Source organism: Artibeus jamaicensis, unplaced genomic scaffold, assembly GCF_021234435.1.
Source record: "Artibeus jamaicensis isolate MK-2021 breed Jamaican fruit bat unplaced genomic scaffold, CSHL_Jam_final contig_2259, whole genome shotgun sequence".
NCBI lineage: Eukaryota > Metazoa > Chordata > Mammalia > Chiroptera > Phyllostomidae > Artibeus > Artibeus jamaicensis.
In genome coordinates, this window is record NW_026521468.1 from 3472557 (window position 1) to 3588585 (window position 116029).

The 116029-nt window shown below is 48.4% G+C and overlaps 6 protein-coding genes, 1 long non-coding RNA gene and 1 pseudogene across 7 annotated transcripts; 7 read left to right on the plus strand and 1 right to left on the minus strand.

Moving 5' to 3' along the window:
* Positions 1 to 2735: 2735 nt before the first annotated feature.
* LOC128626776 (C-C motif chemokine 15-like) lies at positions 2736 to 6784 on the plus strand. The gene is made up of 4 exons (XM_053661304.1): positions 2736 to 2923; positions 5569 to 5619; positions 6015 to 6126; positions 6527 to 6784. The coding sequence occupies exons 1-4, from the start codon at positions 2842 to 2844 to the stop codon at positions 6648 to 6650; spliced, it is 369 nt and encodes a 122-aa protein (XP_053517279.1). The 5' UTR covers positions 2736 to 2841; the 3' UTR covers positions 6651 to 6784.
* A 2419-nt stretch (positions 6785 to 9203) lies between these two features.
* LOC128626778 (C-C motif chemokine 3-like) lies at positions 9204 to 13193 on the plus strand. The gene is made up of 3 exons (XM_053661306.1): positions 9204 to 9333; positions 12475 to 12586; positions 12977 to 13193. The coding sequence occupies exons 1-3, from the start codon at positions 9237 to 9239 to the stop codon at positions 13086 to 13088; spliced, it is 321 nt and encodes a 106-aa protein (XP_053517281.1). The 5' UTR covers positions 9204 to 9236; the 3' UTR covers positions 13089 to 13193.
* A 13204-nt stretch (positions 13194 to 26397) lies between these two features.
* LOC119052155 (uncharacterized) lies at positions 26398 to 27429 on the plus strand. Its single transcript, XR_008390480.1, has 2 exons — positions 26398 to 26782; positions 27180 to 27429. It is a non-coding gene; the product is annotated as an uncharacterized LOC119052155 (long non-coding RNA).
* A 3952-nt stretch (positions 27430 to 31381) lies between these two features.
* Positions 31382 to 33518, plus strand: CCL16 (C-C motif chemokine ligand 16). Its single transcript, XM_037167337.2, is given in 4 exon segments — positions 31382 to 31607; positions 32774 to 32894; positions 33294 to 33382; positions 33385 to 33518. Coding segments are annotated over 4 exon segments (522 nt in total). The 5' UTR covers positions 31382 to 31429.
* A 23191-nt stretch (positions 33519 to 56709) lies between these two features.
* On the plus strand, positions 56710 to 61717 carry CCL5 (C-C motif chemokine ligand 5). Its single transcript, XM_037167279.2, has 3 exons — positions 56710 to 56856; positions 58063 to 58174; positions 61532 to 61717. Exons 1-3 carry the CDS (start codon positions 56781 to 56783, stop codon positions 61617 to 61619), a joined length of 276 nt encoding a protein of 91 aa, XP_037023174.2. The 5' UTR covers positions 56710 to 56780; the 3' UTR covers positions 61620 to 61717.
* Positions 61718 to 63348: 1631 nt separating this feature from the next.
* HEATR9 (HEAT repeat containing 9) lies at positions 63349 to 73085 on the plus strand. Its single transcript, XM_053661298.1, has 15 exons — positions 63349 to 63436; positions 64723 to 64772; positions 65240 to 65418; positions 65636 to 65774; positions 65988 to 66044; positions 66244 to 66300; positions 66937 to 66994; positions 67320 to 67450; positions 69463 to 69645; positions 69990 to 70082; positions 70192 to 70311; positions 71260 to 71333; positions 71794 to 71845; positions 72279 to 72365; positions 72604 to 73085. Exons 1-15 carry the CDS (start codon positions 63349 to 63351, stop codon positions 73018 to 73020), a joined length of 1785 nt encoding a protein of 594 aa, XP_053517273.1. The 3' UTR covers positions 73021 to 73085.
* Positions 73086 to 80818: 7733 nt separating this feature from the next.
* On the minus strand, positions 80819 to 110491 carry TAF15 (TATA-box binding protein associated factor 15). The gene is made up of 16 exons (XM_037167232.2): positions 110390 to 110491; positions 104128 to 104167; positions 102592 to 102643; positions 102424 to 102508; positions 102235 to 102340; positions 98995 to 99185; positions 97437 to 97557; positions 90317 to 90351; positions 89664 to 89696; positions 88177 to 88286; positions 86322 to 86451; positions 84098 to 84190; positions 83446 to 83527; positions 83238 to 83326; positions 82571 to 83114; positions 80819 to 81159 (listed from the first exon to the last, which is right to left on the minus strand). The coding sequence occupies exons 1-16, from the start codon at positions 110394 to 110396 to the stop codon at positions 81120 to 81122; spliced, it is 1758 nt and encodes a 585-aa protein (XP_037023127.2). The 5' UTR covers positions 110397 to 110491; the 3' UTR covers positions 80819 to 81119.
* On the plus strand, positions 84549 to 85207 carry LOC119065273 (calmodulin-like; annotated as a pseudogene).
* Positions 110492 to 116029: the final 5538 nt, after the last annotated feature.

The window sequence follows — 116029 nt, forward strand, 5'->3', positions numbered from 1 at the left end:
CTGTATATACACCTACACATCCCACTCCCAATAAAAGCCATTTGGGAGAAGGGCATGGGGCATTCTCCACTAGAAGGAGTTGCCATCCTCTTTCCCACTGGAACAGCAAGATTGCGTCCGGGACGACTTATTTCTCATCCGCAGTGGACAGGAGGAGCACGCTGCTGGACAGAGTTCCTCCCACAAATAAGATCAGACTATGAGCAGTGAAATAACAACAAACTCACAATAATCAAACTCTGAACCTAAAAAGCAAAAACAAACTAAGCTAACAACTAGGATAGGAAGAGAATCACAGAAATGGAGATCACATGGAGGGGTATCGGTGGCGAGGCAGAGAGGGAAAAGTGGGGGGAAAGGTACATGGAATAAGAAGCCTAAACAGTAAGCACCAAATAGACAGGGGGAGGTTAGGAAAAGTATAGAAAATGAAGAAGCCCAAGAACTTCTGTGTATGACCCATGAACCTGAACTAAGTGGGGAGCGGTGATGCTGATGGGAAATGGGGGCAGCACGGAGGGGGATAAAGGGGAGAGAAAATGGGACAACTGTAGTAGCATCATCATTAAAATATACTGAAGAAAATAATAAAGTAACCCAATGACATCAAGAGCAAGAGCCGGAAACTTTTGACACATGGAGGTCAAAGTTAAGATCAGCATTGGGGGAATCATGATGGAAGGACACAGGAAGGAAGGGGTCACGGTTTATTACCTTGAAGCCTTTGCTACATTTCAACTGTGAGTTCATGGCCTTGTCTGCTGCTGAGTAAATATTGGTGAGTTTGTATATATAGCCTGTTTTATAGAAATCACATTGATGTTTCAAGAACTACATTTTGGAAGTAAAGTAAGTCCTTAAACTGGCAATTTCAACTTGCTAGGAGAGGTGAATTTGATGTTATTTGAACAATAATGTTCACAGACCCTGCCCAGTGTTTGAGTCATTGCTACAGGCTACAGCTCTTTACAAATGACCTAACAGAAGAAACACTAAGAGAAAAAATATAAATGCCATGAAACACTAGAAGATGAAACCAGGAACATTTGCCCATTTGAATATAAAATCTAAATTAGCGAAAGCAATAGTAATTGGAACAGAAACCAAAGTCAGAACAAGCACACATACATGTCCATCGTTAAACAACAAAATGAGCTCAGCCCTGGCCGAGGGCTCAGTTGGTTGGAGAACCGTCCCACACATTGAAAGGCTGCATGTTCTCCTATCAAGAAATGAGCAAAAGACTTGAACAGACACTTCTCCAAGCAGGACATACAGAGGGCCCAGAGACATAAGAAATTGCTCAGCACACTAGCCATCATATGGATGCAAAATAAAACCCAAATGAGATACCACTTCACATGGGAGAGAATGGCCATCATAAACAAATTAACAACAACAAGTGTTGGAGAGGATGTGGAGAAGAGGGAACCCTAGTGCACTGTTGGTGGGAATGCAGACTGGTGCAGCCGCTATGAAAAGCAGTATGGAGTTAGCACAAAAAATCAAGAATGAAACTGCCTTTTGACCCGGAAATTCCACTGCTGGGATTATAGCCTAAGAGTCCTGAAACACCAATCCAAAAGAACCTATGCACCCCAATGATCATAGCAGCACAATTTACAATAGCCAAGAATTGGAAGCAACCTAGGTGCCCATCAGTAAATGAATGGATCAAAACACTGTGGTACATTTACACAATGGAATTCTACGCACCACAAAGAAAGAAGGAGCGCCTACCCTTTGCCACATCATGGATGGAACCAGAGAACATTCTGCTGAGTGAAATAAGCCAGGTGGTAAGGGACATATGATCTCACCATTAACTAGAATCTAAACAACAAAAAAAAAACAAGTAAAATATAACCAGAGACATTGAAATTAAGAACAATCTGACAGTAACCAGAGGGGAGGTGGAAGGGGATAAATGGCGGGAAAGGGGGAAAGAGCTTTCAGAAACGAGTATAAAGGACACATGGAAAAAAATCAAGGGGGAGTGGAAGAAAGGGAGGGAGGTAGGGATGGCAGGGGCGGGGGGACAGTGGTGGGTCTAAAGGCAGACAACTGTAATGGAACAACAATAAAATGAAGATTTTTTAAAAAGGTTGCGTGTTTGATCCCAGCTCGGGATACCTAAGGTAAGCAATTGATTGAAGATTCTCTCTCACATAATTGTTCTCTCTCTCTTTCTCTCTCTCTTTCTCTCTCTCTGTCTCTCAAGTCAATAAACATGTGATCAATTCAGATTTCAAAAAAATAAATAAAATACGGTCACTCTTGTCTACCATAAACAAAAATCCACCTGGGTATTCCCTCCACAAAAAGGATTCGTTTGGGCAAAAATAAGCATCGCAATCTGGTGCTTGCAGACATGACATTTACAAACAGAGCAAGAAGAAGAAGGCAGATGCTTCACAAGGGGAAGAAGGTACCCAGAGAGCTCCCTGGTACCCCTGCCTGTAGGCAGGTACCCCTACAGGTACTCCTTCCTGTGACACTTCCATGACCCTCATAGTGCAGGACAGCTCCTGCAACAGGGTCCCCAGACCCTGTCTTGGCTGAGGCCTATCTGAAATTTTGACTTTTGCCGATAACATTGGGCAGCTGAGAAAACCCCAAGTTATCGTTGCCCTCAACTTCCTGTTGCACTCCCAGACTTCTTAGCTTCTTAAAAATATCAAGTTGCCAAATATACAGCAGAAGAGTAGCCCAGTGACCTCTGCCTCGTGACTTCCTGATTTTCCTCCCCTTTATAAACTCCAGGGCAGGCCTGGGGTCCCAGCGAGTCAAGAGCAGAGAGCCCAGGAGTACTCAGGCCAGCTCTGCCCTCACACCTGCAAGATGAAGGTCTCTGCAGCTATCCTCCCCTTCCTCATCCTTGCTGCTGCCCTTGGACGCCTGGCCCGTGGATCGCCGGCCCGTGGTGAGTGAGAAACCCTTTGCACTGGTGACCAATTTGGGGGTAACCTGAATTCCAGGGAGGAGACACAGAGGTTCTGTGGAGGTGAATTTGGCACTTGCTTAAAGGCAGCAGCAGCAGCAGCAGGGTATGGACCTTGCCCTGTGGCCTTTGTTCCCTGGGGAAAGTGCACAGACCACTCGGGAAACAATTCTCCTTCCTTTTCATGGCCACAATTATCTGATACCTTCCCTTAGCTCATATGGGACCATTATGAGCTTGAACCAAAGAATTGTAGCAGATTGTGAACTGGGCAAAAAAGCACAGTCGCCTCCAATGTTGAACTAGTGTATCCCGTGCAGCGCAGACTATCAGTTTGAAGAGGAGATGGGACAAGCTGGGCTGGTGACTCACCCGAGTCCACCCAACCGTCCTACTGACTTAGTAACCAGTGACAACCTCCACTGCCTTGTACAAGCAGAAACCACTGCCATCGTCTCACAGACACTGATGCACCGAACCCTCCTGACAACCCTGTGGAGCAGACGGCCAGCATGGGGCATGGTCTTGAGCATTATTTTTTTTAAAGAATTGATTTACTTTTAGAGAGAGAGGATGAGAAGGAGAAATAGAGAGAGAGAAACATCATGTCCAGTGGACTGTCATGCACCCCCTACTGGGGACCTGGCCCACAACTCAGGCATGTGCCCTGACTGGGAATCCAACCAGCAACCCTCTGGTTCACAGGCCCACACTCAATGCACTGAGCTACACCAGCCAGGGTGGTTTGGGGGTATAATTATTAGTCTCATTTTGCACATGAGACACTGAGGCACAGAGGCCTTGGATAAACATGCTCAGATCCCACAGCCAGTAAGTGGTGGAGTCAGGATATGATCTAGCTAGGAAGCTGTTATGAAACGTAAACCAACCCATTTAAGACTTTATTTTGCCAGCCCCACACACATCATATCGAGCACACTGGACGGTACCCACGTGCCTCATTAAACATAACTCACGGGGAACTGCATAGGAAGTGAGCCAACAGCTCAGCGTGTTCGCCTAACCAGCATAACGCAGGCCTACAGTCCCTTCCCCAGAACACAGGGGCCGGGTGCACTTTGGAAGGCAGAGGCTTTGAAAGGCAGAGGTTTGAAAAGGTGATACAATATCACCGGCAACTCCACCTCCGGATACACACCCGAAAGAACAGGAAGCAGGTACCTGGGAGACACAGGTGCACCCGTGCTAACAGCCACACCATTCCTAACACACCCCCGGGGGGAAGCACCCCAAGGGTCCATAAACAAATGAATGGATTCAAAGTGGGGGATATATTGTGCACACAATAGAATATTATTCAGCCAAAAAGGACAGAAATTGGGACACGTGCCACCACATGGAGGAACACTGAGCACGACGTTATGATAAGTGAGATGAGCCAATAACGCAGGGTGAACACCCTGTGATTCCACTGACATGAGGCCCTCAAAGCAGCCAAGTCATAGAGACACAGTGTGGAGTGGTGGTGGCCCGGGGCTGGGGACAGGGAAGTGGGGAGTCACTGTCCAGCTGGTACAGAGGTGCAAGTTTACGAGATGAATAAAGCCCCGTGGGTAGTCTGTGGTTACAGTTGCACAGGATACGAATGTCCTTCATGCTTTAAAGTGCACATTGGAAAATGGTTAGCATTTGCTCAGTCTGGTCTAAAGTACACAGCTCTGTGCTCCCTCTGAGCCTCAAAGAATTGTGACTGTTCTTACGGCTCTGATGGCATTTCCGCCTTGTCTTATCTGATCCCTGAGCCCTTCACAGTCCCCACCAGGTCTCTTTGCCATTCATTCCCCTGATAACTACGGGGTGTGATAAAAGTGTATTCACAGTTGTGAACACGGGAAACACAGAGCTCACTCTTGTGTTGTTATTTCTTAATTACTGTACTATTCCCACACAAACACCTGTGAACCCACTTCTGCCCCACCCAGCATGCACTTCTCGGGTCTCGATCCCTGCAGGGCCCTGAGTCAGAGTCTGAGACAGAAGAGCAAGGTCAAAGTTGTACACTTTATATTAACACACATTAAAAAAATAAACATAATTTTAAAAGATAACACATAACTGGACATTCTTAACAGTCCTAGCTGACTCTGGGAAGCACACTAGAATCAAATAGTAACATTTCTGCCACAGACAGACACGAATATTTATGCTAATGGGACAAAGACTATAAATTGCCTCACTTCACTTTGGGGGACTCTGTGCCACCAAATCACGTAACGAAGAACACCTTTTGGTCTCCAGGGCCCTGTGGGTTCCAGAAATGCGTGGGGAGCATGTTGTGGGCTATGGCACCTGCTGTGGCTGTGTGACTGATTTATCCATGTGGCATTTGCTGTTTGCTCTCTGTATTTAGAGTCAACAGGAAAGAAAGGAAGTGGATAGAACGTTTTCATGGCTCAAACATTTTCAGAAGTCCCCTCAGAAATCTCAGGGCACCAGTGAGACAACGGGCCAGGGGGCAGGCCCAGAACACAGACGGGCGCCCAGTGTCCAGCAGCAGCGTCGCCCCCTCCCCCGGGGCTGGGCTGGGGGGCGACACAGGTGGAGACACGGACACGGTGCCGCCTCCCAGTGATTCCTCTTCCCTCCTTGTCTCTGTCTCCCAATAGAACTCGGATCAGCCATGCATGAGCAGGATGATTCCAGGATACAGCATGCAGGTAAATGTTTCATTGTGCATGTATTTAAAGGCGGCTGTTGGGTACAGATCTGCTCAGTGGCTTCAGTCCTCCTCGTTTACAGGACATGGGGAAAGGGGGAGGGGACATCTCCAAGGGGGACCAGGGTGCACTGTGGGTCCCTCCCCACACACGACCTCTCTCCCACCTGGCTGTCCTGGAGTCTGCTCACCTTGGGGAGAAGGGGTCCTGGCCCTGCCTGGGTGCACAGCTCAACCCTGGGGGGCAGCAAGGACATGCCAGCAGGTGCTGCAGAGGAGGAAGCACCCCTGGAGCTCTTCCCCTTCACACCCTCCCATGCTCTGCAGACAAGGGGGGGGGATGTAGTTTCCTCAGAAAGAGGCTCTGTCCTTACATGGACCTTTCCCCTGCTACAGGTGTGCACCGTCCCACTGACTGCTGCTCCTCCTACACCACACGAAGGATCCGATGTAAAATCATGAAGGATTATTTTCTAACAACCATTGGGTGCTCCCAGGCTGCTGTCATGTAAGTCCCAAGCCTACAGGCCATGTCTTTGGGTTGGGGATCTGATGATGGACGGAGGTCCAGAAAAGTCTCAACCTCTGGATGCTTTGAAGTCTGCAGAGGTTCGTGTCCTCATTAGGATCCTGCACAGCATCAGATACCAGATGCTCCCAGTGAAGGGGGAGGCCATGGAGCGGTGGGGAGAGCAGGAGCAAGGCTGCTCAGGGACACGCCCCTGAGTCACTGAGAGGGTGCCAGAGGCAGGGTCTCCCAGAGGAGACCCCCTGAGACCCTGCAGCAGAGAAAGGGGGGAACAAGATGGACTGAGCTAGGGAAGCCCAGGGGCTGGGAGGATGGGGCTCCTCATCCTTATTTGCAGAACCCTCCTCACTGTATAATCTTTCTCCCCCTTCTTTCCCAGTTTCAAAACCAGGGGTGGGCAGGAGGTCTGTTTCCACCCCGGTGCTGAGGGAGTCCAGGAATGCATTACGAAGTTGGCCTCAGCCAACACCGAGAAAACGGCCGGTGAGAAGAAGCTGTACTAGATGCCACGAGCCCACCTCCACTCTCCCACCTTCGGGGAGTTTCTTGGCCTGAATTCTCTTGTCTAAAGCAACAACTATGTTCTGTTCTGGTTGTAAAAACTGTGCACCAATAAAAAGTACCCAATTTGACTGCACTTGAACTGGAAGAGGAAAAGCAAATGTAGGAATTGGTGGGGTTTGGATTTGTGGTTTATTTGAAAATGAGACACCATGGAATCATTTTTAAGAAGGTAGAAACTTGACTCTTTCAAGTACCGATGGATACAATATGTGTCAAAGATGTAGTTGACCCTCTAGTGAGGGAACCATAAAACTGATTCTAAGACCATCTGAGGAACAGAGCTTTACACAGTTGGTTGGGAATGGCATTCTGTAACTTCGAGAAAAACAGACTAATATTCAATATTGCAATATAACTGTAACTTTTGGGTTGTTTTTTCTATTGAATGAACACCACTTTCATCTGCTCCAGGCAAAAATTGGTAAGTTAACAGGTAATCCCACAAAGTCCAGGGCCTGATCAAGAGTAAATACATTAATCAAAAGTGCATTTCCCAAGGGCAGGTAAAGTGCTTCCCACATAAGGTCAAGTTAAAGGAGTGCACCTCACCAAGATCTTATTATATGAAATGTTAAAGGGACTTGTCTAAGAAAAAGAAGACGATCAAAACTATGAACAGTAAAATGACACCAAACTCACAACTATAAAACACTGAACTGTAAAAACACAAACAAACTAAGCAGACAACTAGAACAGGAAGAGAATCACAGAAATGGAGATTACATGGAGGGCTGTCAGTGTGGACAGAGAGAGGGGAGAATGTAGAGAAGAGGGGCAGAAAATAAGAAGCCTGAATTGTAGGTACAAAACAGACAGGGGCAGGTTATGAACAGGACAGGAAACGGAGAAGCCCAAGAACTTCTGTGTACGACCCATGGACATGAACTAAGGTGGGGGGCAGGGGTGATGCTAGTGGGGGGGGGCAGGACAGATGAAGATAAAGGGGAGAAAAAATGGGACAACTGGAGTGGCATCATCAATAAAATATACTTAAGAAAATAATGAAGTAACCCAGTGACTTCAAGAGCAAGAGCCGGAAACTTTTGACACATGGAGGTCAAAGTTAAGATCAGTATTTCGGGGAATCAAAGTAGGAGGATGTAGGGAAGAAGTGGTCACCATTCACCAGCTTGAATCGCTTGCCACATTTCAAGTGTGAGTTCATGACTCTGTCTACTGGTAATTAAATGTAGTGACTTTGTATATATAGCATGTTTTATACAAATCACACTTATATTTCAAGAAGTATGTGTGCGAAGGAAACTGGCAATTTTGACTTGCTACGAGATGGGAATCTGATGTTATTGGAACAATAACGTTCATGGACTCCGCCCAGGGCTTCAGTCATTGCTACAGGCTATAGCTCTTTTTTAAAAATTTTATTTATTTATCTTTAGAAGGGAAGGGAAGGGAAGGAGAGAGGGAGAGAAACATCAATGTATGGTTGCTTCTCGTATGTCCCCTGCTGGGAACTGGCCTGCCACCCAGGCATGTGCCCTGATGGGGAACTGAACCACGATCTTTTCGTTCCCAGGCCCATGTTCAACCCACTGAGCTACACCAGCCAGGGCTACAGGCTATAACTCTTTATGAATGACCTAACAGAAGAAACACTAAGAGAAAAAATATAAATGCCATGGAACACTGGGAGATGAAACCAGAAACGTTTGCTACTTTGTATATAAAATCTAAACTAGTAAAAGCAATAATATTGTAATGGAAACCAGAGTCAGAACAGGCACACGTACATGTCCGTCGTTAAAACAAAATGAGCTCAGCCCTGTCTGAGGGCTGAGTTGGTGGAAGAGCCAACCCGCACATGGAAAGGCTGCGTGGTCATTCCCTGACTGCAACACGTAACGGAGGCAATGGACTGAAGTTTCCGTCTCACATCAATCTCTCTCTCTCTCTCTCTCTCTGTCTCTCAAGTCAATAAACGTGTGATCAATTCAGATTAAACAACTTAAATAAATAAAATACGGTCACTCTTGTCTACCATAAACAAAAATCCGACTGGGTAGTCCCTCCACAAAAAGGATTTGTTTGGGCAGAAGTAAGCATCGCAATCTGGTGCTTGCAGACAGGACATTTACAAACAGAGCAAGAAGAAGGCAGCTGCTTCACAAGGGGAAGAAGTTACCCAGAGAGCTCCCTGGTACCCCTGCACTGCTTCCTGCGGCACTTCCACGACCCTCATAATGCAGGAGAGCTCGTGCCAGAGGGTCCCCAGACCCTCTCTTGGCTGAGACCTCTGTCTGAAATTTTGACACTTCTGCCGATAACATTGGGCAGCTGAGAAAACCCCAAGTTATCGTTGCCCTCAACTTCCTGTTGCATTCTAGGAGTTGTTCCCGTCTTAGAAACATCACGGCGCCACTGTACAGCCAAAGGGCATTCTGTTGACGTCTGCCCTGGGACTTCCTGATTCCCCTCTTCTGATAAATACGAGGGCAGAGCTGGGTCCCAGGGAGGCGGGAGCAGAGAGCCCGGAGCACTCAGACCAGCTCTGCCCTCACACCTGCAAGATGAAGGTCTCCGCAGCTGCCCTCCCCTTCCTCATCCTTGCTGCTGCCCTTGGACTCCCCACCCATGCAACTTTCCGGCATAGATCCCCGACCCCTGGTGAGTCAGTGAGCCTTTGCACTGGTGACCAATTTGGTGGTAACCTGAATTCCAGAAAGGAGAGGAGACAGAGGGCCATGGAGGTGAATTTGGCACTTGCTTAAAGGCAGCAGCACGGTATGGACCTTGCCCTGTGGCCTTTAGTCCCTGGGGAAAGTGCACACACCACTCGGGAAACAATTCTCCTTCCTTTTCATGGCCACAAATATCTGATACCTTCCCTTAGCTCATATGGGACCATTATGAGCTTGAGCCAAAGAATTGTAGCAGATTGTAAACTTGGGAAAAAAGCACAGTCGCCTCCAATGTTGAACTAGTGTATCCCATGCAGTGCAGACTATCAGTTTGAAGAGGAGATGGGACAAGCCGGGCTGGTGACTCACCCGAGTCCACCCAACCATCCTACTGACTTAGTAACGAGTGAAAACCTCCACTGCCTTGTACAAGCAGAAACCACTGCCATCGTCTCACAGACACTGATGCACCGAACCCTCCTGACAACCCTGTGGAGCAGACGGCCAGCATGGGGCATGGTCTTGAGCATTTTTTTTAAAAGAATTGATTTACTTTTAGAGAGAGAGGATGAGAAGGAGAAAGAGAGAGAGAGAAACATCATGTGCGGTAGCCCACTGTGCACCCCCTACTGGGGACCTGGCCCACAACCCAGGCATGTGCCCTGACTGGGAATTGAACCAGAGACCCTTTGGTTCCCAGGCCAGTGCTCAATCCATTGAGCTACACCAGCCAGGGCAGTTTTGGGTATTATTATTAGTTTCATTTTGCACATGAGAAGCTGAGGCACAGAGGCCTTGGATAACATGCTCAGATCCCACAGCCAGTAAGTGGTGGAGTCAGGATATGATCTAGCTAGGAAGCTGTTATGAAACGTAAACCAACCCATTTAAGACTTTATTTTGCCAGCCCCACACACATCATATCGAGCACACTGGACGGTACCCACGTGCCTCATTAAACATAACTCACGGGGAACTGCATAGGAAGTGAGCCAACAGCTCAGCGTGTTCGCCTAACCAGCATAACGCAGGCCTACAGTCCCTTCCCCAGAACACAGGGGCCGGGTGCACTTTGGAAGGCAGAGGCTTTGAAATGCAGAGGTTTGAAAAGGTGATACAATATCACCGGCAACTCCACCTCCGGATACACACCCGAAAGAACAGGAAGCAGGTACCTGGGAGACACAGGTGCACCCGTGCTAACAGCCGCACCATTCCTAACACACCACAGGGGGAAGCACCCCAAGTGTCCATCAACAAATGAATGGATTCAAAGTGGGGGATACATTGTGTACACAATAGAATATTATTCAGCCAAAAAGGACAGAAATTGGGACACGTGCCACCACATGGAGGAACACTGAGCACAACGTTATGATAAGTGAGATGAGCCAATAACACAGGGTGAACACCCTGTGATTCCACTGACATGAGGCCCTCAAAGCAGCCAAGTCATAGAGACACAGTGTGGAGTGGTGGTGGCCCAGGGCTGGGGACAGGGAAGTGGGGAGTCACTGTCCAGCTGGGACAGAGGTGCAAGTTTATGAGACGAATAAAGCCCCGTGGGTAGTCTGTGGTTACAGTTGCACAGGATATGAATGTCCTTCATGCTTTAAAGTGCACATTGGAAAATGGTTAGCATTTGCTCAGTCTGGTCTAAAGTACACAGCTCTGTGCTCCCTCTGAGCCTCAAAGAATTGTGACTGTTCTTACGGCTCTGATGGCATTTCCGCCTTGTCCTATCTGATCCCTGAGCCCTTCCAGTCCCCACCAGGTCTCTTTGCCATTCATTCCCCTGATAACTACGGGGTGTGATAAAAGTGTATTCACAGTTGTGAACACGGGAAACACAGAGCTCACTCTTGTGTTGTTATTTCTTAATTACTGTTAAACTATTCCCACACAAACACCTGTGAACCCACTTCTGCCCCACCCAGCATGCACTTCTCGGGTCTCGATCCCTGCAGAGCCCTGAGTCAGAGTCTGAGACAGAAGAGCAAAATTGTACATTTTATATTATGTGTATTTTACTGCACATTCAAAAAAATAAACATTTTCAAAAGATAATATATAACTGGACATTCTTAACAGTCCTAGCAGACTCTGGGAAGCACACTAGAATCAAATAGTAACATTTCTGCCACAGACAGACACGAATATTTATGCTAATGGGACAAAGACTATAAATTGCCTCACTTCATTTTGGGGGACTTTGTGCCACCAAATCACTTAACGAAGAACATCTTTTGGTCTCCAGGGCCCTGTGGGTTCCAGAAATGCGTGGAGAGCATGTTGTGGGCTATGGCACCTGCTGTGGCTGTGTGACTGATTTATCCATGTGGCATTTGCTGTTTGCTCTCTGTATTTAAAGTCAACAGGAAAGAAAGGAAGTGGATAGAACGTTTTCATGGCTCAAACATTTTCAGAAGTCCCCTCAGAAATCTCAGGGCACCAGTGAGACAACGGGCCAGGGGGCAGGCCCAGAACACAGATGGGCGCCCAGTGTCCAGCAGCAGCGTCGCCCCCCTCCCCCGGGGCTGGGCTGGGGGGCGACACAGGTGGAGACACGGACACGGTGCAGCCTCCCAGTGATTCCTCTTCCCTCCTTGTCTCTGTCTCCCAATAGAACTCAAGTTGGCCATACGTGATTGGGATCAATTCTTAATAGACCAAGGAGTTGTTTCATTGTGCATGTATTTAAAGGCGGCTGTTGGGTACAGATCTGCTCAGTGGCTTCAGTTCTCCTCATTTACAGGACATGGGGAAAGGGGGAGGGGACATCTCCAAGGGGGACCAGGGTGCACTGTGGGTCCCTCCCCATACACGACCTCTGTCCCACCTGGCTGTCCTGGAGTCTGCTCACCTTGGGGAGAAGGGCCTCCCTGACGCCTCCTGCAGCATTGCACCTTCCTCTTCTGGGAGAAGGGGTCCTGGCTCTGCCTGGGTGCACAGCTCAACCCTGGGGTAGGGGGGGAGCAAGGACATGCCAGCAGGTGCTGCAGAGGAGGAAGCACCCCTGGAGCTCTTCCCCTTCACACCCTCCCCTGTGCTCTGCAGACAAGGGGGGGAGGATGTAGTTTCCTCAGAAAGAGGCTCTGTCCTTACATGGACCTTTCTCCTGCTACAGACGCACGCCACACCAGTGACTGCTGCTTCTCCTATGGTACACAAAATGTCCAATGTGAATTCATGGAGGATTATTATGAAACGAGCAGTAAGTGCTCCCAGCCTGCTGTCATGTAAGTGCCAAGCTTACCAGCCATGTCTTGGGGTTGGGGATCTGATGATGGAGGGAGGTCCGGAAAAGTCTCACCCTCTGGATGCTTTGAAGTCGGCAGAGGTTCGTGTCCTCATTAGGATCCTGCACAGCATCAGATATAAGATGCTCCCAGTGAAGGGGGAGGCCATGGAGGGGTGGGGAGAGCAGGAGCAAGGCTGCTCAGGGACACGCCCCTGAGTCACTGAGAGGGTGCCAGAGGCAGGGTCTCCCAGAGGAGGCCCCCTGAGACCCTGCAGCAGAGAAAGGGGGGAACAAAATGGGCTGAGTGGGGGAATTCTAGGGGCCAGGAGGATGGTGCTCCCCAGTCATATTTGTTGAACCCTCTTCACTGTATAATCTTTCTCCCCAGATTCATCACCAAGAGGGGGCAGCAAGTCTGTGCAGACCACCACAGTAGGAGAGTTCGGCATTGTATGGAAGACCTGGACTCAGCTAAGAAACAGAGAAAAAGGATTGGTTGAGGAGAAGCCACGGTAGATGCCATGCACCCACCTCCACTCTCTCACCTTCCGGGAGTTTCTTGGCCTGAATTCTTTTCTCAAAAGCAACAATTATTGTTCCACTTATTGCACCAATAAAAAGTATCGAATTTGACTGTGGTTGAACTGGAAGAGGAGAACAAAATGTAGGAAAGTCTGGGCTTTGGATTTGAGGTTTATTTGAAAATGAGACATCACAGAATCATTTTTAAGAAGGTAAAAACATGACTCATTCATGTACCAATCAATGGACACAATATGTGTCAAAGATGTACTCAACCCACTAGTGAGGGAACCATAAAACTGATTCTAAGACCATCTGAGGAACAGAGCTTTACACAGTTAGTTGGGAATGGCATTCTGAAACTTCGAGAAAAACAGACTAATATTCAATATTGCAATATAACTGTAACTTTTGGGTTGTCTTTTCTACTGGACAAAACCACATGCCTCTGTGCTTGACCTAAATTGGTAAGTTCACATGTAATCTCACAAAGTCTGGGGCTTGATCAAGAGCAAACAGAACTTCAATCAAAAGTGCATTTCCCAAGGGCAGGTAAAGTGCTTCCCAGATAAGGTGAAGTGCCGAGGTCCGGCCGCAGCGGGTCAAGGGGTCCCACAGGTGAGGGTAGGCGTCAGCGCTGGGTGACAGAGGACAACACGCCTCAAAGGACAGTGAAGCTCTGTTCCGTTTATTGTAAGTACAGGCAGGTTTTTATATTTTCATTTTAGGTAGTGATTAACATTTGCAGGTGTATAGCATGATCATTTAAGCAGAAAAATTAATACAAAGGTAATCAGTAAAAGTACGAAAGTTCCCATAGATTTAGTTATAATATACAAAGATTATTTTAACCAGGAGAGCTATTAATCAGACAATTAGAAGTATTTTATTGTATATTAAAGTTTCTCAGAATTTGTCATAGGGCAAAAGGATACGCTAGATTGACTAGAGAAAATAGGAAATTTATTATAAGGCCCTTGTGATGTCTAACTTAGCTATCTACCTTTTTTTGTCTAAAATGTTTTTCTGTGTACTATAAATTCTGATTCTTTAGTAACTGTTTAGTTTGTAATAACTAGCTAGCTTTTGTTATTTCTTTGCCTGTCCAGTTGATATATATTCTTATTCAAGGTAAAGGAGGGGCTATTCCTATGTTGCAGGGGGCTTTCAAGGGTACTTCTTTTAAGTTTCTCTAGGAGTTCCTTTATAGACATGTTTTGTACTTTGATTCCCTCTAAGAAAGCAGTGAGATCATCTCCTGATTTCCTAGAGTTCTCTATCTTATCTTGGGTGTTTTTCCAATGATCTGTTATTGATTAAGCTTGAATTCTCAGATTGTTCTAGTTGTTTCTTTGTACCTATATTCCCTGACGTTTCTAGTATGATATCATTATTCTGTTCATTGAGCCGGGAAAGGTCTAGGTGCACTATCTGAATCACTGCAAGGGTATTTATAATGATTAAAGCAGAAAAGGTCATGATCCCCAAAGCAAGCACAATCACAGTAGGTATTGCAGGGCCTTCCATGCCACGTCCACCAAGTTGGAAACTGCTTCCTTGAAGTCTTACACCCCCTCTCAGGACCTTGTCACGGAGAGAGGGATCCAACAGTGGACTCGACAGTGGACGTGGCAGTGAAGTTAAAGGAGTTCATCATCACCAAGATCTTATTACATGAGCTGTTAAAGGGAATTGTCTGAGAAAAAGAGGATGGTCAAAACTATGAAAAATGACCACAATCTCACAACTATCAACAACCGAACCTAAAAAAAACAAAAACAAACTGAGCAAATAACTAGAACAGGAAGAGAATCACAGAAACAGACACCAGATGGAGGGTTAGCAGTAGGAGGTGGAGGAGGAGGGGGGGGGGAAGGCACAGGGAATAAGAAGCCTAAATGGTAGGTACAAAATAGACAGGGGGAGGTTAAGCAAAGTATGGGAAATGGAGACCCAAATAACTTCTATGTAGGACCCATGGACCTGAACTAAGCGGGAGAGGGGATGCTCATGGGAGCTGAATGCAGGACAGAGGGGGATAAAGGGGAGAAAAAATGGGGCAACTGTAATAGGATAATCATTAAAATATACCTAAAAGAAAGTGCATTTCCCCACAGATGTAAGCACTCCTGCGGTGGGCATCTTAGACAACGTTCCAATATAATTGAAAGGCCCACAGTCACCCTGATGCCTTCTTTCTGGCTGGAATGTTTTTTCTTAAGAGATATATGTTCCTCAAAACGTGTCTTCTTGAACGTTAAAGAACATTAAGAAAAACATTGACAGTTGCAGTTAATATCAACTTCACGTCCGTGTCTATTAAAGCCTACATATTTACAATTAGTAAATCTTGGTCACTGTCTCTTTCATAAACAGATGAAAGCACTGGATTCCAAACAACAAAGCTTCTTTAGTTAAAAAAATTAAACTTTTAAAACCTATGCTTACTTTTTTGGGTGACTGCCCATAAGAAATCAATAACAAAAAAAAAACCTTACGGATAACCAGTGAGTAAAGCTGTCAATTACTCTAATATCTAGAGATTAAACACAAATTCACAGTGTATCCCATCCTTCCTATTAAAACAGCTGATCTTTGAAGGTTTGACTACAGCGTAGAAAACTTTCTTTTACTCCATCACTCGGGAGTGGAGGGATGGGCAGGAAGTGGTTGGGGATAAAGGCTTACTACACACCGGTGTGTACAACTGAAACAAGCATTCCGGGTGACTCAGGCCCTAGGCCTCACAGTGGCCCTAGGGCCTCACTTGGACCCACCCCTTTAGGACTTACCTGGAAACTGACTGGCAGGCTAGCTGGTGGAGTTGTGAAGGGGAAGAGCACCTTAGTGCACGTGACCTTCAGGGCTGCTTTTCCTTTTCCCAGCCTAAGCGGAAGTCCCTTACTCCTCCGTTGTGACTGCGGATTCCGACCACAGGGGCCCTGGCTCTGGTAGGTGAAGCAGGAGGGGCGGAACTGATTCAGCCTTTCACTGATCATCAGAGAGTTTCACCGGGTAGGGGGCGGGGTTTCTTGCCCCTGACCGGAAGTTATCCAGGGCCCCGCCCAGTTCTTTCTCCGGGGCACCGCCCCCTTTGGGGGATCCCCACGGCAGATCTCTTCCTGTAGGTAGACAGCTGTGCTTGTAGGGTCATCCCGGGGCCACCCCTGCTCCTGACGTCCTGAACTGGGGGCTGGCAAGGTCGTAGCTTCTTCCCCCCCCCCACTGACTCGAGGGTTGTGCTACCCAGGATCCTGGTGGAAACCCGCTTTCTCAATCATCTTCCCCTTCACCTGTATGAGGATACAAGGTTTTGCAGCCTCCTTGTGTTTTGCCACCAAGCCGGTGCATGTCCTTTACACCGAACAGAAATTTCTCCCCTTATGGGCAGCTGACACCATCTTTTCAGATCCCCTACTGCTACAAGGAATGTGTTTTTGTTTTCGTATTTGTTCTGTCATTGCGACGGGATTTGGGGAGAGGGAAAAACAAACACAGATGCTCAGGGTTCTGGCCTCCATTGGGACTCAGCTACAATCTTCCCTGTCGCTCTCAGCGCTGTCCCGAGTTCCGGGGAATTCTGGAGTGTGGGGTCAGCGCCGGCCCGTTGAGCCCTGGCTTCCACGACTGAGTGACCGCAACAGTAGTTTGTGGCTTCTCGGTAGTGATTTGCTTTCAGAGCCTTGGGGAAAATGTTCCAGAGTTGTTGGATTGCAACTGCGCTAGACCTCAGGGGAATGAATGCCTGTACCCAGCTTCGTTGGGTTCTCGGCTGGTCAAGTGGTCATCTTAGAATGAAATGAGGAGCGGCAGGGCTCTGCATAGTAGAGAGCCACGTGTTTCCTGGTCAAGGATTTGGGTCGTGACAATGGCCGCTGAGCAGAAATAAAGGATGGGAACCATTCTCACCTTTCTGACCAAGCATATGCCAGTCGAGATCTTGGAGGAGATAAGGGCAGGTCCCGGCTGGGTCCATTGCCTGAGACTCAAGGACTGTTTTCCCACTTCCTCACGAACAGCGTGTTCTTTCTCACTTCCTTGTTTCCGCCATCCCTCTGGCAGAAACGCCCCTCCCCTCAATTCTGAGCAAACCCAACCCATCCTGCGAAGTTCAATTCCAGTGCCGCCCTGAACCCTTCCCTCACTGCCCCAGCCAGAGCACCCACCTCCCTTCCTCCGGAACTCCGAAACAGATATTCACTGTCGCTCGGGTTATTTCGGAGCGACTGCTTTATGTTGCACTTTGTGGGCATTAGAAAAACCATCAGTACTGGAACAATTAAAATTTAAAAAATATTAAATAACACATAAAAAAGAAAAACTATCAGAGCCAAACACATTAGGCTCCTGCCCTTCAAGAATATTTCAGTGTAGAGACAAGAATGAAAATAAGATAGGACATCTGCCTGTAAGAGTCATCTCTAATTCATTACTAAATCTCCAATTAGGCAACACTGGGTCAGAATGATGAAGTCTGGCCCTGACTTGGATAACTCGGTGGGCTGCACTGCAGTAAAATGTTGAAGTTCGTGTTGACGGCAACCAGCCTGGGGCTGAGGCCTCCCTAGGCCCCAGACAGGCTGCCCAAGAGCTGAAGAGACCAACATATCGCCACACACCAGGCAGGAAGCTGTACTACAGGCAAACCGCAGAGATATTGCAGGTTTAGTCCCAGACACCACGATGCTGGTGGAGGGTCCTGCCTTCAATTTTTAAAAAGCACAACAGCTGCGAAGTGCCATAAACCAAGGCATGGCTGTATGTAGATCAGGGCTTTTGCACTTTTAGCATAAGAATCACCTGGAGAGCCCTGGCTGGTGTGGCTCAGTGGACTGAGCGCAGGCTGCGAACCAAAGGGTCAGGGGTTCAATTTGCAGTCAGGGCACATGCCTGGGACGCAGGCCAGGTCCCCAGTAGGGGCACAGGAGAGGCAACCACACACTGATGTTTCTCTCCCTCTCTTCCTCCATCCCTTCCCCTCTATCTAAAAATAAAATAAATAAAATCTTTAAATTAAAAAAAAGGAATCATCTGGAGAGCTCGTCAAACTAGATTGCTGGGTCCCAGCCCCAGAAATTCTGATTCAGGAGGACTGAGTGGGGCCAAAGGACCAGCCTCCCTAACGAGGTCCCAGGTGGTGCGACACCAGCTGGTGCCAGGGCACTTTGACCGAGACTCTCACTTGGCTTTGCAACTTCACTGTTGCCTGCGACTCTCACAAAAGGCACCTATTTTCTTTATCAACCAATACATAAATACAAATAATTTTTTAAAGATTTTATTTATTTATTTTTAGAGAGAAGGGAAGGGAAGGAGAAAGTGAGGGAGAGAAACATCAGTGTGTGGTTGCCTCTCACGCACCCACCACTGGGGACCTGGCCCGCAACCCAGGCATGTGCCCTGACTGGGAATTTAACCGGGGACCCTTTGGATCACAGGCCTGCACTGAATCCACTGAGCCACACCAGCCAGAGCCCGCAATGCCATTCCCAAAGCAATGAACCCACAGGCCCTGGTTACTTAAAACCATTCTCCGCAAACAGGAACCAGGCCCATTAGAGAAATGACTGAGGCCAGAGCAGGGGCAAAGTATGTCTTTTTGTACCAAAAAGTAAGAAAATAAAGGTAAATAATAAAAAATTAAATGGTCTACATAGAGGAAAAAACATCACCACAAATAAAAGTTCCTCCTTAGAATATTCTCAATACTCTCAATACAGAATTCTCTACACAGCAAAGAGTATCAGTCAAGTGTGCAGAAAGAGTAATGAGCCTGTGAGGTGTACACAGGAAGACTAGCTCAGTTCACGCATGCACCCCTCTTCTAAAACGTGCATTTATTAATCACCTGCTATACACGAGGGTCTCCGCCAATGGGCGAGGATAAATCACAGACACCCCGCCCCCTGCCTGGAGGGGTCGAGGCAGGAAGACAACAGCAGGCAGAGTGGGCCAAGTGCCCCCAGAAAGAGCTTGGTTGAGGCCACAGGGCTGCGAGTCTGCAGAGATGGCTTTACCCTGTCCCCAAGCCATTCTGAGAATGCGAGCGAGTCACCGGCCCCCCCTGAGCCCCGCCTCATCCTCAGTAAATGGCAAACACATAGCAAGCAGGCTGCACCCGCACAGAAACACCTGTCACTCACGGGGCTCCTTTCTGAGCCACGAGGACAGGGGCTCAGAGCAGCTTCCGACACGGAGCTGCAGCCCACCGCCATCCCTGATGGGATGTTGTCAAGCGGGGTGGCCGTCCCTGAACTGGGCATATGCATACTTCAGGTTCCCACCGAGCTGCCTAGGGTCAAAGTCGGACACCGGGAGAAGGTCCCAGAGGGACCCCCACCTGAGCTCGGGGAAACCCAGCCTGCCAGGGTGTTTTCAGACAGCATAATTGGGGCTCCCCTATTCCTCCAAGTGTGTGGTGCTTAAGAACACAGACTTGGGGCCAGGCTGCTCAGGTTTGAATCCCAATTCTACTTACCAATGGCCATGCCTTGGGCAAGTCGTTTAGGCTCTCTGTGCCTCAGTTTCCCCAACTGCTGATACAAGGATCGATTGGGCCTGAAGCCTTTGGGACAGCAGCTAGCGTGTCTAGCAGCTGTTAGAGAACCTTTGTCAGATAAACGACCTACTGCGCGCCACGGCACGTCCTCACTCAGGCTGTGGTGAGGGTGTGGGAGCGAGACTGGGAGCCAGAAGTTCTGCCTAAGGTTCCCGTGAGGATTCGAGAGCTGATGTGGGGGACTCCAGACTTCATCCTGTCACCCCAAACCCCCTCTGATCTTCGGGGGAACAGAGTCTAAATCTCCTCCAGCCCCGACACAGCCTTATTCTGAGACCTGGAACTGGAGTCGGGCCTAGGACGGCTGATTCCAGCCTCCAGATCTCACACTCAGTTGGGCCAGTGCCCCCCACCCCTGCGCCCCAGCCCCGGGCCCATGGTCTCCACCTAATGGAGGATTTAGGTCAATAGGGAGACGTTCCCACTGGGGGTGGACGGCAGCTTCCCTCCCAGAACCTCGGCTCTTGGTACTTCCTTCACGCCACCCTCACCATCTGTGCCGGATACAAAAGCGCTGAGGTCATCATCACTTTCTACTTTCCTTTGAAATCTCAGTTCTCTTATTCGAAAACTGTTTTGCCTAGATAATCACTTCTCAGCATTCCGTCAGCCCGGGAGCCCCAGGAGCCCCTACTGGGCCAGCTCCCCCCCCACAGTGGCTCTGTCTGGGGGGAGATGGAGGTCCCCAGGGCTGCCATTCCCTGCCTGCTCCTCCTCCTCCTCATCATCATCGTCACCATCATCACTATCGCCCTAGGGACCGAGACTACATCCTCCTCACATGAACGCCATTCCCTGTCTTCCTTCCACCCTGGTCCCTGCAGGGAAAACAGGCCGGAGTGAGGCTGCGGGGCGCAGGACGGGGAGGGCCTCGACTAAGAGACCTGGCGTTTTCTTGAACCGGTTCCACCCTCGCCTCCCCCAGCACCGGACCCCTTCCCGCCAAGGCCCTGCAATGAGGCCAACCTGCTTCTCCACTCCCTCAAAACAGGGCCTCCCATGTGGGGGGCGTTGCCCCCAGAGATGCTGAGGAGCGGTGCTTGGAGCCCCTCAAGGCCACATGTCCACCTGAGGCCTGAGCTGGGGGCCCAGCCTGTGTCCAGGGCCAGTGCAGCAATGCTCAGGCCTGGCCTTTGGGGAATGTGACTGGGGTTAGGGGGTCCCCCAGTCATGTTTTTTCCAGCTTATTTCTAAAGGATGAGCTGCTTTTACAGACAACCGAACTGTTCCTCACCTTCGACGATACCTCGTTTTCTTTCAGAGACGGGGTTGAAACACAGAAGGCTGTTGAAATAAAATTACTCTGAAGTCAGTGGGAACTGGACAGCTTGACTTGCCTCTGTGAAAAGGCGTTCACCACTTGGGAGCCAGTGGGAGTGGGTCCTGGACAGGGGACCCCGATTCCATCCTTAGAGAGCAAGGGTGCGGCCCGGAGAGGGGCTGGGTGACAGGCCCAGGCCCTTCCCGCTCCGCCCAAGCACCCGCTGCCCTCGGGGGCCCCTGAGGCCATCACGACGCACACTCACGTTCCTATCCAACTTGGTCATGGGACATGGACACCCCAAGTCATTCCGCCACATAAGCACAGCACGCTGAGACACCTTTGGTCTCAAATGTCCTTCCTGCTGTGTCCGTAGTCCCGCTCAGTGAGGCTTTGCTGTCCCCCACTTGTAACTCCCACAATCAGAAAATAATGGAAATGTCGCCTCAGTGATTTTTTTAAAAACCACACTTTTCAGCCATGAAACCTTTTCCTCAAGCAAAAATCTCACACCGAGACCCACAGAGCCAGGCAGAGACAAGGGCCGGGCAGGGTCCCGTAGTGAAGACTCCACTGGCAAAGGTGTCAGTGCCTCCAGGCCTGTCGGTCCCTGATGCGCCCTGAGCCCGGGAAGCTCCTGGAAAACCCCAGTCCCGCAGGCTCGCTGACCAGTGAGGACACTGGGAGGGCACAACGGGGCGGTGGGCTCAGAGCCAGCAACTGTGACCTGCAGTTGAGTCTGGGCGTCCTCCCCTCTTCGCAGGATGGGGGCTGTGAGGGGCTGGGCCTGCACTCCCACAGGGCACGAGTCCCAGCCCCTGGCGGGATTTCTTCCAAACACCCCTAGCACTTCCATGGGGGAATTCCTTCCCAACCCCTAATATCCCATTTCTTAGGAAATTAGTTGTTTTCCCAAATCCCAAAGTCTCCAGAAATTTCAGTTGAGAAACTGGGAAAATGGGGAACAGAATCACAATTCTCCTGGAGGAACTGAAGTTTAACAATCATCATAGAGATGATACTTCTTTAAAGTAACCAAATAACACTGAGAGCAAGAGCTGGAAAGACTTGAACATGGCGGTCAAAGTTAAGATGGGCATTTTGGGGGCTCAGGGCGGGAGGACCCAGGAAGGAAGAGGTCATGGTCCATCCGCGTGAAGCCTCTGCCATGTTCGTGGCCTCGTCTGCTGCTCAGTAAATGTTAGTGAGTGTGTATATATAGCCTGTTGTATACAAATCACACTGATCTTTCAAGAAATACGTTTTGGAAGTAAAGTAACTCCTTAAACTGGCAATTTCAACCGCATAGGAGAAGTGAATCTGATGTTATTGGAACAATAATGTTCACGGACCCTGCCCAGTGTTTGAGTCATTGCTACAGGCTATAGCTCTTTACGAATGACCTAACAAGAAACACTAAGAGAAAAAATATAAATGCCATGGAACACTGGGAGATGAAACCAGAAACGTTTGCTAATTTGAATATAAAATCTAAACTAGTGAAAGCAATAATAATTGGGATGAAAACCAGAATCAGAACACGCACACATACATGTCCATTGTTAAAAAAAAAAAATCAGCCCTGGCTGGTGTGGCTCAGTGGATTGAGCATGGGCCTGTGAAGCAAAGGGTCGCTGGTTTGATTCCCAGTCAGAGCACATGCCTGGGTTGCAGGCCAGGTCCCCATAGGGGACACATGAGAGGCAACCATACACTGATGTTTCTCTCTCACTTTCTCCTTCCCTTCACCTCTCTCTAAAAATAAATAAAACATTTTTTAAAAAATGAGCTCAGCCCTGGCCGAAGGCTCCGTTGGTTGGAGAGCTGACCCACACATCAAAAGGTTGAGTGTTTGAGCCCTGCTCAGGACACATATGTAGACAATCAATTGAACAACTGAAGTCTGTCTCTCACATCAGTATCTCCCTTTCTCTCAAATCAGTAAACATATAATCAATTGAAATTTAGAAAAATACAGTGAAATAAAATATGGTCACTCTTGTCTACCATTAACAAAAAGCCGACTGGGTAGTCCCTCCACAAAAAGGATTTGTTTGGGCAAAAGTAAGCATCGCAATCTGGTGCTTGCAGACATGACATTTACAAACAGAGCAAGAAGAAAGCAGATGCTTCACAAGGGGAAGAAGAAGTTACCCAGAGAGCTCCCTGGTACCCCTGCCTGTAGGCAGGTACCCCTACAGGTACTTCTTCCTGTGGCACTTCCATGACCCTCACAGGATGGGACAACTCCTTGCACAGGGTCCTCTGACTCCTGTCCTGGCTGAGGCCACTCTCTGAAATTTTGACACTTCTGCCTACATCCACTGCACAGCTGAGAAAACCCCACGTCATCATGGCCCTCAACTTCCTGTTGCACTCCCAGACTGGTTCCCTTAATAAAATTATCAAGTTGCCAGCACTATAAGCAAAGAGAATTCTGTGGCACTCTACCTCGTGACTTCCTGATTTTTCCTCCCCTTATAAACACCAGGGCAGGCCTGGGGTCCCAGGGAGTCGGGAGCAGAGAGCCCAGGAGTACTCAGGCCAGCTCTGCCCTCACACCTGCAAGATGAAGGTCTTCAAAGCTATCCTCCCCTTCCTCATCCTTGCTGCTGCCCTAGGACCCCCGACCCGTGGATCGCAACCCGATGGTGAGTGAGAGACCCTTTGCACTGGTGACCAATTTGGTGGTAACCTGAATTCCAGGGAGGAGACAGAGGTTCTCTGGAGGTGGATTTGGCACTTGCTTAAAGGCAGCAGCAGCAGCAGCAGCAGGGTATGGACCTTGCCCTGTGGCCTTTGTTCCTGGGGAAAGTGCACAGACCACTCGGGAAACAGTTCTCCTCCCTTTTCATGGCCACAATTATCTGATACCTTCCCTTAGCTCATATGGGACCATTATGAGCTTGAGCCAAAGAATTGTAGCAGATTGTGAACTGGGCAAAAAAGCACAGTCGCCTCCAATGTTGAACTAGTGTATCCCGTGCAGTGCAGACTATCAGTTTGAAGAGGAGATGGGACAAGCCGGGCTGGTGACTCACCCGAGTCCACCCAACCGTCCTACTGACTTAGTAACGAGGGAAAACCTCCACTGCCTTGTACAAGCAGAAACCACTGCCATCGTCTCACAGACACTGATGCACCGAACCCTCCTGACAACCCTGTGGAGCAGACGGCCAGCATGGGGCATGGTCTTGAGCATTTTTTTTAAAGAATTGATTTACTTTTAGAGAGAGAGGATGAAAAGGAGAAATAGAGGGAGAGAAACATCATGTGCGGTAGCCCACTGTGCACCCTCTACTGGGGACCTGGCCCCTAATCCAGACAGGTGGACTGAGTAGGAATTGAACCAGCAACCCTTTGGTTTGCAAGCCCATGCTCAATCCACTGAGCTGCACAGGCCAGGATGGTTTTGGGTATTATTATTAGTCTCATTTTACACATGAGAAGCTGAGGCACAGAGGCCTTGGATAACATGCTCAGATCCCACAGCCAGTAAGTGGTGGAGTCAGGATATGATCTAGCTAGGAAGCTGTTATGAAACGTAAACCAACCCATTTAAGACTTTATTTTGCCAGCCCCACACACATCATATCGAGCACACTGGACGGTACCCACGTGCCTCATTAAACATAACTCACGGGGAACTGCATAGGAAGTGAGCCAACAGCTCAGCGTGTTCGCCTAACCAGCATAACGCAGGCCTACAGTCCCTTCCCCAGAACACAGGGGCCGGGTGCACTTTGGAAGGCAGAGGCTTTGAAATGCAGAGGTTTGAAAAGGTGATACAATATCACCGGCAACTCCACCTCCGGATACACACCCGAAAGAACAGGAAGCAGGCACCTGGGAGACACAGGTGCACCCGTGCTAACAGCCGCACCATTCCTAACACACCCCAGGGGGAAGCACCCCAAGTGTCCATCAACAAATGAATGGATTCAAAGTGGGGGATATATTGTGCACACAATAGAATATTATTCAGCCAAAAAGGACAGAAATTGGGACACGTGCCAGCACATGGAGGAACGCTGAGCACGACGTTATGATAAGTGAAATGAGCCAATAACACAGGGTGAACACCCTGTGATTCCACTGACATGAGGCCCTCAAAGCAGCCAAGTCATAGAGACACAGTGTGGAGTGGTGGTGGCCCGGGGCTGGGGACAGGGAAGTGGGGAGTCACTGTCCAGCTGGGACAGAGGTGCAAGTTTACGAGACCAATAAAGCCCCGTGGGTAGTCTGTGGTTACAGTTGCACAGGATACGAATGTCCTTCATGCTTTAAAGTGCACATTGGAAAATGGTTAGCATTTGCTCAGTCTGGTCTAAAGTACACAGCTCTGTGCTCCCTCTGAGCCTCAAAGAATTGTGACTGTTCTTACGGCTCTGATGGCATTTCCGCCTTGTCCTATCTGATCCCTGAGCCCTTCCAGTCCCCACCAGGTCTCTTTGCCATTCATTCCCCTGATAACTACGGGGTGTGATAAAAGTGTATTCACAGTTGTGAACACGGGAAACACAGAGCTCACTCTTGTGTAGTAATTTCTTCATTATTGTACTATTCCCACACAAACACCTGAGAACCCACTTCTGCCCCACCCAGCATGCACTTCTCGGGTCTCGATCCCTGCAGGGCCCTGAGTCAGAGTCTGAGACAGAAAAGCAAGGTCAAAGTTGTACACTTTATATTAACACACATTAAAAAAAATAAACATAATTTTAAAAGATAACACATAACTGGACATTCTTAGCAGTCCTAGCAGACTCTGGGAAGCACACTAGAATCAAATAGTAACATCTCTGCCACAGACAGACACGAATATTTATGCTAATGGGACAAAGACTATAAATAGCCTCTCTTCACTTTGGGGGACTCTGTGCCACCAAATCACTTAACGAAGAACACCTTTTGGTCTCCAGGGCCCTGTGGGTTCCAGAAATGCGTGGGGAGCATGTTGTGGGCTATGGCACCTGCTGTGGCTGTGTGACTGATTTATCCATGTGGCATTTGCTGTTTGCTCTCTGTATTTAAAGTCAACAGGAAAGAAAGGAAGTGGATAGAACGTTTTCATGGCTCAAACATTTTCAGAAGTCCCCTCAGAAATCTCAGGGCACCAGTGAGACAACGGGCCAGGGGGCAGGCCCAGAACACAGACGGGCGCCCAGTGTCCAGCAGCAGCGTCGCCCCCTCCCCCGGGGCTGGGCTGGGGGGCGACACAGGTGGAGACACGGACACGGTGCCGCCTCCCAGTGATTCCTCTTCCCTCCTTGTCTCTGTCTCCCAATAGAACTCGGATCAGCCATGCATGTGCAGGATGATCCCAGGATACAGTATGAAGGTAAATGTTTCATTGTGCATGTATTTAAAGGCTGCTGTTGGGTACAGATCTGCTCAGTGGCTTCAGTCCTCCTCATTTACAGGACATGGGGAAAGGGGGAGGGGACATCTCCAAGGGGGACCAGGGTGCACTGTGGGTCCCTCCCCACACACGACCTCTGTCCCACCTGGCTGTCCTGGAGTCTGCTCACCTTGGGGAGAAGGGGTCCTGGCCCTGCCTGGGTGCACAGCTCAACCCTGGGGAGGGGAGCAAAGAGATGCCAGCAGGTGCTGCAGAGGAGGAAGCACCCCTGGAGCTCTTCCCCTTCACACCCTCCCCTGTGCTCTGCAGACAAGGGGGGAGGATGTAGTTCCCACAGAAAGAGGCTCTGTCCTTACATGGACCTTTCTCCTGCTACGGGCGCACACCGCGCCAGTGACTGCTGCTTCTCCTACGCCACACGAAATATCCGATGCGTATTCATGCAGAAATATTATAAAACGAGCAATGAGTGCTCCCAGCCTGCTGTCATGTAAGTGCCAAGCTTACCAGCCATGTCTTGGGGTTGGGGATCTGATGGAGGGAGGTCCGGAAAAGTCTCATCCTCTGGATGCTTTGAAGTCTGCAGAGGTTCGTGTCCTCATTAGGATCCTGCACAGCATCAGATACCAGATGCTCCCAGTGAAGGGGGCGGCCATGGAGCGGTGGGGAGAGCAGGAGCAAGGCTGCTCAGGGAAACGCCCCTGAGTCACTGAGAGGGTGCCAGAGGCAGGGTCTCCCAGAGGAGACCCCCTGAGACCCTAAAGCAGAGAAAGGGAGGAATAAGATGGGCTGAGTTGGGGAAGTCCAGGGGCCAGGATGATGGGGCTCCCCAATTTTATGTGCAGAAACCTCCTCACAGTATCATTTTCCTCTGCCTTGCTCCCCAGCTTCAAAACCAGGCGTGGGCGGGAGGTCTGTTTCCACCCCGGTGCTCACGGAGTCCAGGAATGCATGGTGAAGCTGGATTCAACCAAAAGCTGGAAAACGGTTGGTTGAGGAGAAGCTACGGTAGATGCCACATACCCGCCTCCACTCTCTCACCTTCTGGGAATTCCTTGGCCTGAATTCTTTTGTCAAAAGCAACAATTACTGTTCTGTTTGTAAAATCTGTGCACCAATAAAAAGTATCTAATTCAACTGTACTGGAACTTTAAGAGGAAAATGAAACGTAACAATTGTTGCTGGACAGGGGACCCCGATTCCATCCTTAGAGAGCAAGGGTGCGGCCCGGAGAGGGGCTGGGTGACAGGCCCAGGCCTTTCCCGCTCCGCCCAAGCATCCGCTGCCCTCGGGGGCCCCTGAGGCCATCACGACGCACACTCACGTTCCTGTCCGACTTGGTCATGGGACATGGACACCCCGAGTCACTCCACCCCATAAGCACAGCACGCTGAGACGCCCTTGGTCTCAAATGCCCTTCCTGCTGCGTCCGTAGTCCCGCTCAGCGTGGCTTTGCTGTCCCCCACTGTGACTCCCACAATCAGAAAATAATGGAAATGTCGCCTAACTCAGTGATTTTTTTAAAAACCACACTTTTCAGCCATGAAACCTTTTCCTCAAGCAAAAATCTCACACCGAGACCCACAACATCAGGCAGAGACGAGGGCTGGGCGGGGTCCCGTAGTGAAGACTCCACTGGCGAAGGTGTCAGTGCCTCCAAGCCTGTCGGTCCCTGATGCGCCCTGAGCCCCAGGAAGCTCCCGGAAAACCCCAGTCCCGCAGCCTGGCTGACCAGTGAGGACACTGGGAGGGCACAACGGGGCGGTGGGCTCAGAGCCAGCAACTGTGACCTGCAGTTGAGTCTGGCGTCCTCCCCTCTTCGCAGGATGGGGGCGCTGTGAGGGGCTGGGCCTGCACTCCCACAGGGCACGAGTCCCAGCCCCTGGCGGGATTTCTTCTAAATACCCTTCCTGGGTGGAGTGTCTCGGTCAGCAAGCCACCCCGGATGGCCTGTGCTCACTGAGGTGACCTGGCCTTTGCACCTCCTCACTCTGGAGTGGAAGCCACCAGCCTGTCCTCCTGGGAGGGTGAAGGGAGGAAGCAGGATGTTTGCTGACAAAGGAGGAGAAGAGGGGCAGAGGTGCAGCATGGAGAGGGGACAGCTGTGGGTCCCTCCACAGCCACGTCTCCCTGTTCTGCAGGGCCACCTCCTCCTTCCCTCCGGCTTCCTGCCTTCAGGTGTCGCCTTGCACAAGGGCCCCGTTTCGGCTCCCTCATGCCCTCCCCTCGGGAGGACCTGCCCAGGCCACGGGGTGCAGCTGCCCCCACGCCTCCCATGCTGTCCTGCGCCCGTGGATCCCACGTGACTATGAGCCAGTGGCCAGTGCTCCCAGCGTGGAGGTGTGCAGGCGGCCCGCTCACACCATGCTGGGGCTTGGGGCGGGCAGAATGCAGAATGAGGACTCCCCAGGGTGCCTCTCAGGTGTGTTGACATGGGGAGTAGAAGCCAAGAGGCAACCTGAGGGCCTTCTGGCCAATCCAGTGCCCGCTGGGAGCCCGGAGGAAGCTGGCCCTATGGCTGGGGAGGCATTAAGAGGGGGGAAGAGAAGGCAGAAGGGTACTTCCTGGGTGCAGACAGGGAGACCAGGTGGGTTCAGGGGCCCCAAGGGGCTTAAGTGTCTGTCTCAGAATGCGACTGGCCCTGGGCTGCCTCCAGGCCAGGCCAGGCCAGGGGTTTGCGAGGGAGGGAGGACCAGCTCTCCTTCCTAGCTGCCCAACCCATGGTATGTAATCCTTCTCCCTCTCTTTCCATAGCTTCCTCACCAAAAAAGGCTGTTCCCTCAGTGCTGACCCCAGCGATGGCCTACATCCAGGAGCTGGGGTAGGCCTGAGTGACCCAGAAGTAGTGGGGAAGGGCACAGCACGGAACCTTAAAGAGAAGAAGTGAGGCCTCACCCCTCCCCTCAAAGCTTCCTCCCAGCTCTCAGCCGAGCCAGGCCTCCTGGGAGCTGCCCGACCTTGAATGAACGGTCAGTGGTGTTCTCCCGCCCTCATTCTTTCTACTGAAGTTACCCTCTGGCCCTGAGACACTGACGAGCCCAGCCTGGGGGGCACCCTTGGCATCCAACCTCGCTCTGCAGAAGGTTGGCCAGAGTCTGCTGCGAAGAAATGGGTCAGGCCTGTGAAGCCGGTAATGGGAAGCTGAGCAGAAAGCAATAAAGACTCCTGGCCAGTGTAGCTCAGTGGATTGAGCACAGCCCTGTGAACCAGAGGGTCCCTGGTTCAATTCCCCATGTCTGGGTTGTGGGCCAGGTTCCCCATAGAGGACACTCGAGAGGCAACCACACATGGATGTTTCTCTCTTCCTGCCTCCCTTCCCCTCTGTCTAAAAATAAATAAACCAAATCTTCAAAAAAAGAAAAGAAAACAATAAAGACACTGGGTGTGGAGGCCACTTTGCACAATAAGTAACCACAATAATAACAGATACCACTTTTCAGTGCCTTCTATGTGCATTATTTTATTTAACCTTTACAAGTGTAAAGCTAAGAATGATCACCTCGCTCTGCAGGTAAATCTTCCTAAAGGCCTCTCCGTAGCAAACGCCACAGCCCTTTTCTCTGTGCGGCTCCCAAGGCCTCTCTGTTCACTACTTGCTGGGACAGGAATGACTCATGGACCTGTCTTCCCCAGCCCTCTCCATCCTCTTACCGTATCAGGTTGCACTATTTTGTTTTACCCACTTTCGTGCCCCCCACGGAGCCCAGCAGAAAGCCTAGGCCGTACTAGGTGCTTGGGAAAGGGACGGATGGGTGGATGATGGATGGATGAGTGGGAGGAAGGAAGACCACGAATACCACCCAGCTGTCCCCAGAGGCTCTGAGGCCCATGTTCGGGGTTCAAGGAGGCGCTCTACGGACTCAGGGTGAGAGCATGCACAGTACAGGAACTATGGCCACTCTTCCCTGGCCTCCAGCCGTCCACAGACACGGACCGAGAGGGGGCCTGCAAGCTATGGGTACAACCAGGCTTCCTCAGTCCTCCTTGTGTCCTTAAACAGAGGTCAAGGGCATACATAAGTGGGGAACCCCACATACATACCCTCCTTTGAGGCTTTTACCCCCCTAAAAGCCACAGCTTCACGACCACTAACTACCTTGGACCCACCAAGACCAGTTGCCTTATATGTTTTTCCCTGTTTATGAGCAGTCAGGCCTGCAAGCCCCACGAGGGCCTTCCATTCCCTGCTCTGCCCCTGCCCCCTCCACTCTCATCTCCTGAAACACTCCCTGGGGCCTCTACAGCTCAAGGTCCATCCACAGCAAAATCCCCTGTATATTCCATCCCTATCCTGAAAGCTGCCTTCAACCTGGAGCAGGGTCCTGAGCCAGTCAGAAGAGAGGAGATGCTGCAGGGGCAGGTCCGGCCTTAGCCAATGACAACAGGCAGAAGCTGGAACTTGGGACTCGAAGCAGACTGCCAGGCTCACGGTGTTAGGGCGCCCTCTGCTGGCCATGTTGGCCATGGTGGCAGGTTGGATAACCCACACGAAGGGCACTCGAGGGCAGCTGGTTTAGAGTCCAAGGTCCAAAGAGATAAATGGGAACCGGCAAATGAGCCAAACACCCCAGCAGAAAACAAAAATACAAGGACCAGGCACACGGTCTCTTTGGAGAATGAGTAGCATGATCTGTGACACGAAAGAGCAAACTCACACACGTGTCCTTGGACTGTGGGTGCAGAGACCCCATTCTGAGACCACGAAACCCTACCCTTGCCTCAGTCTGCGCTTTCCCTGATCCTCCCAGTGACCGATCACCCGGGGGGAGGGGGCACACAGAGGGTGGCAGGTAACTCGGTGGAATTGCGTGGACCTGGCTGTCAGTGCTGCCCATCAGCCTCCTACCCGTGTGACCTCGGGCAACTTATTGAAGTGCCCTTCCCGAAGCCTCAGTGGCCTCATTTGTAAGACAGGTGTGATAAGCTACTTCACAACATGAGGAGTAAGTAAAGCGGGACATGCAAGGTGGCCGACACACAACGCAGTTGGCCACCTAGTCCCTTCCTCTGTGCTTCCCTTTGCATGAATTCACATCCTGCCGAGTTCAGCTTTGCACCAGGCCCCGCCCCCCTCGGCCCTTCCTTCCAGCAAAGGCCAAGAGGCCAGTTTGTTCTCTCTTCCTCCAGCGACTATGAAATGGTCAGAGTCCGGAGAGCTGAGAGGTCAGAGAGGGAACGGCCAGCAGAAAGGACATCTTCGCTCAGCCCTCCCCGGAGGCTGAACTGCCCCACTGCGGGGATGAAGGCCTCCACGGCTGCCCTCTTCCTCCTCATCCTCATCCTCACCATCACTTCTGTTTCTCCCGGCCGGGCAAGTGAGTCTGCCTGTCCCTACAGGGCAACAATGAGAAAGGGGAACTGGACAGCTGGCAGCAGGGTGACACCAGGAGAGCTTTAGGATCTCCGTCCTCCTCCCGGGGGCCTCTCCCCTCCTGCGGGCTTAGCTGCTGTCTTTAAATTCTCCCCTTTGTAAGTAGAACTGGGCTGTGGTCCCGATCCTTCTGGGGTTGGGCAGTTCTGGGAAGCTGGGTCAAGGTTACACCTGAAGTCCCAAGGACGGAGCCTTTAGGAAGAGGAACCAAGGAGGTCATGGAAGAGATGGCGATAAAGGCATGCAATGAACAGATGGGCAGGCAAGGCAGGTGGGTGGGGACAGGCTGGTCTCCGGCAGAGCAGGACCCAGGGTGTTGGGGGGCAGGCCGAAGCACCGCTGGGGCTGAGCTCAGCGGTGCGGAGCTTGAACCCAGACGCCCGTTCCTGGTACTGTGAGGCCGGATGGCTGGGGCCATCACGCAGTCAAAAGGAGTCCCAATGGGATGCCCAAGTGTGGGGCTTTCCTGACCCCCATCTCTACCCCCCAGCCTAGACCCAAGTCAGGCCTGTTGGAAAGAGCAGGGCTCAGCAGGTTTTAGAGCTGCAGGATACTTGGGGGCTGTGGAGAGCGAGGGTCGTTTTGCCTGCTCCCTGCCCCCGCTGCTACCATCACTTTGGAGGACCTGGTGACAGGGAAGGGACCAAGTCGCTCAGTCCTGCCACATGCCTGCCCACCACTGCCCCAGTCCTTCCTTCCTGCCTAAGGCCACCCTGACATGCAGCCAAGTCCGCCTCTGCCTGTGTAAATATTTGGGGGAGCAAGGGTCGCTCACATACTCTCAGGATGCCCCGGTCTTTGCAGCTTTGCTTCAAGAACCAAGGACGGGAATGTCGCTGTGTGCAGAGGTGCATATGGTGGGTGGGAGGGGACAACAGTGCCTTTGGGCGGGTCAAGCAGGCCCGTGCCATGGGTTCAGGCCACAGAAAGAGAAAATGGCCCACCCAAAACATGGATCGGCCAGCTGGTGCCCTTGAGAGGTTCCGAGCTTTGCAGCCAGCTGCAATCAGTCCCTGCTAACCGATGGCTCAGCCATCAAAGGGGTGGGAGAGGGAGGTCATGGGCTCCCTCTCGGCCTCCCTCACTCAGCTTTCGGTGTGATTCCCGCAGAAATGGTTGAGTCGATAAACCTTCCACACACCTGCTGCGTGAAATATCAGGAGAAAGTATTACCAAGGAAACGGGTGGCAGGGTACAGAAAGGCCCTCAACTGTCACCTGCCGGCAATCATGTAAGCTTCCCTACAGATATCTCTGTGGAAGGGGAAGGGGGGCCGGGGGCCGGAAGTGCACAGAACCAAGAAGTCTCCCTGCTGGAAGGAGGACAGTAGTGGTGAAGGGCTTTGAACCGCACAGGACAGGCCTGGGTGCAATTCTTGACGTTGCAGCTCACAGCTGCATGGACCAATAAACGGTGCGCCTAATGCAGCCCAGCCTAGTGGTCTAGGCTGGGTGGGAAAGGGGCCGACAAAAGCATTGATGAGGTCTAGAAGCCAGTGGGGGGCGGGGGGCCTCTGACAGAAGCAAGATCGGGGAGGCCAAGGTGAGCCCCATGTGAGCCAGAGTGGGGGGAGTGTGGACAGTCCCCCCTCTACTCCATGGCCCATGACGGTCTCACTTTGCCTCCGCAGCTTCGTCACCACAAAGAACCGAGAGGTCTGCACCAACCCCAACAACGGATGGGTCCGGGACTACCTCCAGGACCCCAACCTGCATTTGCTGCCCCGCAGGAACGTGTCCAGTTGAACCCATTCGATCACAGAAAGGCCTGGCCCAGCTGCTCCACTCCTCGTGACAACCAGGCCCCCGTGGGAGCCCAGGCTCAGGAGAGAAAGGTGGGACCCCATGAGAAATGAGGGCAGCCCTGTGGTCTGAACGACAGAGACATATTTAGAGAAATGAGCCAACGATCCAGAAAATAAAAGTATTTAAAATAGTTTCTCAGTGTCTGGAGGGAATGCCAAAGGGAAGGGAGGTGAGCAGACTTATATTCTCATCACACAGACAGACGCCTTTCACATCCGCCCCCTGGCTCTCAGCTCCTCACCTCGCACCGGGACAACGGCCGTTCTAAATAGTTACATCCAGCGTCAGGCCAGTCAGGCTGCCTCTGGCCTCTGACCTGTGAAGAGCCCCACAGAACTGGACATCTCCTGTCCACCCTTATTTCTAGGTCTCTTTTTCCTTCTGTTATTTTTTAGTTTAACACATCACTTGTGGGAACATGTGAGATCTTCCTCCCCTGCATATATCACCAGTGTGGTTCAAATGAATACTTATAATAAAAACCCTCAAAATAAAACCCAACAAACAGGTGTTGGGGTGGGTGAGGCAGAAGAGGGTATACAGGGGAAATAGATGGTAATGGGAAAAAAAGAAAAAGAAACAAAAACCCATAACTTTTTCTTAGCTGGCCAGGAAACGATCTTTGTCGCTTCAGCTGAGGCTTCGCCAAGTTCCCCTGGAGATCTGGTCTGCCCCCAGGGTCACATGGGCACAGAGAGAGCAGACACCAAAGAAGCCGTGAGAATCTCTCGCTCCTACGCTAAGCTTTCCAGGGCAGGGAAAGGGCATTAGGCTAGGTTGGGGGTAAAAATCTGGGTCCAAAACCCAATCATTCAATCAAGAAAATTCCCTTTATTGTCCACTTGATTCCTAACTCCCTGCCTCCTTTCTGCTTAGGGTGGAAGGAAAAAAAGTCAGCTTTTTCAGAAGCTTCTCAGCGTTCACCTGAGAATTTTGTCAAGGGTGGGGCTTGGACAGTCCCCAAGTCACCAAGGCCAGACACACGTACTCAACACCCCTTCTTGCTAATGTTCTGCCTCCCGTTCAACAGCAGGACGCTGACTCAGCAAAAGTCAACATGCCCCCGAAATGCTGTTGTGCAGACAAAACAAAAATCGGGCAATTAAAGATATATAATTAAAAGAAACAAACACATTCGGAAAGTAATCGTTCTAAAAACTGGCCATTCAAGGACTTGGATTCTGGTGAACGGACCCGTAACTCCCCCTGGTGGTCACCAGCGGTAACACATGAGCCTGCCACCCCACCCCCACCGAGGTTAATCTGCCTGGTGGCCATCTGCCCCAGGCCAACTCTCCTCTCCAGCAGGTGGAATCTGGACGGGAGAAGCATGTCAGGTTGCTGTCGGGGCCGGATCCCAGGGGAAGAGGTCTACGAGTTCTCGCCCCGAATAACTTTTTGTTGGTTTAGGTCAGCCTTGGTTTGTGCCTGGTAAACTATACTTACCCCTTCCCAGTGTAAAGTGTTAAGGGTGCAACTCAGCAGCATGACATGTGTCCGCAAGGCTGTGCTGCCAGCGCCACCACTGTCTCCACAGCTTTTCCAGCATCCGGAACTGGGACTCTGCCCCCACTGAACAAGAGCATCCCACCCCGGGAACCACCGTCCCACTACCCTGCTCTGTGACTTCTCTAGTTACCTCGTGTGAGTGGAACCACACAGAGTGTGTCCTTCCGCGACTGGCATGCATCTCATTCAGGCTATGTCTTCAAGGTCACTCTGTGGCACGTCATGACGGAAGTTCCTTCCTTCCCGAAGCTGAATAACACTCCCTGGCACGTTGTAGTCACCCGTGCATCCATCCGTGGGAATCTTGGGAACCCCCTTCTGGTTTACATTAGCCCAAGTTAGCAGGTTGTGGTTTCTGCTCCTCGTGCCTAAAGCATTTTAACTTGCAAAGTGACATCAGTCGCTGTGTTGTCCAGGCAGGGGCTCAGGCAGGGAAGGGCCCGAGGCTCTGACCAGCACTTTTCCTGCCCTTATCCCTCCACAGGGGGCCAGAACACACCCTCCTGCTCTCGAAACTGAGGGGTTACAGCTCACATGTCAGGAATGACGAATCGATAACCGATGCAATGTAGTCAGGTCTGGACCTTCGTTCACTTGTGTAGGCCAAAATGAACATGGAGGGCAGACAGGGCTTGGGCCAGAACAAGTTCAACGGGCACACCCAAGGCAGCAGGAAGTACCAAAGTCCTTAGCCAGCACCAAGGTCAAAGACAGGGAACTGTAGAATTCAAAGACCTAAAGGACATAGAACAAAATGCCATCATTTCCTTTTTTTTGATTGTTTGTTTCATTTGTTTCTTTGGTCCATCCGAGGAGTTCAGGGTTAATGTCAGTCTGAAAAACTGAGTCCCACCCCCATTGCAGGACATTATAAGGTTTGCCAGAAAATCCTGATGGTTCAGAACCGGAAGTACTTTTCTTAGGTGCATTCAGCTATTTTTAAAGAGGGCTATTCCTGTCCTTTCAAGGTAGACAGATCCCTGGCTTCAGGGAGAGAGGGAGAGAGGACCTCCTCCTTCTGACACATAGGTGTCTCCCACATTGATCACTCTAAAGTGAAGAAGACCTCAACCACATAACCCCGAACCCAAACAGCACCCATGACCTTCAGCCTGTGGAAAATAGGAAATCACCTGGGGGGAACAGAAAATAAGGGCTAGAATAGTGGGCCTTCCATGCCTTTGTCCGGGAAGGAGGTCGCTCTGACCAGGTGAAGGCCACCCACAGCAACAGGGGGACACTACTGGGAGGGACGGGAAGGAAAGAAAGTGAAGCAGCAGCTCTGGGGAGTGCAAAGGGCATTCTACCTGGCGCCCGGAGGTCTGTCCCCTTTCTGCGCAGCCATCTAAAACACAGTGAGGATTTGGACCAGGCGAGCAGATGTCCTGAGGCTAGCTTTGATAGGATTGTAAGAAATGTTATTTGACCTTCAGAGCAACCTTCTGAGATGGGCCAGATGACCATGCATTTCCCCTGCGAGAAAACACAGGCGTGCGTCTGTGTGTGCACGGGTGTGAGCCGCCATGGCCTGCACTGCAGTACTGGGGGGGGCACAGCTGATGCTATGCTCTAAAAGCGTGGGCTCCAAATTCAGATGTAGGACAGACCTAGGCTGAAATCCCAACTCTCGCTGTGACAGCAAATGTTCTTCTCTTCGCAGCCAGAAAAAGAATCCCTCTTCTGGAGGAAATGGCTTTTGTTAAGAAAAGGTATCAGTCACCCAATTAAGACAGGAAACCACCCCCAGGACAAGGTTACAGACCGGGGCCAGGACTTCAGGGTCAGTGGTGACGGTGCTCTTGAACAGGAGAGACTGTTCGGCCTTTAGGTGCCAGAGGAGGGGCGAGAAAGGAGCTGGGGAACAGCAGGACCTCCCTCCCGCCTGGAGCCCTCCAAGGTACACCCACCGTTCAGCTCCTGGAATACTTAATGTGAGTGGCGTGGGGACAGTGACAAGGGAGGTGATCAGAGCTGTGAGACAGGGCCAGCACCCCCAGAACAAGGAACCTGAGAGTGAGGGGTGTGAGGTTCAGTCCTTGGGGACTCACAGAAGTCAGGCGGGAGCTTTGGGTCCCCCTAGACTGTTGCCTGGGGACCCGAGAAGGCTCCGGAGCTGCTCTCAGGATCCAGGGACATGCCTGTGTGGCCGCTCCCGACAGGGTGGTCTCTTTCTCCCTCCCTCCCCCTCTCTAAAATAAAATTTTTAAATATGAAAAAAGGAAGATCCTTTCCTTCGCACTCACAACTTGGCTGCTTGGTAAAAAGGCCCGCTTTCTTGGCCCTCAGCACACCTTCCTCACCGAGCCAAATCACTTCTGGCTTCTGCTTTGAAGTGAGAGACAAGCAACTCTCCCCTGCACGTAAACACTTAGAGGCTTGTACGGCTATCTATCGGCAAGATTTTAAGATTGTTGGGTCTCAAGGGACAGGGAGGTGCAGGGAGGGGGAGAAGATGGGGGACGACTGGTTCCTGGAGCAGTCAGAACACACACAGCATTTACCAATGAAGGCCACTGTCTTCTGGGTGCAGTTCGCGGTGCGCCCAGAACTATTACAACAGGAACACCAGGGACCGCCGATCACAGATCTCCGTGACAAATACCACGATGATGAGAAGCTTTGAAATACGGCGATTTCAAAGTGCGACACAGAGGCACGGAGCGAGCACGCGTGGCTGGGACAATGGTGCGGGCGGGCTTGCTCACTGCAGAACTGTCACACTTCGGTCTGTAGAAACGAGCCCCCACCTGCAAAGTGCAATAAAGCAAAGTGCGACACGAAGACCTAGGCCTGTTCCGAGAAAACGCTAAGCTTGAGTACAGGTCGCTGCCATTTGTAGAAATAGGGAAGGGAGGGGGGCAGAGCAAGTTAGGGGGCGGAGTCAGGCGTTGCGTCTGACCCGCGTCAATTCTGACTGGCTGGCGAGGCGTCCACGTGGCCATGTTGAGTAGGGAGTTGGCTGGGTGAGGCTGGAACGCAGGGAAAAGTCCACTGTAGGCCAAAAGCCATGGGACCAGACAGGGGAGAAGGCGTAAGGAGCCACGAGCAAGGGGCCCAGGGACATTGAAACATTTAGAGACAGAAGGACACATGAACAGTGGAGGAGTGACTGGTGAGACCACCAGCAAGAAAACCAGGAGAGTGTGGTAGCCTGTGAGCAAGAGAAGAAAATAATTCAAGAAAGAGGAAGTAGTCAAAAGTGATGAGTGTGCCAAGACATAAAGGAAGAATAGAGAAGTGGCCGTTGACTTTGACCCATTAGGTCATCAGGGACTTCGAGGAGACGTCTCGGTGGGCAGCAGTGGTAGACAGACACCCAACCAGGGGGGTAGGAGACAGAACAGGAGCCGCGGACATGGGGACTAAGACTCTACACTGATGACTCTTCTAAAAACTTCTCTTGTGAAGAAAAGCAAAATTTTAGGGCAAGAGCCAGAAGCAGTACAGGTTTCCAGGCAGGATTTTTAAAGATACGAGAATTTAGAACACGCTTGTGTGCTGCTGTGCCAAGTTTTCCACGTCTCGGCTTCCATTTTCTTTGCTGTAAAACGGAGACCAAGGAGGCTGCTGTTGCCGGTTACCAGGAAATGTCACATAGTCCCTCACCCCCACCTTACGCCCGAGGAAAAGGACGCGGGAGCTTCCCACTGGAGTGTTGCACAAGGAAAGGAGCTGGTGGAAAAGGAACTGCATTATAAACAGCAAGATCAAGGATAAAAGCTATAAACCCTGGACAAAATTTAAAAATAATTGAGAGCACGAGAGACTGTACAAAAACAGGTGGGTTTGGGGAGGGGGTGTTGAAAATTGGAACAAGCAAGAGGGAGGGAGGGAGTCGCTCGTTTTTGTGACCTTGGCCTGAGGTCAGCTGCGCTGCTCCTGGGGGTCGGCTACAACTCTGGGCTTTTGGCCAGATGAGCCAGGGGGAGGAGCCTGAGGAAACAGAGGCTACTGGGAAGTGAGATGGGACCCCAGAAAGAAAAAAAGAAATCAGTCAAAGAGAATCCCAGAGTCTTTACATAAACTCAAGCCCACATTTCTAGCCCTGGACCCTGCACCACAGGTACTGGGGGGGGGGGGGGGAAGCCGAGAGCAGCTCGCAGCTGAAACCTAGAGAACCGGACTAAGATCGGAGGCACCACCTGCTGCAGACGTGCCGGTCTCCGGTTTGAATCTCACTCAGCGTGTGACCTGCTGAAAGAAAGACAGCGCCACTCCTCACGGCATCGTGGTCACACCCACAGTCTCCACGATGTTCTCCAGAACGTTCACGGTGTCCAGGAGACAACCCCAAATCACTCTGGGTACGAAAGGCCAGGGAAGCGCGACCCAGTCTCAAGAGAAGAAAGAGTGAATGGTGAATGGACGGCAACTCTAAGGCGAACCTGGTAATGGCATTGTCAGACAAGGATTTTAAAGCCCCCTTACAGCTGGATTTAGTGAGGTAGAGGAAAGCGTGTTCAGAATGAATGCAAAGATGGGAAACCTTGGCAGAGAAGTAGAAAGTATCTTTTTAAAGCAAGTGGAGATGTTAGAGCTAAAATTTCTCTTTCAAAATAGCGTGAAAATAGAAAGGAAACTTTTAAACTCACTCGATGAACCTAATAGGAGATGACAGAGGAAAGAGCAGTGAAGTTGAAGATATTTTGATAAAAACTATACAGTCTGAATAAGAGAAAGGATAAAGATCAGAAAAGAATGAATAGAGCCTCAGGGGTCCGAGGAACCATTTCAAAAGCCCTAACATATAGATGCTTGGAATCCAGAAGAAAAGGAGAAAGAATGGGGTGAAAAAAATATTTAAAGAAATAATGACGGAAAAGTACCCAAGTTTGTTGAAAGGCATGCATTTATAGGGTCAAGGTCAGCAAACCCCACACAGGATGGATTCAAAGAAATTCAAGCTTAGACCTGTCAAAGTCAAACTTCAGAAAATCCTGAAAGTAGGAGAAAAAAAATGACCCCTCCACACAGGAAAAACACCCAATGACTGACAACTTCATATCAGACGCCACGGAGATGACAGTGAAAGAACATATTTAATAAAGTTGTCACCATGGGTGAAGTAAGGTGCGTCGGACCAATCGGAGGCTCCCGCACCGGCATCGAAGCCACAGGAATGGCACTCCCCGAGAAAGATGGTGTTCGTCTCAGGGAAACAGCGAGAGTCAGGAAAGGTTCCGCAGGAGGGTTCTGGTCGGGCCCTCTCCTGTTGTTGCGACCAGATTCCTGCTCTCTCTCTGTCTCCCCCAACATGGCCTCTCCAGCATAGCAGCCCCAGGGTGGCTACATTTCAAAGGCTCCCAGACAAGGTATCTTTAAAAAAGAACAGCAAGAAGCTGCGTAACTGTGTCTGACCCGGCCCCCACTCACCTGGCTCCCACTGTTGAGATGATCCTACAGGTCTGCCCCCGTCCCAAGACAGAGGACAATGTTCTCCACCTCTTCACGGGAGAAACATCGAAGGACTTACAGACACGTTTTTAAGGGGCCACATCTGTAGAGCAGAAAGAATCGTGACAATGTCTGTCTTGGGAGGGTTGATGTGGGGTTTAAACAGGATTGAGTCTACCTGGCACACAGTATATTATCTCAGCTCCCGTCCTGGGTGACCTGGGGCAGTTTGACTGACCTCATTGTGCCCGGCGTCCCTGCCCAGAAAATGGAGCTAGTGATTGTACGCCCACCATGCAGCTGTTGGGCTGCACTGAGCGTAGTCCCTGCCACATGGCCAGTTGAAGCTCAGTGCATTTTGAGTACTGTCTTTGCTAACCGTTGTCTGAGTGTCACTGTTACCACCATCATCAGGAGTCTCCAACAACTTCACCATAAAGAAGAGGGAGGGGAGGGGAGGGGGATGGTGAGAATTACAGACGAGCAGAGAGCTGATGGTTTTTAGCCAATTCTCGGGCAGGAAGGCAAGAGGAAGGTCACAAAACCAGTCCTCCCCGCTGGGTCCTGCCGGACACCCCTGCCCTGCAAGGTGAGACGGAACTCGGGGCCGGCCTTGGGGCTGACAGCAGAGTGCTGCATGGGTGCCAAAGGGCAAGGTCTAGAGATTGACAAGTGTGAGTCTCTGCTCGGGCAGACAGCAAACCAGGGGCCATGCTGAGCTCGGCCCCACAGAACTTCAGGGCAGGAGATACCCAAAGCCAGACAGACCAGCCATACGGGGCACATCTGGGGGACCACTCAGAGTTTGGAAGCTCCAAGCTCCTGAAAAGCAGTGTCAAGAGCAAGGCCAGTTCTTGGATTGTTAGGAAGTTTTGGAAACCACTCAGACGAGGACCTTGTGACTGAAATGAGACTGGAAGCCCAGTCCTGAAAAGTGCAGCCCATACACCTATGGTGGGTGAGCTCTGAATTCAGGGTGGGACAGGATCCAGAACCCCCAGAACACTGGAGAGCAAGGAACAGGAATTCAAAACCAAGGTCACGGTAAGAGCTGGGTCCTTTTAACTGGAACCCACGGCAAGAAGGAGAGCACAGAGAGTGGTCATCCTTGCTAGTGGTGGTTCAGCTGTGCGACTGGGGGCCCAGGGACCACCGACGGGGCACTAAATCCAGGGGCCGGCTTTGAGAAGGACTCTCAGCCCCTGGGTGTCCTCCCAGGCAGCCTCGATTTGCTCACCGAGGAGCACCTGAGCCTGCAGGTGCAAAACAGCAAGTCTAGCTGAGTGGGGGGTGACTGTCACTGCCCCTCATACCAAGCCTCGTATTTAGTTGTGACTTTGAATCTCTGGGGCGGAGGGGGTGTCTATAATGAAAACACACAACAAAAACTTTCACGGCGTCATCTCCAAATTACATCTGCAGATCATTCAGGTGTTGAGAAAGGTTATGACCTTCCTCGTCAAGATGGGACCATTTAAACTCCAGTTGCGTCTGCAGCACATTGTCTGGTGTCTGAGGGACAGATCTTCAGTGCAGATACAACCAGAGCTGACAGTCGGCCAGCTCCCCGGGAGCTGCTGGGGCTTTGGACACACAGATAAGTGAAAACGCAGCCAGCTCCTTCTCCCTGGTGCATTCCATTAAGGCACCGGAAGTCTGCCCCCAGAACTCCCATCAATCCGGTTTCTGGCCAGGCTCGACCTTTCCTGAAGGTGACACAGGGATATGTAAACACCACTTGTCCTAACCGCCAGCACCAGAGTTGTTGCTGGAACAGGAACTTCTTTCATTTAGGAGGATCCCTTGGAAAATCGAGTAAAGAGGGAATGGAAGGCGGGAATTTTAGGACACGGGTTAGAAGGGAGAAAAGAAACAAAAGGGAAAACTAAACTATCCTGCGTACACAGCGGGCAGGAAGCCGAGAAAGAGGAAAGCTGAGAGACAGTGGCAAAATTAGAAAAAAGATCAGGCAACATGGGAGGAAACTGATCAGCAAAAAGAAATCCCGAGTGACGTGGAGACAGGAGGACATCTAGGACCGAAGACCTCTAACACCTCACTCTCAGCGGTTGGCACTGCGGAGGTGCGAGCCAGCCAGCGTCCCCGCTGGCACGCCCCTGTTCCTCGGGCGGCAGCGTTAACATGTGGGAGTCAGGGTAGCAGAGGGAAAGTGCCCTACCCCACGTTCACCCTCACAGTGAACGTGGACAGTCCTGTGTCTGTCCCCACGGCCTTCCCCACACCGATCTGTAGAGGTCAGTCCAGGAGATGGACACACAACCTTCCACGTCTCCACCCAGGGCCAGGCCAAGTTCCTCCCTAAGCGTGCTCTTTACTGGGGTTAGCTAAGCTACAATGACAAAAGACTTGAACAGCCCACAGCTTTGTCCCTTTCTCGCACCTCTGAATAAAGGGAGCCCCGGCATTTTTAGGGGAAGAAAATGGGCAACAATCCACAAGGAGCAGAGGTGAGAAGTGCAGTGGAAGAAACTCCGATGCCATTGTTCGAGCCTCTGGATCAAACCAGACCTGAAACCTGGAACTTCCTACACTTTCCGGTTACAGGAGTCATTAAGTTTCCTTTCTGATTAAGCTTATTTAAATTGGATTTCTGCCACTTGCAACCAAAAGTCAATAAGCCCTCCCGAGATGCCCAGGTGGAAGTAGCAGGATCCCCATGAGAGAGGAGGCTGAGTGTCACAGTCCTGACCAGCAGCCCAGTGAATGGTGGCCCTTTGCTTCGCCAAAAGGACAGAGATGCAGCTGCACTTGGAGATGACACGAGAGCAGATATGGAACAAGCCGCTTTCCCTGCGGCTTCCCTGTGGCTCTGGTCTGACTGAGCTCCCTTGATTCAATGCTGAGATTGAATAACAATGAGACCTCTAGCTGCCCCACTCCTGAGCTGAAGCAGCCAGCTGCGGCTGCAGGCCACAGGGCTGGCAGGGCGGCCACAGGGCTGGCAGGGTGGCCACAGGGCTGGCAGGGTGCCCACTGGCTTCCCTTCTTGCCTTATTGCCAGCGGGGTGGGGAAGAGGGCAAGAGGGAGTGGAGACCTTTTCCTCTCCAGCCAAGTTCCACAATCCTACTAGCAATCATTGGTGAGCAAATCACTCAGCCTCTCCCGACATCCAAAGTGGGTGGGGGTGGGCAGCAGTGGCATACTCTGAGACTGTCTGCACGGTCCCCCAGAGGTCCCCAGCAGGAGGGCCCCACGGCCATGGCGAGCTGCCCACTGAGAGCCCTGCAGTGGCTCCCTTCCCTTTTAGGTTTCACTTCTCCGTTTCCCCAGAACTCCCGGGGATGGCCCCCCAACACACTACTCACACCGAAATCTTTACCTCACAGTGTGCGTCTGGGGGACCCAGTCTAAGAAAGGTGTGAGAGAAAGGAAAGTCAAGAATGACGCCCAGGTGGCGGGCCTTCGTCACTGCAGCTGAGGTGGCTGCACGTGCCATGTGCCAAGCATTCTGCTGGGCCTGTGACAGAACGGGCCAGTTCATTATCACGGCCACGGTATGTAGTGTATAGTGTCATCCCCCCTGTCCCCAGCAAGAAAGAAGGCCCAAAAAAGTGAGGCCATTTTTTGCTCAGGTTCAGATAGCTAGTGAGTGGGGGGCTGACTCACCACAGGAAGCGTGGGAGGCAGAGGCCACACTGCTTTGGCCTGGCTGCCCCCATGGGGCGGGGCCAGCCCCCACGGGGCGGGGCCAGCCCACGGGCCCGCCCCTCGTTCCCACTTCCTCAGAGTAGAGATGCCAAATGGTGATCAGTCACCATTTCACTGATGGAGAAAGTGGGGGGGAGGGGAGGGGGGGGACAGAAAAAGGAGCCAAAGAGGAGGGAATAATCAGAATAATCACAGCCATTCCGCACTGAGTGTGTGTGATGCACCAGACACTGTCCAGTTCTTCACGTCATCTCACCTCATTTCCCCAACCAGCCTTGAGGGAGGGACTGTCCGACCTGACCCCCACTGAACAGAGGTGGGAGGACAAATGACCACAGATCAGTGGGGAAGAAGTCCCTCCAACCTGATGCCCCACCAGGCTGGCCCCAGCCCCCCCTTGACTGTTGGTCAGACTCAGCTTCCAGGTTTTCCATTTCCCTTCCTTTTTCTTTCTCTTTCCTTCTCTCTCTCCCCACCCCCTTCTCCCTCTCTCCCTCCCTATCCCTCTAACAAAACACTTCACATCCTGCCTTCTGAGCATCTCCAGCCTGGTCTCTGGTGGGGAATGAAGCCTCCTTAAGAGGGTGGAAGCCAGCAGGGGACAGCTGTCAGAGCTAAAGGGGTCCTGGCTGTCACGGTCCCCTCGGGTCCTCGGCAGCACTAACAAAGGCTTTGAAGAGGGAGCTGCCTCGGCCCGAGTGCAGGGAGCGCCGTGGGTAGAACACAGCCCATCCGCAGTGTGTGAGGGCGGTTTTGAGACCGCGGGATGGGTGTGGATGCGTGTACATGCAACACAGGGCGGGGGTGGTTCTTCACCAGGAATCGTGTGTGTCAAAAACGCACAAGTTACCACTAAAGTAAACAAAACAAAGTTGTTCCCTTTGTGTTCAGTGACTGATCTCACACTGGAAAGCCTCCCACTCGTGGTGGTGGGGTGCTTAGTGGGGGGAAACACTGGGACACCTCCCCTCTGGAATAAAGCAGTGGCACTTCAGGTGACCTTCACTGCCATTGTGAAGTTCAGACACCCCACTGGGGCGGTTTCTTACCTCCCAAGAAGGCTTCAGGATGCAGGGGTCCCTTAAGCAGCCTTGTGGCTCTGGCCGGGGATGAGGGACATGATCCTCAGCCCACTGGCTTCAGCTGGTTTGCATCAAGGAGTGGCTCATCTCGCCCTGCCTGTGACACGCCAGCTGCCACCATGCCACTGCTGGCAGCATTCACGGCGTGTTTTCCGGCGGTGGTCAGGGCCCGCGGTCTCTCCCGTGCTGCCTCTGCCCCACCCAGTTCTCGGGGACCTGGTTCTCAGCACCCCCTCCATCGTTTTTAAGCCACTCGCTGGGCATCCTCTGACATGGGGTGGTCCAGAGCCTCACCAGAATATCCAAAACATCCACCCGTGCCCCCCTCTCAGATACTGCAGCGGCCGAGACTTCCACCCCAGGCACACCCCCACCAAGAACTGAAGGTTCGTGTGTGGCCTGGCACCTGTCCCTCCGGTGTCCAGCTCCCATGAACTCTCCACTTCTGCACACGCTGCGTCACCCCACGTGGGTCAGGTCCCGCCTTGCTTCTTCCCCCAAACCAGCACTGATGCCAGCTCTTCAGAGTCAGCAGGTGTTTACTGGAAATTTGGGCACACGGCAGGTTCTGAATGGAGCACAGAATAATTCAGAGGAGAACTGCAAAGTGGATATTAGCCTCAAAGAGCCACTGGCCAGTCCATGACAGAAGAAATCCATCTCCCCCCAGCCCGACTTCCTTCCCAAGAACTGGGAGCGCTGCGCGTCCCTCCCTCCTCTCCCTCGCAGCCCCTCCCCACCTCGCACCCAGGTGTAAACCGGCCCAATCCCTTTCCTCTCTCTGCCCGGTTTAGCCCTGTCTGGGCGATACAGGTAGGTGTGGGGTGAGGCAGGGTGTCCTCGCTTTTATAGCCAAGCGTTTTCATGGAGCACTTTTCCCCCAAGCCAAAGAGAAACCGTTCCCTCCCTAAGATTTTCACCCTCATTTTAGACCAGCCAGCTCCACGTTGGCCAAGCTCTGCTAAGACACTTTCGTTGTGACTCACACATTTCCTCGAATCCTCCTGGTGAACAGCGATGGTATGATTCACCCCGAGAGACCAATAAGGAAGCCGAGGCTCGGCAAAGTCACACACACAGTGCAATCAGTGGGCAAAACAAGGCCAGGCGAGAACTCACATCCAGGTCTGCCTAACACCTGTGCCCCACCCCGCCACTGCCCACCCTGGGAGAAGCAGCTGGGGCTGTGCGGCTGGCCGGGGCACATCTGGTTTTGGAAGAATCCCCCGTGGCAGGGAAGGCAGTGTGCTGCAGGGCCATCCGTGGGGTGGGGACATAAGAACCCCTGGTTCCCCGTGGGGGGGGGGGGGTGCTGCTCCCAAGGCCCCAGCTGAGCCAAGGCCCCAGCCTCGCGGAGCTGCCCCCAGAACACCTGCTCCTTCCCAAGTCAGCCTCCTCCTGAGGGTGCCACCAAGGACACCAGTGCTGAGTCCTGGCCTGCAAATTGTCACCTTGGGGCAGGCAGCAGTGTCTTCAGATCTCACAGCTGCAGAGGGGGAGCTGCAAACCCGGGGCTTTGCCAGGCCATCTAAACCACACACACCCCTGGAGGGGTGCCCTTTTCACCTGTACTGGCTGAGGCCCGGGGACAGGCTGGAGGTAGTCTGCTGCCCTGGGCCGGGTCCCAGCCACTGCTGTTCTTCCTGCCCTCAAGGTCAAGGGCCCCACAGAGTAGACTGGCTCCTGGGGCCATGTGCGCATGTGCCCGGCATCGCAGGCAATGACCTCCCCTCCCCTCCCTGGTGACCTCAGTGTGGCGGCAGTCAGCCCACTTCAGAGACGAGGAAACCGTCCAGGGAGACCATGGCCGTTGTGTGAGCTTTTGCAGCTTCAACAGGAGAAACAGACACTTGACCAAACTTCGTGCACATCCAAAGCTGGGCCTGTTCCACTACCCAACACCAAAGGAGGCAGGATGTCCTCCTCCTTCCCCAGGGATTGAACGTCACTCTTCTTCTGTGCCCCTGGGGGGAGAGGGGAGGAGGGCGGGGGAATGTAAGGCTGTGAGCTTGGTGTCAGGGTGTGACACCTTTTTTGAAAGATTTTATTTATTTACTTATTTTTAGAGAGAGAAGAAGGGATGGAGAAAGAGAGGGAGAGAAACATCAATGTGTGGTTGCCTCTTGCACACCCTCATCTGAGGATCTGGCCTGCGAACCAGGCATGTGCCTTGACTGGAATGGAACCAGCCACCTTTTGGTTTGCAGGCTGGCGCTCAATCCACCGGATCACACAAGCCAGGGCCAAAGTGTGATTCTAAAGGCCCACTTCCCTGATGGGATGAGGGGTGGGGTGAAGGGGCTGGAGCAAGAATGAGCCACTGGGGTAGCGACCCCACCCCAGAGAACCCTGCTGGGGATGAGTCTCTGAGGCTGGGACAGAAACTGCAGGCAGATTTTCCCCCAGACACGTGGGCACATCCTGCCAGGTGACTTCCTATCAGCACATGATCCAACATGCACACAATAGGAGATTCTGCAGATTCAAAACGATGGGCAATGAAAAGGAGCGTCCCCTCCTACCCGGGACCCAGGTCCCCCCCCCCCCCCCCCCCCGTTATCCTCTCTGATGAGAAGAGAAAGTGACCGTTGCCAGTCTCTCACCAGCCTCCAAATGAAGCTACGGCCAAGCCTAGATGAGTCTGCGTTTTCTTGCCACCCATGCAGCATGGTACACCCCTTGGCCCTCTTCACTTCCTGTATCTCAGAGATCATTCCATCTCTGCACGTAGGGAGCTCCTCAGTCTCTTTAGTAGAGACTGACATTCCATTACATGGCAGTGCCAGGATTATTCAATGGGGCCCTTGCTGATGGACAGTTAGGCTGTCTCCAGTCTCCATTATTACGCATTATAATATCTTGTATGTATCACGTTGTACATGTGTGAGTGTGGGTATAACAGAAATCCCTAGAAGCAGGATTTCTAGTGCATTTGCATTTCACGGGTTTCCCCAAACTGCCCCCTACAAAGCGGTGCGGACAATGAAAGGCAGCCAGGGATTGCTTTTCATACAAAGGTGAGACCATTAGCTGGAAAAGACCAGCTGGCAGGCAGGCGGGCCCATGCCCGGCCCAGACGTCCGCCCTAGGACAAGTGACAAAGATGAGCCAACCGCAGCGGCAGGCCGCTTCCTGCAGGCAAGACACCCAATTCACAGATGAGAAAACAGGCTCAGAGAGCTGCAGTGCCTCCCCCAGGGGCACAGCTGGGAACCCTGTTGAGCCAACCCTCCAGGGCTCATCCCTTGAGACAGCGTAAGCTTTGCCCCCTGACCTCAGCTGTGGTCAGCTGTGTGGACCTGGCCACAACTTGGAGACCCCACCCCCTTCCTACTGCAACCTGAACATAGCTGGGACTCCCACGTGGTTGAAGGCTTCCCCTTGTCACTTCAGTCCCCCACACGGGAAACCAGGACCTGTGTCCACACAGACACACTCACCCAGCTACTCTTTCCAGCCCAGTGAGGACCCACGGGGACTTGACCGTCCCCTTCCCAGAGGTGGGTGGCAGTGAGTACCCTGGACATTCATCCTCCAGCCCAAGGAACCGAGAAGTTCAGCAGGTTGTCTCCATGGTAACCAGTGGGCAGGGAGGGTGTGAAGAAGTGGGAGTAGCACACGAGCCACAGATCTTGTCGCCGGCCACACTGGAAACAGAAGCAGGGACAGTGGAAACAGGCCTCTCTCTCCGTGCGTGGAACGTGCCCTCGCCTCCACCGACTCGTTCCGCCCCCGCGGCAGTTCTCCGAGTTAAATAAGGCAGGGGTCCCCCACGCATTCTCCTCACTGGATAGACGAGAAAAAGAGGGGTAACCGTGCCCCTGCTCGAGAACAGAGACTAGAGGCAGCCCTGGGGTGTCTGGGGCCTAACCCCGACCACCTCCTGTTCTGTGCCCACGATTCGCGGGTTCCTGGCCGGGAGAGGTGCCCACAAACCCATCTCCTACCTGCCTACATTGACACGAGTCCCCGTGTCCCTGGCAGTGCTGTTTGGGACCTTCCAGTATGTGCATATCACGAATTCCTTTCCCTGGCTCCTGGTCCTTGTCCTAGCTCCAGAGACGCGTCACTGGAGGAGATTGAAGGGCCCAGAGTGGCCTCTGGGACGTGGCGGGTGCTTGATGAAGGCACGTCGCTCGGCTGGCTGAGAGGACGGCGGGAAGGGTGGGTGGGCGGGTGGCGTAGTGGTTTAATTTGTTTCTTTGCTTGTGTTTTTTTTTTTTGCTGCACAGCATCCATTCCCCCTTCAAACATCACCTGGACGAGTACCCTCTGCGGGGTCACTTCCTCCCAGGGCACACCCTCAGCGAGCTCCCGCTGGTCCCAAGTTCTCATCTGCCCCTCCTCCCCGTCAGCCTCTCCGGTGCTCAGCCCATTCCGTGAGCTGCTCACATGCCCCCAGAACATGCCTTCCTGCTTCTGCTAGCCAGAATTGTCCCCTGTGCGTACGAGCAGAGAATTTTAAGTGGCACAGATGTCGAGATGAATGGGTAGATCAGTGGAAAGATGGGTGGAGGAAAATGGGAGGAGTGAAGGGGGGAGGGGGGAGTGAGAGGGCCAAGGGGGGGCGGGGGGGGGCAAATGGACGAATGCAGTACTGCTCCTGAAGGGCTTCGGGGGCTCGGGGCTCAGGGGAGCCCCAGGCCTTGGTACCCCCCAGCCTTGCCTGAGGGAGGAGTGATATGAGCCAATTCTAGGGGCGGAGGACACCTATGGCCCAAACCTCCCTCAGTACACCAGACATCCTTCCGTTTTGCAGCTTTTAACTGAGAAAGCCTTCAAAAATAATGTCAAAACTCCATTTCCTGGAAGAGGAAACTGAGGCCCACAAAGGGCAGGAGGTTTGGAGCCGCGGTGGCACCCAGGGCCCCCAATGCCCAGTCCACTGCTCTCACTGCCCACAGCTGCCTCTGTGAGAAATGACTAAGGCACAGAATTTCCAAATCCCATCCTGAGGAAATTCCCCCAAGTGACTTCCTCGCCTAGGGAGGAAGTCCTCAAAGATACCAGTGCCTCGGGGGCATGTGGGGGCGGTGGCTAATGTCCCTGCTGCAGTGGCCTGAATGCCCTGTAGGCCTAAGTGCTGCAGGGGACAGGTGGGGGGCGGGCGCGTGGGGGGAACAGCACAGGAGAAGCAAGAGGCTGGGACCGCCCACCCCTGAGAACAGATGCTGCGGGCAGGGGGCCAAGGGGCTTTCTGGGACCAGTTCAGAAAAAGTCCAGAATCCAGAGCACAACCACGAGAATCCTGTAAGATTCCAAAACTTGTTACTTCCTCTGTAAGCCTGTCTGCAACCCCCCTTTTTTTAAGTTTTATTTCTAGATTTTAGAGAGAGAGGAAGGGAAAGAGAGAGAAAGAGAAACACCAGCTTGTTGTTCCACTTACTTACACATTCACTGGTCGCTTTGTGTACGTGGCCTGACCGAGGAGGGAGCCCACAACCTTGCGGTGAGGGGTCAGGACGACACTCTAACCAACTGGGCTCCCCGACCAGGGCGGTCGGGGAGACTCTTTGAAAAAGGGTCAGTGTGCGGGGCCTGCGGGACAGCCAGCAGGGAGAAAGAGGGGGCCGCGTCTCGCTCCACAACCAGACCCAGAGACAGAGAAACGCAGGAGGACGGGGCGTGGGGGCCACATCTCGGGAGCCTGCAGCACAGAGGGCAGGGGAGCTCAGGATGGGCCTGAGTCACCGCCGCTTCCTAAGCGCTTTCTTCCTAGTGAGGAAAGTAATGCCCAGGGTCCAACGCGGTGCCTAAGGGAGAACGGAAAATCACTGTCAGCTTCCCCCTCGCCCGTCCCTGTCCTCACACTGAGCCCGGATGACACCCCCACTGGACGGGGGCAGATGCGGAGGCAGAAACGCCGCAGCCTGGACATCTGGGGAAGGGAAGGGAGGGAACTGTTTCCCCAGCATCTCCTTGTGCCAGGAGGGGCGGTTTATGGATGGCCTCATTGAATCCCACGAGGTGTCCGAGGAGCCAAGTATTCTCGGCCCCATTTCCGGAAAGGACACCAAGGTGCAGAGTAGCTAATAATAACTGGTCCAGAGGCACAGAGTCGGTGATGATCTGGTTTCACCCCCAGGTCTGTCCCTCTTCACCAGGCTTTCTCCCAGGGGCTGGGGACAGCGGAAGGGAGGGGTTGGTGTGCTCTGGGGGTACACGCAGAGGAACACAAAATCAAAAGTCGGACTCCAAGGTGTCGGGAGGAAGGCGTAGGACCTGAAATCGTCTGTCACCCAGCAATTTTAAAAGAAGGGATGCTCCCCCCTGGGTCTCGCTCCCAGGCCTGCCCCACCTCCCAAGGCACCGTGTGGTGGGCCCCTGCAGCAACCGAGTGAGCACATCAACCAACAAGCCACCTGTGGCCTCCAGCGACAGAAAACAGGCGGATGTGCCTGGCCACTGTCCCATGTGGTGAAGGCGAGAAGCCTGGGGCGGGGGTGCTAAGCAGCAATGCTCTGGCCTGGCTGTGGCTGGAAGGAGGGAGACTATCGGTGTGGTTAGTGTCTGACCTGGTGAGATGCACGTGAACCGATGGGGAGCGGAAAGAGCAGCCTGAGCGGGACCCAGAGGCAAGGCAGGATGTGGCGGAGCCCTGGACAGGGATTCGCATGCTGCCTGCACCCGGCCCGGCCCCTGGAGCCTGCTGGGGGGCCCAGCGGGCACCTCTGCATGGCCGCCTCCTTCATTCAGATCCTCCGGCCACTACCAGAGCCGCTACCCAGGCAGGGTCCCTGAGGAACGAGGAAGGGTGAGACAGCAGACCGCTGACTCAAACGGGAAACTCTTACACTTATTAACAAGGGGGAAAGTGAGGCTCACAGGAAGAAAAATGCACTCACCTCAGGTTTCTCTCTTGCGACCCTGACTGGGATTCCTGTAGGATGGAGGGACTTTCCCTGCTTCAGGCAGTTTTTTTTTTTTACAAGCAGCCAAAAATCTAAATAAGTTTCCCATGCAGTTGCAAAGGAAACTCCAAGTCTGAGAAAAGCTTTGGAATCCAATTGGAATGAGGTTTCACTTTCTTTTTTTTTTTTTTTTTTTTTTTTCCCGCTTTGGTTTCCTAACACCACAGTATTCGGCTGAACAGGCAGCCGCTTAGCTCAGAAACATGAGCAAAGGAGGTAAGAGGGAGCCTGGGCCAGGAGGGCACGGGAGGGGCCGCCCTCAGCTGGAGGGGGGTGTGTCTAGCTTTAGTGCTGAATACCTAGGAAAGGGGGTGCGGGGGTAAGGAGGTGGGTGAGAACCGCCTCCGAACCCCAGAAGCCCATCGGCCGAGCCTACAGGGCCTACGAGCCCCTCACATGCAAAATTACATGGTGTGTCGGTGGTGGGGTCTCTTCATGTCTGTGGAAAGTGCTCCCAGCCTCCATCAGATTCTTAAAGGGCCCCCAAAGCAAGCTGGAAGCGATCTCTCACTTTCCAGATGAAGAAACTTAGTGGTGTGAATAAGAAACCAGTGAGGAAAACCTTCAGAACCAGAAGTGGCGAGTGGGTCTCTTCCCTGCCGCAACCGGCACAGAAGCACCAGCGGCCGAAACGAATCCGGTCCCCTTGTGCCTTCTGACCTGAGCAAGAGCCGTAAAAGGCATGTCGGGGCACCCGCCCACATTCACAGGAAGATCACCTCTTCTCTTTCCAAAGAGCTGCGACAGGAGCACAGGGTCCCATCCGTGCCCGTCAGAAAGGACGATGGTGTCCAGAAGTTCAGGTTGTGCGAGGACGTCACCAAGGGCAGCAAACTGGCAGGTTCCCAGGGCCAGGTTCCTCCTGGGCCAGGTTCCCAGGAGGAAATGTGCCATCCGCCCTGAACGAGTGTGAGGGGGGAAGCTAATGGGACAACCGGCCCTGTGGGCTCCCACCCCAGCAGGGCAGGCACCACTAAAGCTGGACAAAGGCCACAGAAAGATCCTTGAGCATAAAGCCACATCTCACCCAGCAGGGAAGGAAAAGGGCAAATGCCAGGCAGGAACCATCAAGAAGGTGTGAGAATGAAGTAGTCTTACACACAACTTTCGTTAAAAACTGAAGATTAAAGAAGGGAAGAGAAGAAGTGAATGAGCAGTGCAGACCAGGCCCCCGGGCCGGACGGGAAGGGCGGAGGCAGCTGCGTCACCTTTTGGCCTCCCAAGTTGGCCCAGTCCTTGCCTCCAGGGACCCTCTTGGCCGCCACTAGTGCAGGGAGCCAGGCAGGCCCTAGTTCCCAGGAACATAACAGGCAGAGCAAATCGTAACGACAGTTCCACCCGCCGAACGTACCACACTGGCTAATTTACACAGGCTCTCTGCTTTCCTCATGGAGTCTGGGCATTAGAGCCAGAGAACCCTGCACAGGAGAGAGTGAGTGGCAGAAAGGGAAAGACAGTTATGTTCTTCTCCCTCCTCTGCCTGCTGCCTCCTCCACGACCCACTGGAGCCACCTAAAGGGAAGATGCCTGATGTATGTACTCATTGTCTATTCCTGCTTAGCAACCTCACCACCCTGCCCCCCTCCCACTCCTACTACCACTCACACACACAGGACAGAAAGGTTCACAGGGACTTAAAGATAAGGATCACACCCTGACTGGTGTGGCTCAGTTGGTTGGGCATTGCCCTGCAAAGGGAAAGATCACCAGTTCGATTCCAGGTCAAGGCAAATGCCTGGGTTTCGGATCCGGTCCACGGTTAGGGGCGGACAGAAGGCACCCGATTGGTGTGTCTCTCTCACACTGATGTTCTCTCCCTCTTTCTCCCTCCCTCCCCTACACATAAATGAATAAAATCTTTTTTTTTTTAAAGTCAATAATAAGAATCATGTTGGTCCAGCTGTGGGAGGGTTCCTTCACTTCTCTCCTCAGCTGGTGTCCCCACTCACATATTTGGTAACCAGGAAAAAAGCAACTTCGCTTTCTTCCTAACAGAGAGAAACTAAGATCCAAGACAGGAGACAGGAATGGGCACACGTGGAAAATCTGAACAAACCTTAGCAAAAATTTTCAGGATTTCTCTAGAAACAGTGCAGTGTGGTAGAAAGGCCGCGAACCCAGAGTCGGGTTCAAGGTTGAGTTCTTTGGGCCATGAGGCCTTCAGCAAGTCACTTAACCTCTCTAAGCTTCAACGGACCCATTTGCTTAAAAATCAGTCAAGGTCACTTAAAAATAAATGAGAGGTCACTAAGCCCAATTAAGTGGGGCCTTGTCTACACAGCTGAAGAGCCTAAAGGACAGCATATCCTTAAAGGGACTTCTCCTCACTGCCATTGTCTTACTCTCAACAGTAACGTGATCATAACAGCTAATGTTATTAAGTAGTTAACGTGCATCGGGCGTTGCACGCAGAGCTTACGAGCACAGTTATTGGGACTTAGTTGTCTCAACAGCTGTGGGAGGTTGTCATTATTATCCCTGGTTTACAGATGAGGAAACTGAGGCCCGGGAGATTCAGTGCCCTGCCTGAGGCCACAAGGCCCATACATGGGAGAAACATCCAAGCTCCTGCCCTGACCCAGCAGGCCCCGCGGCCTCCCCCCGCATTTGGGAGCGCAGGGGACCGTGTGAAGGGTGCTATTAAAATAGGCAGAACATGCTTCTGTGGATGGATGAATGTCTCTGACCTGTTTGCAATTTATTTCTTTCAGTGAGATGGCCATGCCTTCCGAAATTGTTTTTATGCAGCTGATGATGAGGGGGAAGGGATGAGAGGGTTCTCGAGACAAGCTGAGAACAGCAGCACCTGGCAGCCAGAAGGACGTCGCCAGTGTAGACGCCAGCCAGAGCTCGTGCCTAGTCATCAGAAGCACCCGAGGAGCTGTGTGACCTTGAGGGCCTTGTCGACCACTTCTGAGGCTTGGTTTCCGCTTCTGCAAAAAGAGATTAGTCCCCGCCCTGCCTCAAAGTCACTGTGAGAAACAAAGAACCCAAGGTCTTCTTCCCTTCCTGGGTGACTCAGTCGCCCTCAGCCACCACTACCTGTGTGACAGTGGCTAGCAAGAAAACATTCTTGGTGTAAGATTACATTCTCTGCCACGTTAAAAAAAAAAAAATCTGGTTGCTTTTTGTCCCTGGCAACAGACACTTCTCGCTTAGATAATTCAGAAGTCAACTTCAGGCCAGGCCAGGCCAAACTTCTGAATTATCCAAACAGGAATTGGTGAGGGTTTATTGTTTCCAGCTCTTTGGAATGGGTGAGGACCCTGCTCTAATTAAGACCGCCACCTGGGTTCCGCTCACCGGTGCCCCCAGCCGCGAGCCTCTTAATGGTGAGCCGCACTTGGCGTGGAGTGCCGCAGCGACAGCTAGGACTCCCGGCTCGGACCCCCTCAGGCGTTCGCTGCGCGTTCGGGTCACTTCCACCCTCGGGGCCTCGCTTTCCTTGTCTGCAACCACAGAACATGGGAAAATGGCCCCTGAGTCCCTTTGCAGCTTCCACAGTCTTCAGCTTCTTGTGTCTTAGAAATGGGGTGGGATCCCAGCATTCACTGGTCCTCAACTGTAAAATGAGAAAATGGAAACAAATAACATGAAATAAATAAAATAAAATAGCCCTGGCTGATGTAGCTCAGTAAATTGAGTGCAGGCCTGTGAACCAAAGAGTCAACAGTTCGATTCCCAGTCAAGGCACATGCCTGGGTTGCAGGTTATGTCCCCAGTGGGGGGGGTGTGAGAGGTAACCACACACTGATGTTTCTTTACCTCTTTCTCCCTCCCTTCCCCTCTCTCTAAAAATAAGTAAATAAAATACTTTTAAAAATAAAATAGAATGGGGAAATGGGCATAATAACAGTAAATGAGTTGACACACGCAAAGCCCTTGAACAGTGGCTGGCACAGAGTTCGCCTTCAGTAAGTGGCTGATAATCGTGGTCTCGATCTCTCTTCCCCCCCTTAACAAGACTATAAGCTCAAAGACGTTAGGCAAGGTGCCCAAGGACCACTCAACAAGTAAATAAATGGGGGTGACCCTGTGGCCACCACCCACTCCAACCGTATTTGGTGGAAAGGTCGCCAGTGCCCAGTTCAGACCAACTGCCCCGATCACCCCCCTTGGGGACTGTATGTAAGAGGACCCCCCCTTCTCAGTAGAACACCTCACAAATAACATCCTTCTGTGGATGACAGAGAGAAGATACAGACCTGTACTACATCAGAAAGAACTTTGAAAGCACCCAAGTGAACACCCAGGTGTTACTGAGTCTGCCCTAACTGTCCCTCCTCCCGACCTTAGGGAAGTGGCTTCTTGGACTCTGGGGGGGACTCTGCCCTGGAGGACGGTGCCAGGGACAGAGCAGAGGAAGAGGTTTCCCACCAGTGCTTGTGCCAGCTCTCCTTGTGGGCAAAGGTGGAACTGATGAGCTCACTCTGGATCTGAGTGGTGAGGAGGAGAGAGGGAGGGAAAGGGAGAGCAACAGAGTCGGGGGAGAGAGAGGGGGCAGGGGAGGGAGAGGGAGGGAGCGTCACAGTTCTGGAGGCTATTTCAGTTTTCTTTTCCCTTTAATGCAATTTCACTTATGATGTCAGCCACTGCATGGCTACTGTTTTGGAAACTCCCTCTGGGGGACGCCCCCTCTAGTGGCCTGACTCGCTCCCTATAAAGGGCCAGCCTGAGCTGCAGAGCATCCCTGCAGAGGTTCCGAAGACAGCCCAGGAGCTCCTACAGCCTCTGCCCTCAGGTACCATGAAGGTCTCCGCCGCGGCCCTAGCCGTCCTCTTCGCCGCTGCTGCTTTGTGCGCTCCTGCATCTGCCTCGCCATGTAAGTCCCGGTCCCGACCACCTGAGTCAGACTTTGCCCTCTTTTCAACTACAGCATCTGTACTGTCTGGACCCTGTGGTTTACATTCTTCCTCACTGCTTCTCCCGGGTGCCCAGTGGTGCCCGATAGATCTCTAAGCCACTTCATGGCAGGGACCCTCTGGTTAGCTTTTCTGTGTCTTCAGGGTCTGCATCCCAAGCTTGCAGGTGCTCACTGGTACAGACTGGTGCAGGGGGTATTAGAAGGCAGGGGCGGCTCAAGCTGACCTGCAAACAGCTGGCTCCTGCCTAACGCCAGCAGGGTTTCTAAGAAACTTACAGGCACTTAACCGAAACCCTCCTGGGACAGTGATATTTCCCCTCATTTCATAGAGAGAAAAAAAATGGGGCTTGGGGAAGGATGATGAAAGCTAATGAAATACTGTACCTACTATGGGTCAAGTATTTTGCTGATTGCTTTATACAGGCCATCTTATTTAATAGTTACAACTACTCTTTGAGCAGCTGTCCTTGACTTACAGATGGGAAAACAGAAGCCCAGAGAGGTTAAGTAACTTGCCAAGATCACACAGCTAGGAAGGAGAGAGCCTGGGGTTCAAACCCAGTTCTGTTTGGCAGAACAGACCTCCTGCTCCAACAGACCCAAACCCTCCTCCTCCACTGGGAAGTGGCAACTGCCACAGCCCAGGGTCATCCTGAATTAACCAACCAAGGAAAATCCTCCTCCTCCTCTGTTCGAGCGCATTTTGCTATGCCTCAGTCAAGGCCCCTAGCACCCAGGATGCATCTTAGCTCTGAGTTTTGGAAGCCTCCTCCCAGCCCACCACAGGTCCCAAAGAAACCAAGTTCTGAATCCATCCAGGGATCCCAGGAGGGCAAGAATTAGGGCAGAGGCCCCAAGACAAGTCAGGAGGAGGCCCAGCTGTGTCCTGAGAGCCAAAGGCATGGGGTGACGTTGTAGAGAGAAGGGTATAAGCCAGGATCAAGGATCAGCTGAGGGACTGGAGAAATGCCCTCGGCCTTCTGTTGGAGTCCCCACTCTGTCGCTGTGTGTCGGTAGCAAAGTGACTTGACCTCTCGGAGCCTCACTCTCAGCCCAAGGAGGATAATGGTCTATCTAAGATACATCGTATAAAGTAGCCAGCACAATACCCAGTGCGCACCAGCAATGAATACAAGGCTCTCCTTCCTTCCTTCCTTCCCCCAGATGCCTCCGACACCACTCCCTGCTGCTTCGCCTACATCTCCCGCCCGGTGCCCCGGGCCCACCTGCAGGAGTATTTCTACACCAGCAGCAAGTGCTCCATGCCAGCAGTTGTGTGAGTCTCAGTCCCACGGAACCCTCCGGGGGGCGGGGGGGGGGGTAAGGAAGGGACCTCTTTTGTTACAGAGCTGTCCCCCTCGGGAGCCCTCTGGATGGGCTGGTGCCGAATCCACTCCCTCCCATCCTCTAGCTGCTCAAATAGCCTCAGCTCCACCCTCTCCAGCTTTAGATGCCCCAGCTCTCATGAGAAGGGTTAGACAGGATGATCTCGGAGGGTCCTCCCCACTCTGAGGGACAAGATCAGGTCTCCGTCTTTACAACAGATGTGACTCAAGCCTTGCACAGCACCTGCAAAGCCCCTGCACACAGGTCAGCTCGGTCATCATTTCCCAGCTGAACCCCCCAGTCCCCCACACCCCTCGGCCAATCAGACACATCCACCCCCAGCCCAGGGGAATGAGGGAGGAGCGGTCAGAAGGCAGGGTCCTGGTTACAGTCACTTGTACAAAAAATATATTGGTGGGTGAAGAAATAATGAAATGAGATTCTCCTTTAAATATGCAAGCTAAATCACTTGAAAAAACATAATAATTCCTACTACCTAGGAAGGACCTACTATGTGTCAAATGTCTCTACACATCATCGCAGCAGCCCTGGAGGAACACGTGGCTCCCCCCGCACTGTTTCAGATGATGAAACTGAGACCCAGAGAGGGCTGTGTTGCCCTTCACGCCCAGGATGCGAGGGGCACTGCCTGTCTCTGTAGCCAGGCCGTTAGTGATAGCGCTTAAGAAATTGAAGGCGATGGAGATTAAAAGAATGAAAGTGAGATAATCATGGCGTTTCCTATATCCTGGAGATGTTTTTAAACCCCCAAAACTCCTGTGACACTGGCAGAGTCAAGGGCATTCAGAGGCAGCCTTTGGTTCTAAAGAGCCCTTCAAAGTATAGTGCTCATATTTTGTGCTAGTACAGTGCTAACTCGCAGGATAGCACTACAAGTTTCATTTCTAAAACAAATGTTTTTCAAAAGAAGAAGGTCTGTCTCTGAGCACCCGTTATGGGCAGGCAGACGGGTGGACAGGCCAAGAGGTGTGCACGGCCCACCCTGCCCTTGGGGCTCCCAGCCGGAGGATGGGACAGACGAGGTCACGCAGAAGAACTTGACCAAAGACTTCAGGGCTCAGGAGATGGGATTTCAGGGGAGTTTGCTGCAAAAGGCTGTTTGAGTTGGGAATAGAGAAGCCTGAGGGACTGAGGGTTCCAGGCAGGGTCTGTCCCTGGGGCTCTCCTTTGGTTTATGTTGAGCCTGGGGGCTTTGAGTGGCAGCACCAGGGAGCTGAAGTGTTAGCCTTGCCAACACGTGTGGAATGAGTGGGGACAGGAAAGCCCAGAAAATAGGGGTCCCGTGAAGAGGCCGTTGTCATCATCCGTGGGAGTGGTGTTGAAGGCTGCACAGGACCTGAAAGGAAAGGAGAGGTGGGGGGGAAACCTTCAGAGGTGCAGTCGGTGAGTCCTGTCTGGTGCGGTGAAGTCAGGAGCAGAGGAGAGGAGGGGCGAGGGTGACGCTGGGGCTTCAGTCCCCGATCGTGGCAGATGTGAGGAGCCCCCTGAAGTAGTGCTGTCTATCCGGGGAAGAGCACCCTGGCCGGGTGGCTCAGTTGGCTGGAGCGCTGCCCAGTAACCGAAGGGTCGTGGGTTTGATTCTGGTCAGGGCACGTGCCTAGGCTGCGGGTTCCATCCTGAGTCCAGCAGGCAGGATTCCCGTCCAGGTACATAAGGGAGGCAACCAATCGATGTCTCCACCTTATATCAATGTTTCCTTCCCTCCCCTCTCTAGGAGCAATGAGAGAGAGAGCAGGTGGGGACTGAGGTCGGCAGCTAGGGAAAGGGTGCTGGGACCAGAGATGCGGCATCCTTTTCCACAGGAGGAAGGGCTCCCCTAGCGTGAGAGTGGCAATGAGCATCATCGTGGTGGGTGCCAGGCCTGGGCTGCTAGAGTCCCGGCTTCCCCAGCTGGGAGGTGCCTGAGCTTGAGCCCACCTTTTTTTTTTTATCTTTAGAGGGGAAGGGAAGGAGAGAAATACCAATGTATGGTTGCTTCTCATGAGTCCCCCGCTGGGACCTGGCCTGCAACCCAGGCATGTGCCCTGACTGGGAATCGAACCTCAATCGTGTGGTTCGCAGGCCCGCACTCAATCCACTGAGCTACACCAGCCAGAGCTTGAGCCCACCTCTTAACTTCTCCATTGCTTCATCTGTCAAGTGGAGTAAAATAGGAGTCTTTCCCCCACTGGGTCAAAGCGAGAAGACGAAAATAAAAGATAAAATTAAAAGATTTCCTTCTCCTCCCCTAAAGGTATTATTAAACATAGAGAAGTGACAAGTGGAACGTGATGAGTAAATGCAATCCCTTCACTTACTCATTCAGTAGACGTCCATTAAGCACCCACTGTGTGCTGGACTCAGGGCCAGAGACTTGGGAAAGTGCGCAGACAAGAAAAGGGCAGCAAATTCTAAGTAATTCCCAGGGGCCAGGTGGAGGTGGAGGTGGAGGTTCCCACGAGATGGAGCAAGAGGAGAGGCAGACGGGAAGCCAGGAGGGGAGAGGGTGTCCGGTCCGGGCTCGGGGGAGAAGGCCTGGTGCGGAGGCTCTGTCCTCCAGAATCAGACCGGATGGCCCTGACCCCAGATGTCGGTTTCCTGGCCTTCTGACTTCCTGGCCACAGGCCAAAGGAGAGAAGACAGTGAGTCAGCAGGATTTCCTGTATGACTTCACCAGGGCAGGTGCAGGGTCTGAAGTCCCCTCACCGCCCCAAACAAGCAAACACTAGGAGGCTCGAGAGAGACACCCCTTCTGCTCCCTTTCTCTTCTCTGCATGCCAGGGTGGGAGAGAGAGAAATGGCCACAGGGCTCTGAGTAAGGCTCAGAAAAGGGGAAGCAGCTTCCCTGACCGCGAACACTATCCTTGATAGAGCATAAAAAGGGACCGAAAATCCTCATTCTCGCCAGCCTTCACTTTGTCTGAAAACATCCCAAAGGAGAAGCCCAAACGAGAAAGGCCCAGTGGGAAGGGCCAGCCCCCGAGTAGCATGTTCATTGGAAGCAGCGCTCTCTGGGGCCGCTGTGGTTGACCAGCTCCCCGCAGGGCCCCTCAGATCCCAAAGCCCCTTAGCTCTCTCGGCTGCATGTGCTTGCATGTCAGTTACAACGCACACAAATCTGCTGTCTTGGAGCCCTTTGAATCAGCTGAAGAGCAAATGTCCTTTCCTTAAAAGCTACAGATACAGTCTTACAGAGCTCCCAAACCAACCCACCCAGTACCACCATGGTCTCCGCTTACGCTTCTATCCATCTTGTCCGAAACTGGGCACTGACCAGGTCTCACTCTCGTCTTCTCCACTCCCACAGCCTAATCACCCGAAAGAAGCGCCAGGTGTGTGCCGACCCGGAGAAGAAATGGGTGCGGGACTACATCAACACTCTGGAGATGAGCTAGGATGGAGGGCGCCTGGAAGCCGAACTAGCCCAACTTTCTTATTACTTCTTGCTCTTGTCCTCACCAGCTTAGAAGGCTTCTCCCCAGTCCCTACTCCCACCCCTTCGTCCCTGCAGGGCCCAGATTCCACCACTCGCAGCAGCTATAAAAGCCTCCTGCCTCCGAGAGCTCCCTGGGCTTTCTGTCACACACAGGAACTCTCTGGGCTGTGAGCTTCAGGCCTCCTGGCTCTGCAGTGAGCAAGGAAGTCAGCGCGCCTCTGGAGGTGAAGAAGGGTGAAAAACTGGGCCTCTGTGGAAACGTCCTGTGGCCAGAGCTCTGACCTCAGCCCCTCACTGGGATAGGCTGACTGGCAGAAGTGAGCAATTAGCTTTCCATTAAAGTTCTCCAGGCGATTACAAAGCTGGCTCCTGGTTTGATTTCCTCCTCGGGACCCTGCCTTCCTCATGAATGCTGCTCAGGGGTCCAGGGCGGGCACAGGTCTGGTGTCCACCCTAGATTTGGGGGCCATGGAATATAGAAACCTTTAAATAAACAAACAAATAAATACAAATAAAGGGAGCTCTGGCTGGTGTGGCTCAGTGGACTGGGCACCAGCTTGTGAACCAAAGGATCATTGGTTCAATTCTCAGTCTAGGGCACATGCCTGAGTTGTGAACCAGTTTCCCAGTAGGGGGCGCTGAAGAGGCCTCCACACACTGATGTTCTTAGCCTCTCTTTCTCCCTCCCTTCCCCTCTCTAAAAATAAATGAAAAGAATCTTTAAAAACGAAATAAAGAGAAGCACCAATACATAATGTGGTCACGTTGGGGGTAGGGGGATTACACCCCCGAATGGGGTGGGGCACAGTGCTTAGGGGAGAAGACAGACTTAAAAGATAACATTTCCTTAAGATTTTATTTATTTATTTATTTCTAGAGAGAGGGAAAGGGAGGGATAAAGAGAGGGAGAGAAACATCCATGTGCCTCTCCAGCACCCCCTACTGGGGTCCTGGCCTGCAACCCAGGCATGTGCCCTGCCTGGGAACCAAACTGGCAACCCTTTGATTCGTAGGCTGGCACTCAATTCACTGAGCTACACCAGCCAGGGCAGATCATATTTAAATAGGGTTTGAAAATTTTGAAAAACTGTTTGGAAGGTGGAAAAGACAATGAAAGTCCCGACAGAGGGAACGGCATATGCAAAAGTAGGAAATATAAACAACTCACCACAGAGTTAGCGCAGTCTCGTGCCGCCAAGGAGGGAGGTGTGTGTATAAGACAGGCTTTCGCACCCCTGCCATTTTACTGACGACTGACCCTGAGAACCCCTGCCCCTACCACGGGCTGGCATGAGCCTGACACTTGACCGAATGTGTTGGCTTTCTTTTTAAATTTATGCCTCACCACGGCCCCTCTAGTTAGCTAGACAGTCTTGACTTCCTTGCTCTTCAGAGGAGGACACTGAAGCTCCCAGAGGTACAATGACCAGCTCGATCCACAAGCCAGTAGTTGCCGGGGCCTGGGCTCAAGAATGGAACTGGAGTGTTCTATTCCCCTAGGAGACCTGGCCGCTCAGCACGTGGAAGCTTCTGTCTCCAGAAGCCCAGACACCTCACTAGTCCCCCTCGTGCGGCAAAGACAGGTCTCCCTGACCTGAGTCCCCCGCCCACCACAAAAACCCTATATTCTAACAGCACCACCACCACCCTGCCTGAGTTCCCTCCCGCTCCACCAGGACAACAAAAGGATGGCCTACAAGAAGTCAGTCGATATCTCTGACATCTCCAGGTCAATGCTCAAGTACCCCTGGCTGGAATACCCAGACAGGATCAAAGGTGAGGCTGGAACGCAGAGGACAGAATCCAGGCCGAGGGTCTGAGAAGGGAAGCTCCCCGGCTCCCCTCCCAAGCAGGGATCTGGGCGAGTTCAGCAAATCCACAGGAGGGGTCAGGGTAGGCCCCTGGACACTTTGGGGGCTCCGCACAGCCCTCAAGGTAAGTCTCCAGGGCCCTTGAAGGTGGGACACCTCAGGGTTCTCCAGCTACTGCTCCCACGCCTACACCTGGCTCTCTACCTGATTCTCGAACCCCCAAATCTCTGTGTAAGTTGTTCCCCATGCTCAGGGCCCCTCCCCCTCAAACTTGGCCCCTCATCTGTAGCACCTGTCTTCACCTTTGTGTCCCTCTGGCAATCACTGACAGACAGACAGTTCTGTCTCACCAGCTGGCCCAGCGGTTCTCAAAGTGTGGTCCCTGCACCAGCAGAATCAGCATCTCCTCGGACCCGACACCAGATCTCCTGAGTCAACACTCTAGGGACGGGTCCCAGACACCCGTTCTAACAAGCTCCCCAGAGGATCCTAGTGCACACTCACGAGTGAGAACCACCGACCGAGACGGGGGGCGTTTCCCCAGGAGCCGCACGTTAGAATCCTCTGGGGAGCTCCCTGAACCACCGGGCCCCTTCCCCAGAGACCCCGCTCTGATTCTGTTAGTCTGACGTAGGGCCAAGGCGTGCTGAGAGTTCCCTCGAAAAGCTCTAAGTCGCAGCCAAGGCGGAGGGCCACTCTGCCAGGCAGACCAGTGTTTCTCACACGTCGAAGGACAGGGTCTGGCACAAATAACGCACCCCCCCCTTTTTTAATGAGCTGGTAATCTATACCAACTCTTTTATTCTTACAAAATCATAAGCTTGAAATTCTGTAACACAACCATTTCATGCTCAAGCACACCACACGACGTTTCAGATGAAACGGTCATATTGCTGCCCGTCTCGTGCGAGACATTCGGGCACCCTGCCAACCGCACGCAGCGGCATTGCTCCTGCCGGACCCCGAACATGGAAATCTTGTTAAAGTGGGAGGCCTGACTTGGGAGGCCTGGGGGGCGGCCGAGAGCCTGCGCTTCTGAGAAACTCCCACGCGATGGCCGTCCTGCGCCGTTCTGCACACCACACTGGGAGCGGCAAGGTGCCAGAAAACCAGGAGCCCCGAAGGACCGGAACGGTGCCTGTTCACCGCCCTGTGCCGGGCACTGGTTCTCGTTAAACGCCCAATCAACAGGGGCCTGAACGGGCGGTTCTTTAACCTGCCTTCGTAATTGCTGTCCCATTCTTACCCCAGAACTCAAAAAAGCCTTGGCACCTGTTCACCTGCCCTTGTCCTGCTTCCAGGTAAGACTCCTGACTTCTGCCTCCCTGGGAGCTTTGTTGAAGTAGGAGGGACAGCAGACTGTCCCGTCCCGTTAAGGCCAGTTCGCAGAACCCCAACCCTCACCCTTGGGGAAGCCACGAATTCTTGGACAAGTCGTCCCCTTCCTGAGCCTCAGAAGCCTCCTCTGTCACAGGCCAAGCCTTGCGTGGCGCCCTTGAGAGTTTCTGTAAGGCCTGGGCTGACAGGCAGGCCATGCTTAAGGATGAGTCGTTTTTATTCATAACACACGGACCCTCATAAAATACAGGGTGCCCAGTTAAAGTAAATTTCAGGCAAAAACTGTATCATTTTTAGGATGTGTATGTCCCCAATATTGCATTCATTCCCCGCAGTCCAAACGGCACTGAATGTCCTGTGCTCGTTTACGTGGTGTTTACTGAACCGGGGACGCTCTGCTGCTCACACGCCCGCCCCCACCCCGCCCCAGATGCCAAAGGAGGAGTTTCCCCCGAGCCCAGAGTGCTGGAGGCAGCACCCCAGCCAGCCGGAGACGGCACCTCACCGCTCCGCCGAGACGCCCGAGCTCTACACGTACTGGCAAACCCTGTACAATCAGCGCCGGGAACGGGAGGCCCAGATGCTGCAGAAGACGAGAGCCCGCCCCAGGTGTGCACTAGCCCTCCCTATTCTCCACGCCCGCCCCACCCAGGAAGGAGAAGGCCGGGGTCGGCCGACAGACCCCAGGGAGGACCCTGAGGCAGGCCGAGGCTCATCTGCCTTCCTCTGGTCCCATCTCTGAGCCGGGCTCGGAACGGGGGGGAGGCAGAGGGGAATTTGTGAAGGCGGGACGGAGGGAACGAGGGGACCGAAGCTGCCTGGGCAGTTTCTTCCGCAGGTACCTCAAAGAGGGCACTGCCACCCCAAAAGCCTACCTCCCCATGATCCAGCTGACTGTAAAACCTCAGAAGGGACACAAGCCTTCATCCCCTACTGGGGACTCTCTGAGGTGGCAAAGATTAAAGGTCAGGGACCATGGTGGGAGGGAGGAAGGGGAGACCCTCTTCCTGCGGATGCCCTCACCTTGGGCTCACTCCGTCCTTCTGCCCTAAACCCCTGCCTGCAAAGTGGAGGGAGGGGAGGAAAAGGGATGGGAGGGGATGAGCTCCTTTCAGTTGGAAGTTCTGCAACTATATTGACCCCTTTCTTCCCTTCCACCGGCTCCTCTGGACGGGCAGGAGCTCACGGAAAGCCTGAAAGCTCCCAGAGAGGACGAGCAGTTCTACGCGGCACAGGTGAGACATGGCAAGGGTGGAGGAGCATGGCCACAGGTAGGAGCTGGCTGAGCTGCAGAGCAGAAAGGTGCCTGAGGTGGGAGGGGCGGCTAAGGGTGGGGTGGGGTTCCGAAAACAACATCCAGCTGTGTGCAGAGAATGGTAACCCCTGGGGCAGTATCCAAGGTCTCTTCCCTTTCCTCCGCCCCTGCTCCTGCAGGCTCTGGGGTGCCTGGGCGTCGGTGACGAGTTTGTCATAGAAGCACTACTCCAGGTGGTGAGTCGGGGGCCGCACAGGGTTCAGGAGAGGAGGGAACAGGGCAGGAGGAACACGGGCACATGGGCACACACAAGTCTCGGAAGGGACCCCAGGGTCAGCCCCGAGGAGGAGAGCGGCCGGTCTGCGGCACACACCACCTGGTGCCCTTGGCTTCCTTAAAGGGTGGCCTGATCTAAGAGGATGGGGAAGGCAGAGTCTGAAGACCCCTTTTGTCTAAGAAGAGACAACTGAAAAGCCAGGCGAGAAGTGAGACTGAGTTCATTCTCCACCCTCAGTCAGTGCCTTGTGTTTATTCGCCAGTTTATAATGGAGAGCACTCGTCCTCCATAATCTTATTTAAATCTTACCAAACTAGAAATAGGCAGTAGTATCTGCACTTTCCTAACGAGAAAATGGAAGCCCCGAGAGGCCGAGCGACTTGCCCAAGGCCACGTGGCTGCTAGCTCCCAGATAGGTATTTGAACCAAAGTCTGACTCCCAAGTCGCCTTCCTCCCCTTGTACTGTCCCGGCTGTACCCGGTACTTGAGCAAAGATGAGTCACTCTGTAGGCCTCTGTCTCCTTGTTTATAAAATGAAGCTCAAAGCTCTGACGTTCTGTCACCTCACTGCATGTTTCCACCACCTATAATCAGGCCCAAACCGGTCCAGAGAAAGTGGTGCGTGAGGCCTATAGAAGCCTGGCCATGCTGGGTGAGTGCACCCTCTCCCTGGGCGGGCGGCTGGGGCAGGTGAGACGGGAGCAACTTCCACGTCCTCTGGGTAAGAACGGGAGGGAGTGGAACGCACGCCCACTCCTACCTGGCACTCGGCCGTGAACTCACCTAGGTACTGTCGGGGGTGGGGGGTGAAAAGGGAGAAGAAGTGAGGTTGTGCCCAGCCACTGCTCTGGTGTCCTGGGAGGAGGGGCAACCCCTCGAGACGTGGTGCTTGAAACCTCCCTCGAGGGCACAGCCAGGTCAAGTGGTGCCTGGCAGAGAGGAGGCTCTGCCCTGGCCTGAGGACCCTCCCCGACTAGGTTGCCTGGAGAAGGACGTGATCCAGGCTCTCATCACGCAGTTGAAGGGGCAGAACGAGGAGCAAAGGATGGACACTCTGAGGGGACTACGAATAGGGCTCAACTCCTGGGCCGCTGTCCCCAAAGACAAGGTGATTGGGAGGAGCTCGGTAATCGGGACAAGGAAGGACAAGGTGACTGGCTAGGTGCTGGCTAGGGGTTCGGTCAGGGAGAAGGGAACCTCGCTCCTCATTTTGAAGGGGAAGGCGCTGTCCTGTGGGCCTTCCTGGCCGGGAGCCCTGGTGTAGCCACCTAGCAGTCACGCAGCTTCTGAGAAACCAGCTTCCAGAGCCACCATCCACCCATGTCTAAACCAGAGATGGCAGTTCTCTTATGTCACTGCCGAGGCGACTAAGTGTGACGATGCGTGGGAAGTGCCTCGTTCGGTGCCTGTGCTCTTTGATCGGCACCCACCATCGTCGTCACCCCTAAAATAACCTATTAAAGGGAAACCTCTGTCAGGAGGGGATGGGGACCAAGAGAATCCACTGACACTACTCGAGATTTCTGCCTTTTAGGCTCCTCTTACTTTGACCCCATCACTGCTCCAAGTGAAACAGAATTGGGCAGTCACCCATTTACTCGACAAATCGGTATTAAACAGCTATCGCATACCAGGCACTCCCCTGGGTCCTTGGGAGGAGGCATCAGTGAGCCAAACAAAGATCCCTGCTTTTGTTGAGCTTACATTCTAGTGGGGGCCGACACTTAGAAACCAATCAACTTCACTACATCATGAGTTAGAGATAACGAGCGCAATGGAAAAAGTGTGCAGATGGGCGAGGGTGATCAGGAACGCCAGGCGGGGGCAGGGATGGGTTGCAATTTAAACATGGAGGAGAGGGAAGACCTCATTCAGAAGGTGTCTCTGAGCACAGAGGACGGCGAGGTCAGCCTTGCAGACCTGAGAGGAGGCATGCCCACAAAGGCACCGGTCAGTGCAGAGACCCTCAGCAGGAGCGTGCCTGGCACCACTGAGGACCAGCAGGGAGGCCAGTGTGGCTGCAGGGGAGGGGGACCAGAGAAAGCAGCAGGGCGTGCAGCAGGTCAAAGGGAACAGACACTGGACCCGATGTGGCCTTCTGGACAACCTGAAGTACTTGGGCTTTGGCTCCGAGTCGAATAGGGAGCCTCTGGCTCCAGACACTGGAGCCAGGCAGGGAGTGGCATGATCCAGCATTTCAAAAGCTTTACTCTGACTGCCGTGTTGAGAAAAGATGGGAGGCCGGGGGCAAGGCGAAAGCAGAAAGACCAAATTAGGGGCGACTGAGGCAATCCTGGTGAGAGATAGTGGACATATTTTAAAAGTAAAACTGACAGGTCAAGTATGAGCTCTAAGAGGCAGTGTGGAAGCAAGGACGAAGCCCAGGTTTCTGGCCTAGCCAGTGGAAGGGTAGAGAAAGCTACAGGTGGGACGGGAGGAAAGACCCCGAGTGCAGTTTGGGGCAGGTGATGTTTCAGGTATCTATTGGATATACAATTTGGAGTTTACAAGAGAGGTCTGAACTAGAGGAAAAACAGTAAGTTGTTGGCACATAGAGAGCATGTAATGTCATTCAGCTAGATGAGCTCACTAACTAAAGAACCAGGACTCGAGCCCTGGGGCAGCCCACTGTTCAGAGAAGAGGAAGACCCAGGCCACGTGGAGTCCCACAGTCGTGGGCATCGGAGGCGAGCTGCAAGGATAGGAGGTGACGGCCAGAGAGGGGGAGCGGTGGAATGGAGACTGCAGAGAAGCTGCAGCCGTGAGTGACGGTAGTCTCTCGGTGGGAGTCAGGGGCCGACAGAGTGGAGGACAGGGCTATGGGAGGGGAGGGGCTGGATTGGTGACATGTATGTTTTTATTAATGTCAGGAATTAGACAGCAGAAGTGTTAGAGAGAGTGACAACAATCCATTCAGAAGATAAAGTCACGGAGAAATGAGAGAGTTTGACCTAGGAGCAAGTAGTTGACAGCAAAAATAAGGCAAAGTGGGGAAAATAAGCTGCTAGCGTGAGACTCCTCTAGGGAGGAGGGAGTCTGGAAGCAGCAATGCACTGTCCTCTGACCAAAGCCTGGCTGAAGACACAGTCCCCGCCCCGTCACCTTCTGTCTTCCTCTCAGAGGACTCCAGTCGGGGACGAAGGGACGCTCGTGTCTGTGCTGCAGATGCTGGTACAGACGTCACCGAACGAAGCAGCCCTGGAGGCAGCCCTGTGCTTGGGCTTCCTGAGGCCCTGCAGCGACACAGCCCGGGAGTTCTTGCTGCAGTGCATACGCCGAGGGCCCCGGCCCCAGAGCATGAAGGTGCGAGGGGCAGGCGGCTGAGCTCCCTGGGGAGCACGGGGGAAACTGAGGCCAGTGCTGACTTCCACAGGGCCTGGGCCCTGTCATCCTCGCCCCAGGGAAAAGAAGCTTCAGCAGGGAGTACTGTGGGGTCGTGGGTGTGGGAGTATGTGTATGCATGGGTGGGGTGCATGGGTGGGCCAAGTGGACTTAAATGTCCGTGTGTCTGTGTACACTGGATTTAAGTGGAAATTTGTTTATGTGCATGCACACTCGAGAGGCAGGACCCCACCCATCCCCCACAAGTTCTAGACTCAGCCCTCCAGAAGCTTCTTGGACCCCACTCACCCTGCCTGCCCTGACAGGCACTTAGGATGCTGGTCAAGAGGATGCACGTACACTCAGCCGAGGCCATCAGGGCCATCCTGGACCAGCTGTGCCATTCTTGTGTCCTCGAGGTGAGCTCTCGGGCTGCCTGGCGCCCTTGCTGCTGCAGCACTAGGGCAGGGCTGGGGGATGGACGAGGACCACGGCCTGTCCCTCGTGCCTCCCCACCGCTGCCCACAGCACCGCCTTGAAGCCACTCAGCTGCTTAAGGCCATTGGGCTGGAGCAGATCCAGGCGCAAGGACTGGAGGGACTTGTCTTTGACCTGCTCAGAAGCAAGATACACAATGAACCCTTCCTTGTAAGTGAAGCCCAGGCTCCCCGGCCCGCTTGGCCAGAGAATCACATTCCCCCTCCCTGTTTCCCTAACGCAGCCCACGTTTTCAAGCTGCCCAGCCTTTGCTCAGGCAGTTCCCTCAGCAAAATGCCTCCCTCCCCTGCAGGTGAAACACTTGTCACCCCCACTAGTGACTCCTCTCTCCTTCTGCAACAGCCCCTTCAAGACCAGTCCAAACACCAAATCACTGCAAGACAGACTCATGTCTGCCCTCCTATATTCCCTTGCTTTTATCTTTATAATAGCTTACCACAAAACTAGCCGCAGAACTTTAACTTGAATCAGATAAAAGTGAATCTGGCTGTGTCTCCCCTGGGCAGGAACCCTTGCAGTAGCTCCCCAGCGCCCTCAGAATGCTTTACCTGCCCTTCACCACCCAAGGCCTGCTCATGCCTCCAGCTCCGTCCCCTCCGCTCTCCCCTCAGAACCACACACCAACTGTGCTCAGGGCGCCCCATCCTGACTTGGCCCTGTGGTCCCAGTGTGCCGCACTTTCCAGAGTCGCAGTTTGGTCACCCAGCTAAACGGAACAATTTTCTGTTTTCTAAACACTCTGTGCTCTCTTGCTTGACTCCAGGCGTTTGTACCTGTCCCCTCTCTGCCTGGAAAATCACTCTCCCCCAGGCCTCTGCCTGGTTAACTGCCACTCACTCTTCAGGTGTCAGCTGAGGAATTAACTCCTCCAGGAAATCTTGCTGGTACGCAGACTGAGTTAGGAGACCTTCCTGTGCACACCCCATGTTTCGTTCAGTTGTAACCCTTATCACAGTGACATCATTGCCTACTCACTTGTCTGTTCCCCCTGCCCCTGAACCACGAGCAAGGCCCACTACATGGGGAGCACAAATTGAACATTCCACAGAGGTGTGCGAAGCACGGAAGGGCACACCCCGGCAGCCCTTTCCTCTTCAGGTCATGAGGCAGGCTGTAGCTCAAACTGTGGAAGAGCTCAAGATGAAGCCTACGATGTTGAACTTGGTGGAGACGTGAGTGGCTTGGGCTGGGAGCTGCCAGGGCCAAGTCCTAGGCTGTGGGAAGAGGGCAGAGGGTTGGAGGGCTCAGAACCTGCTGCCAGTCCCCAGCTCTCGCTTGCCTGTGCCCCTGGCCAAGCCCCTCTTTGACTCCTGGACTTTTCTCCAACTACAAAAAGAGGCTGGTTATTCCTACCATGCAGAGTTGTCATTATAAAGCGCATATTGAGATGAGGACATGAAAGGTCAAGTTCTGGACTGATGCGACTGTCATTAAGCACCCCCTTGCTAATTCCAGCACCTGCCTTTCCCCTCCCAGCCCCTCACCTGACCCAAGAAACAAGAGGGAGAAATTAATGAAATGAGTATCACTTAGCAGCCTCATGCCCAACTCACTCTGGGCCATGGTAAGACACAATCAGCCTTCTTCCCACTGCCCCTTAACTGGACGATGCACCCACTCCCTTTGACACAGGCAACTGATGAGCTCAAATGCCATCGCCCGCCAGGAGGCAGTCATCTCTTTGGTAAGACGCTCTGCTTCTCTGACCAGATGGGCTGCTGGCAGGGGCACTACGCAACTGAGCAAAATTACTGAGGGCAATAAAGGGCTGTCAAGTTTGGGGAGGTTGTTTGCTGGCTTGTTTATTCCACAATTCCAGCCCCGCCTGGAGTTCAGAGTAACCTTTTCTTCCGGATCGGAGGTCAGTGGGATAGGGGACAGGAGGTGGGTGTGAAGGGCATTGCTTAGATACTGCAGAAACTGTCTTAGCCCTTGCTGGTGAGTAGTGTGCACTGGCAGCAGTGGCCCTAAAAGGCAAGGAAAGGGACACCTCGGCTGGGAGCCCATCTCAGCTCTCCAGGCCACAGGGCCACCTCAAGGGGTCAAGCAGGAGCAAGAGCACACGCCGGTGCCCTCCGGGGGCTGGCTCCTTAGGCGCTGTCCTCTGACGTTGCCAGGGCGTCCTGGGGGTCCGCAGCCCACAGGTACTCAATTTGCTCCTGGACATGCTGGACGAGGAGGACAGCCAGTCTGTGAAGAAGAGTGTAAGGCGCTCCTGCCCTCCTCTTCCTCTTTCAACCCCTCCTCCAAGCCTGTCCCATCCATCCTCGAGGCATGTTCTTTGTCAGGAGGGAGGAGAGGGTAATATGCCCTCAGCCACTGTCCCTTGACCTCATTCCTTGGGGCCATAGTGGTCTGTGGCCAGGGCTCCCCTGGGTTACTCCCTCCACTCCCAGCCTTAGCCTAAAGTGAGCCAGCCACAGGCCCTTTATTTCAATGCAGATACAAGAAACATTTGTTGTTTTGGCCTCAACTGATCCCTGGATCCAAAACAAGGTGAAAGACAAGGTTCTCTGTGTACATGAGGCACCTAAGAATGACAAGAAGGCAGAGCCTACAAGGTTCAGGCCAAAACCTGACAGCCCAGAGGAGTTAAACATCCAAGACTTCCGACTGGTACAGCTGAACCCCCTGCTCATTGCAAAGGCCAGCGCCACCACCGACCTGCAGAAAAAGCCAAGCACCCAGAACGGGTCTGCCTGCTACCTCGCCTCTGCCTTCCCTCCCTGTTTGTCTGAACCACTGCAACACAAGCCCCAGGCTGCAGGGCCCTGGACGCCAGCGATCAGGAAGCAGCTCCAAATCCTTGCCAAAACCTCCACAGAGGTCAGTTCTTTGGGTCTAACCCACGCTTCCTGAGGGTGCGTCTCAGGCTCCCCTGAGGAAACAATCTCTGCTTATGTCTCCCGAATAAATGCTGTCCCCCTGCCTACCACTACTGGTCCCTTCTTCAGTGGCTACACCGGAACACAAGTCTCCTCGCTCTCAGCTGAGTGTTCCTTCCGCTCACGTACATGTCCTTTTCATGAAGGGGGAGAGAGAAAGGAACCAAAGCTGATCTGAGTGGCCGGCCTACCTCCCTAAACCAAGCCCTTGTCTATGCCCAGAACTTAAGGACAAAGCTAGAAAGCTGAGCCACTGCCCAGGGCAGGCTGCTGAAGGGAAAACAGGAGAAAATCCTGGCAAGCTTGGCTCTCGGACAATTTCCTCTTAGTAACGTGCCCAGCCCGCCACCTCTCTATCAGCGGTCAGGAGATCAGTGGGCTCGGGTCAGACCACCAACCTCTGCTGTCTCCCCTCCCCACCTACTTTCTACCCATCCCTGGGCCATTCCCTTTGATGGATGCTGTTCATTCTCCCAAATGGCTTTAGTTTCTCCCATTTAATGATGGCTCCAGTTTCCCTTTGCTCGTGGGACCTGCCGCACCAACCCTGACAAGCTATGTCCTCCCCATCAAGCACAAAAGTGCACTTTGGAATCAGATCATCTGAAATCTGGGGTCCATCATTGACTTGATCTTTGGATAAGTTACTGGCCCTTCCGACTGTTCCTCACTGACAAAATGAAGCTACTGATGGGCGCTACTTCCAAGAGGCCCCATAAGGATTAAAAATAAGCTCGACAGTGCCTGGCACTGCACAGCCAGCTCTCAGGTGTGAACTTGTTCTCTTTTCCTCTCTTCAGTGGTGTCACATGTGCCTGTGACGACCAGAGGCTGAAAACACCCTGCCACTCCCCTCTACTTCCCCAAACTTATTGGAGCGATCTAATGGGAGCTCGAGCTTCTCCCATCAAGCAAAGAAAGATCAAAGTTAAATAGATGTTCCCTTCCCCTCCCATACACCAGGTTCAGGCGTAGTCCAGTTATTCTGAACCCAGCCTTGTGTCTCTCATTAAGATTTATCTCTCCTCCCTGTCCTATCACTTCCAGATTTGTGTTTTGCCCCATAGAGAGTTACCATAAAAACAAAAACAAAAAAAACAACCCAGAATAGTGTCACCATGCTGGAGTATAAGCAACAGTATGGCCCAAAGACCAAACACAGGACAAATGATCTTCCTCTCTTGCCCAGTCCACAGCGCTGGGCCAAAAGCAATATAACCCAAGTTTCCCCGGGGCCTTCACCATCTGTGGGTACAAACACGGCCACATGAACGACATCATTCTCAACTCCTGCAACGTCCTGCCCACAGCTCTGCAGCCCATCCTGCCCCATAGTTCTGGGTCTCTGCAGAGGACGTCTTATTACTTGGTCAGAAACCGGTCTCTGCTCAGTAGCACCTCAATTCTCATTTCACCAAGTTTCACCAGAAGATTTAAGACTGCACTGAGCTTGGAGGTCTGCACAGAGCGCTGTCCCTCTGGCTCACCACCAGCTGTGCGGCCAGAGTGTCTTGGAGGCCTGAAATGCCCACTCCTCTCAGCATCAAGATCTGCTGGGAATGATCCTTGGACACCACCCAAAATGTAAATCCCCCCTCTTCTCTCTCATCTTCTAATGGGTTCTGTGGATACAAATAGCACTGACACCCCCCGCCTCTTCCTAGAATGCTCACTCACCTCTGCGCTGCTGCTGCTCCTGCTGCTGAAATCGGGCTCTCTTGAACTGGCATCTTTCTGGAACCTCAGGGGCTGCTCATCCTTCTATGTTCCTTCCAATGTCATCACCATCCTAAACCTTCATACAAAAGTCATTGTTTCTCTGAGGGTCTTGGCTCTCCAACCAGCTACACCATCCTCTGGTCCACTTCCTTATTTTGTCTCACTCATCACTCGAACCTTGGTCCTGTGTCACCCTGACCATATGGACAGCCATCCATCACCCAGCTTCTTGGTCCTTGGTATCACCTAAAAGGCCTCTTACCCTTCCATTCTCTTCAGCTACCCACCTCCATGGCCACACTGAGCCCTTGTCACCCCCAGGAATTTCTCCATCTCCAAAATTTTGAACATACACTTTCTGTCCTAAACCTTCTATGTGTCCTTGTTCTTTTTATCCCCACTACCAGTTCTTCGAATCTCGTCAGCAACACACAGCTCCTGACTTCCTTACACTGTCCCTGTTAGCCCCTTTTCTTTTTCCCCTGCCCAGCCTGGCCTCCATCCACCATCCGCTGTCCTCACTATTCTCATACCCAACCCTGAAGTCTCTAACTGGGTTGCTGATCAAAGCTGGAGAAAAATCAGACATGCACACAGACTGGTACCTGCCAAATACTTGCCTCCTACCTTAACCAAACCCTTATTATTATTGTCCGGCAATTTTCTGAATTCCTACAATGGTTATTTCGAGCTCCCTCTGCTATCCTCACATTTCCTACAGTCTCTTCAAACTTTCTGACCTGTTACTTCCCCAACTCTTAATGGACCATTATACTGTTAAGGAGAAAAAAAAGGCCATCAGATGGAATTACCTGAACTTCCTGCCACCTCTGCTGTCAGCATCCTGTACGGAGTAAGGAGCACAGGCTCGAAAGCCAGGTGCTTGAGTAAGAACCCTGGCTCTGCCGCTTGCTAGAGATGTGATCCGAACAAGCTGCTTAACCGCTTGGTGCCTCTGCTCTGCACGGGACCGTCCGGAAAGCCCCTTCCCAGTGGCGATCAAAATCACCGACACCATCTGCCTCTCGTGAAACATCCCCTGTACCACCTTGCCTGATAGCACCGTTGTGAGAATTGCGTTGACACACACACACACACACACATTGCCTGGATGCTCCCAATAAATGTTAGTCACGTGTTACTATTATTGGGTTGGCCAAATAGTTCTGATTCTTTCCATTTGATGGGTCTAGTAGAGTTTAGTTGTCTTTAACTTCATTCAAAACATTTTTGTTAGATTCTATTGTGACAGCTGTTTATATCAGCATGCATTAAAAAAACACCAAAATTGGTAAACTTTTGTGCAGCCATTTTATATTGAAAATGGAAGAAAATAAACATTTTTGGCATATTTTGTGTAGTAAATGGAGAAGGTGCTGTAACTGACTGTGTCAAAAGTGGTTTGCCAAGTTTCTTGGTGCTATTGACATTTTAGCCACATCATTCTTTGTTGTGGGGCTGTCTCATGCGCTGGAAGATGTTTAGCAGCACCCCTGGCCTCTACCCACTAGAAGCCAATAGCAGGAGACAGCTGACATGACATACTCAAAATACCCAAATGAATAGTTATCGGTGAAAATGAAGTGTGACTTCTATTTCATGGAAAAAACTAAACAGACTTTTTGACCAACCCAGTATTTTACCAGCATGTGCAGCTATCCTCACCTCCAATTACAAGAGGCACCTCCTCTTCTAAGGCACGTCTCACCCCGTGTTCTAGATGCCATTCTTTCAAGGGATTTGAACATCAATCATCCCTCTTTCTGGTTGTGTATAAACATGCTCAACTCGCACCCATCTAACTAACCTCCCACAGCCCTGGCAGGGGCGGCTCAGTTAGTGGGTCCTGGGTTCAATTAGGGGTCAGGGCTCATGCAAAAGGCAACTGGTTTCTCTCTCACATCGACGTTTCCTTACTTCCTCTCCTCCCTCCCCTCTCTCTACAACCAACAGGCATGTCCTTGAGTGAGAATAAAAAGTAACCTCCCACAAACCCATGACTCTTGTCTAGGTGACTCCTCTTCCTACCACACCCCTCATGATCAATTCTTAAATAACTGTCCACATTATTTCCATTTCCCCAGTTGGCTATTCATTAATCCATTTCATTTTGGGTTCAGAATTCAATTCTCCACCAAAACTGCTTTTGCTAAGGCAGTGATTCTCAGCAGGGGCGATTTTGACCCCTGAGGGACATTCAGGAGACATTTTTAGTTGTCACCACTGGGGGCTGCTGCTGGTCCCTCCCAGCAGAGGCCAGGGATGCTGCTCAACATCCCGTAGTGCAAAGGGCAGCCCTCTGCAACAAAGCAGTATCCAACCCCAAATGTCATGGTACCAAGGTGGAGAAACCCTGTGCAGAGATAAATTATAACCTCCATATTGCTACCTATAATGAATGCTATCCTACATGATTCAGCCTGGCTTGAGCACTTGCCACCGACAGCTTCTCCTTCCTTGAAATTCGCTTTTCCCTTGGGTCACTGGTCACTCTGTCTGTTTCAGGATTCTCTTCTATCTCTTTATCAGTATTTCTCAAGGTTCTGTCCTTGGCTCTTCTCTCTCTACAACTCAGAACTGTTAGAATAAACTGGGTGGGACTCTTTTCAAACATGCCCCAGCCTTGCTCATACACTTCATCATTTTGGAGTGAAGCCCAGGTCTCCTTTTCTAAAAAAAAAACAAAAAAAACTTGTTAATTCTAGCATACAGCTAAGATAAAGATCCACTACTACAGACAGTCTTATTTTAATCACAGCCACCCATCAACTGAGTTACCTTGTATATATTAATGAGTCTCAAAGCTGTATCTGTACTGGATTCCCTCAGAGCCAGTGTTCACTGGATCCCTACTCTGTGCCTTGTGCTGGTCCAGGCACTGAGGTAGAACAGTGAGCAACAAACATCCCTGCTCTCCCGGAGCTCATATTCTAATCAAGGACAGAGACACGAACAACCACAAAAAAAGATCACTTCAAATACTGAGAAGTACTGTGACAACAACGTAAGAAGTGATGTAAGAGTAACTAGGGGCAGACGGTATTGAAATAAAAAGGTCAGGGAAGACCTGGGAGGGAGGGAGGAAAGACTATGACCCAAAACTGCAGTAAAACGGAATGAGCTACATGACTGTCTGAGGAACGAGGATCCTAGACAAAGCATATACAAAATGCTGAAGCAGAAGCATATTTGGTAGCGTAAGAGTTTGACCAGTGTTCTTAAAGCAAACTAAGTGTGGATAAATGCTGCGTAATGAAGTTGGAGAGGCAGACAGGCCAGATCCTATAGGACTTTGTAAGCCAGGGGAAGGAATTCATAGCCTCCATGCAACAGAAAGGCACCAGAAGGGTTTTAAAGCGGCATGACATTTGGTCTGATTTACCCCTTCACATCATTTGGCTGCTGTATGAAAAAATATTTCCAGAGGGGCAAGACCAAGGGGCCATAATAATGAGCTACTGCCAACTGTCCAGAAAAGATATTACTGTGGCTTGTACTAGGATTGTAACCAAGATGATTTCAGGATATATTTTGAAGATAGAATTAAAAGGACTTATAGGTACGGTACGAATAAAAGAGAAACCAAGTGTAAGTGCTAAGCTTTTTATCCCATCTGACCCAGGTGGAGAGTAACGACATCTACTGAGATGAGAAAGACTGAGAGAGAAACCGATCTGGAGAGGGAGATCAAAAGTTTTGTTCAGTCCTGGAGGAGCTGCCCAGAGAAACCCAAGTTCAGTTCAGTACATCCACTAGGCAGCTGGACACAGTAATCCAGAGTTAAGGGGAGAGGTCAGGACTCAAGACATACTCGGTAGTCATCACTGTGTTAGGTGGTATTTAAAGCAGTGAGCCAAACGAGTTTGCCCAGGACAAAAGTGAGGACAAATTCAAAGAAGAGAAGCCCTTTAAAGCAGAACAAGCCCTGCAGAACTTACAACATGTAAAGATCACGTAAAGAAGTTAGCAAAAACAAGTCATAAAATCAATGACGTTCAACATGGACGTCACTGTTCTCTGAGCTAGATGTGCACACCCAGCTGCCTAATGGATGTCTCTACTTGTAAATTCAAGCGCCCCAAACTCCACGTACCTAAAACAGTTCATTCCCACCTTGCTCCCAAACCTGTTCCTTTCCCAGTGTTTCCCGTTTCAATGAACAGCCCATCTATGCAACTGCCCAGGCCCGAAACCTACCTCCTGCCTCCCAACTACCTCTGCCATTCAGCCCAATCCTGTCAGATGTCCCTCATTACTTCTCAGACCTAGTTACCTCCCCCTCATCCGGTCAATGTCTGCGCTCAGACCAGTACTTCTCACCAGCCCACCCTCCGGTCTTCTGTCCAGCCTCTCCGCAAGGCAGCTGTAATTGTCTTTCAGTAGATGCCACTCAGGTCAGTCCACTCCCTGCTTAAAATCTCTTAATGACTCCCTATTTGGAGATAGGGGAAGATAAAATGCAAAAGACCTTCTCATAGAGCTTTTTTAGCTCTCCCTTCTTTTTTTTTTTTTTTGCACGCCTGTCCCTGAACCCGTCACCAACCACAATACAACACATACACACTTCTCAAGCACAGAACCTATTCCTCTCTTAATTACTGTGTATTCCTCTGCTGTGTATAATGTGCACTTTCTTGACCAAATTTTTGAGGGAAAAATAAGGATACACATTATACATGGGTAATACTAATTCCCTAACTATACAAATGTTTTTAATTATTTTATTTATGTTTTTGTATTAAAAGTGTAATTCTAGCCCTAGCTAGTATGGCTCAGTAGATTGAGCACCAGCCTGAAAACTGAAAGGTCACCAGTTCAATTCCCAGTCAGGGCACATGCCTAGGCTGAGGGCCAGGTCTCCAGTTGGGGGGTGCATGAGAAGCAACTGATCAATGTATCTCTCACACATCAATGTTTCTCTCTATCTCTCTTCTTTCCCCTCTAAAAAATAAATAAAATCTTTAAAAATAAAAATAATAAGAGTGTAACTCTAGAAAGCAATAATGATACCCATATGCAAAATAATACCCTGGAATGTGATAATTGGTTTTGTTTCTAAACATAAATACTTGAATTTAAAAAATTAAAATGAGAGATTTTTTTCCTTAGAGTTTGGACCAAAACCGAGAAGGGTCTTCATTATACAAGGCAAAATACAGTAAGTTGTTCATATCACTAGTTTTCTTTTTTAGATTTTATTTATTTATCTTTAGAGGGGAAGGGAAGGAGAGAGGGAGAGAAACATCCATGTATGGTTGCCTTTTGTGCATCCCCTGCTGGGAATTGGCCTGCAGGGAACTGGCCTGCAACCCAGGAATGTGCCCTGACTGGGAATCGAACCGCGACTGTCTGGTTTGCAGGCCCGTGCTCAATCCACTGAGCTACACCAGCCAGGGCTCATATCACTAGTTTTCTGCTGAGAACACCACTTCCTCAACCCCAGCCTCATTATTTGGCCGATTACTACTCTTCCCTCAATGCTCACCAAGCCCTCCCAGTCCAACTGAATAAAGTGCCTTGTATTTATTCTTATTGGACCACTTATCGCACTATATGTTGTATCTGCGTGGTGGGCAACGTCCAGCATCTGGTACAGCACCTGTCCTAGGTTCTTGGTATGGGAGGAAGAAGCAGTTTTTAATGAGTACCAAACGACACACTGTGTACCCTCACTGAATCCTTACTCTTCTTCCCTAGCCCGTAGACTTCCATATTCCCAGCATCTAGAACACTGCCCTACATAAATGGTCCTCAATTCTATACTGGACATGACTATCAAAACCACCTGGTGAGCTCGACATACAGAGTCTCAGTCCTACATTCCCACACCCCCCCCAAGTTCTGACCCAACAGACCTGAGATGAGGCCCAGGGATCTGTAATTCTGATGTGCAACCATTCTTTAAAAACTGCTATTCTAAACAGAGTAGAAGTTCAATAAATGTTGTTGGAAGTAACATTTCACTTTAATGAAGTAGAATTCATTTCCTAATTCTTCAGGGTTAGAATCTGCCATAACTGAATCCTGAGCGTAACAAAACAACGCACTAAATGTACACAAATCCACAAAACGAGCAGCCTTTATTGCAGTATTACAAAACACTTTCCATTTTGGCAATATTTTACAACGCACTTAGCTTCAAGGGTTGGGAAGGAGGAAGTTGGAAACTAAGGGGGAAAATTTCAACAAACATTACTAAAAGAAAAACTGTCCCAGCCCGACCCCCCCCAAATAAAATTCCAGATGTCACTTAATTTCACTACCCAAGAAGAGGCCACGAGGGAAGCAGCAGGCAAAACTCTGGCAATTTCACTATGGATCATGTCAGAGACAAAGGAACATTCAGAACAGTCATCAGTACGGTCGGTTGCGCTGATCATTTCTGTAGTCGTTTCTAGGAATGAAAAATAAAGAGCCAGACTAAATTCTAATTTTCTACCAAACGGGTATCAAGCACTTCTTCAGGGTGCTGGTGACTGATATCAGCCTGACATTTTCTGCAAGGATGGCACCATGCCTGATTTATTTCTCTACTCCTAGAAGGTACGTAATACATGTCTTAGGAGCTTTAAGACCCATGAAGTTCCTAAAAGCAGTTTTACTATTACCAACTCTCTTAAAAGCTCCCTCCTCAAGTACGGACTCCAAACCACTGTGGTATTTCAGGAGGTCATGGACTATGCCAATCCCAGCGCTCTGGACAGACCACTGGCATAGTGGGTCAAGCAAACAAACACTTTCATGTAGAATTCTGGATCTGCCACTTAACATGTGACCTTGGAAAAGTAACTCAATGTTTTTAACTCTGTAAAAACCTACTTCATGAGGTTGACAGGACAACTAGAACTAAGATACAGGATGCGGCAAAAGCAGGTTCACAGCTGTTATGGAAAATATACCACACTTAATAAACAGTAATACAATAATAAACTCTTGCGTTTGGCATACTCCCAACTGTAAACTTACTTTTGCCCCACCTGGTATATACAGACACTTTCACAGGATCTGCCGTATGCTAACAATTGCACAGTACTTACTGTGGGCCAGCAATTTTTATAACATTCTCTAAGACAACTCCATGAAGGAACTATCACCAGCCCCACTGTACACACAGCAGCACTGATGCTCTGAAGGGGTAAGTAACTTGCTGAAGGTCACACAGCTGATAAGCTGTGGAGCCAAGACCTGAACCCCATCAGTCTGTCTCCAAACTCCATGCTCATAACCACACACGCCACACTAATTCTCAGTACCCCGTACTACCTCTGGCATACAAATACTTAGTATAACTGAAATTTCTAGAAAGAAATTTCACTGGTTACTCATTTTTTTCTGCCTCTACACCATTCGTGTGCAATGCACAACACACTCCCGTCCGTACCATCAGTGACTTTCATCTGGAAAAGGTGTTACCAGAATCACCAGAGAATCGCAGGATATACAGCACATGTGACTGGAAACAGCACACCACTATGAAAGGTGTGTTTTCCCCACCGCTTAGATTAAGAATCCCTGATTTACACAGTTTCAATACTGTGTAAGTTTCACCTGTATCTCAAGTATCTTTAGCTATGAGAATGAATAATACACACACTCATATAAAGATATATGAACAAGAATTTTCAAAACAATAGTTTTCGGGAACTGCCAAGCAGGCAACTAAATGGATCTTCCCCACCCTGACAGAACTACCAATAAGAAATTCAAGTTCCAAAACACTGGACAATGAGGAAATGTGTGTGACAAAAAGGGCTCAGACATGAACATCGAAGGGCAGTGAGGTAAAAGGTATACTTGATACTCACCTTCCTCCCATTTTGCCTCCATAGCCACCTCGGTCTCCTCCATAGTTGCCACCACTCCTGTCTCCTCCGTAGCCTCCACTTCGGTCTCCACCATAACCACCGCCACCACCACGGTCTCCTCCATAGCCCCCTCCACTTCGATCTCCACCATAGCCTCCTCGGTCCCCGCCATAGCCTCCTCGATCTCCTCCATAGCCTCCTCGGTCCCCACCATAACCTCCTCGGTCTCCTCCATAGCCACCTCCTCGGTCTCCTCCATAGCCACCTCCTCGGTCCCCGCCATAACCTCCTCGGTCCCCACCATAGCCTCCTCGGTCCCCACCATAACCTCCTCGGTCCCCACCATAACCTCCTCTGTCTCCTCCATAGCCACCTCCTCGGTCTCCTCCATAGCCACCTCCTCGGTCTCCTCCATAACCACCCCCACTTCTGTCTCCTCCATAACCACCCCCACTTCTGTCTCCACCATAGCCACCTCGGTCTCCACCTCTGCCCCCACGACCTCTGTAGCCCCTCTCTCCACCGTAGCCTCTTCCCCTGAAATCTGCAAGATAGAAAATGCAAACCAATGAGGTCAGCAAAATAACAGTAAAGTTTCCCTAATGCTTGTTCGAAAATAAATACTGTGTAGATGCTATTAAAAGGCTGACCCCAAAAGCTAACCTACCTCCTCCAGAGGGACGAGAATCCTCTGGTCTAGGCTCATTGCACTGATTGCAAGAATTCCTCCGAGCAAAGTTCATATTTCCACATGACCTGAGAAAACAGGAAAATAAAGATGCTCCTCAAAAGCTTCCAATGAATTCAGAACCCCCCTTGCGCCTTCCGACCTCAATCCTAACTTCTCCTCCCACCGAAGTAAATGGGATACTTACGGATTAGGGCAAACCCAGTCCCCACTTTTGGGGTCTCCACCTCTCCCCTGAAAGCCTCCACGGCCTCTATATCCTCCACGGCCTGGGGGATACAGGGGAGAAAAGAAACAAGTATCAGCAGCAGACGTAAACAAAGCAGAGAAAAAGCACCAGATGGAAGAACTAAGAGCATGAGCCTACCATGAACTGGCCGACACCCCCCTTATGGCAGGCCTCTCTGATTCTTTGACTTGGGGCTTTACAGAATAAATGCAAGAAATGTGGAAAAGACCCCAGACACACTTTACAATGCCAGTAACGCACTAAAAACTTTTCTATAATACCTTCCTCAGTTTAACTCTATCAGAAAACTTATAAACTGGTCAGACTGGGTACCTAATCAGGTATCGTAATGATCGCCTACTGACCCCCAAGTGAGTACCAGACTGCTCTCCAGTCTTCCAAAGGATCTTTAGAACCTTCTCCCACTACTCTCTTAGGTACTGTGGCACCTTATTTACCTAATCTATTTAATACCCTCTCACCATACCGTAGAAGGAAAAACAAAAAAGGAGAGAAAGAGGTAGCATCGAGTTCACACTGCAGGGACAGGACAGGCTCAAATCCTCACCCTTTGTACAATATCCGGGCCGGTAAGCAACAAGTATCTTACCTCGTCGCCCACCTCCACTTCCACCTCCTCTCATAAATTCAGGTCTTCTGGTGGCAAAGGACACTTTAATGATGTTGCCATGAAATTCTTTCCCTAAAAAAAGGGAAATGATTTTGAAGAAAAGCTACACCAGCCCTGGCTGGGTTGTTCAATTGGTTGGAGCGTCATCCCGTAAGCCAAAGGTCATGGGTTTGATCCCTGGTCAGGGAGGATACAAGCAACTGGCTGCCATCACTCACATGGATGTTTCTCTCCCTCCCCCTCTAAAATCAATGAGCATACCCTGGGGTGAGAATTTAAAAAGGGAAAGAAATGCTACTCCCTATCTCCACTTCTCAACAAAAATGTTAAACCGTGTTGAGTATTTTTAATTTCAGAGGAGTAAGTGGCACGTCCTCACACAAACTCAAACATAATAGTGTTCCCAAAGAGCCAAGGCAACGGCAAGGTGATGGGGTTGACGGTCAGTACAAAAAAGGACATGGGCTAAGGACACAGAAGGTCTCACGATCTCATCTTGGAAGAAGTAAAAATATGAAATTATGTTTTGGAAAACACAGGTGAATTTATAGTAACATAGGGAAAGGACTCCGTTAAAACGTTAAGTGAGAAGAACGTGAAGTCCAAGTGAAGGGGCTGTGTGGTCACTTCCTGGATGCCAGCAGCACTCAACACAGCTGACCGACGCGCAGACTGCAGAACGCAGACTCGCTCCTTCACTACTTGACGAAGACGGCGAGGGGACTGTAACAACGAAGAAGCTGGGAACTGTATGGAGGTCTCTGGGGCAGAACCCCACAGAAGCAGAGTTACAGAACACGATTAACGGAACACATGCTGATGGTAATGGCACAACTAACTTCTCAAAATTCCTGACAAGGATGGCAAGAAAAATGAAGGACGCAGACAGTGAAGCAATGAGAGAAGCACTCCAGGAGTCTGATAAGAGCTGAGGGCCACATCAGTGCAGCAGAGCTTTGCCATGTGACAACAAGCCTTGGACAGACGGTAACAGATGAAGCGGTTGACAACATGATCCAGGAAGCAGATATTGAAGGTGATGGTCAAGTAAACTATGAAGAGTTTGTACAAATGATGACAGCAAAGTAAAAACACTGTACAGAATGTATTAAATTTCCTGTACAATTGTTTATTTGCCTTTTCTTTGTTTGTAATTTATATGTAAAAGGTTTCCCTTATTGTTGAAAATATGCATGTATAGCAATTAGGACTTCCTTCCTCCATGTTTTCTTGCCTAATCTTACTGTCACTGTCCTGAAACCTTACTTTAGAAAGCTGATCAAGTAATGTGCTGCACGTGGCTTACTCTGGATACATGCCAGCCCCTCCGCACACCTAGACTTAGATGGAGTTGAACAAATGAGGGAATGCTGGGGTTATGCCTTTTTAAAAAGAGCTTCTTCTAGAACTGGCGGCACATGGCTGTTGGGGGTGTGGAGCTGTGACTGTGTGGATATGGACAGTGTGCAGTGTGCACTTCAGAGCTGCCCCACTGCGAAACGGTGGTGTCACCCAGGCACTCTAGCAGAGGCTTCCTGCACTGCTGGTCCTGTCCCAGAGACATTTTCTTTCATTGTTACTGGCTTTTAAAACTCTGCTTAGCCACTTAAATAAAAATCTGCTTATGACACAATTTGCCTCAAGTCCATTTCAAGTTGTATTATTTATTTTCCAATAAAAAAATTTTCCCCACCAAAAGAACATGGGACAAAAACTACATTTGGAATGTAATGATAAAACTATTTTTTAAAAAGTTTTAAAAACTGGAAGTTAATAAAAATATTTTCAGTGGTTATCTCTGAATAGAGACTATGATTGTTTTAACTCCTTTCTTCTATTTTCTCAATCTTTCTCATTTTCAGGGATGAAAAAATCTTACTATTTTTTCTGTGTATTAACTCTGCATTTGAAAGAAAAATTAATCTAAATGTAAAGAGAATACAGGGGTGGCGAGGCCAATCCTCTACACCAGATCAGGGTGGCCTGAAGCACAAGTCATGACATAAGGAAACAGTGTAGACAAAAACAAGAAGAGAGCTCATCTCATTTCTCAAGGTAGTAAAAGCTCTGGCCTGGATCCTTAATAAAATTCGCTATGAAATTAAACATGAAAATAACCACTGTCTGCCAAAATGTATTTTAACTTCGAGACTAGAAAACATTTATCCAAAAAGCATGCTGAAATGATATGAATGAAATGTACCATCAAACCAGTCAATGGCTGCCTTAGCTGAAGGAGGGTCATCAAATGACACTGTTGCCTCTCCTTTTGGCTTCCCCGTGTCCTTGTCTGTGTACAGATTTATCATTGGTTTTCCAGTCTTCTTGTTTGTCTGAGGAATAGACAAGCTGGTGTTAGCATTTTAAGAAAAAGTCATCAAGAACCATATAATTTATTGTTTTAAAGAAATTCACATATCCATGCTACAAAATACTATGTACCTTTTATTAAAAAGAAAAGCACCCTGAGACACATTAAGTGAAAATGATACATAGTATACACTGTGGTATCTATGTATAATTCCATTAAACATACAAATTAAACGAATAATGCTTTATGTAAATATACACCTTATAACACAGAAAAGGCCAGAAAGCATGCCTACTGAGTGAATCAACAGGTTACCACTAACACTGCACACTAGATCAGGCTGGGATGGGAGTGGAAGACAAGGGAGAATGTTTACCTAATCAGAACTAGGAATTTTTCACATATTTCATCGTGTAATTAACTTCCCAAGAAGAGGGTGAAAAAATGAGTAATTCCACAGACATTAAAACAAGACAACTGTCAACTGATTTCAGGTAAATAAAACACAACAATCTACTAACGCTGCTCTGAATGATGCTTTCTAGTTGAAGAGATGAAAAATATTGGGTCAGCCAAAATATCCATTACATTTTTCCTGTAAAATAAAAGACATATTTTTCATCTTTACCAAATTTTATTGATTTGAATATTTTGAGTACGTAGGCCATCTCCCGCTATTGGCTTCTGGTAGGTAGAGGCCACGGGTGCTGCTAAACATCTTCCAATGCATAAGACAGCTGCACAGCAAAGAATTATTTTGCCAAAATGTCAATAGTATCAAGAAACTTTGCAAACCACTTTTGACACATTTGATCAATCACAGCACCTTTTGCATACACTGCGCAAATCTTTTTTTGCATTTCAGTTGCATTTTTACCTTTCTTGAAATAATAAATCATAACACTAAAAAAACATTGCTTATTTTCTTCCATCTTCGATATTAAAATGGCGGCACAAAAACTCACCTTTTTCAGTAAGTTTTTTTAATGCACACTGATATGATAGCTGTCATAATATAATCTAATGAAAATATTTTGAATGAAGTTAAAGACAACTAAGCACTACTAGAGCCACTGTAGGGAAAAAACTAAATAAACTTTTTGGCCAACCCAATATTTGCATGAAACAAATAGTGCACAAGACACTTAAGTAAACAATAAAATTATGAAATAAAGCATTATATACTAAGCTAATATATATCACAAATATAGAATATCAAAACAAAAAGTAGTAACAACTTGAGTTTGCCTATAATTTTATTTCAGAATCTATAAAATATTCTCACAATCTCATGTGGTCTCACAATTAATTGTAGGAGCTAGTCAGAGACTGTTTTTACAACCCCACAATTGAAAGCTAAAGCTGTAAAAAAGTTATGGAAAGGTAAATACAATCAAGGAATAAAATCATCATGTATTTAGCAAATGCCTAGAGACAAACCTTACTAGAATATAGGCTTATTATGTAACCTATACCTATTAACCAGAGTATGTTAATAATTATGAGACTTTTGACCTGGCTGGTGTAGTTCAGTGGATTGAGCGCGGGCCTGCGAACCAAAGGATTGCAGTTCAATTCCCAGTCAGGGCACATGCCTGGGTTGCAGGCAAGTTCCCAACACAGGACACATTGAGAGGCAACCATACATTGATATTTCCCTTTCTCCTTCCCTTCCCCTCTAAAGATAAATAAAATCTTTAAAAAAATTATTATGAGACTCTAAACATAAGCCATACTTTTCACTCACCTTGATAATTCCGATCTGTTTAAAGAACTCCCCCACTTGATCTGTAGACACACCCTCCCCAAGTCCTTGCACAAAGATTGTGTTGTTATCTGAATTATCAGATTCTGAATCTAAGGAAAAAAAATTATGGTTAATTTTACAAATTCCTTGATTTAACTACATCCTGCTTAATAATCAACAATAATTTTTTGTCCAATATTCAACGGTTTCTATGACCAAAAAAAGAACCAATATAAGACAAATCTTATGTACATATGCAAAATGGTCACAATAGTTATTTGGTCAATTCTTACAACTAAATTTAAGATAAAGTGGATCAAGTCCACATTGTAAAATACACAAGGGAGATCTTATACACCTCACTCTTCAGATCAGATACAGAACTCAAATTCATGAAGAGATGTAGGGTTATAAATTAGCACTCGTTTCTTTAGAGAGCTTTCATTCTTTATGGGTAATCAATACTTTTAAGACTCTCTAGAAGACAAGTCCCCAAATCTGACACTTTGGACTTCCAAGCAAGCCAAGCAAAACTGGTGGTCTCCCTGCTCACTGCAACAGCGCTGTAACGCCAGCGGGAAGGGGCACCTGGACACACACCTTACCTTCTATGCACCCTTTTGGATTAGTACAACAAAGTAAGAAAGATGTAAAAAACTCAGTCCATCAAGGGATAATTCAGAAATTGCCTTCCATATAGAATACTTTGGCATCTTAATAAAAACAAAAGTTCTGATTTCAATATATATTAATCTCTAAATCGTAACTTTTCAAAAAGCTCCATGTAGCCTTGACTTTCATTTAAAAATAAAAGCTATGCCCTGGCTGGTGTGGTTCAGCCGATTGAGCACTGGCCTAGGAACAGAAGGATCACTGGTTCAATTCCCAGTCAGGACGCATGCCTGTGTTGAGGGGCCAGATCCCCGGTAGGGGGCGTGTGAGTGGCGACCACACCTTGAAGTTTCTGTCCCTCTTCCTCCCCTCTGTCTAAAAAATAAATATAAAAATAAAAAATTAAATAAATAAAGTAAAAATAAAAGCCACATGAAATTAGTGACTTCCGCCCAGAGTAAGACAATTCTCTAATGTATATGAACCCAGGTTCCTTAGGCCCACTATGGAGACTACCAATCCAATGTAGGACTTTCTTAAAGCTTTTCTACTTCTAATTCCTCAATAATACAAATCCTCTCAAATCTGATTTGCGGTGATTAAATAAATAACACTAATTAGTAGTAAAAAATCGAACATTTCTTCACAAAAGAAAACGCAGAACAGGGGAAATGCAAACGCAACGATCCTGCCCGGGAACGTCCCGCGCACCCCCCTCTGGCAGGTCTCTAGAGCTAGAGCTCCCAGTCCTGGCAGCACTATCACAGCAAACCTTCCTCCTGGACTAACTCCTCCAAACACACACTTTTCTCCCTGAAAAAACGGAAAACTAGCATTCTCTTATTAGCAAAGTTACAAACTACCATAAATCTTACCAGCATCTGGTCTGGGGCCATAATCCCTGTGACCTAAGATGGAAAAAAAGAAAAAGAAAAAGAAATCTATTTAAGACAACACATTAGAAATCATTATAAAACATTAATAATAACCAAGGCAAGAAAAGTCAGTACTTCCAAAATCCTCGAAAGTCAACCATCACAGATTTACAAAGTAAATATATAAATTAAATTTTATAAAAAGTTTAAGAAATCAAGATGAATGTCAGTATTTCCTTAAACTTGTCCCAAACAACACCTGCCACTTTGGCATTATGCTATATCACTTCTGTTAAGCTCTGGTTGTGAAGGCTTATTGGAAAACCCTAACAATTTAAAAACACCATGTCAGCTACCTTTATTAAAACAACGTACTGTCAAAATCCAGTGGGTCTTATTCATTGGTCACCACAGACTCTTTCATGCAAATTCACTGTGTAGAAATCCATTGGACTAAGATCGACTATGGCTTTTTAATGTTTTCTTTGATATATATACACATATATATATAAAATCTTTTTTTAAAGCACACAACACATACCAGCCTCAACAGAGTAAGTAAGAAAGGGCTTAGACTGCATCTGCAAGATATTGGTGGCTTTTAGATTTATATAGCATTTCCACTGAAACATTTTGGGATACTCAGCACTTACCACCAAAATTTTTGAAGCCACCGCGGTCACCACCACTGCAGAGGAAAAATTGAAGAAATGATTTCTTCCTTAAGTCTCTAATGTGCTGAGCCCTGGGCTCAGTCTACACTTAACTGTCACAAGTAGAGCACCCAGGAAAACTTTCCAGTCAATTCCATTTCATAGACTTCAAAATGTTGTTTTCACCTAAGTGTTTTCCCAATGAGCTCTTTCCACATGGATGCCTTTGCAAGTGTATTACAGAACACATCTAATATACTTATTTTAAAGTCTTTCCAGCCCCAAGCGAAAGGGATACTACTCAAATCATAAATTAAAATTAGAGGCATAGCATGAAGAATGCTAGAGAAAACACCCTTTCCAAGGAGGTATTTTTTAAAATATGAAAAAAAGAAAAAAACCAGAACGATATAAAGCAAGGCTAAGATTTAGACAGCAGAATAGGAGGTAAAAAAACTGAGTACTGTGTTCTACTGTGACACCAAATAGTGGGTTTTATGCGACGTAGAGGAAAAAATGAGGTACAAATGTGAAAGTAAACCTGAATAAAAGCAGTCTTAAAAACTGCAAATCATTCTGAAAGCTGGTAAAACGAGTACTAAAAAAAAGCTCAACTTAAAACCGCTCTCCTGTCCCATCCCCACCATAATGTACTAGATCTCTTCCCAGCAAAGCTACTGAGGTTCATGTTGTCAAATGTCCTAACACCAGTCAGTAGACCATGCCAGAGACAGAATGCAATCCACTCCAATACTGCAGCTTCCCACAGGATCACTTATTTGGCAAACTTCCACTGTCAGATAAAAGTTAATGGTCCTTGTGTGCAGTTTTACATAAGAAATCTAAGATTTCTCTTATCGAGAAACTCTTTAAAAACCCATGCATTGAAAACTTGTTTCTCTTGACTGAATAAAGTAATCCTCTAAGATTCAAGTGCTGAAATGGAAATAAAAGCACCTGAAGTTTTCAGATGGTGAGATCTAATCTACTACTATAACCCAATAAACTAGTCCAATATACTCATGTCTCTCCACTGCTCAGATGCCTTAGTGGGGATACCCATGCCCTCTAGGTGGCTTTTCTAAGTCACCCCAAGAAAAGCCACTCTGACTAAATAAGCAAGTATCCTTCCTTTATCATTAGTCTTTTCTACTAACTTAATGTAAAAAAATTCCACCTTGCAATCAGCATAGATATGGATACATTATTAATGCATCTTAATTTGCTATTTATTTTGTTTGATTTTTCAGGAAGCCTAAAAAGGGGAATGAATAAAGCTATTTCAAGGCTATGCAGACAATAAGACACTCAGGTCCTTCATATACATACAGTTTTCTATTGAGTCTCTTAAGACCTGTCTTCCAGAACAGTACCCAAGCCCTCCCTAAACTTCTAAATGACCTGTATATCCTACTTAACTCTTTGAGAAAGGGAAGCCAGAAGAGTTCTTGAGATGAAACTGCTAAAAATCTTATTATTAGAAACCAAAATATCTCAGCTGTGAACATCTAATAATCAAAGATGATCACTGGAATTCCAAAAAATGCTGAGAAAAGAACCAGTGAAAATATTTAGTTCACATTCCTACATAAGGAAGTTCAAGTCCTCAGGATAAACTAGATTTTTTAAAAGAAAATGTCTACAAGTTAAGTGCTAAAAGAAATACCTCTTAATTATTCTGCTGTCATCTTAACTGAGTACCATATTGTTTAACTGGCCAAAAGGTAGAGAAAACATGCGATTTCATACATGAGCTAATTCATACAATTTCTATTCTGGCCAGCAGTATCATTTTTGTACAATTTTTAAAAAGAACATATCAATGCAAAATAAAAGGGATATAAAACCAATGACATTTGAATAGGTTTATAATTCCCTATTCCTTCATATAGTGACATTTTAACATAAGTCATCTTTACTAAACATTTCCTTTGAAAATACAGCAGCTGAAGAGTTCTACACAACAGCCATAAATATGAAAACACCTAGTATATTTGCAAAAGTACTGATCTTCAAACTGAGAGAATCAGGGTATAGTCTTAACTATCACTAATCAATCTTGAAAATCTGGATGAGTTGTTATTTCTCCCCAGGCTTCAGATTCCTCCTTCACCAAATAAGGGTCTCTATCCCTGCTACTCAAAGGGCCATCAAGGAACAGCAGGATAAGTGAGCCTGGAAATGTCTCAGAAAAGCACGATTTTGGGCCTCACTCCAGACCTACTGAATCAAAATCTGCATTTTAATGAGATCCCCAATAAACTCATATGTATGTTAAAACTTGAGAAACACTGATCTAGATCATCTAGATTCCATATGATGCTTTCTTCCAAGTTCAAATGTATCAATCATTTTTCTCTCTATTAGAAAATTTTGTATTTATTAGTTATATTATAATCCCTTATTAGGAAACTTATAATAAATACAATAAAAAACCCTGAAGTATTACTCACTATTAAATAATTAATAGAAGATAGGCCTATGATTAAGAATCTTTCTTGCAAACCTGCAGTCAAGTTACAGGTCCCTTTTCCATACACTAAGTTAAGGCCTCAACAGTAAAGTAAGACATGAATACATGTGAACATCTATGAATCAAAATGTCTCAGTAATAAATGTTTTCCTCCCAGAAAAAAAAGCAAACTTGTATGCATACAGAATTCCTGATGAAAGAACATTTTAAGGTGAAGTAGTAGAGGTATTTACTACAGTAGAGTCACAAGCATACTCAAATTTATAGCTAAGTGCCCCCTACATAAGCAAACCAACAAAATATTCTTGACTCAGCTGCAAAAATGGTTGCCAAAGTTCAAAATCACCATGACCAGCTGGTCCTAGGATAGAGCTGAGGGGTCTGTCACTGTTACACTACATATTTACAGAAGACGGGTTTAGCTTCAGATGCTTGTCAAGAGGAAAAAAGTTCTTTGACAGCATCTCTATTCCCAACCATTAATTTCAAAAAATTTTAAATATATTTATTCAAGGACTAAAACTACCAAGAAGGAAGAGAGCAATGTGTCATCTTTATTACCAGGAAATTCTTTATCTAGAGAAAAAAAGGGATTTGGCTGAAAGTTAAAAAAAATTAGTTTAAAAAGTAAATCTGTGCCATGCTTAAGTTTTCATACTAGTAAACCCAAAATACAATTTGGGGGTACAAAGAACACTAACATTAATTCCAAACAGAAATGATTCTATGGATTTGAATACCATTCTCAAGGTAGCTGTTTTTTGTTTCATCTCTTCCCATGTCATATATGTGTGGTTAAAAAGGTTTTCTGGATTCAGCATTTACCAACATTTCAGGAGGCCAAGAATCTACAGATCCAGAGCTGCACTGTCCAATACATTATTCACTAGTCATGTGTGGTTGTTGACCATTGAAATGTGGATAGTCTAAATTAAGATGTACTCTAAATGTAAAATACAACATGAATTTCAAAGTCTTACAATGAAAAAAAAGACTGTACGAGCCCTGGCTGGTGTGGCTCAGTGGACTGAGTGCCAGCCTGTGAACTGAAAGGATGCTGGTCCAATCCCAGGTCAGGGCACAGGCCTGGGTTGCAGGCCAGATCCTCCAATTGGGGGCACATGAGAGGTAACCAATGTTTCTTTCTGGCATTGAGATTTCTCTCCCTCTCCCCCCTCCCTTTCCCATCTCTCTAAAAATAACTAAATAAAATCTTAAGGGAAAAAAAAGCTAAGAATAATATTAATTTTCTTAAAAAGAATGTATGCTATTTTTTATCCTGATTCCTTAATAAATATTTTGGATATAATAGATTAAATAAAATACATTATTAAAATTAATTTCACCTACTTTTCCACTTTAACTAGAAAATTTAAAATAACACTTGCAGCTTACATTTGTAACACACATTATATTTCTACTGAGCAGCACTGTTCTGGACGATCGCCAGAATAGAACATAGGCACCTTTTTAAGGGAGCTCATCAAAAACCCTTTTAAGAAAATGGGCCCTGGCAAGGGTGGCTGAGCGGACTGAGTGCTGGCCTGCAAACCAAAGGGTCTCTGGTTGCAGGCCAGGTCCCCGGTGGGAGGCGTGTAAGAGGCAACCACACATTGATGTTTCTCTCCCTCTCCCTCCCTTCCTCCTTCTGTAAAAATAAAATCTTTAAAAAAAACACTCAAAATTCAATGTAACTTTGAGATATTAAAGCCTGAAACAGTTATTTAACTTGATGACATACTAATAATGAAAAAACAATTATCTATTAAGTTCTGGCAATTTTGAAATGCATTTCTCACAACATTGATATTAAAAACAGAATTTATGGCCTTACGATTTCTAGTGCACTAAGAGGTTATTAGTGATCAATTTTCAACGACAATTAGAAATTCAGCCCTGACTGGTGTGGCTCGGTGAATTGAGCACCGGCCTGTAAATCAAAGGGTCACCAGTTCAATTCCCAGTCAGGCACATCCCTGGGTTGCCAGCCAGGTCAGGTACCCCAGTAAGGGGTACTGGGGAGGCAACCACTCATTGATGTTTCTCTCCCTCTTTTTCTCGCTCCCTCCCCCTGTCTAAAATAAATAAATAAAAACCTTTAAGAAGAAAGAAAAGAAATCCAATTTTTTTGCTACAACTGCTTTTTCCAAGAAAAACATTGTTGCCTACAATCCCTATAACCTTCACATTTCTCTTCCAGTTTCTGGAAACTGACAGTTTCCTCTTCATCTGAATTCCTCCTACAGGCAAGAAGCACTCACACAACCTGAGTCTAAGAGTGTTTCATCCTTTACCACATCCTAACCTTGCCCCCTTCTTTTTCAAATATAAAACCAACTAATGCCAGATAGTCTTCACATGGCCCCAAAAGAATCATATTTTCAACCTTGCTATTTTTAACTAAGGTGAATAGAAACACAAATATGAGTGTTAGTGAAGACTAACAAAAAGAGATTTGGGTCTTCCGGTACTTAAAACATAAACCACCTGGGACAAAGATGCTAAAACTGGGCATTTGCATTTAATTTCAAAATATTTTACCCCTATAAATAAGCTTTAAAAAGCACATCTTTGAGCAAGATATTGTAACACATGAAAAAACATACGAAATTCAAATTTCAGTTACCCATAAATGCAGTTTTATTGGCACACAACCCTGTGTATTCATTTATATACTGTCTATGGCTGCTTTGATGCTACAGTACAAGGGAAGAGTTGAGTAGTTGCAACAGGAACTGTCTGACTTGCAAAATCTAAATTGTTTACTATGGGGCCTTTCACATAAAGAGTCTGCCAACCCAATACAGAGCAATTATCATAATCCATATGGGTTTCTATTTATTAGTGGAGGGGAGTTGCCTCAGATAGTCAGCAATAGGGCAAGGGCCCTCCTCCATCCCTACCCTGACCTGAACAAGATGGCATTTTGACCTAATTCATATATAGTGGGCTCCTGCATAAGATTTTGTTTAAAGAGGCTCCAAGGCTACATAAAAAGATATGAAAATTTAAAAAAATTAATCATGATTCAGTATGTGGACCAAAACTTATACTGAAATATGTTGCCAAAGAGGTTAAGAAATAGCACTTCCAGGTTGGCTGTGATATGGACCTTTGCTCCTTTATCAGGAGAATCACTCAAAAATCCTTTCAACTCACGGATACTACAATGAATCATCTCTCAAAGATGAAAATATATACTTAAAGAGTTTCCTTTTACCACTCTGACATGGTCATAGTTTAATAATCTATAGGATATCATTATAACTTCCTTATCACAAAAATTAAACCTATGATATACTATAAAATGTACAGCATTCCAAGGCAGCCAATGACCCAAAACATACTAACTGGAAAATTAAACGTGCCTGCTGTCTCTCCTGTTTGGGATTCTTTTTGAGGCAGCAGGGAGGCTCTTAGGGAAGCACCATGTCACTTAACATTGTTCCTTTACATGAACATGAGAGCAGACTGCTCTTTGACAATGAAGAGGCACATTATATACTTGTTTTACCTTCGTACACTTACTTTGGCTATCAATAAAGGCTTTTAATGTTCGAGTCTTACAAAATTTTATCAATTATGTTTAGACACTAGTTTTGCCATAATATCAAAGCAATGTACACCAAACACAGAAAAGTGGGAGTCAGTGGGATCAAATTCCCGGCCCACTTGAAGAAATAACTGTTGTACGTAACCCCTGTTTGTCAGGTCACCACAGGGGGCAGACACTCAACTCAATCTCTGAAGAGCAAGAGTGAACTGGAGCTGATGTGTATTAAGTGTCCGTGAACAGGCCGAACAGGCCGCTGACAATTTCAATGCCCAAGGAATACAAATTATCTTTGAAGCCTGTGCACTTTGCACACAAATTTGCCCCAGCAAACCTCATCTGAGGACAAGTGACAACTTTTCATTCTTGTTTGTAGGACCAAAGTGCTAAATTTAGATAAGTTTAAAAGTAATTTTAAATCCAGCTTTCATAAAGAATGCCATAGTAAACATTGAACCTGGTAACACTAGCAATGGAGATAGAAAAGCTGTATTAGTTATTCCTTTTCCACAGCTTAGTCTAGACAAAATACACAATGGTATGTGATTTCGCACTTACTATTTCACTATTTTATTAATGTAAGAAGAGGGACAAAATGGTTTGGTCACACTAAATCGTCCTCTTTTTGCCAACCACACCTCCATCCCATTGCCTCCTACTACCTTCCCTTCCCAAGGGGATTCAAACTAAGGAAAAGCCTCTCTGCCCTCCATGTACAATTAACTTACCTTTTATTTTCTTTACAAACAAAACACTTGGATTTCCAGAGTTATCTTTTAAAGAAGTTTAGATACTAAAGCTCTGGCAGAAAAAATGTAGTTAAATCGTTTAACCACAAACATAGTAGGGGACTCTGTTCCACTGATGTTTAATGTACATCATATAAACTGCCAACATAAACCTATTTTGAGGTAATTTACGTAACATCTTAAGACTGAACATAAATTTTGAATTTCTGCCCTCTTCTCTACAATATAATCCCTTTAAAGCCTCTTAACTACATTAAATGCTGGAAGTAAACCAGCTAAGCAACAACCAAAAAAAAAAAAACAGACAGAGACAAGAAATGTAGACATCTATACCCAAACACTTACCTTGATCCTGTCATAGGACCTCTTCCATCCTTGTCATATCCCCCACGCCCTCTACCTCCTCCCTGTGACCCGCCATATCCTCTATTATCTTCTCCATACCTACTCACATCACGACGGTCATCTGTGAAAGAGAAAATAACATGCACACAAGTAAATAACCACTGTGATTTCTGACACAGACTTCCCATAACATTCTTAAATGGCTCTTTAGGGCACACATCACATTCTTTGGAAAATGGCAATGTGCAGAGAACTCAAATGCAAGTTGTCATAAAACCGACTGGAATTAAATCTTTCTGGGAAGCTCTGGCAGGGTAGCTCAGTTGATTAGAGCATTGTCCCAATACACCAAGATTGTGAGTTCTTGTCCCAGTCAAGGCACATGGAAGAAGCAACCAATGAATGCATCAATAAGCAGAACAAATCATTGTTTCTCTCTCCCTCTAAACACCAATAAATAAAATAATAGTAATAATAAAATATTTCCTTGAACAACCAATATTTAAAACAATGTGTTTGGAAATCATATCTGTTAAATACCACTTGGCTAAAGTTAGACAGCAAAATGGTGATGGTGACGCAGAATAGTTTGAGTTGAAGTACATTAGGTACAGAACCCTAACAAATTAGACAAAGATCATAACCCAAATCTGAAAAGTCATTACTTTACTTTTAAAGATTTTTTAAAAAGATGTTATTTATTTTTTAGACAGAGGGGAAGGGAGGGAGAAAGAGAGGGAAAGAAACACCAACGTGTGGTTGTCTCTCACACACCTCCCCTACCGGGGGACCTGGCCCACAACCCAGGCATTAGCCCTGACTGGGAATCAAACTGGCGACCCTTTGGTTCTCAGGCTGGCACTCAATCCACTGAGCCATACCAGCCAGGGCTGAAAAGTTATTACTTTCTTCACCTCAAAAATATTCAACTGCAAATTAAGTATGGACAAGAAATGACTAGATTTTCAAATTGAGAGTGATATATTCACTGAAAAGGATATTCAGTGAATGAGCTTCCACTTTTATTCATTCACTTACTCATTCATTCAATTATTCAACAAATACTTATTGAACGCTTACTATGAACCAAGCCTACACTATGCAAAAGTATAAAACTGAGTAAGACAAGACCTTTGTCCTTACTTAGCAAGGGCAGATTCCTAGATTATCAGTGGCACACACACAGTGCTATAAGAAAGCAAGAGGAAGGAATGACCGGTCCTCCTCTGAGGTTAGAGAAGGCTAACACAGAATTATAATTTCCCCAAATCAAATACATTACCACCACCAAAAGAACTGGTAGCAGAAGCATGTGCCAAAAGATCAAAGTTGTCTGAGACAACAAAGGAAATTCACTTATCAGCCATCAAGTCATGTCACCATTTGGGAATCTCCAAAAAGTTCAGAAACAGAAATCTAATAAACTAGTTTTGATAACTGTACAACCATATGTTTAAGGTCACTCCAAATTTTTATAGTTGAAATCCTATCTGGACCTTTTAATCCAAAATTCAATATATAATTAATTCTGTAAGTGGGGACAGTCGGTATATCTTACCTTGTGTGTGGTGGCTGTAATTTTCCCTTTGTGAATGGTAGGACTGCTGGTTTTGATTATATGAATCATGCTGCTGATCATAATTTGGCTGATCATCATAACCCTGATGTTGATCATAGCCTGACTGCTGGTCATATGAATTTTGTTGACCATAGTTTGACTGGTCATATGAAGGCGCTCTTCCACCTTGGCTAAACAGAAACCAAAATTTGAGAGATTTTTATAGAAGGATTATGTTCACTGTAGCATGTTGACTGCAAATGATATAAAAGACCCGACCAGCTAGACTTCAACCATATTCACCATTATTTTCAGGTGGAAATCACTTAGTTCTTTTACCTATGAAATCTTCTTATCAACAATGGAATGCCCTTCAAACATAATTTTACTATCATTGAAGAGGTGCCACATTGTGAAAAAAAAAACATATGCAAATATATCAGTGAAGAAAAATAAAAATAAAGATCACTATGGTTTTTACATCTCCTTCTATTGAAAAATAAAAGGTGCCATGAAGTACAGTAAAATATTTGATTCTTTAACAAACATGCCACAAGTACTATGTCCTTTTAATAGTTACACTGAAAGGCTTATATCACTTAACTCTAATGTTATCTCATAATTTTTAGACTATACTTTCTTATAATTATCTTTAGAACCTACAGTACATTTTTAATAACAAATATTTACTTAGAAGCACTCAGAATGTCAACAAAACAGCTGCATCTATTTTTGCAATTACAGAATGATACTCAGTCAACAGAATAACAATTGTTTCTTATAAACTGCATCAGAGACAACTGCAGATGAAAACCACCTCCCCATGAATAACTAATCTGGGCTCTGCACCAACAGGAGCCTCCTGCCAATTCCCACGCCAATGCGCAGCCCCCACACTAATCAGGTAAGGTTAGTGGTTATTGAAAATACCACCAGGACAGAGCTAAAGACACACTCAGTAGTGTGTTAACTATTGAAAAAGACACTGCACGATTTAAAAACACATCTCATATAGGCTTACATTTGTTTTTTTCTTTAAAAGGAGTGAGTTGTGCACAGGAGGGTTAAATGCTTTATAGACAAGAAAAATAATTGCACTAAAACCAACTTATTCATCATCATCATCTTCTTCTTCTTCACCTTCCAATACATCCTTTTAAGCATCTTCAATGATGAGAAATTTTAAAAAACAGTATTTACTCAGGGGTTCAGGGGGTTTTGGTCTGCTGAGTGCAAAAAAAGGAATTTGCTTTGTGATGTCATTTTTTAATCTGAAAAGAAGCCTAATTACCCAATAATAAGATCATTTTTTTTAAAGATTCTATTTATTTTTTTAAGAGAGAGGGGAAGTGAAAGAAAGGGAGAGAAACATCAATGTGCGGTTGCCTCTTGTGCGTCCCCTACTGAGGACCTGGCCCACAACCCAGGCATGTGTCCTGACTAGGAATCCAACCAGCAACGTTTTAGTTCACAGGCCAGCACTCAATCCACTGAGCTACACCAGCCGGGGCAAGATTGCTTTCTTGTTATCTCTGGCAATTCAGAAAAAATAATTCTAAGTAAGTTCTGAGAAATATGACAATTACCTGTTTTCAGAATGGGAATGTTAAAAGGAACACTTAATTGGATTTGAGTTCTAATGTTCACTTTTTACTTTTAGTTTTTTAAAGATTTTATTTGTTCATTTTTAGAGAGAGGTTGCGAGGGAGAAAGAGAGGGAGAGAAACATCACTGTCCAAGAGATACATCAATGGGTTGCCATTCACACACCCCCAACTGGGGACCTGGCCCACAACCCAGGCAGGTGCCCTGACCTTTCAGTCCACAGGCCAGCACTCAAACCACTTGAGCCACACCAGCCAGGGCTCTACCGCTCACTTTTGTGCAAAGTCTCATAACTTAATAGTCACATCTTATTCCCAACTTCCTACCCAAAGCATACCACATCAATAGTCGGAAACCTAGCAATTCACTTTTAAAATGCTGTCAAATCAAATCTAACATTTCTCTTTGGACTACATTTATTATGTCCCACTTCCAAAAATGTTATCCTTATACAACAGTTCTTAAATTTAAAACTAACCGTCTGGGCTTGAAGAGTTCTTCATTCTAATGTAACATACTTCCTGGATATTATTCTCCCTACATTTGTACTCACTCTACTTTCAAAGGGCTCTCATATATATTAGATAATTGAGCTCACAAACCTTTTCCTGTTGCTTTTATTTGAATTTCACTTAGAATAATTTTCTTCGCTGCAAAAGAGAAAATACTACTGGCCTTAGTTTTTCCTTCATTTTTTTTCCTTCATTTTTTATCTGCAGAACCTGACAAGCTATGTAATATTAACTTCTCTTCTATAAAATAAATAATTACTGATATTGACTCAAAGTGGTGTTTAAGGATCAATTAAATTAGAATACACAAAAGCATTTTACAAAATGTAAAACACAATAAAAAAATAGTAAACTGCTATTATTAAAATTAGTAATAAGAACAGGCTCCTCAAATCTAAAGATTAAAAAACTGTAACACTTGTAAATTTGCTCATAAATATTCACATATCTATATTAATAAAAATATATTTTTGGGTATCTGAAATATGAGGATAGATTTTGGTATATTTTTCTTTAATATTTTTGTTTCTGAAAAGGCAGTACATTAAAATGGTGAAAAAATAAAACAGAGCCCTGGCTGGTATGGCTCAGGTGATTGAGCACCAGCCTGCAAACCAAAAAGTCACCAGTTCGATCATGGTCAGGGCACATGCCTGCACTACAGGCCAGGTCCCAGCTGGAGGTATGTTAAGAGGCAGCCTACGAATGTTTCTCTCACATTGCAGTGTTTCTGTCCCTTTCTTCCTCCCTTCCCCCCTCTCTAAAAATAAGTAAAATCTTTTTTTAAAAATGAAATAGAAATAAAAGCAATGAAAAGTCTCCTTTTATAAGTTAAGATTTTATTTAATCTCAAGTATAAAGGAGAGATTCAAATTTTTCCTTTTCAACATTTAAATCACATGCACTAATTTACAGCTAAACAATAATTTTACAAATAACGCGTCATATGTATCAAATGACAATGTCGACAGTTTCCACATTTCTCATAACACAAAACTGAAATTCACAAAACTTTTCTGAAAAAAATGTTTAAAGTTAGGAGTCTGTTGGTGAAACCTGTTTCATACGCCAAATATTATTTCCACTGCCCAACACAATCTCAGTACTTGCACTGTTTCCTTACCCTCCTGATGATGATTCCGTGTTTTGCTGTCCCTGGTTATTATAAGATTGCTGGCCATATGAGCTCTGCTTTTGATTCTCATAACCACCGTAGGATTGTGAATAACCTGAAGATTGGATGGATATACCACTTAGAAAGAGTGCTGATGTTTTAAATTTGTAAAGTAGAAAATTAACAAACCAGTCCAACCTGATTGGTTTTGTCCATAACTGGAGTAGCCACCATAGTTCTGTCCATATGAGGAATCAGTACTTTGCCCATAGCCAGAATAGCTCTGAAATTTAGGTAAATACAAGTTTCATCACCTACTTAAGATAACAGTAACTATTTAAGGACACAATTTATATTTTAACCTACTTGTGGTGCTTGTCCATAACCTTGATTGCCTTGATTTCCATAGGAAGAATAACTGTAAAAAAAAAAAAAAAAAAGTGCTACTTGAAAGAAATTTGCTAGCCTTTTTAACAGCTTAAAGAACTCTATCTTCATTTTCAATTTTCAATTCCAATACAAGCTTCCTTCTGAGAAACTGTCAGTATGCCTGTCTCAACTCTAAATTGAAAGGGGATGACCAAAGACTCGTAAAGACATAAATGAAGTTACTCCCAGGCTGTTTGGACACCAAACACCAGATATTTTGCTTTGAAAATCTCCCCCAAATAAACAAAACTCCACCAGAGCTAGAAAATCCAGAAGAGAATTTTGCTTGGGGGTGGAGGAGGGAACAGACAATAAGGCAGGAAGGACTCGTAACAAATTATCTGATACAAAAAAATGAAAAGCTTCAGTTAGTGCTTTAATCAACTTAGCTATGTTTTGACATATTAATTTCTTCCTACCATTTGCCTCAAATCTGCCTTCAACTTCCTAGACAAAGCATAGGGTGGCACTAAAAGTTTAATTTTTGTGCCTCAGTGATTAGAGATATGTTTATCTTCAGATTACTATCATAAAATGAAATTACTTTGAACACAGCCTGGCATATAGTTTGATTGAATAAATGTAACTTCCTCAGATCTGAAGTATCTTTAATTTTATAGCATGTTAGCTTGGACAAGTCAGAAACAAGCTTTCTGAATATATGCCAAAGAAAAATAAAACATTTGCTAGAAAATCTTTTTATCACTTTAGAGTTATCAAGTGTTAAAACTATACTTTCAGGGATCATTTCTATAGTTCATTACTAGTGCTAACAGAATTTAACTTTACAAAATCTATTTCACTGAATAAACATTTGCTAGTTGCCTACTATGAAATTAGCACTATCTTATAAGAATGAAAAAGTCAAATCAATTTTCATGAACTGAATCTTGAGATGCTATTCTGAATGTCTCACATTGAACTGCAAACCTTTACAGTACAAGTTGAAGGTTGTGTTCTGGTAAGCAAGAGAACCCTACTGCATGTAAACATTCACATAAAAAACACTTTTTTCTTTTTATTGTGAGCATGATAAGAAGTCTTTAAACAATACTAAACATTTCTATTATATAGCTTCTAGAAAATCTGCTCCCAAAAAATGTATTAGCATATTATATACAATTCAAAAAGATACTTTTTCTTTCTAAGAACCTCTTATAATTCAAGTGCTTAAATCTTTTTAATAATCGTTTCTTTTCAAAATTTTTTCAAAGAAAACAATCTATAGTACCTGTGAAATTTGTTTTAATCTCTAGGGGCATCTATATTTACTAATGCAAAGTCTTTTAAAAAAAGGAAGGAACGTTTTACACTGCCTATTTAGAGAGGCTGACTCTGTCCATTTGCCGAGCTAATGTTTAACTCTTTAAAACATCCAGATACCAAATCTCAAGTGGGAAGTCCGGACTCAATTCATCCTTTTTTCTCAGTTCTACTCTTTCACGGTATTATTAAGATGTATGTATACTTTACCTTTGCTGCTCACCCCCAGACTGACCGTAACTTCCAGAATCTAAAACACATAAAAAGAATTTTAAATCTGATTTAAAATTATGCTTCCCTGAAAGGCTGATTTTAGATCTTATAGATGAAATGTGGTAAGAAAATGTCATAAAAAGTAACTACGAAAAGAAAAACTAGGTTAAAGATACTGTACGAGGAGAAATCTATACAAATAGTATCTGCTGTTTACAGTAATGATTGATGTCTTTGAAAACTACTATACAAATGTATCCTGATGGTCACAAGAACCAAGTCAACAAACAAGAAATAATCAGTGAAAAAGCCATCCTTTTAAGAAAAAAACCTAAAGCTCAAGCTGTATTATCTTTACATACAAAAGGACATATTAAAACTAACCAGGACGGAAAAAGGGAAAGACACTCAGGCAAGATCAATCTCAGGATGATTACACGTACTTCCACATCCTCCCCAGCACGCCACAGCTCCCAAAAACACTTGGGAAGACTTGGTAAAAGCAGCTGCTGGTTAAATAAAATTTTACCAAGCTTTCAGGGTCTTGGCCAAATGATACACCAACTCAACAATATCTACTTCAAGCTTCCTTTTTAGCAATGAAACCTTACCAAGGCAGGCACAAATTGAGTAGTATGTCAAATTTAAAAATTCTCTCAATACATGTTACATTAAAAACTTTTGAGTAGGCTCTATCCCTTAGGGTTCTACTCAGAATCGAATGAAGGACCTAAGTTTATTAGTGATGAATAAGAATAACATACAATGTCTAACCACAATGCTGTACACTGGACCTGAATACAAAGTAATGTTGACCATAAAATGTAATTAAAATATAATTTTATAAAAAAGAGTATTACATGAAATACTTTCAGCTGCAAAAAATTGACTCAGCTCAGTGGATTGGGCATCGTCCTGCAGAGGGAAGAGTTGCCGGCAGATTCCAGGGCCAGGCACATGCCTGCATTGTGGGCTCAATCCCCAGTCAGGGCACACAGGAGAGGCAACCAGTCGATGTTCCTTTCTCACATCGATGTTTCTCTCCTTCTCTTTCTCCCTCCCTTCCCGTCTCTAAAAATAAATAAAATCTAAAACATCTAAGAGTCTCAAACTGCTGACCATTAGGCCCAACCTCGTCCAATTTGAAATAAAACTATTTGTTGTTTGACACTTCTGAAAACAACAAAAATTCTAATCAAATCAGTGACTTTTCCACTCAATTCAAAATGACGATGGATTTATTTATAGTTCACCAAATAAATATAGGAAAAGGATATATAGAACCTAACTGGACCATAGTGATTAGATGTGTGAGGGAAAAAGTTAACTTCAACCAAATTGGAAACTGAAAGATTCTTAAGGGGGTGGGGAACTGGGATAATGTGAATAAAACCTAAGATACTATGGGAATGCACGACTAGGTTAAACTACATCCAAAGGCATAAATATGGGTTCTCCCAGACACAACAGTGGCGTTCAAGATCTCAGTATGTATCCCTCTGGCTCAAGGAAAATTACAAAAGTATACGACACATAAGTCATGTGACCCTGGCTGGACTCTCTGTAACCGTCACTTCAACCCTCAAATTATCCATCTGACTTAAAAACTGCAAACACAGAAATCAGCATACTGAGCAATAAGGTTGACCTTTAGTATACATACTTGAGGAAGTACAGATGTTTTCATTCATCAGAGGAATCAGTTTGTAAATATTTAGGGCATTTCAAACTATTCATTATGAGTTCTTGACACTTGAGTCTTGTGTCTGGACCTATGAATTACTTACAAGTGCTTTTATTTCCAAGGGCTTAAGAGTTTTGATTCTTTGCTGCTGTCTTCTAACTATATTCCATTGCAGCCAAAAATGGTATTTTCTATATTATTCCTCGTATTTATCAGGATTTGCTTTTTTGCTTTTCCTTCTTGATAAGTATTTTACTTGCATGAATGTCCCTGTGAGTTTTAAAAGTACTGTGTACTTTCTGTTAAATGATGCTTGTTAGTTCTATCATTCACATTCTTACTGATATTTGGTCTACCCGATCTAGTGATTAAACAGAGATGCATATTTAATAAAAATGCATTTGACTAGAAATGTGGTGGGTTTTTTTGTTTGTTTGCTTTCTGTACTTTGAGGCTGTAATATTAGGCACATAGAGATTTATACCTTCCTGGTAAATTTCCTTTTAACATTGATAACATAAAAACTATCATTTAAAATGCCCACACTTTATTCTGATAACATAATCTTCCTTTTGGTTTTTTACCCGGTTAATCTTTTTCAATCTCTATACTTGGAACATTTCTTGTTTTAGGCATACCATTTCTGAACAGCATATACCTAGATTTTTCCCCAAGGTGAAAATCTTTTGTCTTTAAATTGTTTCTATACATTTACCATTGTTGCTTGTTTACTGATTTCTACCCACCAATACCTGACTTTCTACTTATCAGGGTTGGTTTTATTATTCCCTTTAAACTACTTTCCTGACTTCTTTTGAATTTTAACTTTTTCCTTTTACTGCTTCCTAAGTGATATTCAATTTCTGTTCTTAGTAAGTCACCATCCATAATTTAATTATGTTCAATTTCTAACATGCATTCTCGACAAAACTCAAAATGATTGTCAACCTCTACCAGAATCTTAGTAACAATGCCCATCACAGCCTTCACCTATTATCTTGCTCCACTTTTTTCCCCGTCCTTTTGCTTCGATCTTTTTTTTTTTTTTAATCCTGACCCAATGATATGTTTATTGATTTGAGAGGGGGAAGGCAGGGGAGAGAGGAGGTAGGACACTTGACAAGTCAAACAGCAACCTAAGTCCCTGCCCTGACTGGGAACTGAATTCACGTCCTTTCAGTGCACAGAACCACACTCCAACCCAGCCACTGGCCAGGGTGCTTCCATGCTTTTTGAAACTCTAAGTGTAATCATTTTCATCTTCAATATTTTGCTTTTTATTTCCTGTGTTTGCTTTCCCTACATTTTGTGTTTTTGTTTTGTATTCTATTCCTCCAGTCCAGATTTAACTTATTAGTTCTCTCAGCAAAACCTGAAAGTGGCAGTCTGTCTTTTTAGGTAAAAATTTCAAGATCAATGGTTACTTTTCCTCTAAATTCCAATGATCATTTCGTTATTTTCCAGTTTCTTAAAACTTTTAACTCTATCATACCAGTTCCCTATTTCCTCTAGTGGGTCTGTTATTGGTATTTCAATCTCCAATTTCAGATCAATGTATACAGCTGTAAGTTGACTTTTCCACATTTGAAACCACTGCTTGACTCTAAAAAATTCACTAACTTTATAAAATTATCAACCACTGATTAATTCTCCAATTTTCTCCTCAAACTTGTATTATGTGTATGACAGGACTTCTCCAATTACTTGCTATGTTTCATAATCTTTCGCTTTTCATCTCTGTATCCTTTTGAATTGAATTCTGGGTAAATTGTATCACATCTATCTTCCACTTTACTAATTATTTCTTCTGCCAGATCTACAATTCAACTTATCTATTTTTTCCATTTCTAGAACTTGTACTTGGTTCCTTTTCAAATCTATAAGTGGCTTTTCATAACATCTTAGTCTTAGGGTTGATTCTTCCTGTTAGATTTTCAAAATGTAATATTCACTTTCAGATTATCTATTAGGGGGTTGTAATCCTGTTTGTCACTTTCATTTTGAATTGTTTCCTAGAGTTCTGCAATTTTTTACTGTAAACTCCTATTTTCCAAGGCATGTTTTTTTTCTAAGACTCCTTGTGACCTAAGGTGTGAAATTTCCTCCAGGAAAGTTTTTGTTTGTTTCTACCAGGAACCTGAAGGTTATTACCAGAACCAATTTTTATGCTGATTTCTTGGTTTAGGGTTCTTGGACCCCATTACCAGCCTAAAGGTACACCCAAAATGTATGAAGTACAGGTTCCAGCTTACAAATTCTCAGAACTTTTTTCATTCTGGGTCCAGGCTTCCTTGTTATTTCATGCTGGTACAAGTTTTTTCTACATTACTCTTTCACCAAATGTACAATCCTTCAAACATCCAAGTCTTACGTAAGAGTCTTAGTTTCCATTACCTGGCTGTAATGGTCTCAGGCTTCAGCTCTTGTCCTTAGTTTTAGTTACTTGGGCAATAAAATCCAGTTTCTAAATGATGAGACCTATACCCTCCCCACCCAGCGCAACCTCCTCTGTGCCTAACAGCTGCAGCATTCCATTTTATGGAATGAAATGAATGAAATCTTAGATTTTTAGGTGTTTATAGATAAGAGGATTTTCAAGTTATCTTGGTCTGCCATATTGCCAAAACCAAGAAGTATCTTGACTTTGTAATTTTTATCTAATTGATATTAGATTTATAATTTTAACTTTAAAGGTGTCAGGTAATTCACATTTGTAAACAGTATTTGAATGTCTGGGAGTCTGACGATATTTATAATTTTGATTTACTGATTACATAAGTGCTTATATTTTATTAGGTTTTATAAGTCTGCCCTGTCACGCATCTTGTGTGGTTGAGCTAATTCGATTGATTAAACTTACACATGTAGTTTGGAATGATGGTTCAAGGACTTAACTAAACTTACTGTCATTAGTTGTTCAGAGAGTTTACTGTTAAATTTACTCTTCCATAACAGCTGCCTGCTCCTATAAAATTAGGCCATCATTTTATACCAACACTATGTTAAAAATCAAGACAGACCAAGTTTTTAATGAGCACTGTATCCACTGGAAAGCTGGTAACTTTCTCCACACAACTGAATTATCTTTTTTTTTTTTTTTTTTAGCATGAATGAGCTACACACCCTCCTAAGTAAGAGTGTATGTACTTGTGTATTTCTTTGGAGTTTTACCAGACTTCCTTCATCCTAAATTTACCATTGCTCCTGGTAAAAGATGTACCAATATCTACTTCAGGGTAAGAAATTATTTGTTTTGAGCAACGATTACAAGGTAATCGAAAGAGACGAGATGCCCCCTTCCCAGAAAGATAATAAACATTCTGGCTACCTAACACCCATGCTGACCTCAGGAATGTTTCTCACGCTCCTGTCCAGCCATTCCCACTAATTTGATTTCTTCTTAGCCTCCTGCTTCCTTTTTGTCACATTTCCGTCCTTCTGTAAGACTGGATGGGGGGCCGGGTTCTCCCTTTAGAAAAAAAATGCTACAAGACTCTGTCACCACTCATTTTCATCCCAATCACATGTCTTTAGAGAAATGTTCTGCTTTTGCACCTGAAAAGTAGCACCTAACTCTCAGCAAGTGGGTGGATAACTGGGTCTTTGCAACCTGTGAGGCACTGAACAAGTGGACCTTGTGTGGTCAGCTAGGGCTGCTAAATGAAAAGAACGCCCGGGCTCCAGACTCTGTATTCCGGGTTAGCAGGTTTCGAACCGGCTGTGATAAAGAGACGCGGCCTCTTTTTCTCTTCCACTCAAGGGCCGGTGGGGGCTTCTATCAATTTAAGTGTTTCGTGGAGGGCTGCCTCTTTCTTCGATCTGTTTTAAGGCAAATGACACGTGTACCTACAGGAGCCTGTCCATCATAGAAAAGGCTCGATTTCAAGCTCTTGCGGATTAAAAAAATAATAATAACACGACTAAACCGGGGAGAATGACGACAAAGAAGGCTGAAAAGCAAGCTCAATTTTATACAAACACCCCCGACTGGAATTCGGCTCGTTACGACAGAAGGAATGACGATAAGTAGGCATTTCGTGGAAGGCAACGTCCTTTTGAAAGGGCTCCCAGGGCGTCAAGGCCCCCACCTGATGAATGGGTGAGTCAGAAGGCCCAGCTCCACTTCACGGTTGGGGAAACTGAGGTACGAGGCGGAGAGACGACGGCCCGAGGCCCCGCTGAAAGACGTGAGTCGGAGCGGAGCACCAGAAGCTCCGATTCTCCGGCAGATGCTTTAATCACGGGCTTCCCCCCGCCCCTGTGATGGCGTAGACGGCCTCCGCCTCCCGATTCACACACCCTCCCCCGAGAACAGCACGTCGCCTCAGGTTCCAAGGACAGAGCCAAAAGACAGGGACCCGAGGCGCTCCCGCCGAGATTTGCAGACGGAGAGCGTTGGGAGCGTGCGTCCCTCCAGTCCAACATGGCGGCGGCCGCGGCGGCCGCGTCCCCCCACCCCCAGCCTCCCTCAGGGCCGGAGGCTTTTCCTCGGGGCCCTCCGATGGGCGGGAAGATGACCCAGCCACGCAAGGCCCCTTCTCGCCGCTGCCGCTGCTCGCTGAAGAAATCACCTACCCGACATGACTAACGGCCGCGGCGCGGAGCCCCCACAGCCCGCCGAGAACAAGGAATACGAGAAACAGGCGGCGCGGCGGCCGAGGAGGTACTGAGGGCGGAGCGGCGGGCAGAGCCTGACTGCGGGGCCTCGGCAGCCAATCAGAGGACGGTGGGCGGCACCATTGCGTCACGGCAGGAGGGGTCGTTCTGTACTAGTACCAGCCTCCTAAGCCTGAGGATTTGGGAATCCCTGTCTGTCCTCCCCTCTGCGGACGGTACCATTATTGAGAGGGAATTGAGAAGAGAAAGTACCAATTCCGCGATCAGGGTGGGAGAGGAAGGGGAAACTGCTCGCTCTGTCCTAATTACAGCCCTATTTCCTCCTTTATTGGGTCTGATAGATTTGAGGTTAGGAAGCGAAAGAAGCCTTACAAACACGGACCATTTGTTAGAAATGGCTTTTCTTCCCCTAAAATTTGGAATGGTATGTCCTAGCTCGCTCCGCTTGGCCTGCAGATAGCTTGAGCCGCCTGGGGGCGTCGGGAGCCCAGGAACTCGGGGACGGAAAATCGTGACCAGCTCAGGTGCCTGATCGCCTCCCGGTTTGTCGTGTCATACCTAGCTTGTCAAGCAAAAAATAGACAACAAGGGAATGCTGGAACAAACGTGTGCATTAAAACGAACTCACACACAGACCAGACTCAGTTTGCCGCGGGATGGGGCGTAGAGCTTTAGTTTTCAGCGCTAACATGATAACCTACTTGTCAGGCACCCCACATCATCTCATTCATTTCTCCCAGCAGGTTGATGAACCGTAATCCCCATGTTCAGAGGAGAAGGCAGAATTTGCTCGCTCTAGGTCACACGGCCAGAAAATGGCCAACGTGGAATTCGAATCCTAGTAACCAGATACCGCTCTCTATGGGTTTAACCATTAGACTGGGAACTAGAACTCCAGTGTGAGACAAAACTGTGACCGCCAAGAGAGCACACAGGGACACTTTACCCGAGGGCAAGGTGACATCTGAGGCAAACGACAGGTGGTGAGCAGAAGTTGAACAAGTTGGGGAAAGTGCTCTGGACTAGTTGCAAAAAACAAGTAATTCAGGATGTTTGGAGTTTACCGGTGAGGGGAGAATGGTAGGAGATGAGGCCACAAAAGTAGCTGAGACCTTGTATAGCACAGGAGAGTCTGTGCCTTGCCTCGTCGAAGGCAGTGGGAACCCCTCACTGGAGGATTTTTAAAGATCAGATTTTGATCTGGGGGCTGCAGTACGAAAAACATATAGAGATGAAAAGTGCCTAAAAGCAGGAAGACCAATTAGCTAGCCAGTAAAACCATTCTGGTGAGAGTGGGCTCAGGGTGTATCCGGGGAGATGGAAGTAAGTGAAGAGATCCCGGAGGGACTGGGCAAGACCCGGTGACCAATTTGGGTGGGAGGGGCTGGCACAGAGAAGGAAGTCTGGGTTGAGCTGTGGGTTCCCCACTTAGACAAGGGGACAGATGGTGGGGTATCCGCAGTAATCGGGAACAGGAAGAAGAGGGACAGGTTGGGCGGAAGTGGAACGGCACCTTCAGAATGAATGCCTTCAGGTCAGAAAAAAGGTATGAGGTCATCTCTCCATTATACCTGCAGTAATTGTGCCTTCGGCTCAGGATGCAGTGGGTCACAGAGCTCTCCAGGCAGGTCCGAACAAGCAAGGCTAAGGGAATAGAAATTCTCGCATGACTGAAAACAATTTAGCTGTCCGGCTTGAATACCAAGGAAGGCAACCCAGAGGAAGAGATGGCCTTGTGCAATAAATAGCATGAGGAAACTGGGTTGGGGGAGGGAGGAGAGACTTCTAGATTGTTCTTTTTAATTTTTTTAGAATTGGGATTTTTAAAAGATTTTATTAATTTATTTTTAGAGAGAGGGGAAGGGAGGGAGAAAGAGAGAAACATCAATGTATGGTTGCCTGTCACATGGCCCCCACAGGGGACCCAGCCCTTAACCGAGGCATGTGCCCTGACTGGAAATTGAACCACGATTCTCTGATTCACAGGCCCACACTCAATCCACTGAGCTACACCAGCCAGGGCCAGAATTGGGGTTTTTGAAAGCACGGGAATACAGAAAGTGTTGCTTATCATCAACTCCCTAAGTCTGTACCACCACTCATGGGTTCATTTATTTTCTTCATTCATGCATGTATGCATTCTTCACTCAACTGTTGTCACCTGATGTCTGCTAAGTGTCAGGTCCTGGAAGGCCCTGGACAAAGAAAAATAGTCAGCACCACAGCCCCTGCCCTTCAGGAACTGCAATCGCATAACAGGGACAGTCTAGACCTGTAATTCCAAGCAGTTACTAAACTTGCTTAAATTGGAGGATGCGAAGGGTGCTCTGAACACAGAGAGGAAGAGCATCTAGCCGACGTGAAGGGTGGAGGGGGTATTAAGGAAGGCTTCCTACAGGAGATACCTCCTAAACTGAGCTTTGAAGAAAGAACAGGAATTCACCAGGGGGGTGTACATCAGGAAAAGTGTATTCCAGAGAGAAAGGGCTGAGAGAGAACAAAGTTCTGGGAATTGCAAGTGGATTCGTCTGGCTGGTCTGTGGAGTCGCAGGGGTGGGGAGTGATGGTAAATGAAGTGAAAGCAGTAGGCAGAAGCCTCAGCCTGAAAAGCTTTAAGTGCCTTGCGGAGGAGTTTGGATATTAAATTTAAAACAATGGGGAACTTCTGATTAATCTAATCCATGAAGTGAAACTTAATTTTCTATATCCATTATCTCTTTTAATCTTCAGGATGCCCTGTGAAATATAGGTATTGCTATTCCCCACATTTTGTGGATGAGAATACTGAAGGTGAAATTCTTCACCAAGTTTACACAGCCAATTCAGGACAGAAGCAGAGCTGAAACCCAGGCCCTTGCACCAAGCCCAGTGTTCTTTTTACAGTGTCCCTGGTGTCCCAAACCTGAAACAGGAAACTCCTCCCCGGCCTGCACTGCCCCGGGGCTTCTTTCCCAGGGTCCCTGCTGTACCACCAAGGGCCTCGCAGACTGAGTCCTGTGCTCACCTGCCTTCCAGGATTTTGCCTGGGATGATTATCTGCAACAGACTTTACCCAGTCATTCTTCAAGCCACAAGGTCCTGCTCCCTCCACTACCCCAGCCTCCACCTACATATTTAGGGAAGACAGCAGGTGCACTTTACACATCAGCTTTAGCAGAATGTATCTGGGAATGTCCTGGTACTGGGCCTGTTAGCCCCTGGTCTACGCCTCACATGGGGAGCTGACCCCTGCAGGCTGCATTTCATTCTCAGAGATTCCTTCAGGCCGCACCTTCCAACTAGAATCAGCCCATGGGTGTCCTCTTTCAAAAGTAGATGGCAGAAGAAAGAAAGGATCTAGGGTTATTTCTCCCTAACCCTCCCTGGAAGAGGGGCGGGTGGGGTCTTAGGTGGCACTGTCTTCTCCAGAGCTCCAGTTTCCATCCTTGACTCTGGATCCTGGGCTCCAGAAACCCCACTCCTTCCTCCATTCCTCCAGCCTATGGTTGGTAGAGGCATCTATTTATTGTGGAAAGAAGGAAAGAAGGAGGGAAGGAAGGAAGGAAGGAAGGAAGGAAGGAAGGAAGGAAGGAAGGAAGGAAGGAAGGAAGGGAGGGAGGGAGGGAGGAAGGGAGGGAGGGAGGGAGGAAGGAAGGGAGGAAGGAAGGGAGGTTGGAAGGAAGGAAGGAGAAAAGGCCAATATAGTCACTTTTGCTAAACCACGGCGCCAAACCAAAATTTAACAATAAACCTAACTGCAGCTGCAGCCTCTCCCAGGAGTGGAATTCTGAACCAATCAGCCTGGAATTTCCTGACCCGCACCAGTGAGGTAATCTGCCTGATAAGCCACCACCCCCCCCTCTAGGGCAGTAATTTTCAACCAGTGTGACCTATGAAAGAATTTTTAAAACATGCAGTACCTGACTACCGTATTTTGCTGTGTATAATACCCACCCACGGTTTTGTGTGCATTATAAATGCCAAGGCACATCATTATTATACCCATGTATAATGCACATCCTTATTTTCCCCTCAAGATTTTGGGCAAAGCAGTGCACATTATACATGGCAAAATACGGTTTTTAGGGGCATGGCTTCTTTTCTCGTAGATTATCAAATTTAAAAAATAACAACAGCCAAAATAACAATAGCCACCCGGCGTGAACGAGTGAAATTATAGTGTTTTGATGTGCCACAGAATTTCAGTAATGCGTTTATGTTTGTCAGGAGATGAAAAAGGTAGAAAATTGTTGCCCTAGACGAATGTGTTTTGCCTGAAACAATCTACCCTTAACTTAGTCCCACCTTCTTTGTTCCTATATGAGCCTTCTATTTTGTACAATTCATCTGAGCACCCTTCTAGCAACTCATGAATTGCTTAATAAAGCCAATTAAATCTTCAGATTTGCTCAGTTAAATTTTGCTGTCTAACAGGAATGACCATTTCTGACTTGCCATCTTTCCCTGTTTGGCTTCTCAACCCTTCCACCACAGGTGTTAGGGCCTTGTAGGAAGTTCCAAGGACTGAATTGACGTAGAGAAGCGAAGCCGTTAGAGGGAGCCATCCAGCAGAGAGACGCCTTGCAGGAACTGACCTATCTTACCCGGATTACTCGGGCTGCTGTCCTAAGAATAGACTGTAGGGGGCGCAAGAGGAAGCAGGGAGAGGTACCCAGCAGAGGGTCCTAGCAGAGTAAAACCCAGACCGCAGTGATTTCGCCTGGCTTATGAAAGCCTATGGAATTCACAGTTGTACCACGTAATTCAAGGCTTGCCTACCTGATCAGAAGCTGATCTGTTCTCTAGTCGGGTTGTGTAGTTCATCTCGGAACCCCTCCTCAGTGCTTCACGCAGTGCCTGAAACAGTAGGCGTTAAGAAAAGAAAAAAGAAAAATCTTGTATTTAATCCATGAATAAATAAATAAGGCGGTGAAAGGGGCGGAATGGCATGGCCTGTCTCTCTCACTTGTCTGTAAACTCCTCATGTTCAAAGACCTTATCTAGGACTTCTCTAGTGCCCCAAGTGTTTGGTGAGTGTTTGGTGAAAGACTGACAGCCCGCTCTGTGCCAAGTGCCACAGGCAGCGGGAGCCAACACCAACCCCCACCCGCACGGAGCTGCCCCTCCCTGCTCCTCCAGCCTTCCTAGAGAGCAGGCCTCCCACGAAGAATACCGCTTTGGCAGGGGAAGGCTTCTTGTAAATGAACAGACTACCCTGTCCTCAGAACAGGGGCAGGCACTTCCTGTTTGGGGTGGAAAGGAAGCAGACAGTTTCCTGTTAACAGGTCTTTTGAGCAAAGCAGCAGATTCCGAGCAGGTCCTGGCCTTCGAGGCCAGATGGCTGGCAGTCAGATAGCCTTTATGTGGAAGGGAAGCGAGGCACAGCGCCAGATTGGCCAGGCTTTTATTTTATTGTACTCCTTGCCAGTCCCCTGGGTCCTGGTGTGAGTAAAAAACAAACCAGAAGAGGCTGACACCCTGCAAACCCTAACGAGGGTTAGAAGAGGCGGGACCGATCTGTGCCAAAGAGTCCAGCCCGGTGAGGAGATGCCCTATGACTGCCTTTGAATGTGCCGTCTGGGTGTGAGCACACTCAAGTGTGAACCTGTGTGAAGAATA

What these genes read in the sequence shown, in the direction of transcription:
- LOC128626776 (XM_053661304.1), top strand. Translation starts at nt 2,842, where the DNA reads ATGAAGGTCTCTGCAGCTATCCTCCCCTTCCTCATCCTTGCTGCTGCC. An exon ending in TTCCAGGATACAGCATGCAG is followed by an intron (nt 5,620 to 6,014) that starts GTAAATGTTTCA and finishes CCCCTGCTACAG; the next exon opens with GTGTGCACCGTCCCACTGAC. An exon ending in TGCTCCCAGGCTGCTGTCAT is followed by an intron (nt 6,127 to 6,526) that starts GTAAGTCCCAAG and finishes CTTCTTTCCCAG; the next exon opens with TTTCAAAACCAGGGGTGGGC.
- LOC128626778 (XM_053661306.1), top strand. Translation starts at nt 9,237, where the DNA reads ATGAAGGTCTCCGCAGCTGCCCTCCCCTTCCTCATCCTTGCTGCTGCC. An exon ending in GCATAGATCCCCGACCCCTG is followed by an intron (nt 9,334 to 12,474) that starts GTGAGTCAGTGA and finishes CTCCTGCTACAG; the next exon opens with ACGCACGCCACACCAGTGAC. An exon ending in TGCTCCCAGCCTGCTGTCAT is followed by an intron (nt 12,587 to 12,976) that starts GTAAGTGCCAAG and finishes CTTTCTCCCCAG; the next exon opens with ATTCATCACCAAGAGGGGGC.
- CCL5 (XM_037167279.2), top strand. Translation starts at nt 56,781, where the DNA reads ATGAAGGTCTCCGCCGCGGCCCTAGCCGTCCTCTTCGCCGCTGCTGCT. An exon ending in TCCTGCATCTGCCTCGCCAT is followed by an intron (nt 56,857 to 58,062) that starts GTAAGTCCCGGT and finishes TCCTTCCCCCAG; the next exon opens with ATGCCTCCGACACCACTCCC. An exon ending in TGCTCCATGCCAGCAGTTGT is followed by an intron (nt 58,175 to 61,531) that starts GTGAGTCTCAGT and finishes CCACTCCCACAG; the next exon opens with CCTAATCACCCGAAAGAAGC.
- HEATR9 (XM_053661298.1), top strand. Translation starts at nt 63,349, where the DNA reads ATGGCCTACAAGAAGTCAGTCGATATCTCTGACATCTCCAGGTCAATG. An exon ending in TGCCCTTGTCCTGCTTCCAG is followed by an intron (nt 64,773 to 65,239) that starts GTAAGACTCCTG and finishes ACCCCGCCCCAG; the next exon opens with ATGCCAAAGGAGGAGTTTCC. An exon ending in CCGCTGTCCCCAAAGACAAG is followed by an intron (nt 67,451 to 69,462) that starts GTGATTGGGAGG and finishes TCTTCCTCTCAG; the next exon opens with AGGACTCCAGTCGGGGACGA.
- TAF15 (XM_037167232.2), bottom strand. An exon ending in TTACAGCCACCACACACAAG is followed by an intron (nt 97,558 to 98,994) that starts GTAAGATATACC and finishes TCTCTTTCACAG; the next exon opens with ATGACCGTCGTGATGTGAGT. An exon ending in GGAGGCAAAATGGGAGGAAG is followed by an intron (nt 81,160 to 82,570) that starts GTGAGTATCAAG and finishes TTTCATTCCTAG; the next exon opens with AAACGACTACAGAAATGATC.